The 140,797-nt window shown below is 54.6% G+C and overlaps 3 protein-coding genes across 7 annotated transcripts; 1 reads left to right on the top strand and 2 right to left on the bottom strand.

Annotated features, from left to right (window-relative positions):
- Positions 1-31,949: 31,949 nt before the first annotated feature.
- MED9 (mediator complex subunit 9) lies at positions 31,950-46,237 on the top strand. Its single transcript, XM_043583332.1, has 2 exons — positions 31,950-32,294; positions 44,279-46,237. Exons 1-2 carry the CDS (start codon positions 32,068-32,070, stop codon positions 44,493-44,495), a joined length of 444 nt encoding a protein of 147 aa, XP_043439267.1. The 5' UTR covers positions 31,950-32,067; the 3' UTR covers positions 44,496-46,237.
- A 1,162-nt stretch (positions 46,238-47,399) lies between these two features.
- Positions 47,400-49,807, bottom strand: RASD1 (ras related dexamethasone induced 1). 2 transcript variants are annotated; one of them, XM_043583327.1, is made up of 3 exons: positions 49,688-49,807; positions 48,887-49,320; positions 47,400-48,656 (listed from the first exon to the last, which is right to left on the bottom strand). In XM_043583327.1, exons 2-3 carry the CDS (start codon positions 49,170-49,172, stop codon positions 48,103-48,105), a joined length of 840 nt encoding a protein of 279 aa, XP_043439262.1. In that variant the 5' UTR covers positions 49,173-49,320; positions 49,688-49,807; the 3' UTR covers positions 47,400-48,102. The 2 variants fall into 2 exon arrangements, with proteins under 2 accessions (XP_043439262.1, XP_043439261.1); XM_043583326.1 differs by lacking the exon at positions 49,688-49,807 and having other exon boundaries at positions 48,887-49,431.
- A 4,961-nt stretch (positions 49,808-54,768) lies between these two features.
- On the bottom strand, positions 54,769-140,317 carry PEMT (phosphatidylethanolamine N-methyltransferase). Of its 4 annotated transcripts, none has more exons than XM_043583330.1 (7): positions 140,182-140,317; positions 124,716-124,823; positions 74,206-74,321; positions 60,489-60,634; positions 57,835-57,946; positions 55,275-55,349; positions 54,769-55,067 (listed from the first exon to the last, which is right to left on the bottom strand). In XM_043583330.1, exons 2-7 carry the CDS (start codon positions 124,806-124,808, stop codon positions 55,010-55,012), a joined length of 600 nt encoding a protein of 199 aa, XP_043439265.1. In that variant the 5' UTR covers positions 124,809-124,823; positions 140,182-140,317; the 3' UTR covers positions 54,769-55,009. The 4 variants fall into 4 exon arrangements, with proteins under 4 accessions (XP_043439265.1, XP_043439263.1, XP_043439264.1 ...); XM_043583328.1 differs by lacking the exon at positions 140,182-140,317 and adding an exon at positions 139,772-139,953; XM_043583329.1 differs by lacking the exon at positions 140,182-140,317 and adding an exon at positions 131,804-131,934.
- Positions 140,318-140,797: the final 480 nt, after the last annotated feature.

Genomic DNA, 140,797 nt, shown 5'->3' with positions numbered 1-140,797 from the left:
GTCTCTCTCTCAAAAATAAATAAACATAAAAAGAAAATTTTTTAAAAATGCTGTCAGAAAGAAGTGAAACCGGTGACATTTGCTTGTTGTCACTACAAAACCCACAATTTTCTAGTTGTGATGATGGAAATTCCACATCATGGGAACTTAAGCAAAAGTTAACAAGCAAAACCATCCAAAAGGGGATTTACTGTGTTACGTAGTCGGAGAGCACAGTGTCAGTCATGGCTGGATCCAGGTGCTCAAAAAAAAAAAAATCTCCTCTCTCCTTTTCTTCTTCATCCTCTGGTAGCTTCCACCATACCCCATAAGCCCTTGGCTCATGGCTCAGATTAAGAGAGAGCTTCTCTCTCTTCCAGAATCCACATACTGAATTTTGTGGAAGGATTCTGGTGGCCTTGCTTGGTCACCTGCCCTGTTCTTGGACCAATAACTTTGGCGAGGGCAACAGATCACCACAGTTAGCCAGACGAGGGCCCCGTGCTCACTCCTGCGGCATGAGGATGATGGTGGGCAGATGAGGGTATGCGGCAAGTAAAAAAACCCATGCCAGTGCCATTCTGTGGGTAGGAAGTGTGAATAGATTCCAAGCACTTGGGGTGAGCAGCTGATATAACTTTGACTTGGCCTTTCACCCAGTTGTGCTTAAAATGGCTGGTGTAGGGGCACCTGGGTGGCTCAGTCGGTTAAGTGTCCAACTTCAGCTCAGATCACAATCTCACGGCTCGTGAGTTTGAGCCCCGCGTCGGGCTCTGTGCTGACAGCTCGGAGTCTGGAGCCCGCTTCGGATTCTGTGTCTCCCTCTCTCTCTGTCCCTCCCCTGATCACCCTCTGTCTCTCAAAAATAAAGAAAATGTTGGGGCGCCTGGGTGGCGGAGTCGGTTAAGCGTCCGACTTCAGCCAGGTCACGATCTCGCAGTCCATGAGTTCGAGCCCCGCGTCGGGCTCTGGGCTGATGGCTCAGAGCCTGGAGCCTGCTTCCGATTCTGTGTCTCCCTCTCTCTCTGCCCCTCCCCCGTTCATGCTCTGTCTCTCTCTGTCCCAAAAATAAATAAACGTTGAAAAAAAATTTAAAAAAATAAAGAAAATGTTACCAAAAAAAAATTTTTTTTAAATGGCTGGTCTGGCATGCTTTTGAAAGGTTAGCCCATCTCCTTGCATTTGAAAGTTGAGAAGTTTCTAACTATTCTTGAATCAAACCAGGTGAGTGAGGACTAAGTGTTCCCAAGTGGGCCCAAACATACAGCACTGTGGCCGCTCTTCCAAGATGGTGCCCGCTGAGCCTTGTCCCCCTGATTGATTTTATGTCCTGGGGGAGCCCTCTACCCATTGAGTAGAACTGACCTAGGAAGTGATAAGATATTGCAGAAATGAGTCCAAGGCTAGATCAAAAAGACATTGTGGCTTCGGCCCTGCTTTCCTTGGATCATTCTCTGGAGAAGTCAGGCCCATGGAGGAGTCCGTGTGGCAAAAAACTGAAGACGCCCACCAACAGCCAACACCAAGTAGCCAGGCTTGTGGGTGAGCCACCTTGGAAGTGGCTCCTCCAGCCCCAGTCGAGCCTTCAGATGATGCAGCCCTGGCTGACACCCTGCCTGCAGCCTCATGAGAGACCCCAAGCCAGAACCACCCAGCTAAGCCTCTCCTTAATTCCTGACCCGCAGAAACTGTATGAGATGATCGCCGTTTGTCGTTGTTTCGAACCACTAAGTTTGGGGGATGATTTGTTACGCAGCAGAAGATGACTGATACAGGCGTGTTACGATCTCCTCACCTCACAGGGACCGAGAAAGTTTCCTTAGAAAGTTTCCTTGGATCATTTTCAAAGCACTTCCCGATGACCCTATTAGCGATTGCTACAGAATTGAAATTTCACGAGCGGAATTGCGCTGATATTACGGGGCTTTTTCGAGTGTCTCATCGCTGTGAGTTTGTGGACATACAAAATCAGGTTTAGACTTGTACTTGCCCTTCCTAGGGGGACTAGATAGGGAAGGAGGGGAGATCTGAATGGGAGGGATCTTCCAAGATCTACCAATTGCTTTCTTCCAGTCGTGGCACATGCCGTGGCCGTCACAGAACAACTGCGCCATTCCGCTGGTGGTGTGTAGAAAGAGTCCCTGGATTCGGAGCCCCAATGAAGTCCCCCCAGAGGGCTCCTGGCTGAAGCATCGCCGGTCCTGGCCGGCAAGCTACAGTTCAAGGAAGTCTGACTGTGAGCCGTCTGAATCAAGGGAGTTGAAGCAAAACGCAGATCCTGAGCGGTCTCCACAAATGCCCCCACTCCACCATGATGACTTAAGTATCTCCAAACCTCGCACCTGGAGCCTGCTTCCGATCCTGCGTCCCCATCTCTCTCTGCCCCTCCCCGGCTCCCACTCTCTCTGCCTCTGTCTCTTTCAAAAATAAATAAATAAATAAAACATTAGAAAACAAAAAAGGAACTCCAACTCACACAGGCTCACACGACCCCCCGAGGTTCTGGGGTCAAGCAATTCCTTCGGCTCTGGTTTTCTCAGAGTGTCCCCCAACAGCCCTGAGAGGCAGGTCTGTGAGGCGGTCCCCCAGGGCCACACACTGGCAGTGAGCGGCGCTTTCCCGAAGGACTTAGGCATTGGGGCCTCATCTGAAAACCAGGAAGCCCACTTCTCCGGCACCCTTGATAGTCACCCCCACATCAGGTCTCACTCTGCCTGTCCAGGGGGATGCTTGGCCTCAGGCTCCGTTTCTTATGCTCCTCACAGCACAGAGGAACTAAAAAGGATCCCTTCTTCCTGCCCCTGCTTGCATACTTTCTGCGACGGGGAGCTCCTCACTTCCAGAAGTCATTCCTTTTGTGGAATTGGTCTCCTCTCTGTGACTGTCACCCACTGGGCCAGGTTGCCTAATACCAAAGAATATGAATCACGAATGACCATGTTCTCTCCTCCCTCCTTCCTTGCCTCCCTTTTGCCCATAAGTCACCCACGGAAGGACTGGATACAGGGGCACTGTCTGGGGCTGTCCTGTCCTCCTGGCATGGTGTGGTGCTTCTTCACCCTGAATCAGGCACGGCTGCCTTTGGGGAGAATCCTGCCGTCTCATTTTCCCTTGGCCGAAAATAGCCACTTCCTTACTGGGAGACGCAGCGTGGCGGGGAGCAGAGAAAGGGACGTGGTAAGCCACCCAGAGATGCCTGGTTTGCAAACATTCCTGGAAAGGTCAACGTCGACATCAGGCAAGGCACTTCCGGCCGGCCATTAGCCCAGTGTAAACACAATGGTGAGGAAAGTGAAAACAGGGGCCCCGAAGCAAAATAAATGTCATGACTGAATGTATCCTCTGTGGAGTATGACTTCCTTCTAAAGGAGTTTGTAGTTGTCTGCAGATAATTTCAACGCCCCCTTTCTCACTTCCCATCGGGTTAAAGCGATAGACAGCTGGACCCCGGGGTCACACGAGGTGAGATGCACGGCCCTTTTAAGAGAATTAAGTAAGTCTCCCCCTTAGGGTTGCATGAGCAATCTCACAGTTCAAAGACAAGCAGTGCCGTTTTGAGGTGACTGTCCTCCTTTCCCCCTGTGTCGTTGGTCTCCGGGCCTGGCCTAGGTGATGGGTCCTTGTCCTCCAGGTAGGACCTGGCTACCAACTTCTGCAAGGAAGTGGGCCACGCCCTTTCCTAAGCACAGGGGCACTCACGTCACCTTCTCCCAGCCACCTCCCTGCCCCCAGCAGGGTGTCTGGGGCACAGCAGCCTCCCCCCTACCCCAGGATCTCTGCATCTGGTGCCGCCCACACTGCTGAGGGCTCTCTCCACTTCTGCAGCTGAAGAAATGACATGACTTTCTGGGAACCACTTAAAATACCCTGTGATCTCTACCCAGTCCTCCTGCTGGCCTCAATGTCCCTGTGCTTGTGGCCCTGCTGCACAACCCCCTCCCCCCCTGGCCGGAGGGAGAAAGGCCATATATGTGTCCCCTGGGACGTCCCCACTGTCCCCACTGTGTGGGTGAGAAGGCAGAGGGTGGGGCCGAGGGCTTGTCTGAGCACTATTCAGAGGACAGAAAAGAGGGGTTGGAGGGCAGGGGGGACGAGGGAGGGGGCGGGAGAGGGCAGATTTTCCCTGAAAGGACTCTGGCTCTATTGGAATTCCTAGCCAAGGCAGGAGAGCCCCTCCAGGATTCCGAAGGCCTCTAGGGAGGAGCAGAATGGAGGTTTGGCGGCTGGGCTCAGTCCTTGTTCCTGAGCATGGAGGGGAGGCTGCTGGGCCGGTCTCCCTGAAGAGATCAGAAGCTGCCAGCATCACTGAAATGTGCACAGTCAGACGCCGCCCAGACCTCCTCAGTTGGAATCCGCATTTCAAATGACACTTCCCGCCATCCTTGCATTTAACCTTCCAGAAGCAGAGCACTGGAGTTTGAGAATCGTGGCCCCGGGCTCGGTGGAGGCCCGCTCTAAGAATGGTCGTTCGGAAGCAAGCCAACAGTTTGCCCAAATCTGGAATCCAGAGCTGAGTCGAGGTGTACTTTTGGACTCAGAGCCCCGAACCAGTCTAGGTTCCCTGTAGAAATGAACTTTGAACTAAGGTGGTGTAGCGGGGCCCCCCAAAGATACGTCACGTCCCAGAACCTGGGAAGGTGTCTGTACTGGGAAACGGGGTCTTCGCGGATGTAATGAAGGATCTTGAGCCCAGCTCATCATGGATAACCCAAGGGGTGTGTCCCAAATTCCATGACAGTGTCTTTATAAGAGGCAGAAGAGGAGACGCACAGGACAATGAAGGCAGTGACTAGAGACCAGCCAGAGATGTCCAAGGCCAGCAGGACATAGAGGAGGCAAGGAAGGATCCTCTCCTAGAGCTTTCAGAGGGAGCGCAGACCCGGCCTCCAGAACGGTGAAAGAATCGTGTCGTGTCATTGTAAGCCAACCAGTTTATGGCATTTATTATTATGGCAGCCTTGGGAAACAAATACGAGGGTCTTTTCTGACTGCGGAAAGGAAAAAATAGCCAAAAGTGACTCAAGAAGGAAGCAATGACCCAGCCAATCCCCAGCTATAGCCGTCTTAGCTTTGTTCCCAGAATTAGCTCACTTTCCTCCTCGTTTCCTTATTTCCTTTTTATGCTCCATGAAACCCGAGTACAGTCGAGACCCGGGGCACCTGCTCTTGTGTGTCTGGCGGATCACCAGACCATCAAAGTCACCGGAACAGCTCCTTCCTGCTCCCAAACATAGCGATTTTATTTGCCCCCAGCTCTACCTTGTTTGGAAATTGTCTAAAGCGGTTCTGACATCGTAAACGGAGTCGTATTTTAACTGCTTACGTACCACTTAAAAAACAGACTTGATCTGACAAGCCCTTTGGCAAATGATCCTCCAGGGTGGAGGCTGCTAAGCTTCGATGACCATCCATGAGGTCAGTTTAAAGCCAGGCACACTAGTGCACTGGATTTGAATGGCCAGAAACTCTGAAGGCTCCCGGCCTATTAGATAATTTCATCATTTCCCTTTAAAAAGTTTTAAGAATTCAAAGATCGGGATTCAGGGCAGAAATTCTCAACTCTGACTCACATTGGAATCATTGGGGGAGCTCAAAAATAATAATGGCAGTGTTTCTCCCCAGTGAATCAGAATCTTGGGGGGCGTCTGGGAAATCACCTACCTCGTTGGGCAGAGCGCCCCTCCCGGGGCTCTGCGGAAGTCCCCCGTGCCAGACCCTGCTCTCAGCCTCCCTGCGCAACCTGGGCACGGGCAGGTGCCCAGGGCTGGCCAAGCAGACCATGCCGACCCTGGACTCTGAGTTAGGGGCTGTGATGTCAAGGAGTGGGACCACCCAGGACCCGTGGGCGGTGTCCAGTGTTGCCGGTGATGGTGGCACAAGCAGAGGACACGGGCTCAGAGAGGTCCAGTGACTTGTCCAGGGCCCCAGGACTAAGGACCAGCAGCCAGGATCTGAGGCAGGCCTCTCCCGGCTCCAGAAGTTCACAGATCCTCAAATACGCAACTCAACGAATTCAGACAAAGCGAACACACCTGAGAACCAGAACCCAGATGAAGAAACGGAACACGGCCAGGGCCCTAGAGGCTCCCCGGTACCCCTCTTCCCAAGTGCAAGCACCATGGGATTTCTGAATTGGCTCCACTTGTCTCTGAGCTTTACGCAAGTGGGGGCAGACAGGTTGCACTCTTTTTGTAGCGGACTCCTTCCGCTCAACATCATGTTGGGGAGATTCGTTCACGCTGTTGTCCATAGTCGGGGTTTCTGCATTCTCCTCCCTGGGTGGCGGGGATGTACCACGACGGGTTTACCCACGCTGTGGTGGGAGGGCACTCGGTATTTCCGGTTTGGGACCGTGACAGACAAACGGCACTGCTCGCAACATTCTTGTGCCTGTCTTCTGGTGCCCCGGTGTAACAACCTCCTTACATTAGTAGAGCCGGTGTATGCAGCTCACAACAAGCACCTTGGCTGATGCAGGGTACAGACACTCTTCTTACCTCCATTTTACAGAGGAGGAAGCAGGCTCGGAGACGTTCAGCCTCTCGCCCAAGGTCACACAAGTTACAAGCAGCAGAGTCTGGGCTTGGACCTGCCCGCACCTGCCCTCCAAGCCACCAGCTCAGGGACGCGTGTTCATCTCCAGTCCCCTTGGCACTGACACCTGCTGAGCGGCAATCTCATAGGTCAGCACCTACTCCTTGGACGAAGCTGGTGGAGCGTGGAGGGGAGGGACAGACAGCTGCCGAGCCCCGCTGTCCCAGGCGCGCCTGGCATGTCGCTGGCGCCCCGGCTTCCTGAGGAGAGGATCGGTCTTCTCCCGGAGAGATGTGTCGGGGAGGACAGGATGAGGCCAGCCCTCAGACCTAGCAGAGCATCACCGAACGGCCTGGGCAGAAAGGACATCCCAGACTCGAGACTCACGCCCTACCTCTCACGTGACCCCTAAGTATGGGAATGGCGTTCCCACAGCAGGTGCACATGTCTGGAGCGTGTCCCAGCTCTGCTCACCATCTGGCAGCTCTGGGCCAGGGAGCCGTCCCCACCTACTCGCCACCACAAATAGCAGGATGTCATATGGTGGCAGGAGGGAGGGCCCAGAAGGTTGTCCTGGCTGCCCAATGGCCCAAGTGATGAGCCACCCTGTGACTCATTGGAGCAGGGGTCATTTCCTTGCAGGTGGAGGAGTGTGCCAGAGGCCGGGCTCGTACAGGGATCCGTTTTGGGGACAGGTCACGGGCCCTCCGCCGCATCCCTCTGTAAACAGCATTTGAATTGGATTCACTCCCACCGGAATCAGAGGTCAGGACCCCAGGGCCTCAGGAGTCGGCACAGAGGTGAGAGGTCACCGGTGGCATGTCTGACAGGATGCTGAGGCCAGATGTGCTGCCCTGGTGTGTGCAGTCCAGACCTCCCTCGGGTCCCTTCCTGAGGGGGCTGCACGGCATGAGGGGGCAGGGGTGCGCATACTGCCTTGCAGTCACAAAGTGCGGTGTCTGGCCAGCCGCAGCAGCATCTGAAAATTTGCTAGAAGTGCGTGATTTGGGGCTCCTACTGAACCAGACGCCCTGCAGGTCAGGCACAGTGCTGTCGTCATAACCTCCAGGTAACTCTGACGCGCGCTCAAATGGGAAAGCCACGGACACATGCAACCATATGAAGTAGGGAGACTCCGAAGGGTCGAGCCAGTTGTCCAAAATCACACAGTAAGAGGGATTAGGATTAGCCAGTTGTCCAGTTGTCCAAATCACACACTAGATTAGGATTAGATTCAGCTGTGAGTAACAGAAATAAAAACCCCCACAGAACCAAGGCTAACCAAAATAGCTTATTTTTCCTTCATGGTCTAAGATAGCTGCTGGAGCTCCAGCCATTATGTCCACAATCCAGGCAGCGAAAAGGAGGAAAGGGAGGAAGGCCATGCCCTGTGCCTTTAAGGACACTTCCTAAAATTTTATACATGGCTTCTACTTACATCCTTTCGGCCACCACGTAGTCCATTGCTTCAGCTAGCAGAAAGAGCGGCTGGGAGAATGAAATCTGTGTTCTGTGTACGCACACATGCAGGTAAAACGCGGGGTTCTACTGCTGCGGAAGAACACAGACACTGGGGCGCGTTAGGCAGTCTCCGCCTCAAAGGCGCAGCTCCGAATCAGAGCCAGAGCTGATAGTTTTACCGTCTGAAGTCGGGTTATGCCGCTGTTTGAAGGCGGTCTTCCTCGTCTCCTTTTAGAAGCCCCACAAAGACCGAGCCTTCTTGAAATTCTTCTTGTTCCCCCCTGCTCCCCACTCCCTAGCACCGAGAACGATGCGTCGCATACAGTAGACCAAAATTTGTCACGGGATGTAAGTTTTAAGTAGATTAAATGAGATGCCGTATGGAAATAAACCGGGTAGAGATCTGGCACGTAGTAGGTACTCAGGGTGGGGCTGCTGCTATTTAACACCACGCTTCCTGGTCAAGCCCAGCTGGCCCCCATCAGGGTTTCTCTCTCAGGCTTGAATTCTTGCTGCCACCCGCCTGCCTACCTGTAGGGACTTGTGGCAAACGCCACTCCCTGACCTGGGCCCATCCGTGGGCTTTCAAGGTCATCAGCGCTGTTTGACAGGGTCTGGGGAGCTCTCCAGCCACAGCCCAGGCGAGCGACTGGGTCGGTAGAGAAAATTCACATCGCCATTCCCTGTCCAAACCTGAAAGCTTGAGCACCGCGTCGGGCCCAAGCTGCGGTCGGTGCGATGTGCGTCCCCACCTGGGTCAGGCGTGTTTCAGCCTCTCCCCTTTCTCCTCTGGGCTCTTCCTTCGTTGGTGCAGGTTCCGGGAGCTCTGGCGACCCCACCCGCCGCGCCAGGGGCCCTCCTCGTGTTCCCGGGTTGGGGTTCGCCATTGCCCCATTTTGCCTAAGTGGGTCAGGCTGGATGAAGCAGGGGAGGGGCTGTGTGCCTTGGCTGCTCTCCCCACTAAGAGGCACAAGCACTAACACAGCCTCCAAAATCCCATTTCACACGAATTTTGCCATTTGCACCAAGGCGAATGGGCCCTATGCAAACTCGAACCATCTATTGCTGAGCTGTGGAGCGGACAATAGTCCCTGTGTGTGGTGGTAACCGTCCTAATTACCGAAACCCACGAATCGCATGGACTATCTCAGAGTGAAGCAACCCGATAGAGAGAATGGCCCTCATTGTATTTTTTTCTCTACAGATAGGGAAGGCTAGGAGGGCTCATCGGATTTATCGATAATGCGAACCTTGTCAATTCCTGAATCTCACCGGCCCGACCCACGTACCTCCCAGGGCGACTGTGAGGAGCCAGAGAAGACGAGGCGTCTGTGGAAGGCCACAGCGGGCCCGTGTATTCGTCCTCAGAGCCGCGCCCCCTCAAGGACGACCTGAGACTCACAGGGCCCCCCCTTAGCGCACCCCCGCCCCCCCACCCCACCCCGCGGCTCCCTGGCTCCCGTCACCTTCTCAACATTCAGGTCCAAACCCAAATGCCACCTCCTTGGGGAAGAGGGTCGGTCCAGTGACTCCCGGTCACAGTGCTGAGCCCTCCATTGCTCTTAGCTGTCACTTCTCTGTGAAACTGTCCTGTGCATTTACATGCTCGTTTCTCTTCCCCGCGGTGAGCATCCGCTCCGGGACCATGGGACCTGTCTGTCCCGTGTCCAGGGCACCTTTTGTGTCTAGAACAGTGTCGGGCGCCCAGTAGAGAGAAATATACGTTGGCTGAGTGACGGCTTGAGAGTGTGTTTGGGGGAGCAAGGGAGAAACTCGTCAGCGTGTTCTGCATCCTCTAAGTTCCCGGAGCAGGTGTGTGGAGGAGTATCTGGGACATGGAAGTACCTAGAGTGGAGTTGCATGACTCTGGGATGCTCTGGGGGCTTACAGGCTAGCACGACGAAGACTGATCTGCCAGCATCACATAACTGCCTCGAACGGGTAGGGTGTCGAGTGGCGGCCGCGAAGGACAAAACCCAGTGACGGCTGTGAGGGGGCCCGTGATGCGGAGACAGCGACGGTTCTCCTCGGGGACAGGGCATGGAAGGGACCGTCCCCGTTCGGCAGCCTGCTCTGTCACCTCCGGACACGCACAGCCCCGCTCTTTCCAGCGCCATCAGGTCCACTCCCGGACCTTCCGCGACGCCCGAGCACTGAGCAGCAGCGGTCCCGGCCCCTTGCCCCTGCTGCAATGCCAAGTGCTCTGCCAGGTCCAGCCAGGATGGGACGGCTCCTGGAGCTCAGCGGGCAGCTCTGGGGCTGAGCCTTCGTTTTAGGAGTTTTAACACACTCTGGATCCTTTTTCCTTTGCGTTTCCTCATCTCATCCTATCGGTAAGGATGGCAGCGTTCCAGGACACTGGCTCCAGGGACGGCAGTCTGGCTAATAAAACCTCAAGTATTCTGTCTTCAAGGGATGCCTTGACCTTGACCCGCATCTATGGGGAAGAACTGCCCGGCCGTGTCCAATAAGGAGATGATTAAAAAGTATTTAGGGTTGAGACCTATTTTTCTCTTCAAAGCTCCTTTATTAGGAAAAAAAAATGGATTTGGAGGATGAGGAAGACTTCTTGCACAGAGAGGGTGTCAAATGTACTTTGTTTTACAGTCATTCTGCTTGGATAGGCTGCTCATACCCAGCAGGCAGGGTACTACTCAGTCTGAGGACGGGCCGAACAGGAATCAGGTTGCTTTGGGGTGGTTTTTGTTCTTTTCATTTTTTTTTCTTTTCTTTTTTTAATGTTTATTTATTTTTGAGAGAGGGAGCGAACGAGCAGGGAGGGGGAGGGGCTGAGAGGGAGGGGGCAGAAGGTCCGAGGCAGGCTCGCTGCTGAGAGCGGACGGCCCGATGGGGCGCTCAAACTCACAAACTGTGAGGTCATAACCTGAGCCAAATTCGGATGCTTGACCAACTGAGCCACTCAGGTGCCCCTGGTTTTTCTCTTTAAATTCCTTCCAAAAGCAGGGGTGCCTAGGTGGTTCAGTTGGTTAAGAATCCGACTCTTGATCTCAGCTCAGGTCTTAATCTCAGGGTTGTGAGTTCAAGCCCTGCACTGGGCTATGAATGAATGAATGAATGAATAAAATTAAACTCCCTCCAAAAGCAGAATCTATGTTCTTCTCTTGCAGTCACCTTGGGCCTAATCCTGGACACATCCATCTGTGAGGTCCTTGCGGGAGGAGCAGACAAGAGAAGAAAAGAACTTTCTCAAGACAGCAAAGTAACCACCCCATAATGAGACGACGATGTCACAGTGTGAGGAAGGACCCTGCTGAGAAATGGGGGGTCGGTGGCTTGCAGCTTTGTCCCAGTCTCTTCACCTGGGTGTGCTGTCCCGATCTCAGTCCTTGGTGGCTCCGTTAGCTGAAGCCATCCCTCTTTCCTCGAGCCTGTGATGGTGGGAGCAAGGGCAAGGCATCCACAGCCAGAGGGACGGGTTCCAGTGGCCTTCCCTCCCCGCCACCATCGCTATGTACGTGGCCACGAGCGTGGCTCGGCCCTGCTGCCTCCAGGGAGATGAGGTCATCGACGTGGCCAGAAATAAAAAAGGAAGACTGAACACTGCATTCACGTCCTGCTCCCAGAGCTGGGCTGGGTGAGGGCGGGGCTCAGCAAATGTTAACCATCATGGGGCTCTAGTGGGTCATGGCTGCTCGGGTAATAAAACCACCCCCAGCTTTGCGGTGCCATCATGAAGATCACAGGGACAAAGTTACAGAGCGGTGCACGTGTTATTATGCAGGTGGTTCCAGGCCTTGTTGGTGAGGAGTGAGGAACTAGGAGTTCTGCTATGTGATTAGAAACTCACAAATTTTCACCGACTCTAAGACGGGATTCAGGCCTTCTGGGGTCAACCGCTAATTCACCAGGTGCCCATAGGGAGGTGGAGTTATGCCCACGAATGTACGGAGAATAGCTCTTCTTTCTCTAGAGAGATGGAAGGGTTCGTGGGTCCCTGTTCCCTAAACACCTAGCCCAGAAGTGTATGCCAGATGATTTAAAGCAACGAAGTTCATTATCGTAGAAATCAGGCCTGGGTTGCTTGTTCTGTAGCCTAAGTGAGCTGCAAAGGCTAAACTCAGGCTCAAGAGGGGACTCCGGTGCCCCGACATGTGGTCCGGCTCCTAATACCTTTGGGTTGATTCTATGGATAATAAAACGTTCCACAGAAGACCACCTGGGATGGGCCTTGGAGACTGATTCGTCAACCCCTCCCTCTTCCGATGCCGGAATAGGCTGGAAGGAGTTACTAATAGTCATCGCCATCACTGTAGTGTAAGGGCCAGTGACCATAAGCTGCTTTGATTATAATGTAAGTGCCTGACATTAAGGTTTGATTGCTGAGGCATCTGTTTCAAAGACATCCACGTCGAATAAGCACAGTGCCAGCTGTGTGACACAGTTACCAGCTATCCAATTGGATAAAGAGCCAGGCTGCCCTACGCATGAAGTTCCCCTTTTAGAAAGCCCTGGGTGACCCAGATCACGGACCCCTTGAGTCACTCTGCTTCTCCCTTCCGGTGCCCTAATTCCCACTCCGTGTTTCAAATTTTGTCAATAAAGAGTGAATCTGAAAAACCCTAGGCTCCCCACCCTCAACCCCAATAAAGGCAGAGCTCTTGGTCTGTTCTCAGTCATCTCTCTCTCTCTCTCTCTGTCTCCATGACCTTGCTGTGTGGTCCTGGGAGTGTGGTGTACCTACCAGGATTTGTGAGTAATAAACCTTGTGTTTTCAAAGTTCTCTGATAGTTATTGCTGGGGTGTATCTTTCAATCATAATAAGAACCACAAGGGCTGGTCCAGCCACAACACTGGCTCTGGTCAGGGATATATCTGTGGGGGCTCACCACAAACAATACAAGCCCAGGTGAATGCCCTGGTCAGTCCTAGCGGATAGCATCGCTATTGATAGGCTGAGACCGACACAGGACAACCACTACAACCATGGTCATTATCAATCACCATCACCATCGTCAGCACTAACACCACCATCATCATCAGACCATTATCACCACCCACATCGCCACCATCATAATCGCTAACCCCACCGTGATCACCATCGTGGTCATTCTCACCAACATCACCGTCATCACCATCTTCAAGAACGCCGTCGTCACCGTCAACGCCATTGTCCTTGTCACCGTGATCATCACCAGCATCCCCCGCACCATCACCATCGCTCCCATCATCATCCTCTTCGTTACCATCAACCACTGCTAGCACTTACTGAGCACTTACTGTGTATCAGGCACAGTGCTAAGCCCTTTCCCTGATTAATTTAGTTAATCTTTACAAGCCTTCCAGAGTAGATGCTTATTAGTATCTACTAATAAGCGGAGGCTCCATACATACGCAGCTCACCTAGCCAGAAAGTGGTACAGCTGGAATTTGAAGCCAGCCTGTCCAGCTTTAGGAACTGTGAGCATTTGGCCAAGACCTTGCACTGAGAGGCAGATGGAAGCTGGAGGAAATATCTCTTGGCTGAGTTTTCAGAATGACTTTCTGCTGCCCCACACTTGATCTCATGTAGCGCGGCTTGTCAGAAGTCAACAGGGTGAGAGGCTGCCAAGTACTGGCTGCTGGACCAGATGAAAGACCTTGGGAAAACAGATGGGCGGGGGGCAGACTTCTCCGTTCAGTTTGGTCCAGTTCTGCAACAGCCCAATGCACAGGTCCCTTTTCCTGTCAAAGGGAAGCTCGCTTAAGCCCCAGACACAAGCTGGAAAAACGACCTGACCTGGGCCACAGAAGGTCAGCCATGGATACTCCTCAGTAATCCTCAGACTCAGACTGTGAAATCCAGTTTTCCCAAGTCTTTTTTCTGCAGCCAGAACCCAGAAATGCTGTACTGTATCTTTCGTAGTTCAAACACACCCTTCTTTATGAAAAAGACCGTATAATCACGCTAAAGAACTTTAAAAAATAAAGACTACCTATATTCCCACCACAAAATAGCTACTTTAAGGTTCAAATATTTATTGCCTTCCAGTTTCCTGTCCCCTTTAAAGCCCCAGAGACTTATCGCTATAGGATCTTATGGCCAAAAACCTTGTCTAGCTCTTTTCTTTTACTAATGAGGAGTGTGATGTTCCCAGAGTTATGTGATAGGATTTTACATGGAGGGAGCAGGGGTGACGTCCTCGGCAGAGTTTCCCTGATGGGCCCTCTCACCACTTCTCACGCTTGCCAGGCATACTCCAGCCTCAGGGAGGATTTGTTGCTTGGGCAAACTGTTCTTTCTTTATCCAGTCACCAAATGATAGCATTTTGGTCATTTTCAGTCTTAAAGTCTGTCTATTGAGCGGAAATTAAACTTATCAATGAATGAAGTCTATTGCAAAGTCATGAACACGGCAACTGTATAGTCAACTAATCTTTGACAAAGCAGGAAAGAATATCCAATGGAGGGGCGCCTGGGTGGCTCAGTTGGTTGAGCGTCTGACTTTGCCTCAGTTCATGATCTCATGGCTGGTGAGTTCGAGCCCCACGTGGGGCTCTGTGCTGACAGCTCGGAGCCTGGAGCCTGCTTCAGATTCTGTGTCTCCCTGTCTTTCTCTCTGCCCCTCTGTCCCCTGTGGTAACAAAAAAAGGGCAGTCTATGGGTTTACCGCTCATTCTCTCTCTCTCTCTCTCTCTCTCTCTCTCAAAAATAAATAAACATTAAAAAAAAAAGAATATCCAATGGAAAAGGAGACAGTCTCTTCAACAAAAGATGTTGGGAAAGCTGGACAGCGATATGCAGAAGAATGAACCTGGACCACTTTCTTACACCAGACACAAAAATAAACTCAAAATGGATGAAAGGCCTAAATGAGAGACAGGAAATCATCAAAATCCTAGAGGCGAACACAGGCAGCAACCTCTTTGACCTTGGCCAGAGGAACTTCTTACTAGACATGTCACCAGAGGCAAGGGAAACACTATTGGGACTTCATCAAGATAAAAAAGCTTTTGCATGGCAAAGGAAACAATCAACAAAACTAAAAGGCAGCCTGCGGAATGGGAGAAGATATTTACAAATGACATGTCTGGTAAAGGATTAGTATCCAAAATCTATAAAGAGCTCATCAAACTCAACACCCAAAAAACAAATAATCCAGGGGCGCCTGGGTGGCTCAGTCGGTTAAGCGTCCGACTTCGGCTCAGGTCGTGATCTCGCGGTCCGTGAGTTCGAGCCCCACGTCGGGCTCTGTGCTGACGGCTCAGAACCTGGAGCCTGCTTCTGATTCTGTGTCTCCCTCTCTCTCTGACCCTCCCCCCATTCATGCTCTGTCTCTCTGTCTCAAAAATAAATAAACGTTAAAAAAAATTAAAAAAAACAAACAAATAATCCAGTTAAGAAACGGGCAGAAGATATGAATAGACATTTTTCCAAAGAAGACATCCAGATGGCCAACAGACACATGAAAAGATGCTCCACATCACTTATCATCAGGGAAATACAAATCAAAACCACGAGATACCACCTCACATCTATCAGAATAGCTAAAATTAACAACACAAGAAACAACAGGTGTTGGTGAGGATGAGGAGAAAAGGGACCCCTCTTGCACTGTCGGTGGCAATGCAAACTGGTGCAGCTGCTGTGGAAAACAGTATGGAGGTTCCTCATAAAGTTAAAATTAGAACAACCCTATGACCCAGCAATTGCACTACTGAGTATCATTTACCCAAAGGATACAAAAATATAGATTCAAAGGAGTACATTCACCCTGATGCTCACAGCAGCATTATCAGCAATAGCCAAGCTATGGAAACAGCCCAAGTGTCCATCGACTGATGAATGGATAAAGAAGATGTGATACACACACACACACACACACACACACACACACAAGAATATTACTCAGCCATCAAAAAGAATGAAATTTTGCCATTTGCAATGACGTGGGTGGAACTAGAGTGTATTAGGCTAAGTGAAGTAAGTCAGAGAAAGACAAATGCAATATGATTTCACTCATGTGGAATTTAACAAGCAAGATAGATGAACATATGGGAGGGGAGGGGGAAAGAGAGGGGGAAACAAACCATAAGAGACTCTTAACGATAGAGGACAAACTGAGGATTGATGGAGGGAGGCAGGTGGGAGATGGGCTAGATGGTTGTTGGGTATTAAGAAGGGCACTTGTGATGAGCACTGGGGATTGTATGTAAGTGATGAATTACTGAAGTCTACTCCTGAAACCAATATTGCACTGGATGTTAACTAGAATTTAAGTAAAAGTTTGAAAAGAAAAATGAGGAAAATTATGAATGAGTCAATTGCTAGAGTAGATGGAAATGTCCTTAACTTACAGTGTTCACCCCAAATCTATAGCAAATACCGTATTTAATAGTAAAACATTTGCAGGGTGCCTGGGTGGCTCAGTCTGTGAAGCGTTTGACTTCAGCTCTGGTCATGATCTCGCAGTCTATGGGTTCGAGCCCCGAATGGGGCTCTGTGCTGACAGCTCAGAGCATCGCCCTCTCTCTGCCCCTCCCCCGCTCGCTCTCTGGCTCTCTCTGTCAAAAATAAATAAACATTAAAAAATAAACAATAAAAAAACAGTAAAACATTTGCCATGTTCCCAATGAGTCAAGAACAAGACAATTGTTACTGAAGCCATTACCTACCCACCATTATTCAGGGGGTCCCAGCCAGCCACAGAACAAGAAAAGGAAGATTACACAAATTAGAAAGACTGGAAAACAAGAGACAAAACTATCATCAATTGTTGGTAATACGGTTGACAGTCTAGACAATTCAGAAGAATCAACTACAAATTCATAGAAAATCAAAGTTAAAAGGAAACATTTACAAAGATTTACTGGCAATAACCAACTTTAAAAGTGAAGGGAAAAGATCAGTGATTTAAATGACCTTGTGTAGACATCCGACTACTTGGTTCTAATTGGTTGATGTGTCTGTCCTCCAGGCCGAGCCTGCAGGACTGCAGAACTTGGCAAGAACTTGCTGAATGAATGAGCCGGTACTGGGCCTCCTTCCCTCCAAGTCTCTGTGACGTTTGAGAGCTGGACGTCGGCTGTGTTACCACCTCCTGCAGCAGCTACCTCTGGCCTCCCTCCCTCCCTCCCGCAACTGCTCTCTCCAGACAAGAAAACCCAGAGAGCCTTCTCCCTCCTTGGAAGGGCTGAAAGAAAACGCTGAGACCCCCCCAGACACATTCTGGGCCACGACGGCACCAGCGGGTTATTGTGCTGGTGGTGATCTCCTCCTGACCTAGAGAACTCAGAATACCCCGGGACAAAATCAATGTTGCCGGAGGGAAAAGCCCCAGAGGGCTGTTTGGACAAGGAGGCAACAAAGCTGAGAATTGTAGCCCAGGGCTTATCCTCAGAAACTGTCTGTAAATAAGCAGAAGGGAACGAGACTTGGTTTTTCATAACCTGCCATGGCTGCCCTTCACATTTCCTTTTGGAAGTCCCCGCACAGAATTAGAGAAGAAGCTCCCGGGGAAAATTGACTTCTGAGACACCTGTTCCAGCTACTGTTGCTGGAAACAAACCGCCACACAGTTTGGTGGCATAAAATAATCCTTTTGTTGTGCTCACGGATTCCGTGGGTCAGACGCTGAGATAGGTCTAAAGAACCCGCTCGTATCTGCTGCACCATGTTGGGGCCTCAGCTGGGGAGCCGTGAAGTCGGGGCTGACTTATCGTTGCCTTAACTCACGGTCCCGTGGTTGAGACCGGCCCGCGGCTGGGACCTCAGCGAGGCTGCAGGCTGGAACTCACATCTGGGGTCTCATCATGCGGTCTCCTCGCCAGGACTAGTCTGGGCTTCCTGACAACCTGACTACAGGATTTTGAGAGGTGGGCTCTAAGAGAAAGAGGCAAAAGCTGTATCACTTTTTTAAATTGTGGTAACAAAAAAAAAAACAACCCCGCCTAACATAAAGTTGCCCATTGAATAACAGCTTCCTTTCCCACCACCACCCCCAGCCCTTGTGAGCACCTTTCTATCTTCTGTTTCTCTGAGTTTAACTTCTCTAGGGACTACCTTATACAAGTGTAACCCTTGTCCAAGATCATGGGACCATATACACGAGGGTTTATTTCTGGGGTTGTATCACATTTACGACAGCCTCAGAGACTGGATAGTGTCATGGAGGCCATAATCCCAAGCCCACCCAGACTTGTGGCACAGATCTCATCTCTTAATGGAAGGAGAGTCAAAGTCACAGTAAAAACTCTACAGGACAAGAGAGATTGTGGTAATCATTTTTGGAAATCAAAAGCTGTCATGACACCTTCCTCTTGTTACCTAATCTGTCTTGTAAAAGGTTGCGAAAGGCAAGACAAACAGATAGCCCTCAAATAGCGAACGTGAAAAAAAAAAAAAAAAACCCAGGTAATATCAAGCGCTGGTGAGGATGTGGAGAATTGGAACTCGCATACACTGCTGACGCGAGCATAAATTGGAATAACCAGTTTGGAAGGCTGTCTCCCAGTATCTACTAAAGCTGAACACATGCAAAGCTGTTGCCCAGTGATCATGTCCCCAGGCCTACAAATGGGCACCAAAAGCCATAGATGAGAATGTTTAGGGGCTGCCGTGCGGCTCAGTTGGTTGAGCATCCGACTCCTGATTTTCAGCTCAGGTCATGATCGCACGGTTTGTGAGCTTGAGCCCCACATCAGGCTCTCTGCCATCAGCTCAGAGCCTGCTTTGGATCCTCTGTCTCTCTGTCTCTAAGCCCCTCTTCCAGTCACACACACACACACACACACACACGCACACACAATCTCTCTCTCTCTCTCTCTTTCTCTCTCTCAAAAATAAACATTTAAAAAATAAAAATAAAATAAAAACAAATTTTTTTCCTCCTGGGGCACCCGGGTAGCTTAGTCAGTTAAGCGTCTGACTTGATTTCAGCTCAGGTCATGATCTCACGGTTCGTGAGTTTGAGCCCTGTGTTGGGCTCCGTGCTGACAGCACAGAGCCTGCTTGGGATTCTCTCTCTCGCTCTCTCTCTCTGCCCTTCCCCACTCTCACTCTCTCTGTCTCTCGCAAAATAAATAAATAAGCTGAAAACATTTTTTTTTCTCCTCCTGTGCCATCTTTTGGCATAGATCAGTTCAAGGAAATCCCTGCCCTCTCAGTAAAACCACGTTTCTTTTGGGGTTCTATGAGGTTACTTTATCCAGATTTCAGTTAGTTCAAGCGTGAACTGAATAGATGCTGTTTTCGCATAGAAACTGACTCCTTTAAAACTGTCGCTCCTACCCCTCACAGCCATTATCTTTCTAGGAAGCTTCTTGTTTTCATTATTCGTTTATTTTTCAGCTACACAAGCCAGGTAACACCTGTGTGGCTTCCACCACTCTTGGTCCTTGGAACGCCCTGCTCAGTTGGTCATCGCGTATCCTACCGTCGTCACTCAGCCTTGTCGCTGACTAGAGAATGACATCCTCCTTGCCTCTGACGGGGAAGAGCTGCCTCCTGGCCTCAACCACATAATCCCCATCGATACCAGGGAGCCTAGCCTCACGGCCGCAGCTCACACTCTCAGCCCCGGTTTACAGAGGACAGCTGTCATCGAGTTTCCCAGAGATGCCGATGCCCCCTTCCCCTTTTGCGTTAGTGAAGCTGGTGTCCCCTGGGCCCTCCCGAGGCCCAGAGTCAGGAGCTGGGGGCCCCGGTCTCATCCCACATATCCACGTTCACCTATCACCACCCTGAACTCCAAGAGCCTTTCCGCAATAATGCGCCAAGGTGGTCCTGGCATCTGTGTCTAATTTACCGGAGGCTCTTATTAGGGACATTCCTGGCAGGGTGTGAGAACAGCTCCAGGGGACTTTCTCGTAACAGGGATCCCCGGTCACAGGCGTGTATCTCTGTCTCACTAAATCTCTCCTCCCCGGGGCTCTATTGGACCCCACGCCCAGCTCAACACCCTCAGGACCCGTCCCCACCTCTGTTCCCCAAGCACCAGCTGGTCTCACTCCTTGATCTGCAATCCCCGTCAGCATGGGAGCTCTTTCCTCTCAGAGCGGGGGTCTGCATCCCCTCAGACCGCATGGCACCGGGCCCTGGCTGTGAGCGGGGACCCGGGAAAGGGGTGGCAGCAGTGGGTGTTGAGGAGGACACGTACGTCTTGTGAGGCACCCGGCTCAGGTGGAGTCCGTGCCGGGTCCCCAGACTGCGGGAGGCTGCTCCCTTCCTTTCTTTATAATTTTTTTAATATTTATTCATTTTTGAGAGAGACAGAGCGTGAGTGGGGAGAGGCAGAGAGAAGGGGAGACACAGAACGCGAAGCAGGCTCCAGGCTCCCAGCTGTCAGCACAGAGCCCGACGCGGGGCTCGAACTCTTGGGAACCGCAAGATCATGACCTGAGCCCGAGTCGGACGCTTCACCGACTGAGCCACCCGGGCGCCCCAAGGCTGCTGCCTTCTATTAAGACAGAGCTGCTGCTGCTGTGGAAGGATTCAGAGAAATTCTGGAGATTTCCACGGTGCTCGGGCTTGCCCACAGCGTCTCCATGCCAGGATGCAGGGGCGCACCCTGTGCCCTCAGGGCCCTGCCTTCCACACGAGAAGCCCCCTGAGGCCTCGCGTGCTGTCTCCTCTGCAGCTCTGTCGCCCTGCCATCCAGTCCTCGTCCTGTGGGAAACCGGGCCTCCTTAGGCACTCCCTACAGGTTCCCGGGCCCTGGCCTCGGCACACCTCGCATCCATACGTGGCTGACCCGGTCCCGCCGTTCTTGTTTTTAGGGTTCCCAGGGCAGAGCTAACAGCAACTATCCAATTCTATAATCCCTGCCGTTCCAGCAGGCCACAGGTGGGGACTTCGTGACTGTTTTGCCGCCGCCTATCACAGCCGTCACCTCCCCACTCGCAGCCAGTAGTGGGGGCCCCTCCTGAGGACCCACGTTCCAGGGCCACACCTGGGGTCATCTTTCTTAGCCTGGGCTCCCCACATAGGAAGGCCTGAGGATTTATTTGGGCAGGTGACCCCAGGAAGGAGTGGTGAGTGAGGAGGGCAGGAGGTGGGGGACGAGTCTCAGCAGCATGCAAGGACACACGATGCCATTCAACCAGAGGCTGGTTGCTCCCTTGACCAGACGACCCCGAAGCCTTATGAACTGCACCTCGGGGGGCTCTTCGCTCCAAGATGTTAGCGGTCACACGCACCCCCAATGACGTCGATTTGCTGGCACTTTGGGCCGCACCCTTGTGAGCGCAGATGGACTTCTGCACGCCGTCTGCACTCTGCCCTGCGCAGGCCTAAGCCGCCGGGAGGAGCCCGGCGAGTGGGCATGCTCGCGCACACATGGCCACTGCAGCGGAGACAGGCCGAGAGGACACGTGGGCATTGTCCTTCTTCCAAAGCTTCTTGCGATCTGGTGGCCAGATCGAGACGTGTTCATACACACTGCTCTAATGTGCTCAGGAAAGGGCCCAAACCTCACTAGGGTGGTTCGGGAGGCACGAACCCCCATGTCCTGTTGGTGCCTGAATAGAGCAGCAGGCAAAGCGCACGCACACACAGAGCATGAACCGTTGCCGGGGGGGGGGGGGGGGGGGGGGGGGGGGGGGAGCTGCAGCCCCCGCCCCTCTAAACAAAGTAGCCGCTCCCCATCCCAGTCTGAGCTGCCACGTGCAAAACAGGGGCAGTGTGGACAACTTGGGATTTTTCAAGAGAAGCTGAAAATACGGAAATGTTTCCATAAAAATCTGTTGGTTTTTACATGGTGATTTTTTTTGTTGTTGTTAACGGTGGGAGCCAAATAGAAAGTGTCTTTGGCGGCGAACAAATGGTCCGTGAGAGCAGGGGCTTTGCCGTGTTTCCTGCTGCATCCTGGCATTTAGGAACACCGAGGAACTGTCCGTCAAATTCATAGACTGGATCTGCCACTCAGCACTCTGTCCATGCAAAATCTCCCGGGCCTCCCTCCCTCTCCTCTCGCCCTCTCCTCCCCTGTCTGCTCCTCTCCCTCCCTCTCTCCCTCTCCTTCCTCCCTCTGCCCCTCCCTCCCTCTCTTCGCCTCCTTCCCTCCTTCCCTCCCTAGCTCTCTGCTGGACCTCATTTTCACGTTTCAAAACTTCGAGCTTTTATCTGGTAACCCTGGTAACTGACCTCTGGAAGCCTATGCAGGAGTTCTGATGCCTTGTTTTTTAATTCCAGAGTGGGGGGGGGGGGGAACCAAAACATAAACCCTGCCCTTGAATGTAATTTCTAATCTCCCCTTCTCCTGTGTTCGTATTTAGATTACAAACTCACCTGGTAGGGGCTGTGTTTACAGATCTGTTTTGCACAGTGGATGAAGGTGCGACAAAGACGCCCTTCAAAGTTCCCCGCCCCCCACCCCTCAGCCACTAGAGAAACGCTTGTGTTTTTACATCGGGGCTTCACTGGGTGCCCATGACAATGCAGTAAACACAAGGGTGGCTGTAGCCAGGCTGAGGGCAGAGGCAGGAGCTCTATCCCTTTCCAACGCCTTTTCAAGGGAATCCCCCATTGCCTACTGTCTGAACTTGGAAGAAGCCAGGGCAGAGGAAAGAATGAAAGCAAAGACTGGCCTGTTCCATTCTTGATGGAAACACCAGCAGCCAGAAGGAGACCACGAGGCCAGGCCGCCAAAGGGTGTCACTTGCTCTGAGCCTGTTCCCAGGTCTGTGAGCCAGTGATGTCTCTGATAGAGAACTATGCACAAGCCATTGGCGTGTATGCGGGGATGTATATATAAATATGTCTAATTTCAAAACCTACTACATTTGCCCTTTGGCAGACAGAGATCATAATAAACAATTTTCCTTTAAAAAATTTTCAGACACTAAAAATGAGGTCCCAGGACAACTTAAAAACAGGAATCCCAGAGAAAGTGAAAAATGCTTCCTTTCAATAAAAAATGGTCCCCAAGGCTACCTGCATCACTGTGATTTCTCAGGGTACCTGGTCCCACAGACAATCCTGAGGATTATTGGCTTTTTGTACGAATTTGCTGTCTTTTCTCTTTGGTCTAGTTTTTTTGTGTTTTGTTTTTGTTGTTTTTATAAGTATGCTTCACTCCCAGCGTGCAGCCCGACGGGGGGGGGGGGGGGGGGGCTTGAACTCATGACCCTGAGATCAAGACCTGAGCCAAGATTAAGAGTCAGTAGCTTAACTGACTGAGCCGCCCAGGTGCCCCTGGGTTAGTTTTTGTCTCATGCTTCCTTTTATTGAAAACCATGTTGGGTGATGGGCGTTGAGGAGGGAACTTGTTGGGATGAGCACTGGGTGTTGTTTGTAAGCCAATTTGATGATAAATTATATTAAAAAAAAAAAGAAAGAAAGCCAAGCTGTGAATAAATATTAGCTGACATGGGGAGCCATTCATGGCAAATTTTTAAGGGGACGAACAACACAGATTACAAGGCAATATGATCCCAAATTGTTTTTTTTTTTCCAAATTGGTTTTAAAAACACATATGCACATTTGTAATACAGGAGAAGATAGGCAACAAATTGTTCATCGTGGATATCTTTAGGTGTTTGAAGAAAGTCTTTATTTTCCTTTGTGTGCTTTTTTTTTTTTTTTTGCATTTTCCAAAAGTTCGTCCACCGAATCTCTATTTTTGTTAATAGATTTTAAAATGATACATATTTTTATAAGTTAAAAAGTTACCTAAGGAAACTACCATTAAGGATGAATTTGGGGGCTGGCAATAGAATGGCCTCTTTTTCATACCTAAGGAGCCCGGAGGTTGCCCTTTGCAAGCTCTTTGTCTATATGTGGTCTGCCATATATCTCTTGCACATTGTAGCCTCATGATCCCAAAATGGCTACACATTTCCAAGCATTGCATCCTTATTTCATCAAGAGAGAAAGGAGGAACGAGCAGCCCCAGCCACACTTATTTATCCCCTTTTCATACAAGAATGGAAGTTTTTCTGGAAGCCCCACTCGACAGATTTCTGCTGATATATCAACAGTCAGAACCAGGCCACGTGGCCATCTCCAGATCAGTCACTGGCCAAGGGGAGTGAGATGATCATTTCAGGCTAGTTCAGGCCCATCATATTTTATCTCCCAGGGCTGGAATGAAGGCTGGGTAGAGCGTGTGTAGACAATGGATAATATTTGACCAAAAAAAAAAAAAAAAGTTTTTGCAAGAGATGTTCACCTTGCACTGTAGATTATTTCCGTCTCTCTTTTCCACCTGCTCACGACCCTGCCCCCCTCCCCCACCCCGATCACCACAAGATCTCCAGGAGCAGCAACCACGTCTCACTCAGGGCCACCGCACCTGGCAGATTCTTCGGGAATGAGATGCTACTGGCTGCCGAAACGCCAAACAGACTTTCAGACAAATGGCGAGTTTCAAAAAGGGAGAGAACCCTTGCGTGCCCAGTGTCCGGCAAAGATCTGGGGGCGGGAAGGATTTGGGCATCTTGAAGGATGTGTTCCTCTCTCTGGTTTTACTAGTTTTTCTCAGAGACTTCTTTACCACCCTGAGGTAGCTTCCCGCACTTACAGGCTTTCTCTTGACTTGTTTTTTAGAAGTTTAGCTGTCAGGGACGGGCGGGGGCTGAGCCCGTTTGGATTTCAACGGTAGCTTTTGGAGGATTCGCCTTTGTCATCCCTGTGCTTTTAGCTTCTCCAGACGAGCTGTGCCAATCCCCAAATCTACGCATGCCGCATCGTGCCATCTGGCCTGGCCTCCGTTTCCCTTAGAAAACAATCCCGCAGGAATCTTCTGTCGCTCTACCCACAAAGGCCATCTTAAGAGTGCTTTCTCTGCACATTTGTCTTCCCCACCCCTTGAGCAGGAGGCCCAGCTCCCTGGCGGGGCCCCCATCATTCAGACCAGGCTCGGGGGCATCTGCCTGCAGGAGGAGCTGATAGCCGGTAAGCTAACATCTCCACCCGGAAATTCACTCTTGGCTGCCCCAGAGAGCCCTCTCGCTTGTGCAGTATCGTTTCTCCCGCACAATTAAAGGCTTCCCGAGTCCAACATCACTCCTTATGGCCCTCACCTCCTCATAGCGCCCGATGCACAGCCAGCCCGGTACGGGGCAGAGCGTCAGTCAATACTGACTGATACCCTAACCCTCATCACCCGAGCAATGTCATACTGATGACCATACTGCGAGCCTGGTCGCGCTGGTCACCGACACCACGGCTGAAATGCAAAGGTGCGGGGGAGGGGGGAGGAGAAAAGACGCAGCGACCTGACTTCTCTCTGCTCTGATTTTCAATTTTCTTCTCCAGTTCCCCTGGCGGACTTGGAGCTGTGGGTAGCTAACTCCCGAGATGTGGAAACCACAGCCATAAGAGGAAAGAGCAGGAAAGCCGCCGGAAGACATGGGTCGGAATCACACCTTTGACTCGGTTCGTTGGGGGCCCCCTGAGCTCCAGGCACAGGGCCTGACACCGGACAAGGATGGGCTCTCATCCCTGGACGCCCAGGCGGGAGGGATGCTACGACTGAGATGCCCAAGTGCAAGGTGGTTGAATTACTCGCCTGCCGTCACGGAGCTAGTACTTGGCAGATGTGGGTTTTGGCCTCTTCTCCAGATCTGTCCCCCAAGGCACGCGATTCAGCCAGTGCTGTACACAGCCTGAGACCACTCCGTGAGGGGCTGCCCTGTTACCGATCGCTGCTTGGCTTCTGGCCTCCTCTTAACTGCTTCATAAATTAATTTTGCACCCTTATGCTTTCCGCACGGGATCATGCTGCAAGAAAACCCAGCTCTCGGCCAGGAAACCAGCGTGGCTCTGACACACAGTCCCAGGGCCCGCGTGGAGGACAGCGCTGCCTCCTGGGGGCGCTCGGACCGCTGCTGTTTTTTTCACAAGCTTGGCGGCCAAGGAGTTTTCAAAAGCCGCCCGTGAATTCACCTGCAGGAGGCTCCTCGGCTCCCTGGACTGGGGACGACTCTTCCCATATAGCCCCCCTCCCTGCAGTTTGCTGCAATCCCTAGTCAGGAGGTGACATAAGCAGTCCCCCTTGCCAACTGTCACCAAGGCCACCTGGAAAATTGAGACTTACGCAAACCAGCAATGGCTAGCCAGAGGCGCGACACCCTCGTGCGCTTGCCTGTCTACTCCACTCGGGAGCTACGTTCAAGCCCGCCCCTTGCTGCCGGCCCTGGATTTTTCCAAAGCCGGAACAACAACGTACATTTTCTCCAGACTGAAAACCCGTTAAGATGCTGGGGAGTGTCTGGCATAAACAGGCCGGAGACTCCATTGTCACGAAAGGCCGGACGTCCCCTCGGGTTCCCGGTTTCTTCCTGATGTCGGCACGACGTACCCATTCCTGTGTCAATGTCCCAGTTCTTCCACCAACGGGCCGCACGACCCGAAACGCGTCAGTCATTCTGTCTCCCCAGGCTCCTGCTTCCTCGTCTGCAAAATGAGGGGGCTCACCGGAGACAAGCAGCGGGACCCGTCCGGTTCTGAACCGACGCTACTGTTCTCCTGCGGTTTGGCCTGGAGCCTTCTCTTCCCTCCCTTCCATCTCACAGATCCTGACACTGTCCTAGGCACAAAGCTGCTGCCCAAGACATAGGGCCTGGACAGACCAGGGCTGTCTCCTGACAGCTCCGAGGAGCACACAGTGTGTTTGAACCAGAGAACCGGCAGGAACAGTTCACAGCTCGCAGAACCCCATTTTCAGTCATGCTGTAAGGAGAGGATGAAGGACAATGGGACAAATGTCGCTGTTCCCTCACGATGCTTCCCCCGTTTTCAGCTTGAAGCTGGTTGGATTCTGTAGTTTGGGATGTTACGAATGCCTGTGGCTACACACCATCTCCTCACATCCCAAGAGGTCTGGAAGCCCAGCCACGGGGCCAGAATGGGAGCAGACACACAGCCTCCTTAGCATTCCAGTTGCCCGTTGCATCATAATTTGTAACATTTGGGGGGGGGGAGGGGCAGAGGGAGAGGGAGAGAGAATATCAAGCAGGCTCCGGCGTCAGTGTGGAGCACGAGGCAGGGCTCGATCCCATGACCCCGGTATCATGACCGGAGTCCAAATCAAGAGTCGGATGTTCATCTAACTGAGCCACCCAGGCTACCTGACATAATCATTTTTAATTATAATTTTGCAACCAGGGTTAGTAACCAAGAAGCAAAAGACTTACAGTAAATCCAATGAGGGAAACAAAGTAACTTCTGGGGGGGGGGGGACGCAAAAAGGAAAGAAGGGTGAGAAAAACCAGACAGGCCATCCTGAGGAAAAGAGCACTTAAAAAAAAAAAAAAGGATTAACAGAACAGGTTAAGGTTGAGGCTGTGGGGAAGCAGCTGGCAGACAGGAAAAAAACAACAACCACAACCACCACCTTGGCTAACAATTAGAAAATGACTTAATAAAGAGATTGGAAAGAATATAGTATCAGAATAATAATGACTATTTTAGAAAAAAACCTAGTTCTGAGAACGGATTGTCTCTCATTTTTATTTTTTTAATTTTTTTAACGTTTATTTTTGAGAGAGCGAGCGAGCGAGCGAGCATGAGCGGGGGAGGGGCAGAGGGAGAGGGAGACAGAATCTGAAGCAGGTTCCAGGCTCCAAGCTGTCAGCACAGAGCCCGATGCAGGGCTCGAACTCACGAACCTCGAGATCATGACCTGAGTCCAAGTCGGACGCTCCACCCAGGCGCTCCTCCTCTCGTTTTTATTGTATCAAGGCTGGGGGAAGTCTGATGGAAAATAAGAAGCAGAAGGAATGAGGACTAAACTGAGTCTGAAAGAAATATGGTCGGATTCGTGTGCTGAAATGCCCGAAGGTGATGGCTTCCAAGAAATGAAACCACTAACATAAATGATTTGAGAAATGGGGCATAACAGAGTGTCTTAGAGGAGAGAATGGCTGGAAGGAATACAAAGAAAAGAATGAAATCTAGTTCAGAGAGAGAAGGCAGGCCATCTGCAGCATTGACCGAGGAAGAGGCTTTTGTCTGACGTTTAAGCAGTGAATCGTGGCTCGAGGCAGCCACTTCCTGGTATATGTTGCACTGAGTTTGGCCTCAACAATGACTGCTGCCTTTTTTTTTTTTTTTTAACTCACAAAATCAAAGTATCATGGAGCTTTTCCAACCTGCCTGAGGCTCTAGGCAATGAGAGAAAAGGATGAATCATGTGTAAGAATACGGCTTTGATGAAAAAGCCTTCAATCATCCGATGACATGATCGATGTAACAATCCCCATGATGTCCGTCTGACTGAGAAATGACTATTTTTGGACTTCACGTAGAAGAAATGTATCACGAGAACATTCATGGGTATTTGTGGCGTAGGTCCACTTAGAGCATCTCGAAGTTCCATTCTTAGATGCAGCCCGGTTTTTGTATCTGTTCTTGTGGTAACATTCGTTTTATAAGAAATCATTATAAGGGGCTTTTTTTTTTCTGAAAAAGCAACAGCAGCAGTAGTAGCCAAAACTTAATAGTGCCTACCGTACATATGCCACTTCACACAGGTCTTCACATCCATTAACTCCCGTAACCCTTACAGTAGCCCTAATAGATTGGTGCTGTTATGATTCCATTTTGCAGATAAGGAAACTGAGGCACAAGGCAGTGAAATGACTTGTGGAAGGTCACACGGCCAGATCGAAGCAGAGCCGAGATTCTTCTGTACCAAACTCCCACGTGACTGCTCCCACACTTGGCAACTATTCATACTTTTCCTATTTGCTTCAAGTCTTCTAGTAATACATAAAAGAAATATAACGCTACACAGGAAGTTGCTGTGACATGCCTATCCCCCGTCTCATGAACGTGAGGCATAGCCTTTAGCCCCTTTTAAAACACTTTTTTTTTTTTTAAATTTTTTTTCAACGTTTTTTTTTTATTTATTTTTGGGACAGAGAGAGACAGAGCATGAACGGGGGAGGGGCAGAGAGAGAGGGAGACACAGAATCGGAAACAGGCTGCAGGCTCCGAGCCATCAGCCCAGAGCCTGACGCGGGGCTCGAACTCCCGGACCGCGAGATCGTGACCTGGCTGAAGTCGGACGCTTAGCCGACTGCGCCACCCAGGCGCCCCAAACACTTTTTTTTTTTTTACTGATGTGTCTTGTATCTACAGACAATACGTAGTATTCATTTTTCATGTTTCAAACACTTATAAGTAGTAATATACTGTATTTCCTTTATGCAACTGCTGTTTTCCTCTATTATGGTTACGAGCTATGTTGATACAGATTGATCTCTTAGACGGCACCACCCAGTTCTGTAGCCGCTGGCTGCATTTGGAAATGAGCAGTTGAAATGTGGCTGTTCAAATTGAGACGTACTTTAAATACAAAATACATAGTGGAATTCAAAGCCAGTATGAAAAACAGTTAAGCACCTCTACTCATTTAACACTGATTACATGTTTAAATAATATTATGGACATATTGAGTTAAATAAAATATATTACTGATATTAATTTCACTTGTTTTTGTGTGGTTTGGTTTGGTTTTTGGGGGGGTTTTTTATAATGCGGCTACTAGAAAATCGAAAACAGCATATGCGGCTTGCATTTACGGTTTGTGTTATATTCGCATTGGGGAGCTTTGATCTACCTCATTCCTCCCAGTTGCCATCAGCCTGGGTTTTGCTCATTGGTGAAGGAGCAAGCCCCACATCTGAATAATAAAAACGAATATTTACTGTTCACAGACACTTTTCTAAGTAACTTGTATGTAATAACCCACTGAGTCCTCCTGGGAGGGTATGGGGCCGCACACAGTGAGGTCCTTCAGCTCTCCAAAGTCACACAGGCTGAGCTGGGCCTGGAGGCAAGGCAGGCTGGCTCCATAGCCCTGAACTTGTAACTACCAACTTGACTGGGAAGGCTCTTTGAGCAACAGTGTAAATCTTCCCAAGGAAGCAATGACCCAACAGCTGAACTTGGCGATGTCTCTAACAACATACAGTCCTTACGTATCAGGGAGCATCTGCCTTTTTAGACTCTGGGCAGAGCAGTTATGAACAGACTCACTTTTCAGCTTTAATGAAGCCGGCACAAGCAGATTGTTCTGACATCTGCTCGCAATGTTATGAAGTCAGCTTTACTCTTGGCCACTAATTATATTAACTATTTTTAGGGCGAACCGTCAATGCACCCTACGTGTTTATGCTTCCTACGTTTTCAATTTGTTTTCTGTAGCCATATCTATTTATACTTGAAGTGGTTTTTCGTTTTTTGGTTTTTTTAAAAGAGATGTCCTCATTATTCTGCCAACGATAAAGTTGAGACTTGTGATTAAGTTACAAAACACACCGGGAGGGGAAAGATGATGTGCGATTGCCATGGGTTTGTTATCGAAGAGTATCAGATTGCTTTTTGAATTCTGAATAAAAACTTCACTTCAACCTTTTGAATCATAAAGTTACAGAACCAGTAGAGACCCGAGGTCTCCTAGGTGTTGGTGAAGACCATAGATTTGGTGTCAGGCCAGCTGTGTGACCCTGGGGCCAGTATCTTAACCATCATAAGCCTTGGTTTCCTCATCTAAGAAATGAAGATACTAACATCTGCCTCCTGGAGCTTTTCTGTGGATTAACTGGGATAACAATCGTGACTCTTCCTTGTACCTATTTTTATTCCACAGTGGTTGTGGTAATTACTATTATTATTACCCCATCATTATTTCCCCCAGGTGGCTCCAAGCCATCTCCCCAGATGCCTCTTCAAGCACACCTGGTCTGATCCCAACAAGCCCTTCTCCTCCACTCTCTCCCAGAACTCTTAAAACTCCTCCCTGACGTGGAGAGGTCCATGGGTAGCAAGAAGAAAACCGCGCGGACCCTCCCCCCCTTGCTTTTCCTCCGGGGTGCTCTGGGCAATTCTTGCCACGGAAAGCTGTACGAAGGCCCATCACTAAAGAGCCTCTGTAGCACACTCTCCAACTTTGTACTTCCTTCTACGCTCTGGCTTCCCTGGGATCCGCCTCCGTAAACCTCTCCTGATGCATCTGAAAACCTTAGCATCGATGCTTTTCTTGGGAATAGCCACCTTGCTCTTAAGTGCTATGGCGCATCTTGCTACCTGAACGTGGGCCTGCTTGCCTCTCTTTATGACCCTTGATGGTAGACTGAGGAAGGTTGGGGTTTTCCTAGCTCATGACCTCTCCCACTCCCTAGCTAAGCTTAGGATGGGTGTCCCATTGCCCAGAAATTTATTATACAGCTCCCATATCATACTTGTTTTGTGAAGTATAATTACAAAACCACCAGGGGTCCCCTCCCTTTGGCCTAGGATTCTAGAGGCAAACCAGACCTTTGGAAGTCAGCCATGGATCTGAAGTCAGAAAGCAGTTCTCTGCCATGACCTCAAACTAAAGATTTTACAGATAAAGAAACTGAGACCTAGGGGCTTAAGGAACTGGCCCACAGGTATGGAGAATACCTGACCACTGACTTTCCTCTAGGATATATTTACTCCCCTTCTGCCTTGTATCGAAGTCAGGACGGCCTTTCCCACCCCCTGCCCGCACATTTAACATTGCATCCGTCATCTAGAAGATGCATATTAAACGTTAGATTATTAGGTCCTCCCCATCTAGCCACGTGGAGCTTTTAGAGACATACACGACCTGACCTGCTCGGTCAGGGTTTGCTGCCTCTCCCCCTGGAGGCACGCGGGTGGTGTAGGAGCTGTAGGTTCTTCATCGCTAGGTTGTTAACGCCCGTAGAGCCCAGTGCTTCACACACTTAACAGGTAGTGGGTAAGTTGTTTACTCTGCGTGTGGTTCCAGACGGTTCTTTGGGAGGCTTTCTGGAGGGCTGGCCACTTGGAGCCTTACGTATCTCAGTCTTCCTTTTTTAGCTACTTTTGGACTCTCCTCGTCATGGGAATAGGAATAAGATGTTATTTCTGAAATAAATCTATTTCTGGCTACTTAATAATTTAGCTGCTCCGTTTTACAATCAAATCCAAGCCAACCCAGGCCCGTCAAACGCCCGTTGCCTCATAACAGCAGCCCCACCCCCCGCCCCATTGTCCCGCCCGCGCTGTCGCCCCGCCCACGCCTCAGTGCGCACGCGCACAATCCTCTTCCAAGTCCCTCTCCCCGCCCCGCGGGCTCCTGGTGGTGACGTCTGGAATCCGCGACGCTTTGGGGGAGCTGACGGCCGGGGTCCTGCTGACCGGCGGCGTCCCGAGCGCCATGGCCTCTGCCGGGGTGGCCGCCGGGCGGCAGGCCGAGGATGCGTTACCGCCGCCGGCCGAGCCGCCGCTGCCCGAGACGAAGCCGCTGCCGCCTTCGCAGCCGCCGCCTCCGGTCGCCGCGCCTCAGCCACAGCAGTCGCCGGCGCCGAGGCCTCAGTCACCTGCCGGCGTGAAGGAGGAGGAGAATTACTCCTTTTTACCTTTGGTTCACAACATCATCAAATGGTAAGAGCCCAAGAGAGGACCAGCCACGACACGCCCCTCCCCCTCCCCGCTGCTCGTCACCTGTTTCAGAGCTTCAGAGGCCGAGGTGCTCTCGGATACACCCCCATTTTACCGAAGGGGAAACAGACCCGGGGGGAAGAGGCCTTTCCCAAGGCCACACCTAGTCGCACCGTGAGCTCAGCAAACGGTTGAGCCCCGAGAGCTGCCAGACCTCGTGACGGCCAGGCGCGATTCCTAAAAATGACGCCAGTGTAGGGACTGAATGCACAGGCTCTGCAGTCACTACTCAAGTTTGCATCCCAGCGATCTGGAGCAGGTCAGGCTTCTCTGAGCCTCCGTTTTGTCACCCGATGTGGGTCATCTTCCCTGTGTGGCACACTGCTAAGTGCTGTGGGGTGTACGCCGTAAAAAGGGCCCACTTTCCACCCCCACACTGCTCACCAGTCTGAACGGAAAAAAAGACATGAATGGGAATGACCCATAATTCAAAGAGATTGGAGGGTCGATGATAGGAATCGTTAAAAGAAACACAGATACAAGTTGCCCTGGAGTGCGGTGTTCTTACAGAGTGCCAAAGACGGTGATGTATCATTCCGTTGGCCAGGCTTCAGGTCAGCCCGTTTTCAAACTGACCCTGTAAAGGGGGGGAAAAAAAAAAGTACAACCAAAAGTCTTCTTGATCCCCATGTTTGCCTAAATTATTTTTGCTGTCATGTTACTAAATCCACATGGCACTAGGGGTCGGGGACACTAACAACTTATTCAGCCATTAAAAACCCAAAATAAGGTAAATTAAAACAGAGTTTTACTGTTACAGTAACATTCAGGTGAACATGAACGTGCTCTTGGATGTTTTGCTGAAATGGAATTGCTCCCCACGATATGAAAGTCCAGTGTGTCAACGGCCCAGCTTCTTTTGAGTTTAGCCAGACTAGATTCACTTGCTGTGGAATGACTTCATGCTTTTCCACCACTTTTCAAACAACTGCAAAGCCGTTGTTCTCACATTAGACCCTGCCTTCGTTTGGCTTCACTTGGCGTGAGCGTATTGTTGATAGGGTAAGGCAGACTCTGTTCTGTTCTCATTAGCCTGCGGTCCTCAAGTGGCACTTCCTGGCAGCAGTGACATATGGCAAAGAAACACAAATGCAGATGCCCAAATCCCAGGGCAGTTCTGGATTATAAACGGCTTATCCAAACTCACCCAAATATATTGGTTTTAAGAAAAATGAAAACACAAGATGTATACAGTCACAGAGACAGTTCCTGGACCCCTGAGAGTATATTCTCGCACCCCAGTAGAGCAGTTGGGTTGGGCTGGCCTTAAACGTGGAGCAGTAAGGTACACACTAGAAAGAACATGGGCTTTGAAGTCAGGTAGTCTGGGATTCAAATCTGCACACTGATGTTTGCTTGCTTTGTAATCTTTGTACATATGTAACCTTCCCAGGCCTTAGTTCATCTCTCTAATACCTGAATAATAAGAATGGACCTCAGGGTGCCTGAGTGGCATGGTCGGTTAATCCTCCAACTTCGGCTCAGGTCATGATCTCCTGGTTTGTGGGTTCAGGTCCCGCATTGGCCTCTGTGCTGACAGCTCAGAGCCTGGAGCCTGCTTTGGATTCTGTGCCTCCCTCTCTCTCTGCCCCTCCTCTGCTTGCTCTCTCTGTCTCTCTCTCTCAAAAATAAATAAACATTTAAAAAATTAAGAAAAAAAAAGAATGGACTTCAAACAGTGGGTTCAGATTACAGTTTTATAGTATTCGAGCTAGGTGATCTTAGCTTCTCTGAGTCTCTTCTCTTGTGAAATGGGATAACATACTTAAATCATGAGATCGTTGTGAAGTATACTCAAGAGCAGTGTTCTTTGAAAGATGGTGAGCTGATCACATGTGTTTGTCTCTGTACCCTCTGAAAGGACAGTGAAGAGTGTTTAATGAAACCAAAAAGAACAGGAGAGGAGGCAGTTATCACAAAAGAGATGGCCAATGGCACATCCATCCATCAGCCCCAAGAAGCATCCATAAGCAGCTGCCTTTGACCATGGCTTCCGCCCTGAATCTCAGGAGTTGGCAGTTCCAGGGCCCTCTTGGAAACAGAGGTGAAGTAGAACTATGAACAGGAGGATTACCTGAAGTCTGTTTAAGAGTCAGATCCCATAGTTCTCTTCCCCACTCCAAGCAAACAGGTGACTACCCTTCTTCCATCTTGGCAGACAAAGGGTTACTCTCTCCCAAGATTTATTTTTAAGGATAAGCCAGAGCATCTCTGGACTGGGGAACACCAAGCACATGGCAGGAGTTGGAGAAAGGGAGCCAATCCTGAAAAGAGGGATTAAGAGAAAGTTCACAAACTGAATTCTGAGACCCAGCCCTAGCTTTCTTTCCTGACCTGGCTTCGAGACTGGCAGCCAAAGAGACAGAGATCCCTCCTCTGGAGTGTCTGATCAGCCCCAAAGAAAAGACATTGGGGACTTCTCAAGAAAGAACTTAGTTCATTTTAAGAAACTAAAAGAAGTATCACTCTTTTTTTTTTTTTTAAGTTTATTTATTTTGAAAGAGATAGGGAGAATGAGCAGGGGACCCGACGTGGGACTCGAACTCATGAACTGCGAGATCATGACCTGAGCTGATGTTGGATGCTTTACCGACTGAGCCACCCAGGTGCCCCAAGAAGTATCACTCTTACTAAGAGCTTGTACTGAGCCTTTTAGTGTTTTACTTTTTTTTTTTAATATTCTCCATTATTTATTCATACCCTGCTTTTTACTAGCAATATAAAATATTTATGTTTTCTATTCGCATTCAGCTTCCCCCTCCCCATCTGATGCAAGTCAAAATCAACACTTTATCATGGGATCATGCCTTTTTTTTCTTTCATTTAGTATAGTGAAAGCAGTGCACTATGCACATAATCCAAATAGTATTTTACTCTTAACTCTATGACTGGGCAGCCAAGGTCACCAAGCATGTGAAGAAAAGCCCTAGCAAAAGATAGGACAAAACAGAAGAGCAAAAATCCACTCGGAGGAAAATGACTCAGAGAGAAGGAAAGATGCCTTCGCCGTGAAAAAAAAGCTAGGATGTGATGTTACGATACGTATTGGCGTGTATTTGGGTCTTTAGGCTAATGAGGAAAGGAGACAGACTGTGGTAGGGTCGGTGAAGGCAGAGGAGGCCTTGGGAAGCCTGGAGGAGTCGGAAGGCTTGTTGGGATGGATGCCAGTGGGGAGTCCTAAATTATGAAAGGGAGGAGGAAGAGCGGGGGCAAGCACGTGATGCAGCGGCCTCTTGGGGGTGGGACTGGGGCAGAAGCGCGAGGCCAAGGGAGGGAGAACTGGAGGGCCGGGAAGAGCCAGCGCACCCAGGACCACATGTCCCCCACCTGCACGGTGGGTCGTTCTGTCCTCTGGGGAATGGGGAGCTAGCGAGGACTTCCGGCCATGGAGTCAGATTAGTGCTCGAGATGGAGGTGGCTTCTCTGCCTGGAAGCCAGTGAGGACGCCGTCCCGGCAGGCCTGGCCGGAGGCGGTGAGGGCCAGGACCCGCTCGGTCATGCAGGCCCTTGATCTCTTCCTCCCCTGTAGCGTCCCCGGGGGCCCTTTTATTACGTGTTTGCTCCTTGGCCAGGTGAGGAAGCAAGACGCTGCCGTGAGCTTAGGCCTTCTCTTCTCATAAAGAATTCAGAGTACTGCACCCTCAGGTACACAAAAGTCACAGTTGCAGACTCAGAATCGTGTGAAGTGAAGTTCCCTCACCAGTCGTAACTTCTACTAATTGTGAGTATCCTGGCAGGAACTGTATATGCGTGTCTTTTAAAAAATTTCTGGAAACTGAGATCATACTATACTGTGTTTGTTTTGCACTTGTTAGTCCGTTTTGGACACCTTTCCATTCTCACACACGAAGGCCTTCCCCAGTAAGGTGGCTGCACCACCAGTTACGTAGCCAGTGTTCTGTTCACGGACACTCGCGGGTTTTTCTGGTTATTGCCGTTGCCGGCCACCCCGGGAAGCACCCTTGTATTTGAGAACGTTTATGAGGAGGCGAACCCGCAGCGGTGGAATTGCCGGAGTGGAGGGTACAGGCGTTTTTCATTTTTCATTTTCACGCACAGCCATCGCTAGGTGAAGAGGGCGACATCCTCTTAGCTGTTTCTCCAAATCACAATCCTGTAGACTGGACTCCTTCGATTAACCCAAAATGGCCCAGAAATCTACCATCCAGAGAGCTTTTTTTTTTTTTTTAATTAACAGTTGTTGGGGCACCTGTGTGGCTCAGTCGGTTAAGCATCTGACTTTGGCTCAGGTCATGATTTTGCAGTTCATGAGTTCAAGCCCCACGTCGGGCTCTGTGCTGACAGCTCAGAGCCTGGAGCTTACTTTGGATGCTGTGTCTCCTTCCCTCTCTCTCTGCCCCTCTCCCACTCGGTCTCTCTCTCTCTCTCTCTCTCTAAACTAAATAAATGTTAAAACAAAAAAATTAAAAAAAAAAAAAACCCGCTACAGTTGTAGTGGCACCTAGGTGGCTCAGTCGGCTCTTGATTTCGGCTTAGGTCATGATCTCACGGTTCGCAAGTGAGGCCCCCGAGTCAGGCTCTGCGAGGACACCATGGAGCCTGCTTGGGATTTGCGCTCTCTCTCTCTCTCTCTCTCTCTCTCCCCCTCCCTCTCTTTGCCCCTCCCCCAGTCACGTGCGCACTTGCACACTCTCTTTCTCTCAAAACAAATAAACTTAAAAAAAATACATAAAGATTACCGTTGTAAAAAAAATTAAAACTTCCAGTTGTAGATAGATTCAAAGAGCGACCCACAGATACAAAATGACAACTGGGCCTGTCCCTCCCCTCCTCCACCTCCCTCCCGGGTCCCCAAACTGTACCGCCCTCCATTTCATGGCCATGCCGTCCTTTCTGTCAACAGTTCCCTCCCCAAGGACACTCCGTGGTGTCCGGCTTTTTGCTGTTGCACTCAGAGCTGCGCTGACGCTCTCTGTAAATGCCATCTTGTAAACTCTTGAGAGTCTCTAGAGTAAATTTCTAGCACAGGGATATGTGAATTTAAAATTTGGATCACAACTAGCAACTTCAGAAAGAATGTGCCAGTGTGCGCTTTACCAGCAGTGTATTTGTGTCTTTCCCCCCATATCCCTGCCCTCCCCATTCAGCTTTTTCACTGGGGCTGATCTGATAGGTCAGAGAGGATATGTCGTGTTGATCTGTGTCTTGCTTTATCACATAAGCATCTTTTCATATGCAACTTGTTATGTCATTTATTTGTATTCCCCCCCCCCCCCCACCGCCAACTGCCCACTTCCTGTTAGGTCGTGCCTCTTTTAATGCACTCTTCGTACAGCGGGGAAGGTATGCCTTTGTCTGTCAAGTGTATTGTAAATATTTTCCCCAAGTTGTTCCTCTTCTTTTGCCTTTGTTGCTGGTTTTCATTTGTTTGTTTTTGTCCTTTGGAATCACATCATTTTCTGTGGGCAGATTTCATAAGCCTTACCTTTATGGCTTCTGAATTTTGGTCCTCACTAGAAAGGCCTTCCCACTCTGATAAAACGATAAATATTGATCCCCTTTTCCTAGGACTTTTACGGTTTCATTTTTTACTTTCAGTTCTGTGAAGCTTCCGGAATTTATTTTGATGGAAAGAAGGGGGCCCTGCTTTTTCATGTTCCCACTTCTCTGACTGAATATTCATTGTTTTCTCTGCTTGAGTCGCCGCCTTTTTCGTGCCCTGAATCCCCATATGTTTTCTGTTCTACTTCTGGACATTCTGTTCTCCAGCACCAAACTGTTTTTACTTCTTAAATCTTCGTGGCACATTTAATGATCTCTCCAGGCTGCTCTTCCCTCTTTCCTTTCTTGGCAACATTTACCCATAGCACCTTGACCTTTCCTGGCCTGCTTCCTGTAGCTGGTCTGAGATGCTAGGAAATGCTGAAATGCTGAGATTTGGTTAGTGGAACATTTAGGCTGGAATCTGTCCCTTTACCTCCAAGTCTGTTGATAACACTCATGGTCCAGGTCTTCCAACCTCATTTTTGGATCTTACAGTCACTTCTTAAATTTTATTTTAATGTTTATTATTTATTCTTTGAGAGAGAAAGAGACAGAGCACGATCAGGGGAGGAGCAGACAGAGAGGGAGACACAGAATCCGAAGCAGGCTCCAGGCTCTGAGCCGCCAGCAAAGAGCCCGACGCGGGGCTCAAACTCACAAACTGTGAGACCGTGAGCTGGACACTTAACCAGCTGAGCCTCCCAGGCGCCCCATGGATCTTATTTAGTTTCTTCTTAATTAGAAACTTAATTAGAAACTGCCTTTATCTCTCCTGTCTCTAATTCATCCTGTACATGTTATCAGTTTAATTTCTCTCTGCTCACCAGTCTCTAGGGCTCCCTCCTCTTCCCATACTGTCCTTCCCAGCTGGTATCACTCCATTCAGGGCTCTGTGTGGACCTTCTTCAGAGGCTTGCCTGGACCATGCAGCAGAGAGCCCAGAGCCCCAGAGCGAGTCGCTGTGATCCTAGTGCCTCTATGTGCGTGGAGTCATCCAGCCCCGTGCACACTCCAGGCCCTCTGCAGCCGTGCCCTCCTGCCCTGTCTCTGCCCAGGGAAATGCCACATATGCTTATGGACCTGCTCAGAGGCCACCTCCCACACTGGAGGGTAGGTGCGGGGACGGGGAGGGGTGGGGAGCACTCCTACTTCCTGTCTTCCTGGCTGGGATGCACCTCCCTGGCGCTGGAGAGAGGCTCCACAGACTTGCAGCCCTCCTGCTGTCTGCCCCGTGGTTGAATGAATAATTAAAACTACACATTTGTGTTAATTTTAAAGAATGAGGAAAGGGGAAAGAGAAATGTCAGTTTTATGTCGGTAAGAAATGTTAGCACTCCCAACTCTGAGACCTTTCCTGTCATGTATAGAAATCACATTGTAGAAGTACATGTAGAACAAAGGAGGAATAAAATGAGGCTCGTTGGACCAGGGAAAGTTCATTGCTTTTCCCCCTCAAACTTGCCAGATCTAATCTAAGTCTGGAACCAAGTGTCCCAGCCTAGGAATTCTGAATTGCAATTGTCAATACCTTGCCTTGATGGCTGTGGCTCACCTAGTACAAGTATTCTATCAACGTGGGTACTTAAACAATTTTTCAAGTTGAATTTTTTAGTTCCTTAAAGTGTTCTAGGCTGCTGGGTAGGTAAAGGGGAACCATCTGTGACAGTGCAGAAGTAGTTTAAGTGACGAGAACAGAGCGTTGTCCTTTACCTCTCAAGCTGGGGCCATATCGCTGAAAACAAGTCCCTTTGTTGTCGAGGCAGGTCAGCAAGACCTCAGAGCCCAGGCGAGACCACTTTCGTGGATACGGGATGTTACTGAGCTGCTTCTTCCGATGCAAGGTCTATTTTCATCTGACCGGCCCTCCCTGCCAGCTGAGGCCTGTCCTCCAGTTGAGCAGGAAGGAGCCCTCACATCAGTGGAGAAGGCTGTGAAAGGACCCCACCGGCTCCATGGGGTTTGTCTGTGCTCATGTGACTGGAGCCCTCTGTGCCCTTCATTTCTCCTTCAGGCAAATCCCAGTGAAAAGGGGGAGCACCCAGACAGGGAATATTTACAGCCTGTTTGGAAGAATTATTTCTGGGCCAGCTTACAAGCCTGTTACCTCCTCTGCCACTTCATCTCTGTTCATCCAGCATAACTTAGGGAGCACCTGCCTGGAACACAGGCTCTGCGAAGGCAGGCACACAGGTCAGCAGGGACCTGGTGCGGCAGGACAGGTGTCGCGGGGAGCATTTACACGGAGTCTGGGGACGAGTGGGAAGTTGGGCCTGGAAGGGCCACAGGCTGCTTGTAGCTGGCCCTGAGTGGCCCCCTTCAGGTGCAGACTTGCCCGGCAGGTGTTGTCTTGGAATTTTTGAGCTCAGACTTGGATTCTGTAGAGGTGGGTGGGGCAGAGGGTTTCAGGAGGAGAGGACCCAGGTCTGGAAGGGTCTAGAAATTGGTGCCAGTGAGAGGAGGAGGCAGGGGTAAGGAGGAGGAGTGGGCAGGACTGGAGGCTGGGTGCACATCAAGCACATGGAATTGGGGCATGTGGACGCACGTGTGGGGCACAGCGTTCCAGCTCAGCACCCTCCATCTGAAATGCGGCGTACCGAGGAGGCTGGGGGTCCACTTTGGACATTTGCAGGTGCCCCCAGACTCCAGGGAGAAAATGTGCAGGAACCGTTGGCACAAGGGTCCTGAAATTCAGGAAGGAGGGCATGCTGGGAGTTGTTGGCATCTGAAGAGGTCGAAGCGGATGAACACGTTCTGGGCTATTCTGTAGAGCAGTGTTTTTTTCAAGTTTCTTTTAGCAGCAGAGCCTTTTGTTGCCTCTTCCTAAAGGGAACATTTTTCACATGTAATCCTGTGGGCAGATAAAAGCAAGGGTAGGAGGGTCAGAGCCCCTCTTGGGCGCTGGCAGAACTGAAGCGGGGAAAATACCAACGGCTGCTGGCTGTGTAACAGCGTCGTTGAGGGTGTGAGGGACAAGCGTCGTGTCCACGGTCACGGTACAGTGTTTTGGGAGGGCATTTTGGCAGTCTGTCAAAAATGGTAATGCACACAACCTTCAACCTAGAAATTCACTTCTGAGAAATCATCTTATCAAAATACGTGCTCAAGTACTTACGGATATAGGTACAGAAGGTCCGTTGCCATTCCGATTGCAAGTGGTAAGTTACAAACATCCAAATTCCCATCAATAGCCAAATAATTTAGCTGCATAATTGTACATGTGGTAACATGGAAAGACATCCAAGGTGCAACTTAAGTGAAAAAAGCAAGAATGGTAACATTTTTGTCAAAGCAAGTAACAAAAAAGTCTGTATGTTTCGAAGCAGGTCCGAAGCAGTAGTATGCCATGTTAACAGAGGTTATCTCCGGAACGTGGATTAGAGGGACCTTCCTTTTCTAAGCCTTGGAGTCTGTTTTTTTCTTAACCGGTTTTCCCTCAAGCACCTATTAAGTAAAAACAACAGCCTCCCCCTCCCCCGCCACCAGCACCACCACTGGTTTAGAAAGACTCCAGTCTCTGAAGCAGCGTGAAAGGAGGAGAGGGTGAGAAGGACCGGTCCCAGGGTGGGTCAGCCATAGGACAGTGGGGGCGTGACACTGGGGGGTCACAGACATTTTGAGGAGGAAGAAATGGGAAGGGGTCATGCTACCGCGTGGTCTCAAGTTTGGGAGGAGGTTGGCTTCAGTGACCGGCTGGGTTCCCTTTGCTTCTAAGTTACCAGTGGACGCACTTGCCCAGCGGATGCCAGCTGGCATCTTCAAGTCCCAAAGCACCCGTACTAAAACCTGAAGCTGCTCTGCGCTCAGCACCGTTCTTAGGCCACCTTCCAAAGCCTGTGATGTTTGCCCCGAGGCTGGTGACACACATACAGAATGTCTGTGTGCACATGATGCCGAGTATCGCCCAGGGTGTGCTCAAAAGATGGAGAAGAAGTGGCCTGTTCATCAAGCCACAGCAGTAGTATTTTTGTCCACCTTTTCAAAACTCCGGCAAGCAGGACCAAAGTTCCCTAACCTGGCCCTTACTTGCACGATTTTCGTGCTTCTCGGCCTGGCCTAGTCTCCTTGTTTTTTTGTTTTTTGTTCCCCACCCCCCCTTCTAAAGTTGGCTGATGACTAACATTGAACACAAAGGCAGGCCCACCTGGAGCCTTCTGCCTTTATTCACTCAATATTTGGGCCTCTTTTCTTTTGGTGCGAGTATTTCACAGTCATCCTGGCCTAGCAGGTTCTCGCTTGGTTCGAGCCAGTTCCTGAATAGAGTGTTTTCCTCGCTCCAGGAGCTCTGGGTTATTTACCTTCACCAACTAGGGCAGGCTGAGAAGCTGGCAGCAGGGGCCTTTGCTGTAGGCTCCGTGCCCCCCTTTCCCCATAGCTTCCCTCCAGGCAAGCTTTTATGGGGCTCCTTTACCGAAAGTTCACCGGGTAAAGGATATGGGCAAACCCTTGAGATTCAGGGGTTTTCAGAAGCGAGCATCCTAAGCCTGGCCCACTTTTTCTTTCAGAATGAAATCTTCTTTGGGGACCAGGTTATGTTTTGCTTCCAGACCTGAACTGTCGTTGCTTCTGTGCAAATTCTCATTTTATGTATTTTCATTTGTTTGCTTTTACCGGGTCCTTTCAGACTCATGATGTCCATCAGTTTTCTTAAAACTGTATTTTTTTTTTTTTTAATTTCAAAACTCCCTTGGGACTTACATTCGTAACAATGTGTTAACACATATGCCACCCAAGTATAATGATTTCAGAGATCCAGATGGATTCCATGCAGAGTGGTAGATTTGAGCTGAGATCTAAAATGATTAAAAGATGCCCCCCCCCTTTTGCTTCTTTCTAAATGATTTACAATTCTCGTGAATACCAATTATTCCTCCCTAGAAACTGGGATAAGGTGTACCATTAACTGTATATATTTTTTTAATTTTTTTTAACGTTTTATTTATTTTTGAGACAGAGAGAGACAGAGCATGAACGGGGGAGGGGCAGAGAGAGAGGGAGACACAGAATCGGAAGCAGGCTCCAGGCTCTGAGCCATCAGCTCAGAGCCCGACGCGGGGCTCAAACTCGCATTAACTGTATATTTAAAGCGAGGGCATCAAATGACAAGAAATGTTTGGCTGGTTAACAGTCCCTAGAATGAGCGATTCTCTATCTCTTGCCTCTGAGTTAGAGCTATTGGGAAATAGTGAACAGGGCCCTCTCATTTGCTGGGTGTGAGCGTACCCAGTGGATCACCAGGGAAGATGGATATTCTGTCTGCGTAAGCAGAGACATGATGAATAATAAACATGAATTAGCACCATCTGGGTTGAAATTTCCCATCAGGGATGGACGCTTATTAAAAAAAAATAAATGATCATTGACAGTTTTCTCCCTCCTACGCCTCAAAGGGTGACTTTTAGCACAGCTTACCGAGTTGGCTTTTAGTTTCAGTCCCAACTGTTTGTTTGCAAAAGCTCATCCACTCGCTCACTTTTAAAAAATGTACAGGAGCAACCGACAGGCTGTTTCTTTGATCTTAGGTGAGGGTTTTGTTCCTGTTGTTAATTTAGTAGTGACAAGGGGAGCCCGGATCTCTGGGCAGCTGACAATAGCTAGCTGGAAGATGAAGCGAATGATCCTGTCTTTAAAATGAGCTTGACCCGAAGGCAAGGAATTTACATGACTGGTAGGAGAAGCTTGGTACCTGCTGAAAAATTTCCAATAGCTTGTAACTAATTTAAAATGTATGAATAGCTCCGTGGAAATGGGTGCTTATGTTAACAGGTTCAAGCATCAAAACATCAGCTAAAATTAGCTCTTGCTAGCTGATAAGGTTTCCTGATTGGCCTGGAAATGTCTCAAATTCGAAGAAATGTCGTATTTCAGCAAGTTTTGCTTGCCATTTCTCGCCGGTGTTGGTAATGATGTGTGCATTCATTCTTGCAACAAATGTTACATGAGTGCCTACAGCGCCGGGGGGGCTGGGGATACAGCTCTGAACAAGGCAGACACAGTCCCTGCCCTCGGAGCTAATGCAGTGTCAGCGTCTAATTCTGCGGGCGCGCCGAGAGGAGCTGCGATGCAGTGCTAGGTGTGGGGGTGCCTTTAGTGAGCAGCTGTCACCAAAACGGTAAAAGAAAGCCGTGAGACAATGAATATTGTTTTGAAAGACTACAGGGTGGCTTCCTCCCTCCTCCCCCCCCCACCCCCCCACCCCCCCGCCCCGAAATAGTTTGTTTCCTTTTACATTTGAGCCGGTTGTGAGCCCAGCACCTGGTCCCTGTCCTGTGGGGGTGCACAGCCTAGTGAGGGGACATAGAAAACAAGGCATTCTAAAAGATGACGTAGGAAGACAGCGAGTTCTGTGCGGTACAGGGGAGGGAAGCCAGGCGTTGCCGCAGTCTGAGCCATGAATGCTAACGACCTCCCTCTGCTCCCTGCAGTATGGACAAGGACAGCCCCGACATCCACCAGGACCTGAACGCCCTCAAAACCAAGTTCCAGGAGATGCGGAAGGTCATCAGCACCATGCCCGGCATCCACCTGAGTCCCGAGCAGCAGCAGCAGCAGCTGCACAGCCTCCGAGAGCAAGTCAGGACCAAGAACGAACTTCTGCAGAAGTACAAGAGCCTCTGCATGTTTGAGATCCCCAAGGAGTAGATGAGGCTGGCTGCCAGGAATGCCCGAGAAAGAAGGGGGGGAGCACATGGCCTTACCGTGTTCCCCGCCACCCTACCCCCCCTCCGGAGCGTAGCTCTTTCGGACTCCAGCTGTGAACTCTGTAACGGAGAGGCGGGGGCTGGTGCGGCTGCTGCCGTGGCTGAACTTGGCATTGACTAGTGTGAGGAGCCAGCGTGCGAGCTTGGCTTTGTCGGGGCCTCCTTGTAGAGTATATATCCATATGTCTAGATGCATAGTAACTCGAGTGCCTGCTGGTGGAAGGAAGCCTGTTCCCGGAGGCTGGGGAGTGGGTAGAGGGTTCTGCCCCTGCCTCCAGGGAGGGGCCATCTGCCGTGTATTCGGGCTCCGCGGGCACATCTGTAGCGCGCAGTGGGGAAGAAGGCGGCTCCTCTTTGCTTCCTCCCTCCCTCTTCTCCCACCCCTGGGTATGCTCAGTGTGTACCAGGTACACATTGTTCTGTTCACAGCAGTGTCATGAAACATTTGCATAGAATTCACTGGACAAATGGGGGCTACGCTCAGACGGCACGGGTTTAAAACGGTAAAAGAAAGCCGTGAGGCAGTGAATACTGTTTTGAAAGACTACAGGTGGTTTCCTCCCTCCTCCCGCCCCCCAGAATAGTTTGTTCCCTTTTATGTTTGAGCCGGTGAATGTAACTGTGTCTTTGGGGGGCGTCAACCCAGAGCCCTGGGCAGCCTCTGTCTCCAGGTTCTCTGCCACCTACGTGTTCTTGTTACTTGTAGGTCTTGCTCCCTTTGTCTCCGTCCCCTTCAGTCGTTTCTTGCTCACGAAGGACCAGCCCACTTCAGACCCCACAGTGCTGCCCACGGGGCCGGAGGGTAGTGTTGTTTCTGCACAGGCTCACACAGGTTCCCAGGTGAGCGGGCCTTGCCTCTTCCAGCGTTTCAGATTCCTGTGGTCCCGGTTTAAAAACTCAGTTTCCCCTCTGGCCTGGTCACTGAAGAGTCAGCCACCAACATTCGCTGCACCGCAGACAGAGGCGATCGTGATGTGCTCTTTGTTCAGAGAATTGCAGCTCTGAGTGACAGCTCTGATCACCCCTCAGCCAGGTGTGAGGGTATGGTTCTGGATCGTTCTGAAGGCGCGGGGATAGCCTACACCCGGAAGGTCTACAGCCCAGTTCTGGTTCATAAATGTTGATAACACCCCTCATTTCTGCCAGATGGGACCCTTATTTCTGCGCTCTTCCCTTGACTGTCAAAGATGAGGGGAGAAGTAACTGCGTATTGGTTAGATCTAGAAATGGGCACATAAGCTGTGCTGACCAAGTCAGGGGCTTAACAGATGCCTGCCAACTGACCTCTTTGGCAGGAATATTGGTTGAAGATGTTTTTTTAGCAGGGGCCCCATTTGTGTTGACCTGCGGACCTGCGAAGGGGGGTATCCGGTTTCAGTGGCCTCGGGCAGAAGAACAGGCTCTGAATTGAGGTGGGTAGTGGTCACCTATTAGACCAGTTCCCCCTGGAGACTGTTATTTAACTGAATCAGTTATTTTCGCAAAATCTCAGAGCAGCGTATGGGCCAGTTTTAAGGCTCTGACCAAATACGAAGCACACGGAACTACAAGACCACCGGGGCCCTTCTGCAAGGCTGAAACAGACCAGGGTTCTCCCTGGGGCAGAGACCGAGCCTTTCCTGTATTCCAGGGTTTTGACTTACGGCGTTTTTCAAGAGTATAATTAAAAGAACTTGTACTCTGCTCTCAGGACATCTTGGTTTCTGTACTGAGAAATTCATTATAGGACACCTGTCTTGGATAGTTGAGAGGGAGGATGTTCATTTTGCTTCGAGGAGAGAGAACAAGCTGAGAATCTCCACTCTGCACCCCCTCCCCGTCGGCACATACACGCCAAAACCAGCATAAAAACAGAATTACCTCCCTAAGGAGCTGCGTCTGGCCCCGAGGACGCAGCTGGCCTGGTGGGTCATCCCTCCCGCCTGGGACTGGCCCCTGGGCCCGGAGGGGAGTCCAGTCGTGGCAGGGAACAGCCTCATCAGGGCAGGGCTGAAACCGCTCCCTGGGACAGTACTGAATGCCCTTCCCAGGGCCGAGCACCTCTCGAGACCGCCGATGATTTGCATTACTGGGTGGCAGCACTTGTGCTAAGTACTCTGCAAACACCTCACTTACTCCTCATGGCAACCCCACGCAGAGGGTGTTCTCTGTAATTCGGGGGCGACGAATTTGGGGCTTGGCAGGTGTCCCTTGCCCCGAACTTGCAGTTACAAGTGGCAGGGAGAGCTGGGTCCCGAGTCGGGAACGGGTTCCCTCAACTGCCGAGGGGAGACCGGGAGGTGGAGAAAGTGCTGGCAGCAATGTGCTTCCAGGGGCTGGAGGGGCGCGTGTGGCCAGGGGATCTTGAACTGTCTCCAGACAGCCACGTGGCAGGCCCCGGAGAGGAGTTGGGGGATGCGGTTCTTGCAGCGGCCAACACTGGATTGGTCTCTCAAGGCTCCATTTCCTTTGGGAAAGCAGGGCCCTAGTGACACCTCAGGCCGACTGTGGGTTGCAGGTTTGAGGACGTTTCATTGCCTTGGGCCTGTAGGGAGTCTAGGACAAAACAGCTGGGACACATCCCAGAGGCCCTTTGTGGCTGCAGCTCTAGCAAGGACCTGAACCCTTCATCGTCCTGGCTTTCTAAGGAACCATTCCCACATAGATAGGCTTTGGCCCAATCATCTGGAGCTTTTTTGGAGCCATTTCTCCCATGGAGGTGGTGGGGGGGGGGGCGATATTTTCAAAAGGCCAGGGTCATCTCCAGTCTGGGGAAGGGGAGGCTAATGCCACATAAGTAAAAACCCCACTCCTCTCTTCTCACCCTTCTGTACCTGAGCCATTTCCAAAAGCAAAGAAAGCATGACTGTTTTAAATTATTTTATTTTATAAAAACAGTAACAATAACTTTAAGGACGGTCATACACACACACACACACGGTACAAACAGCTAGGTAAGATTTTGTTCATGTCCACGATGACATCAGAACTTTTAAAGTGCAAGGTGTGTGTTTTGTTTTCCTTTGTGCAATTTCACACACTCATGTAAACAAGTCACTTGGCTATGATCTGACCCGCACCTCCTTAAGTTTTGGGAGGGTAGAGGCTTTCGGTAGCTGTCATGGCAACCCAGGATCACAGACAAGATAATGCCCCAGGTGTCCCGTCTTGACCCTCCAGGGGGCAGGACAGGTTTCTCAAAGCCCAACAGGGGTTAACTCACTCCCCCCACCCCCGTTCTTGTCTTTGTCAGAAACAAGACAAATTCACCCTCTGCCGGCCTGTGACCCCCCGTCTCGGGAGTGGCAGGCGCCTGCGGGGGAGGGGGAGGGGGGGGGAGTCCCAGTCTCGTCCAGTTCTCTTTCCTTCCAGAGCAGATGACTGTCCCTTCTTCGTTAGTGCCTCCCCAGTGTGCGCGGGCCCAGGGCCGCGGGGAGGGAAGACGCTAGTCCGCGCGCACGCGGCCCCGGGGCGCACGAGCTGGCCCGGACGTGACTTTGAAACAAAAAGGTCCTCCTCAAGTTCGGTCACCGACGCGGGGGGGACTGGGGGCGGGGGGCGGGGGGCTCCTAGCTGATGACGCAGCGCTCCTTGTCCTTGGCCTGGCTGCCGCCGCTGGCCTTCTCACGGATGTACATGAGGTCGCTGTGCACGCTGGGCCGGCGGGCGAAGGGCGCCACGATGCCGAAGGCGTCGCCCGGGTCCCCGCCGCCGCTGCCGGCTCGCAACAGCTTCTTGTTCCGCAGCGCCTTCTTGTGCAGCACGTCGCAGTACTGCACCGACACCTTGCGGTGCAGGTCCGGGCTCATCTCGCTGGGCAGCTTGGCCATGGCGAAGAGCGCCCGGAACATCTGGTCCAGGCTGCTGTTCTTCTTGGCCGAGATCTCGAAGTAGGCGCAGCGCTGGGGGTCGTCGCCCACCAGCTGCTCGATCTCGCGCTGCTCCACCTCGCGGTAGAAGTCCCGATCCCCCTTGTTGCCGCAGATGACCAGCGGCACGTCCACGTTCTCCTTGGTTTTGTTCTTGAGACAGGACTTGGTGTCGAGGATCTGCTGCTTGAGCCTCTGCACCTCCTCGAAAGAGTCGCGGTTGTCCAGGCTGAACACCAAGATGAACACGTCTCCTGCGGGGAACACGGAGGGCGGAAAAGGAGCCGGTGAGGGTGGCGGCCGAGGGGACAGCTGAAGTTGGGCCGACAGGGGGGCCGCCCCGGCGCGGGACGCCCGGACCTCTCCACGTGGCGCGCGGCGTCGGGACCGGCCCTCGCCGGGCGCCCTCGGACCAGGGGTCGCCGCCCTCCCGGTGGCGCAGCTCCCTCCCCGCCACCGCCGCCCGAACCCGCCCCGCGCTCACCAGTGAGGATGGAGAGTCGCCGCATGGCGGGGAACGGGTGGTTGCCGGACGTGTCGAGGATGTCGAGCTGGTAGACTTCGCCACGGATGGAGTAGAACTTGCGGTGGAAATCCTCGATGGTGGGCGTGTAGGCGTCCTCGAAGCGGCCCGTGAGGAAGCGCGACACGATGGCCGTCTTGCCCACCTTGGACGAGCCGAGGATGACCATGCGGTAGCAGTTCTTGGCCGGGATACTCAGCTCCGAGTCGCTCGGGCACATCTTCTTGATCATCGCGGCCAGTTTCATTGGGCGGAGGGGCCGCGGGGGCGAACGCGGGGCCGAGAGAAGTACGGAGGGTGGCTGGGGGCGCGGCGCTGCGCGGCTGGGAGGCTGTGCTCCGCTCGGGCTGGGGTGTCGCCTGGGGCTGGGCTCCGGCTCGAGCTCGGCTCCGGCTCTGGCTCTGGCACAAAGTCGCTCGCTCTGGTTCTCCGCGCCTGGAGGCCGCCCTTATATGCAGCCTGCGTGGCCGCCCCGCCCCGCGCCCTCCCAGCCTCTGTGCGTCACGCCCCGCGAGCCCCCGCCGCCCCTCCCGCGACCTCCGCGGGCCTCTGCCCGCTGCCGCCCGCTGCGCGCGGGGAGAAACCGAGTCCCAAGTCCCGCTGGGGCTAAGGGCGCGCGGACCCCTTTTTCCACCGCGCGGGGCCCAGCAGCCGCAAGGGCGTCGGGTCTGTAGTCCCGGCTGTGCCTCTGACCCTTCGTGGCTTGGGGCAAGGACCCCACCCGAAACGCGCACCCACACGGCCCCGCACGCTCACACTCACTCTCTTTGGGCCTCAGTTTACCCGGAGAGTAACAACAGCAGTCCAGTCATAGCAGCGGCGTGATCGCAGGCGCTAAGCAGGGCTAGGCCCCTTGCGCAGGCCCTTGCGTACCCACCTTCTCTCCACCGTACGGAGAACCAGCCCCCGCCGAAGCCCCCTTCCCGTCTGCAAGCGCGCTCCTGTTCCCCGGAGGCAGCGTTGGCGCCGAGGTCGGCGCTGCGCGCTCTGGCCGCCAGAGGGCAGCAGAGGCCCCGCGGGCGCAGCAGGCAGGCCGCAGGCGCCGCTCTCCGGGCTGGAGCGGGGAACTGGGAACGAGCGACAGGGTGGGGGTCTGCGGAGACGCGGGGCGCGAGGTTCCAGGCCGGGATCCGACATGAGCCGTTCACCGCCCCGCGCTCTACTGCGGGCCTCAGCGTCTCCTTTCGCCCAGCCGGGGATGCTCTGAAGCCGGGCAGGGATTTTCGGGCGGGGGCTGTCCGCATCCGCATCCTTTTCCTGGGCGAACCTACAGGACCAGAGACTTGCCCTTCGTTGGTCAGGCCTCGGCCAACGTCCCTTCCTCCCTCCCGCGTAGCATTTTGTGTCTTGAGAGTCTCTTGGGCGAACATTCCCATTTTAGAGCTGGGGAGCTGGGCCTCCCAGACACGGAGTGAGCGAGCGAGCGAGTGCATGAGAAGGCCCGGGGCCAGAGCAGCCTCTCGCCTTCTCTGCGTCCCGGGTTCCTCTTCTGGAAGATGGCGGTTCTGGTTCCCATTGTGGATGAGAAAGTACGAGCGGTTTAGGGGGCAGGAACTTGGTAGTAATAACAACAGTAAATGACCCATGAGATTGCAGGGCTGGGAGGAGCGGGGCGCAGGGGCAAACCCAGCAGGCGGCAGTAATCAGGAGTGGGGTTCACCTTATCCGGCCTCTCTGTGACAAGAGTTCCAACTGAACCTCACACCCTCCCCAGGGCGACGCCAGAAGAGGGTTTCTTTGTGCCATGCGCTTTTACATGGTTGCTTCTGGCAGCCTTAAGGAGCAGGAGCTATTACTGTCTGTATTTTACAGACGGAGAAACGGAGACTGCGGGGCTGGGGCTTGAACCCAGGGAACTGGCGGTCCTGGCTCTTAACCACCGAAGGCACGCCTCCTGTGGCTCTGTCCCCCACCGTGGGACATCCGTGGCCCATTTCTCAGAGTACACCCCCCATAGCCCCACCCCCTCCACACTTGTCCCCAGGCCTTGTGTCTCCTGTTGATGAGGGGGTTCGAAAGCACGTATCACAAGAGGAGCACCCAAGGGCTCACCCCTTGGGTGTCCTTTATGCAGGAGTTATGTGACAGGCCAGCTGGACTGGGTCCCCCCACCCCTCTTGACCCTGCCCTCCCCATCTGAGGTGAGAAAGAACTGAGCCGGTGTCCTGCACGCAGGGCCGCTGCGGACAGTGGGCAGGGCTTTTCCCCACAGAAAGGGACCAGACAAGGATGCCAGCAGGGGTGGTCACGGGAGGGGCTCACGTCACCCCCAGATGAGGGGCCCTCCCTCTGCCTCCTGCAAAGGCGCGGTATGGGCAGCTGGGCTCTGAAATCCAATGGCTTCTGGCTCCTTCCTGACGGCCCGTGCCAGGGGGCCAGAGTCGAGGTGGCCTCTACTCCTGGGAAGGCCACCGTGATGAGCAGAGGCTCAAGGGCGGCAAGGTCAAGGATTTGAACCCAGCTCTCCCTAAGGAGATCCAGTGGGTGGAACCCAGCCTGGATAGAGCCTCCCTCCCCCATCCCAGGGCAGATGTCAAGGTTGGTGCTGACATCGTGCCCCCAGCCCCCTCCAGCTGGTAAGCGCCAGTGGCAGGTACTGGGCCCAGCCTGGGCTCTCAGCCACAATCCCCGGTACTTTCTGGGCACGTCACCCCACCTCACAGATGCCAGGTTATGACTTGTCCTACGTGCGGCGAGTTAAGCCCTGAGCACATCGGTCATTCATTCCCCAAATGGATGCCCCCCAAAGCCTATGCACCTGCCCACCACTGTGCGCGGCCCGTGGGGCCTCACTCCCCCAGGGAGCAAGCAGGGGTGAGGCTTGCTAGTTTGGGCTGCCTCTTTTCTGGCTTTTTTTTTTTGCAAAGGCCTACCTCTTTGTTACAAAAGTAACACATGCTGATGTTTTTGAAGCATTGGAACTTCAGAAAGGAGCTGAGCGAAAGGAACTGGAAGCTGGACCCCCCCCCCCCTTAATGCCCACACCTCACAGGAATGAGGCCAACTCTGAGGCAGGCACCCACCTCTGCACACAGGGATGACGCCCCCCCGCGCACCGCCAAGCTCTTGGTTAATTGAATTACGCTTTTCTGTTCTTCGAGGTGGCCTTGGTGACTTTACGGCAAGGCCCTGCCACAGGCTGACTGAACCTGAGTGGTCCTGGGGTGGGGACATATTTTCAATAGGTGAGCCCTGTGGTCAGGCAAGACACACGTCGCCATCAGCCTGTCTGGTCCGCCCGTGGACGTTCTGGGCAACGCGCTGGGGGAAGGGGGGGACATGTGCACACCTCCCCTGCTCCCCCCACCCCAGCTTCCCAGCTTCCCACCGCCCACGTCCCAGCAGCCCAAGCCTTGTTTTTATGTTGCCCAGGTTAACAATGGTTACAAATGATTTCCTTTTCTGTGTGTTTGGTCATAAAGCAACAAACAGCATCTGTGAGGCTGAGCCTGCTTGTAAATATCATTTACTGGCAGGGCAGCAATTTTCCTGCTCAAAGTGAAATGGGAACTTTTAAAAATATTTGACGAAACGGTGAGGGCACGTCGGACAGTGGACAGCTGGCCCCCAAGGCGAGAAATCTGCAACACGGCAGGGCCTGATGGCAAAGAGCAGTGTAGGCGTCCTTGAAAAGCTATTCGAGGAGAGCGCCGGGCAGGCCCTCATCGGGGGGGTGGAGGTGAGTGGCTGTTTCCCCGAGAGAACGCTGTCGTGCCAGCCGGAGCCCATCCCCGCCAGCCCCTTGCACAAAGGTGTCCTATGTCACCCTGGTCCACAGCCGCCACCTGAACGGGAGAATGGCAAAAAAGAGCTGGTGTTCCCCTCGGACAGGCTGCCTTCAACAAGCCCAGATCACAGCTGTCTGGCAGCCTGAGCTCTGCTCCCTTCACAGCAGACCCTTTCAGGGGAGCCAGCTCAGCGCATGGCTCTGGCCCCACCCTGGGCCCCTCCTCCCACAGCCGTGTGGACCCAGGGGTCAGGACGCCTGGGGCTTCTCTGTTCTGCCCTGACATTGGGGTGGGGGTGGGGGCAGCATATCCTTAAAGGCTATGTGTGCAGAGGGACCTGTGGAGGAGTAAGCTCCCTGCTCTTAGGGGTACGCCAGCAGAAGCAGAGATTGAAGCATTGGGTAAGATCAGACTAGATGCCTCCTGTGGGCCCTCAAGGTCTGAGATAGACTCTGGATTCCAGAAACCAAAGAAAAGGGCTCAAGGAGCTCCCTGGGTGACAGGGGAGGCCCAGCCTGTACTGCTTGGGCGGTAGGTGCATTCACGAGGCAGGCATGGCTATGGTGGCCCCTTTACAGAGTGGGGGGCTGGGGCTTTAAGAGCCCGTGGGCAGGTGGAGTCTGGGCTCACGGCAGTTTCCCAGCACGAATGAGGGAAAGGCCGATCCTGTGTCCTTGGAGGGCTGGGGGCCTGCAGGTAAGGCTGGGGCCAGGAGGAGGGGCCGGCCAGCCCTGTCCACTAGACTCCACAGCCAGGCTTGACCAACAGGCCCCACGTGATCAGATGGCCTGCTCCTCTGGTGATTTGAGGCTCACGAGGGATTAGGAGAGAAATGTCAGCATTAACCAGAGATGCTGAGTTCACCCCGGGGGCGGGGGGGGGTGAAGGGAGACTTGGGTGCTGGGCCCAGGACCTCCGGTTCCATCCGGGAACCCCGACCCCACGGCATCGGGATCCCCCACCTCTCCTCGACGCCTCCCACCTCAGCGGGAGAGAGGGAGTGTGAGCTTGGGGTGGGACAGACCTGCGCCCCCGGGACAGGTCACCGAGCCTATGCTGCCAGACGGGGGTGACCCCAGCCCGTGTGGGAGTCTCGAGATACAGCCAGTGAGGGGCGGGGCCCCAGAGCAGGTGCATGCCGAATGTCCGAGGTCCAGCCCGCCCAGCCCTTCCCCTCCCGCTGCAGGCTCAAGCGTTGCTAGCAGCTCTGGGGGAGCACGTTAGCCTCACTGGTCCCTTCCCACAGCCCGTTCCACGTCAGCCTTCAGGGGCATGATATTTCCATCCAGTGCCAGGCCCCTCATAGGCCAAAGGGGGTTGCACTGTCACCACATTTGGGCTTTTCTGGTAGCCCTCAGATCACCGCACAAGGATGATGTCTCCAAGGCCAGCTCATCTGGGCTGGACCTGGCGGCTTGGGGTTCAGAGAGCATGAGGGTCACAGCCCAGCTTTCTGCAAATGCCCCAGGGGGTGCCAGCTGGGCCCGCTCATTGGCCCGACCCCACAGGGCCCAGCACCTCCTGGCTGATGCTCCTCACTAGCTGGGTCCTTCACAGCCTGCTGCTTTTTCTGACCACAGGGCCTTTGCATTCACCCTTCTCATTGCCTGGAATCCTCCCATTTGCTCCCTCTGCTCCTTTGGGTCTCAGCTCAAATGTCCCCTCCTCAGAGGGCCCCCCGCCCCGATCTCCTTGGCTGACGACAGGCTCCCACCCCCACCATGTACCATCATGTCACCATTTACATTTTCAGCATAATGTGTTTCAGTCTCTGACGGCAGCTCACAGAGGCTGGGAGCTCCTTGGCGTGTGGGGCTGCTGGGTGGTTGGTATGAGGACACCTCCGCCTGGAGGCTGGGCGGGTCCCCAAAGGAAAGGGACGGAAGACGGGGTGCTGGGGCAGGGGGTGAGACGGGAGGCACAGGAAGCTCAAACATCTGGGCAAGTCCTTGCCCTGCCGAGTGCGGACGGTGATGCTGGCCTCGGGGTTGAGAGGCTTCGGGCAGAAGGAGGGCCACACCAGCCTGGCCGGGAGCCCTCAGGGGAATGCTCCCTTCCCAGGAGCCCCAAACTCCTTCCCCATCCCCACCTGGCCGGACAGAGAGCCCAAGGGGATGCTGGCGTCAGGGTGCCTTTATTGTTGAGTTAGGATGTTCTGGGGGCAGCGGGGCTGGGGGCTCAGTGGCCAAACGGCAGCGTGTCCAGGGCCCCCAAGGCAGAGGTTTCCAAGGCACTGAGCGGCCCTCATCAGGCGCAAACACGGAGCCGCGGCCAGTCGCTCTGCTCCCCACCGCAGGGCTTGGCACTCGGGGCAGGCCGGGGCGGCAGACCCTCAGTGAAGTGGCCGCAGGCCCGGTCAGCTCCTCTTGCGGGACGAGGAGGCTTTCTGCTGGTAGATCTGAGCGGTGAAGGGCCTGTGGGGAGGGGGAGGGCTCTATCAGCAGGTCCCCGGGGGTGATGCCACCGTCCCAGGCCGTGCCCCCCATGGCAGCGTGGACAGGAGGCCCGGGCTGCCGCGTCACCGCCTGCCCGGCCCCCCAGGCCCCACTGGGTCCGCTCTGAGCTTCCTGTCGGCCGCTCGGCCTGTCACACTCCTCGTGTGTGACGGCGGGCCTACTCACTCCTCGTACTGGATGGCGACCATGTAGATGAGGGCCACAACCACAGTCAGCAGCAGGCCGGTGGGGCTGGCGTGCCTGCGGAGAACACATTATCAGCTCCCGCGCCCGGCCTTCTCTCTCGGACCGGGGCCCCCGCCGTCCTGGTCCTGACCCGATGACCGCCGGCTGACCGCCTGTCTGGTAGGGCTCGGTCCTCCAAGGGGGGGCCCACGCTCCCTTTTTTCATGTCCCCGGCCCCCGGCTCAGGACGCAGCAGGGATGAAAAGAACATCCGGCCTCTCAGACTTGCCCGAGTGGCCAAGCATGTCCTTTTCTGCAGAGGACGATGTTCCGGCGGGGGGGGGGGGGGGGGGGGGGGGGACAAATGCTATGACTGCCCTCCAGTGACAGTGTTCTCAGGGTGTTTTCTAGAAACGGGTCCAGGGCCCCCCAACCCCCAGTTGCATGTGGAGGGTCCAGGGGACCCTTCACAGGCTCCCTGCCGGTGACCGCCACACGGAGGAGCCTGGGTGCATCTGCTGTCCAGCTGGTCCCGCTTTTTCCAGTTACCTCTGATCCCAGAGGCTCCACAGGGGCCGGGCTACAGCATCCAGATGGCCGGGAGGAGAGAGGGAAACTAGCTCATGGGGCCACACAGAGCCGGGGAGCCAGCAGGGAACACGGCCCCAGGTGGGCTCTGTGACCCCCGCTCTGCCTCCTTCACAGAAGTCCCAGGCTGGGGGCCCCGGGACGTGTGTGCACCGTGCGGAGACCCTCTGCCCTGCCCACTCTCCTCCGCCCAGGGCCTCACCCTGTCTCTTTGTCTGGGTGCTCCAGCAGGGACAGCGAAGGCCCCACCCTCCATTCTGTGGACTCGATTCCGATCGTCCTGCAGGGCCAAGGGGTCTGCCGCCCCTCACCACTGCCGGGTGGAGATGCCAACCCCAGAGACCCTTCTGGGGCTAAGATGAAATCTGCCCTCCGGGAGCTTTACGCACGGGCCCTGGTTTGGTTTTCTGGAGTGAGCAGAGCCTCCCCACCCATAAGTCAGGCACCCGAGGAGCCGGGGAGGAGGCCCAGGAGGATGGGGCCAGGGGGCAGGGGGCTGCACCCCCCGGGACAGCCCCCACACTGGGCCCTGGAGCGTGAGCCAAGGGGTACCCCTTCTCCATTACACCCACACGAAACTTCCCCACTTTCCACGTGCTCTCACACTCTTGACCTTGACACCCTAACAGCCCTGTGTAGAAAGGATCCTCTCCTTCTGCAGACGGGGAGGCTGAGGTCCAGACTGAGCCACATGCCTGGCCCCGAGCCCGAGGTGATGGCAGGGCTGGCCCTAGGGAACCGGCTGTGCACCTTGGGGAGTGGGGTGTCCCACTCGGGCTAGGGGGTTGGGAAGGTGGGGGCCCGGAGACAGCAGGAGGCCCCGGTGCCCAGGGCCCCCAGGAATCCTGCTGCCCCGGGCCCACCAGTGCTCCCCCAGCCGTGGGGCCCCTGGTGGGAGACAGATGGGCTGCAGGAGGCCTGGAGCAGCCCTGCCGGGTCAGCGTCTGGCAGCCCCAGGCAATGGCGCATCTCTAAGGAGCTCTCAGAGGAAAGGAACGGAAAAGGGAGGGAATGTTGGGTGCGCCGGCCCCGGCAGGAATCAAGAGGCTGCAGGGTGGGGCCTAGGGAGACATTCTGTGTCCTGAGTGAATCTAGGGGCATGGAACTTTCCCACTGCCTGAGTCAGGTGAGAGGGGCTGGGCTGGGGCAGGGGGACAGGTCCCTGCCAGACCCACAGGTCCCCCTCTAGCGCCTTGCACTCAGAGCCCAGCGCTCCGATCTGGGCTGCACCTGAAGGCAGGGGTCGCGAGGAAACATCCCGCTCCCGACACGCCACCATTTGAGACTCATCCCTTGATGTCCTGGAACCTTTCTGGTCTCTGGGAGCCCCTACAACATTCTAGGCACGTGGTTTCGAGCGTCCAATAAAAGCAGAACGCTTTCTACTGAAAAACTACCCACGGAAGAAGCCCTAACGCAGAAAATGGACAAACAGGAAGTGCTCCGGAGGGGGCGTGGTTTGAGGCCCAGAGCGCACAGCGCCCCCTATGCCTCCTTACCTGGGGCCGCTGGACAGCGTGAAGGTGAAGCATGAGCCCTGGCGGTCACTCAGGACCTGCCAGCCCTAATGTTCCAGGACAGGGTTGGCAGTCTGTGGTGTGTGGGCCAGGAATGATTTGTACATTTTTAAATGGGTAAAAAAAAAAAAGAGAATAGACTATCTCATGACACATGACAATTCTATGAAATTCAAATTACAGTGTCCAAGAATGAAGCGGTGTTGGTTCCCGACCACAGCCATTCATTTACCTACTGGCTCGCGGCTGCTTTTGAGCATCCGAGCTCTGCCTATGGCCTGGGAGCCCCGCCTCTCCGGCCCTTCAAGAGAAAGTTCGCTAACCCGTGTTCTAGGATGTTGTTTGTTTCCATGGAGAAGAAAGTCCCAAGGAACACCTCGGCTCCACAGATGACAGAAGGCTGGCCCGTCTTCCTCAGGAGGCAGGGAGGGCGGGCAGGAAGGCCCGATACTCACATAATGGCCCAGCCCAGGTAATTGGCCGTGCTGCCCCAGTACATGGGGTTGTCCAGGATGTTGAATGGGAATGTGGTCACTCTTGCCTCCATGAGGATCCCGAAGTAATCGCCTGTGGACAAGTTGGGGCAGGACCGGAGGGTCACAGCCTGGCTGCGCAGTTACTGAGGGAGGCCCCCAGGGTGGGCACCACGGGTCTGCCCTCCAGGAGGCCCCAGCCCAGCCAAGGAGCAGGTTGTACAGCGTACTGGGTCAAGGGACACCCCAAGCAGCGGGTCCACTCGGGTCACCAGCATGCAGACACCTCACAGGGCACAGGGTCCTGACAGGGGTAAGGCACTGAGCCTTTCCACACCCCCATCTGCTCCTTTCCCCTGTGCCTTTGCACATGCTGTTCCCTCTGCTTGGGATGCCTTTCCCTGCTCTGTCTAGTGAGCATCTTTCCTCCTTGGGCACTTCTCCCTCAGCTGATGTCACCTCCTGCAAGAGGCCCTTCCCTGCCTGCTACCCGGTGTTTCTGCCCCCAGATCCTCCCTTCTCACCCAGTAGGGGCCTGGGTGAGCTCCTCCCACCCCAGGGATCCGGGGGGCCTGCTCTGCCTCTCCACCCCAGCTGCCCACCACGGCCTGCAGCCAGCCCAGAGCAGCCGGTCGCGGTGGAGAGCGTGACCATCAGATGGCCGGCCCCGGACAGGCCTATCCTCCACCCCTCCGAGGCACGGTGACGAGGCCTCACGTTGAGGCCGCTCCAAGAGGCCCAGGGACACGGTTTCTGGCACTGGCCGGTAGGCAGCCCACACCGCCACGGGCACGGTGCTGTTCATCCGAGGCAAAAGCAGGGCAGGGGCAGGCAGGGGAGTCCGCTGTCTGGGGACAAAGGGTGCGGGGGCACAGGAGCTGCCGGGGGGCTGCGGAAGGCTTTCTTCCCAGGAGGCAGGAAATGGGGCTGCGGGCCTGGAGGCGGATGGCACAGAAACCCGCTTTGGGGCTGACTCACAGGAGGGAAGTGGCCGCTGTGCCCTACATCCAGGGCCCAGCGGCACTTTCCGGCCGTCTCTTCTGGGTGGCGGTGTGCCGCCGGTGACTGCTATTGTCAGGCTCCTTCCCACTGCCCGCCCACCCTGCCTGGCTCCTCTGGGCGATTCGCCTCACACGGCCTTGACCAGGTCCTGCCCCGCACGCTATCTGGGGCTCCACCGGCTCCTTCCCAGCTCTGTGCCCACACCTGTGCCAGGCCCGCATGCCACGGGGCTGTTCACTCCTGGTCTTCCAGGACCTGGGCTGGACAGGACGGCGGCCCCCCTCCCTCTGTGGCCCTTGGCCCCGGCTCTGTGAGGCCTACACCGTGATCCCCACCTCCTCCCTGTCCCCACCTCACTATCCAGCCAGTCCAACCTCCTCATTGCTGGGATGAGATCTTTCCAAGCCCTCCTATGGCCTCCACGTGCCCAGGAGTGAAGCCTCAGGCCCCTGCATGGCCTTAGGGGACACATGTGATGTGGCCCCCACCTGACCTCCAGCCCTTGCCTGACTGCCTCTCCCCCCCGCCCCCGCTGCCACCCCCCCCCCCCCCCCCGCCCCACACACACACCCCGGCCAACCTGCCTGCCACCCTGTCCCGGAACTTGCTATTTGCTCCCAGGCCTCCTTCCCACTGGCCCAGTGCCCCACTCCCACCTGGCAGACCCAGGAGCTCCCACCTTCTCCTCCCAGGTTCCTGCCTGCGTGCCCCTCCCCTAGCACCGGGCACCCTAAAGCTCTGGCCTGAGCACGAGGCGCTAAACCACCTGCGGGCCCCACTGCCACAGGTGCCCAACAGGCCCAGGCCGGGCCTCGGCACAGGCCTCCTGCACACGCCGCTCCCGGAGGTCTCGTCCGCCTGTGAACACAAGCTCCTTTAGAGCTGTAGGCTCCCCGCTGCAGCCTGCAGTACCCCGGGGCCCCAGGCGACTGTGGATAGAGAGACCCAGGCAAACCAGGAGGGTGCCGGGGACATCCCTGGGCACTGGAGGAAATTGAGGCCAGGTCTATGAAGTGGGCTGGGGGCTGAGATTGGCGAGGACCCGGGACCCCCCAGATCAGCCCATCAGAGGGGTGGGCACCTCCCACATGCCGGCTGCCTGCTGGGCCCCCTCTGTGGGCCGCCTCCTCCTTTCCGTTCCTGGCCCCAAGACTGCCCTTGCTCTTCCAGCCTCCCCGGCTGCTCTCTTCCTTGGGCTTCCAAGTTGCTAGAAGCTGCTGAGGTCATGAGGACCTCTAGCTAGGCCAGCACTGGGCTCCCAGCCCAAAAGCACCTGAGCCGTAGGCAGTGGGAAATGCAGAGCAGGAACGGCACCCCCTTATGCCACACCCGATCCAGACCCGCACCAGCCCTGGCTTGGGGCCCAAATGCAGCCAGCGGAAATCCCACCTGGCCTGGCGGCCGACCAGCTGGATGAGATAGGAGAGCCCAGCTTCCCAAGCTGACCAGGCAGAGGCCTGGTGGAGGGAAGGCGCCCTGAGCCCCAGAGTTAGTGGCAGAGCAAGAAGGTGGCGAGGTCCTCCTCTGCACCCCACGAAGATGTCACAGAGGGCAGGGAGGTCGGCCACCCAGCCCCTGCTCCCCACTGAGCCCAGGGTACGTCTGCTCGTGCCCCCCAGTCCTCGGGGTCTTACCTAGGAAGGTCCCGGTGAAGCCCAGTGCAAAGAAGCTGGAAAGCACAAACGTGCTGCCTATTCCCAGGAGCGCAAGGCCCACACGGTAGGCCGTGGGGTTATCCAGGCTTTCCATCTTGGGCTGGCTCAGCATGGCCTGCGTGAAGCTGGGGGGAGAGTCAGGAGATCACTGCCGGGGAGAGGGGCTCCCCCAGCCTTGCCCCCCTCTGTCTCCCAGGTGACCCCCAGAATAGCCAGTCCAGGGGTCTCAGAGCCTGCTGGGGCCAGGCCGGTGACCCAAATGAGTGAGGTAGGCTGCAGGTGGCTTGTGGTGCTCCTGGAGAGCACCGTCCTGCCCCTGCAGCCCCCATCCCCCTCCTGCCACCAGTGACCAGAATGAGGAGCCTGGGCCCTCCTAAATTTTTTTATTTTTTCAGAAGCCAGAAATCATGACTTGTATGTAAAATACTCTGATTATTAGAAATAGGCAACAATGACAACTGCTTTAGACTCCCGTGTGACAGCGGGCTCGATTCAGCCCAGAGACCACCAGTTTGCAAACTCTGATGCCTGTCCAGTTAGAACCAGTACTTCGGAGGCAAATGTGGCTCAAAACAGGAAAGATGCATGCCCCTGGCTGTGCCCACGTGCCCTGGCACTTGGCAGAGCGTGCGTGTGGTGGTGGCATCGCACGCCCCTAGAGTGGACACAGTGCCCATAAGCCTGGGCCACACTCTGTCCCCTTTGCGGCCTCCACAGTCCCTGGGCAGGGCTGGCTGCATCCCAGGTGGCACCTCAGAGGCCCCTTAATGTCTTCCTTTCACCTCTGAAATGCCCCCATCAAGCTCCTTTTGGGGCCAAGCCATTGGAGGCCTTGTTAAATGGCAAGTGATGAAAACAGGGGGGAAGGGACTGGGCTCGTGGGTTTGGAAGTTCAGGTTCTCCAACTGGCTACTGAAGATGGGAAGGTATGGTGCAGGCAGGGCAAAGTGACTGGGCTCATGGTAATGCATAGAAGCAAGGTTCAGGGTCTGCCTCACTAGTGGGGAGCTGGCACTGGGGGGGGCATACTCAAAGGAAAGGCTGTGTGTGGGAGCAAGTGCATGCGTGGACCACTAACATATACTTACCACTCCCCATGATCATAACACTCAGAACAGACATGGGGCTCTCCTGCCTCATGCAGGACAACTGCTTGTACTCACTCTTTACTAGGTACCTCTTAGCTGGGCAGCTCACTATCTACCTACCCACCCATACATCCATCCACCTGTCTAGCCTCTATCCATCCACCCTTCCATCCATCCACCTACCCATCCATTAGTCTATCCTCCATCCATCCATCCATCCATCCACCCATCCTTCCATCATCCACCCATCACCCATCCATCAGTCTATCCTCTGTCCATCCATCATTCCATCCATCTGTCCATCCATCCATTCATCCATTCATCCAACTATCCTCTCTATCTATCCATCCATCTGTCCATCCACCTACCCATCCATTAGTCTATCCTCCATCCATTCATCCTTCCACCCATCCTTCCATCCCTCAATCTATCAATCTATCCCTCCATCAACCCATCCATCCACTCACCCATCCATCTACCCATGCATCCATCTATCAGTCTATCCTGTATCTATCCATCCGTCACAAGGTACCTCTGTTTGCAAGTCTCTTTCAAGCAGAACAAATTCACCATCCTCACTCATTCATTCCACTGGGAAATTCAAATTATTATAAAACCATCCTTATTTGAGCTAAAAAACCACCCCCTTCGAATTCTCTTCCCCAACTACTTTCAGCTCTTAGAGAACAGAGGCTGCTTCTGCTTCGCTCAAGTATCTCCCAGGCACCTGGCACGCACCAGACAGGACGGGTTATGGTTCACATCAACTGAAGGAAAAGCAGCACCCGCTACCCACTACCTCCCCTCCCGCTGCACACAGAGGCCCGCATGGTGACCTGTCAAACAGCGGCACACGTATGTCAAAGCACACCTATACACCGGTCACGCTGCCCACACCCCCGGCTCTCCACCCACCACCGCCCTCCCTCAGCCTTCCTGCTGCCCAGGCTCAGGGTCACCCCGAAGGTCCAGGCTAAGCCGCTGGGATTGGCTCAGGGTCACGCACACCCTGTTGTTGTCCGTGGTCACCACACCCATGCCCCACCCCTCTCTGCCCTCATCTGACTTTCTGGGAAGCCAGCAGCCCTCACCCTCTGGGCAGCCCCATGACGCAGGCACACCTTCAGCCCCGCAGACCCAGCAGCTGAGGCCATGGAACAGGCAGCTTCCCGCCCAGCCTCCGCACCCTCCCCACCTCTCCTGTGCGTAGGAGGGCACGGGCTCTGGTAAGGCTGACCGCCCCACCCCGAGTGGGGCTCACCTGCACACCCAGCAGAGACGGAGTATGTACGTGGGTGGGTGGGGGTGATGCTCAGGCCTCTGTGCTCTTGTGGGCTCGAGTGAACCCCCCCGCCTGGCCCCTGGCAGGTTTAGCACCTGCTCCTCCCTGCCTGGGGTGCCCCCTGGCCCCCAAACCGAGGGAAATGAGGCAGAGCAACCGATGTCTGTGCACACTCTGGTGAGCGTGAGACATGCCGGGTTCTCCTATGGGGCTTGCGGACAGTGGGAAGGACAGAGGTGTGAACGCAGGGTGACACCGTGTGATGAAGCACCAGGCGCCACGGGACGGGCGGGCACACCTGACGGGCCTAGGAGAGGCCACGGCAAGGCTCAAGCTGGGATCCGATGAAGAAATTCATCAGGAGAAGGGCAGAGAGAGAATTCCAGAAAGAGGAACAGCCCAGGCAGAGGCTGGGGGCAGAGCCCAGCACAGGAGCTCGGTGTGAAAGCAGCCTGCGGAAGAGACGCGCCCTGGGGTCGTCTGGAATGTGCTCTGGTGAGTGGGAAGTCACTGGCGGGGAGGAGCAGAGCAGGGGACCTCGTCAGCTACTGCAGGAGGAGGGCAAGTACTGGGGGCCCGGGGGGCCGAGGGAGCCCAGCCACCGCCCAGAGGGGACCGATACGGGGTTCCAGAGAATCCGGCCTCGGTTTCAGGCTCCGCGCCGGGCTGGCTCTGGTTCCTCCACCAGAATTCACTCACATCCTCCAAGAAGCCCGTGAGTCGCCTGGCTCTGAGCGCATGCCGCACAGGCAGCGATGAAAATGGAAACTTCTCGCTGATGTGCTGGCCTGAAGCAGCTTCCCAGGGGGATGACCCTGCAGGAGAAGCCATCTGCTTGGAAGCAGATGGAGATTCCTAACAAAGGGAAGATCTAGGGCCAGTGATGGGCAGAAGGCCCTGAAGCGGCTGGGCAGCTGCCCAAGACTGGACCCGGGCCTCTGTCCACGTGTGGCTCCTTTTCCATGCCTTCTCCAGTGGGAAGAGAGGAAGAGAAGGGGCCAGCGGAAAGCACCTTCCAAGCTCCTCCTTCCAAGCACCCACTCCCCGCAAAGCTCTGCAGGCCATTCTCTCTGGGGTCAGCAGAGAAAGCAGGCAAGGCCCTTCCCGAGGGTTCTATGCAGATGCCCTGTGCACTGCCCGGCCCACGGGCTCTCTGGGACCACAGGCGTCAGGTTTCCTGGAAGGGCAGGGCCCGGCCCCAGTCAGGTGATCCGTCGTGTTCTAGATCCTCCATTAAGCCGGGAAGGCACAGTCCATTCCCTATGGAAAATTAATGGAGGGATGAGTGGCTCTATGAGCCACGCTTCATAATAGAATGAAATAACAGGAGGCAATTTCCTTTGGAAATATTCTGCACCGGGGGTGGGAGTGGAGAGACTCATTCATTTGTCTTGGGTTCTATTTTTAAAACCTGGATTGAGCTTTCGGTCACCCGTGTGACTTGAGGATGTCTGTGCTCTGCTCCCCTGAAATCCTGGAACCCAGAGTGGAGGCGGAGAGAGGGTGTCGCAGCCCGTTGTGTCCCCACCACACCCCAGGCACCCGGCTCGGCCAAGAGACCGGCTGGTGGCCATGTCTGTCTGCAACTGACCAGCGCTGACAAACTTCAGCCCTTCAAGGACGCCCTCACGTGTTCTCCAGGCGAACCTGAACGGCGATTCACTTCACAGTCTACCTTTCAGGCTTAGGTTAGCGCGCTCCTCAGGGTCCAGCCACGCTGAGCAAAACGATTCATGAACGTTGGCGTCTGGTGCGCGGACTTATTTTTTTCCTAAACCACATTAAAATAAACCTACAAGGGGCGCCTGGGTGGCTCAGTCGGTTAAGCATCCGACTTTGGCTCAGGTCATGATCTCACGGGGTTCATGGGTTCGAACTCCGCATCGGGCTCTGTGCCGACAGCTCAGAGCCTGGAGCCTTCTTCGGATTCTGTGTCTCCCTCTCTCTCTGCCCCTCCCCTGCTCATGCTCTGTCTCTGTCTCAAAAATAAATAAACATTAAAAAAAATCCTTTAAAAAATAAAATAAAATAAACCTACAAGTGCTAAAGCAAAACAAAACAAAAATGTTCTCCTACGTAACCCCTTGAAAAGTCATCAGGTGTCTAGGATTTAGGGCTATGATGCTGTACTGATCCCGCACATTTGATGAACACAGCACCTTTTCAGAGTGTCTCCAAAACCCATCACAGCCAAGAGAGGGTCTGTCTTATCTTACAAATCAGGAAACAGAGCGGTTGGCGGGGTGGGGCAGGGGAGGAGCCCAGGCGACAACCAGCCTCTTAGTGGGCCTCAGGGGGCAGAGGGGTGGGCGGGCGGTGGTGCTGGGGGCAGGGCCCTATTTTTGCCTTATTTTTGCTTTTGCCAGCTGGAGGTCCTCGGCCCCCACTACCTGGGCCTTGACCCCAATATCTGGACCTAACCTGTTGAGATGCAGCGTCCTCGAAATCCAACAGCCAGGCCCCGTGTGCCTCAGAGTAGCCTAACCCAGACTCCCCGGCCCCCCTCCTGGTCAGCAGCCAGTTCTCCAGCTCTCCCACCTGCACTGAGGGGCTTCAGGCCTCTGTTTCCAAAGGTCCCGACACAGGCCCCACCTACAGCTCCCCTGGGCCCAGGCAAGATACACAGAACTCTAGGCATTCAAGATGAAAGGTGTCTGAGGGGACCCCCTCATTCCCACGTCAGTCACTTGCCCCATCACAGGACTCTGAGTCTGCATGGACCTCTGGCTCCTCCCCAGCTCTGGCCTCCGTCTCCACCTGCCTCCTGCCCCAGCCTCCTCCTCCTGGAGAAACCTCCGCTCCATATCCCACGTCTAACCAAGGCCCTTCCCCAGCCTGCAGAGTTAAAGCTGACCCCACCTGCCCCACCTGTTCCCGCCGCCTAGAACTCCTTTCTTTTTTTTTTTTTTTTTATTTATTTTTGGGACAGAGAGAGAGCATGAACGGGGAAGGGGCAGAGAGAGAGGGAGACACAGAATCGGAAACAGGCTCCAGGCTCTGAGCCATCAGCCCAGAGCCTGACGCGGGGCTCGAACTCACAGACCGCGAGATCGTGACCTGGCTGAAGCTGGACGCCCAACCAACTGCGCCACCCAGGCGCCCCGACCTAGAACTCCTTTCCACCACGGGGTGGGCAGACCTCCAAGGGGCTCCCCAGTACCGGCCCGCAGAATTCCTCCCGCTGGGTGTGGACTGCCCTCTGAACACCAAGGCATCACTTCCTGATGGGGCTAAGTGAGGGCATTTCCAGATGTAATTACAGTTCATTGGAAAGGAGATTACCCTGGTCAAGTGGGGATGTACTGGGGAACCTTTCACAGAGGGCCTGGAGGGCAGAGAGAAGTCCAAGAGACTTTTTCTGCTGGCCTGGAAGAAGTCAAAGCACTGTGCCGTGGGGAGGACCACATTCCCGGCAGCAGTGGGGACACTAGGAGCCGAGCACCGCGGCCCTACAGCAACAGGGATCTGAGTCCTCCCACAGCCCGGGAGCCCCAGGGAGGCCCCACCGCATTTTTCAGCCGCGCTCTCACTGGACCCTCTGACAGCCCTCCGCTGCAGTGAACTGTCCCCGTCTGCCCCATTTGCTGGTGCCCTTGCGTGGCCACTTGCCCATCGGGCCTGCCCTGTCCACATCCTGTGAGTGGTTCCAGCAGGGCCCTGGATTCAGGAATGACTGGCACACAGATGACAACAGGGACAGAGAGCCACACGTGCTGACACCCACCAATCTGGCCAGTCCGTGCATGCCGTGCACCTGCCCCCGGGGCCACTAGCACACGGAGGGGGAGAAGGTGCCCTGGCCCCGGCCCCAGCCCCGTTTCTGCTGCAGGTGCGCCCCACGCTGTGAGTGGAAGTCACCTGCTCGGCTGTCCCCATACTTTCATGTCCCTGTTTTCACCAGACCTCAGGCAATTCTGAAGGGTCCTGGAATACAGCTCCATTGAGTGACTGATCAATATACCTGAGGCCCCCTGATGCCCTGTGCACCTGCACATCTGCCGTGAGGCCGCGATCCTGGCAGAAGGTAGACAATTGTAGTGCCAGCCCCGGGGAGCCCGGGCCCCGCCTGGCTGTCCACACATTGCCACCCTGGCTCCAGGTCACCAGGCTCCCACTGAGACTGGCTGTGCAGGGGATGCAGCTGGCAGGGAGGGGGCTTCAACAGAGGCCCCCCAGCCCGTCAGGCCTCCCTCTCCTTCACAAACAGGTCAGCGCTAATGGCCTCCAGATAAGGAGTCTACTCATCCTGTCCGAAGCCCCCAGACCACTTCTGGTTGCCCGGCTGGGCCAGACCGGCTGACGAGGATGCCTGGCCCTCCCCCCCGCCCCCCCGCCACCCATCAGCGGCCACGGGGCCCTGACCACCCAGCAGACCCACTGCTCAGTGGTCTCTTGCCACCCCTGCCCAGGGCTTTGACAGCCACGTGATCTGAGCTCCATTCAGTTGCGTGCACGTGCTGTTATGTGCTCTCTACCCCCCACCCCGCCTTACTGCTGCTCTCCCCCGACCCCCGCCCCGCCCCGACCACGGAAGCTGTGGCTTCCACACAGATAAGAACAGACATATTGGAAATGTCCAGAACAGGCAAATCCATAGGGACGGAAAGCAAATTCAGATTTTCCAGTGCCCTGGGGTGAGGTGGGGGGGAGGGGACGTGTGTTTCATGGGTACAGGGTTTTCGTTCGGGGTGAAAAAGTTCTGGAATTAGCCAAAAGTGGTTGTGCAACATTACGAGTGTACTAAACGTCACTGAGCTGTATACAGTCTAAAATGGCTAAGTGGCAGGTGTCATGCTATGTGTATTTTACGACAAAAGAAAAAGAGAACACACCTCGAAGAATCAAATGAAGCCATGTGTGGAAAGGGGTGCTCGGGATAATGTGGGGGGGCTGTCGACTACGGGCAGGAGCTGGTCTTGCCAGGATTCTCACCAGCCTTTCTGGAAGCCCCACCCACCCGATCACCAAGCTGGCAGAGGGAAGGGCAGTGGGAGAAGGGCCAGAGGGGAAGGAAAGAGCCTGCTGGTGGGGAAGGTGAACAGAAAACAGTCCTGCCTGTGAGCATCCTCTCTCTCCTCCCAGAAACTTTCTGGGGTGGTCAGTCCAACCAAGAGAAAAGTCATGGCCCAGAAGACAGACCCCGGGCCACACCAAAACCAGTACCGAGAAGCCAGGGAGAAGGGAGAGCTGAGGAGCTATCATCTATAAGAAGCTGGACGTGGCGGGACTTCCTCCCAGCTCTCCCAGGCCCCGGATGCAAGAATAAGCCAGAGAGGTCTTCGCTGGTGTATACACGTCTGAAGGTGGCCCTGTCTGCTTGGTCTCCTAGCAACCCGCAGTGCTGGGCTGGGGGCCTGCAGGAAGGAGGCACCCCTGTCAGGAGACCAGGGACCTGGGGCCTTCTAGCTCTTGCCGGAGAAGTTGCCTGATCCAGGCATCACAGATCCTCCGTCACCCACTTCCCACTGGCTCCCTAGAATGAAGCGTGAAGGTCTGACCGTCACTGCCCCAGCCCGGGATCCCCTGCTTGGCCACACACTTGGTGAGGAGCTGGTCAGTGAGGGACGGGTGACCCCTCCTGGGAGAAGATCAAGGACTCCTGCTCCGTTTCAGACAGGAGACCAAGACAGCCTCAGTGACCTGCTTAAGGCCAGCCCATCGAGAGCAGAGCTGAGGTCCACCCAGGGCACCGGCCCCTCCCCCAGGCTGCTCTGACTCCCACCGTCTCCCAGGGTCCTGGACGTCATCCTCCAGGTGGACCTGGATGTTCAAAGGCGGCAATGGGACGTTCCTTTCATGGAGAGCAGGGGCTGGCAAACCACAGCCTGTGGCCAAATCTGGCCCCGCTGGCTGTGCTTGTAAATAAAGTTTTATTGGAATGCAGTCACACTCAACTCTTTACATGCCGACGGGCTGTCTCCAGTAGTTACAACAGAGACCGCATGGCCCTCAGAGTCAAAAATACTTATAATCTGGCCCTTACAGAAAAACTTTGCTGACACCTGACACGGAAAATCACACAGTTATGGATCTGAGTTAGAAGGGATCTTAGTCACCCACTAGTCCAGGGGCTGACAAACTTTTTAACAAAAGGCCAGAAAATAAATATTTTCAGCTTTGTAGGCTGAGAAGCAAAACCTGGGATACCATGTAGACACTTATAGAACCATTTAAAATGAAGCTGTGTGGGGCGCCTGGGTGGCTCAATCAGTTGGGCGACCGACTTCGGCTCGGGTCATGATCTCGCAGTCCGTGGGTTCGAGCCCCGCATCGGGCTCTGTGCTGACAGCTCAGAGCCTGGAGCCTGTTTCAGATTCTGTGTCTCCCTCTCTCTCTGAACCTCCCCCGTTCATGCTCTCTCTCTGTCTCAAAATAAATAAAATATTTTTAAAAAATTAAAAAAAAAAAAAAATGAAGCTGTGTATACAAGTCAACAGCAACAACCTGACTTAAAAATGAGCAAAGGACTTGAACAGACACTTCTCAAAGGAAGATAGACAGATGTCCAATAAGCACGTGAAAAAATGCTCAGGGGACACAGATCAAAACAGTCCACACCCTTAAGGATGCCTATTATCGGGGCGCCTGGGTGGCTCAGTGGGTTAAGCAGCCAACTTCAGCTCAGGTCACCATCTTACGGTTCGTGGGTTCGGGCCCCGCGTGGGGCTCTCTGCTGACAGCTCGGAGCCCGGAGCCTGCTTCGGATTCTGTGTCGTCTTCTCTCTCTGTCCCTCTCCCACTGGTGCTCCTTCTCTCTCAAAAATAAATAAACATTAAAAAAAAAAAAAGGGACGGCCATCATCAAGAAATAATAATAGCAGGCACTGGCGAGGGTGCGGAGAAACTAGAAACCTTGAACAAGGCTGGTGGGAAGCTCAAACAGCGAGAAACGGTATGGCGGTTCCCCAGAAAAGCCAACCGCAGAACCACGGTATGCTCTTCGAGGTATGGAAGAATCAAGGGCAGGGCTGGCCCACGTCCACAGCAGCATGAGTCCGGGAGCCGACAGGTGACAGTGGCCCAAGAGCCCGTGCCCGGATAGATGGGTACACAAAACATGATATCCGCGTATAAGAGAGTATCATTCAGCCTCAAGAAGGAAAGGTAGTCTTTAAAAAGAAATTGAGAATCCTTTTGTTTTTTATTGGTTTTACTGAGATAGAATTGACATATCGCCTTGCGTGAGGTTAAGGCACACAGCGCGATGACTTCATGTACGCGTGTTATAAAATGATTAGCAAAATAAGGTGGGTTACACCTCCGTCCCCTCACATAGTGGTCGTGTGTGTGTGCGCGCGTGCAGTGAGGATTTCTAAGACCTACTCTGTTAGCAACTTTCAAGTATACGAGACGGTATTAAGCATATGGTCCTCATGCTGGGCATTAGATCTCCAGGACTTACTCGTCTTCTAACCGCAAGTTTGTCCCCTTTGAGCAACATGTCCCCCTACGTCCCCCACTCCCAGGGCCTGGCTCCCACACATCTACTCTCTGGTTCGACGAGTTGGATGCTTTGAGATCCCACATATGAGCGGAATCCCGCACCGTTAGTCCTCGTGTCTAGCTCATTTCACTTAGCATTGTGAAGCAGATTCTGACACGTGTTCCAACAGGGACGAACCTTGAGGATGTTGCGCTAAGTGAAATAAGCCAGACGCAAAAGAGGAAATACCGTCTGGTTCCACCTGCACCTAGAGGAGCTCGTGAGACGCAAAAAGGCAGGTGGCTAGTGGGCTTGGGCCTTTGGGGCACCGTTTGCCAACCCCTGAACTAGTTCAACAACTAGTTGGGAGGCAGAACAGAGAGGGTATGGGATTCATTCATTCATCCATTCACTCATTCAGTCATTCCGAAGGCTGAGAGTGTCTGCAGGCCCTCTGGGCAAAGGCTCCCCAGGGAAGAAAACAAAGGGAAAAATCAGTTAAGCTGGAGAGTGGCTAACAAGGCTGGACTGCGCCACGATCGATCGGGGCTGCGGAACAAGGAAGGAGCCTGTTCGGGCCTCCCTGCCGGCTGAGTTTTCCGAGTACTTGAGGGAGGAACCCCTCAGGAGAGGAAGGCTGGTGGGCAGCACAGGAGGCCCGAACATGCCCAGCAGCCAACGGGGAGTGCGGGTCTCGTAACCGGAGCAGACACGAATTGGCTGTTGCCGCCTACACAGCTTCTCTGCTGGGAGGGCACCTTCCTCCACACCCCTCCCCTTCCCTCCCCGCCCCCCGCCCCTCCCCCTCCCTTCCCCACATCCCTTCCCCTCTCCCTCCCTCTCCCTGCTTCAGCACCCCTCCAAGTGGGAACCCAAAGGGACGTCCGTCTCAGCTGCACAGTGAGAGAGGTTAGCACAGGAGGGCAAAGTAGCCCCTTGCAAATTGAAAACCCGGCCCGGTACGTGAATTCACTGCCCGGGCTCTGAACCCCTCCTGGCTCCCTCTTTCCTACCACATCACAGGTGTGCCCTGACCCCACAATCTTCCCCGACCTAACCCCACGGGCCACCCCACCTCAGCCCGTGCCCAGCCAGGCCAGGGACACCGAAGGATCACCGGGGGTGCATGTGCAGGTGACGGAGGCAGGCCCCCCATTTCATAGGAGCCCTGTGGTCGCATGCCGGTCAGGGCCAAGAGTGGGCTGTCTGGGCCAGACCCTCTCTCCCCGCCCCCAGCACCCCAGGCAGCCACGTCCCCATGGGTGAGCGCGGTGGGAGGGAAAGCCAGACCTCGCTGTAACCGCAGCAGAGTGAGTGAGGCCCAGGGGGGAGAAGGACAGGGCCAAGGAGCGAGCAACTCGTTTACGTGTCTGGTGCACTCCTCAGTGTTCAGGCTGCACTGGAGCCTCTGAGCCGTCCTGTGGCCTCTCTCTCCGGGGTCAGGGTTCAGCCGGCCTCCCAGGGCAGGCTCGGTCCACTCTGCATTGAGCCTGGGTGCTCACTGAGCCCCTCTGACAGAAATGAGGCAGCAGGAAGAGTCAGGGAAGGGGCCCTGCCAGGGGAAAGGGGGAGGTGACCCAGACACGGCCGGGGCCAGGTGAGGAACCCGGGTGTCATTCTTTACCGCACAGGGGAGCGGGATGGGGGTGCTAGGCAGGGCTGACACAAGTTGACGCCCGTTCCCACAGGATCCCCGAGGGCCTCCATGCCGCGTAATCCAGAGACAAGAAGGGAGAAGGGTAGATCTCAGAGGTGGACCCAGGGTATAGATCCCAAGTCCGGATCCCAGCGTAGATCCAGGATAGATCCCCAGGGGGGATCCTAGGTGTGCTGCTGGACCGAGCAGGGAAGTAACAACAAACAATTAAGGATGCCTCCCAAGTTACCGGCTTGAGCAAGGGGTGAGACAGAGGCTCCGTTACCAAGGTGGGCGGGAAAATGGGAAGTCGGCACTGAGACACAGACAGGCTCCCTGAGAGGGGCCAGCACGTCCGAGTCAGCTGGGTTTGCCTCCTGGCTCAACCGCTCACCAGCCTTGGCCCCCAGCTGACGCGTGGGCTCCCATACCCACCCCCAAAGGGTCGTGGTGAAGCATGGGGAGCCACGGTAGGAGCCCGGCACGGCTGCCCGAGCCTGGTGCTGGGGGATGGTAGCAATTCAGGGCACTGACGGATGCTTCTGGAGACACCTGGTCTGCTGCCTCTGGGCCGAGGGCCGTGGGGCCCAAGCCCTCCCCGGGCCACGTGCAGGCCCTGGTGGGGACCCAGCATGCACTGAGACCAGGGAGCCAGGACAAGGGCAAGTTCTCTCCAGCCCTCTACCCTTCCTCGGCCTCACCACAGTGACCGGCCCTCCTCCCGGCCCTGGGAGTGTGTGCCTGGAATCCAGAGAGCATCCCTGGGGCAGGGCTCACAGAGAAGCAAGCCCCCCATCTGCCAGAGGGGGCCTGGTCTCTCAGCTTGGGCTCAAACGTGCTACTGACTCCTGCCCAGCTGACGGCAGCCCAGGGCCCCCTTCCATTTTAAGGGGCGACACCCCACTCAGCACGGGTAGGCAAATAGGACCAACCCCCCTCCCTTGACCCCTCCTACACCCATGAACCCAGCCCAAGGTCGCACTGGCAGTGTGACCTCCTAAGTGAATGGGGTCTTTTCTCCCTAAGCTGCTGTCCAGAGTGAAGCGGCCTGGTCTCCCGCCCACATCAGGCTCCGTGAGCTGGAAAACCTTGAACAAACCATTGCTTCCTGCCAAGCCTCACTTTCTTCGTCTATACAATGGAACCCTTCTCTGCTCGGAGACTACAAATGTGAAAACGCTCCCTGGGGTCAGAGGGCCTGGAAGCTGGTCAGCACACGGGCCATGCAGGCCTGGAGGCACCCTAGGCAGGGCCTCGAGCCAAGCCCCTCGCCCCTCTGTGCAGGGAATAAGGCCTCTCTGGAGAAGTGTCTCCAGTGTCATTTAATCCAGGGCAGGGGCCACGCCCTCTCTGAAGACCAGGACCCTTGGGATAGCCATCCTGGCCTGGCCTGGAGTGGAGGAAGTAAGGAGATGACAGGCAGCCGGAAAGGCAAAGAAGCAAAGGCCACGAGTCAAATGGGGCATCACGCCCACGCCTCCCCTCCGCTCCCCAGGGCCCACAGGGGAAGGCAGGGCGTGGGGAACGTGGCGAGCGGCCGCCACTCGGCTCCCCAGTGATCGCTCCCACGTGGGGGCCGGGGCCACCAGGGCTTCTGATCTGTCATGACAAGTCGGACCTTGCAATTCTCCTGTGCCATCATCGCTCATTTTTACCAGCACCGCACGGGCCATGTTCAGTCCACGAGCCAGTGTGGCGCCCACAGCGGTTCTCACAGAGCAGTGGAGGTAGGACCCCGGGCTCAGGGGTGGCCTGCAGGGCACCGCGCCTCCTGTCTGAGCATCAGCACCAGCTCCCGCCACCAGGCCCGAGGGCAGCGCTTTATCATCTGGAATGAGTTCTCCTGGCAGGAAGGTAACACGTCAGGTCCAGACATGAGCTGAACAGCTTGCTGTAAAAAGCCTGCGTGAGGCCCAGTCCCCAAGTGTCACCTGCCTTCTGCCCTGACACTTCCTGGAGGGGACTCCTGCAGCAGCTTGGTCTACACATTGAGACTGGGGACCACCTGGCCTTGTCCGCGGTGCTCCTCCGTGCCTGCACCCCAGGCATGTGGCGCTGTCGCCTTCCTGGGGCCACGAGGACTCCTCTGCGGATGGGAGTCTGATGGCCCAGAGAGGGAGGGGGTGACTGCGTTCGGACGCAACGCTCCCCGCATCTGGATGCACCCACCCGCGTAACACTGCCTGCAGGGGCTGCCCCCTCAGGTGCCCTGGATGCCTCCAATGGAAATGGACTTTATCCGGTCGGTCGGCCCGGGAAGCGCTTACCAGTGCGAGCGCAGGACGTTCAGGAGCAAAATGGCAGCGCCCAGGGAGTAGCAGGCCAGGTAGGGGGATCGGAAGACCTTGCTCAGCTTGCGGGTTCTCTGTTCCCATCTCGCCACCTAAACGGTGCAGAGGAGAGAATAAGGCAACATAAGATGTTCACTGGGGAGAATCCCGGGGCCGAGGGGGAAGCGGGGAGCAGGTCTCTCTGTGCTCTAAAGCTCTGGAGCCCCCATTCCAAGGAGGGAGAATTGCATACAGCGGCTGCGTGTGGATCTCAGCCCGTCTGGACGGACCACAAGGGCCTTCTGGAAGCACACAACAAACACATCGAGCAGCAAAAAGAGACCTGGATCAGAAGACGCACGCCAGCCAGAGCAGGGCTCTGACCAGCCTCTGGGCCTTGCTCCAAACCCAGCATCCCGCCACACACATTCCCGACAGTCTCGGCACATGACACGGAAACAGAGAAGGAGCAGCCGGACAGAGACACACACAGGAGCTGGCGAACGAAGGGAGGCCAAGGGGGAATCACAGACCCAGCGCCTACGCCCGCCTGCAGGGCGCTCTCACCCCTGGGGCAACCCGCACCCTCGCCTCTGCTTCCCCAGCGCCCCCTGAGGCACAGACTTGCAAGTCTTTAATTTTAGCCACAGAATCCTTATTGTAGTTTTTCAAACGGATCCTATCTAGACTCTCAACTTTCAACAGCTAACAGCGGAGTGCAACGAACAGACGGCTCTGCTTGTCTCCAGGACCCCAGCCTCCTTCCGCACACATGCTGCCATTGGACTTCCATTGCACCTGCTGCCTGGTGGGGGAGGGGGGGGGCGCGGGGGCGGTGCAAAAAGGCAAATACACAGCAGGGGATGCTGCAGGGGAAGTGGCTGGGCGTCAGCGTGGTTGGTCTCTGGTTATGTGAGCCAGTCACCCACCTGGGCCCTGAATGTGTGTGTGCGTGTGTGTGTGTGTGTGACATATGGAGGGTCTTGAAGGTCCAGGGGGCCCTCTGTGGTCCTGGGATCCTACAGGAGGACCAGATCCTGGGGGCTGGTGGGGCCATTATCTCCATCACGGCCTCAGCAATGACTCTGTCTGCTGCCCAGTTCCACTTCCCAAACGGATCTGTCTTTCCCGGCAACTAATCAGTGAGACAGTGACTAGCAGATCAAGGCCACTGACTCTCTGACTCTCTCCCTAGAGGAGGCAGCTCCTGTCCTCAGATGTCCTGGGTGGTAGAGGGCTAGAGGGAGAGGGTGTAGGCTGGAGTTTACGGGAAGGAGGTAAGTGAGGTGGTTCCTGGGCCTTCCCCTCGATGGCAGATCCGCTGTTGCCATCACTATTCAGTTCTCCCAGAAGATAAACAAACCCTTTGTCCGGCTCCAGGCAGGCGGCCTCTGCTGACCCCACGGGAAGCTGGGGCCTCATTCGGAAAGGAAGGGTTGAGCGTTCAAGGGGCTGCGAGTGCACCACCCAGTGGCCTGCAGGTGGCCACAGGGGGCGCGGGGTCAGACTTCATACTTCTCATGGCCATTTCGAGATTTTTAAAAACATTTTCTGAGATAAAACTCAAAGCGTTTTTCAGCTGTACAACCATCGCCAGGGTCAAATTCCACAACACGTCCATCACCCCACACCGAAACCCTGCACCCATTAGCTGTCACTCTGCACCCCCTTCTCCAGCCCCTGGCAACCACGTATCTACTTTCTGTATCTGTGGATTTACCTCTTCTGGAAGTTTCACATAAACAGAACCTTGCGACCTTTTGTGTCTGGCTCACTTCACTTAGCATGATGTTTTTTGAGGCCCATCCACGTTGTGGCATGTGACTTTGTGACCGAATGATATCCCCTTGTGTGGACAGACCACATTTGGTTCATCCACTCAGCAGGGGATGGACATTTGGGTTGTTTCTGCCCTTTGGCCACTATGGATAACACTGCTGTGAATATCCAGGTAGCAGTTTGTGTGGACGTGCGTCTTCACTTCTCTCGGGTGCGTATCTGGGAGTGGAATCCCTGGGTCATAGGGTGAATCTCTTTTTGACTCGCTAAGGAGCTTCCAGAGTGTTTTCCTCAGCAGCTGCACCATGTTGCATTTCCACCAGCAGTGTGTAAGGGTTCCGATTTCTCCACGTTCTCACCGACACTTGCTACTTTCCATTTAAAAAAACTGTAGCCACTCTAGTGGGTGTGAAAGTCACACCATTTGAAATCCCCCCAAATAATAACATTGAACACCCACGGGCCGTTTGTGTGTCTTCTTTAGAGAAAAGTCTGTGCAAGTCCTTTGCCATTCTTTATATTGGGTTGATTCTCTTTTTGTTGATGAGCTGTATGAGTCTTTATATACTCTGGATACCAGCCCTTTATCAGATACATGATTCACAAATGTTTTCTTCTATTCTGTAGTCTTTACTTGCTTTATAATGTCCTTTTTTTTTAGTTAAAAAAATTTTTTTAACGTTTATTATTGAGAGACAGAGCATGAGCATGGGAGGGGCGGAGAGGGGAGGAGACACAGAATCCGAAGCAGGTTCCAGGCTCTGAGCTGTCAGCACAGAGCCCGACGCGGGGCTCAAACTCACAAACCGCGAGATCATGGCCTGAGCCGAAGTCGGACACTTAACTGAGCCACACAGGCGCCCCTATAATGTTCTTTTATGCACAAAAGACTTTTATGTTGACAAAGCACTTCGCCTTGTAGGATTCAACCCAACTCAACCAACTGATGTGTGCTCAGCACTGCACCAAGTACAGCCGTGGCTCAAAGACTCAGTAAACCGCCAGGCCGGCCCTCAGGAAGCTCAGCGTCTCCCAGGATAGCACATGGAGTAGAGTTTCCATCCGTGTGCCTGATCCCATAGAACGAAATCCAGCCAGGCAGATTTGCACTAAATCCAGAGGCTGTCTGGGGTGGTCAGACTTCAAGGCAGGTTGTGTGGCCTGCACAGGGTTCCTGCTGAAGGTCCCCCTGGAAGACACGGTCACCCTCCAAAGCAGCCGACCAAGGGGCACAGACCAAGGGGTAAAGAGAAGCCCTTTCGGCGTGACTGCCCGGCAGAAAAGTGGACGGAGGTGTCCTTGGCCAGAGGAAGCAGCCTGGCATCAAACAGGAACTCCAGACTCAAGCCACAAGGGTGGGCAGGACACCCGGGCAGAGGGAGCTCTGGTGGGAGGAGGAGGGCTGGTGACCATCCCAGAACCCTGGGGATGCCAAGAGGCTAATGATAAAAATCACAATAACCATGAATTCAAGCATCTCACAATTTTGAGTGCTTTTGCTTGAGCTCGCTTAACCCCCAAAACGAGCCTGCAGTGGGTGATATACGGCCCATTTACCTGTGAGGAAGCCACGGCCTCCCACTGGTGGGGTCACAGAGCCAGAAAGAGGAGCAGCAGAATGACCCCTTGGGCTCCTTCTATCCAGGGAAGGCCCCTCTCTCCACCCTGCCAGTTAGCCAGCTGTGGTTCAAATCCGCGATCTTTGGCACATCTGTTCCTTGTATGTGATTTTTTTTTTTTTCAACGTTTATTTATTTTTGGGACAGAGAGAGACAGAGCGTGAACGGGGGAGGGGCAGAGAGAGAGGGAGACACAGAATCGGAAACAGGCTCCAGGCTCTGAGCCATCAGCCCAGAGCCCGACGCGGGGCTCGAACTCACGGACCGCGAGATCGTGACCTGGCTGAAGTCGGACGCTTAACCGACTGCGCCACCCAGGCGCCCCAGCTTGTATGTGATTTTTAAGTTTACCGCTTTAAAGGCCATTGATTTTTTTCCTCCCAGTCAATGGGATTATGCTTTCAAAAGGACATGGAAACCTGTTAGAAATTACATAAGGGGTCGCGTACTTCTAGCTGAGGGGCTTGTGACCCTCCCAGCAAGCCCAGTCTGGAAAGCGCTAGACGGGGAATCGGGAACACTGCATGCTAGACTCAGAACTGCCCAGCGTGTTCTCCACGCTCGGGGAGGCGTTTCTCTCTCTGGAGCTGTTTGCCCAGCTGCAAAGGGAGGATGGAAGTGGCAGCAGGTGGCATTCTGTGCTCCTGGGGATGGCTCTGCCTCCCAGAAACCCGCCACGCACCGTACGGATTGCACAGACACAGCGCGGGCCACTGGCACATCCTACCGTGCAAAGGGACACTTGTCATCAACCATATGCTGAGCAAAAGGAGCCAGATGCCAAAGAGTGCCTTCTGCCTAATTCCATTTACGCGAGGTTCTAGACCAGGCGGAACCCACTACAGCGACAGAAGTCAGAGCGGTGGTTGCTGGGGCTGGGGGCTGGGGCTTGGGATGAGGGCTGGGGGCTGGGGGCTGGAGGCTGGGGGCTGGGGCTTGGGATGAGGGCTGGGGGCTGGGGGCTGGGGCTGGGGGCTGGGGCTTGGGATGAGGGCTGGGGGCTGGGGGCTGGGGCTTGGGATGAGGGCTGGGGGCTGGGGGCTGGGGGCTGGGGCTGGGGGCTGGGGCTTGGGATGAGGGCTGGGGGCTGGGTGCTGGAGGCTGGGGGCTGGGCGCTGCGGCCACGTGGGGCGCTGGACTGGAGGAGAGGGCGTGTGCGGAAGGAAATGTTCTATACCTTGATCAGAGTGGTGGTTACACAGGCACGCCCCTCGGTCAAGACTCAAACTGTATACCTGGAATGAATGAGTGCATTTTAGAGTATGTATACTATACCTCCATAGAGCTGCTTTTAAAAAATCCAATCCTTGTTGAATCTGAGCTCTAGGGTCAGACGAGAATGGCTGTCAGTGTCACATACCCTGGCAGACTCTTCTATGTGTGACCCCACGGGGTCCTGAGTTCAGCCTCTAAAGGAGGGGCCTTTTGGGCTGCCCGGGTGGCTCAGTGGGTTAAGTGTCCACTTTCGGCTCAGGTCATGATCTCGCGGTCCGTGAGTTCGAGCCCCGCGTCGGGCTCTGTGCTGACCGCTCAGAGCCTGGAGGCTGCTTTGGATTCTGTGTCTCCCTCTCTCTCTGCCCCTTCCTTATGCATGCATTCTCTCCTCTCTCTCTCTCTCTCTCTCTCAAAAATAAACATTTTAAAAAATAATAATAAAGGAGGGGACGCTCCCCTGTTTCTGTGGGGCTCACTGGATGTGTCCAGGATGCACACCGGACCCCGGCCCAGAGCCCACACTCCTCACTTCTATAACCATAGCACACTCCTGGGTGACCAGGAAGAGGGTCCATTCTTCAGCCCTGCAAACCAAGGGCTGGGAAGGGCCTAGACGAGTACTCAGGCTTCTGGACTCCCAGGCTGGACCCTCTGCCAGGCCTTGGCTCTTCTGGGGATGATGGAACGTCTTTCCTCCGAAGGCCCTTTGGGGACCACATGGCCACCTCTGATCTCCCAGGTGGCCCTCCACACCCGCCCCTTCACCTGGGGAACAGTGGGGTAATAAATGTGCTTTCTGAGCAATCTAATAACCAAAGGTGGCAGACCCCGGGACCAGGCAATGTGGGAAAGAGGAAACGAGGAGTCCTATGAATAACTACTATCTGCCTTTCGGTCAGCCTGTGTTAGATTGGGCTGTTATTTCAAGGCAATCAATAAATCAGCAGCCAGTGGCCTTGCTGAAGCCAAGGTTAATTTGCCTCCCTGCCTGGCAGCCCCACCTTCCCTTCCTCGGGCGCCCAGCTGCACACTTCATCCAATTAAGGGGCCGGAAGCAGTCAGCGCAGCTCGACTGCAGGGGGCTGGACGCCAGGGGCCGAGCTGTAGAATGACGCAGGTCACTGTCCCGCGGGCTGGACGGGTGGGCGTAGGCACAGGAGGCAGAATGACCAAACGCTCTGCTGTCACCGTTCCTGGCGTGGCTTGTCTTCTAGATTTCCAGAATCCCCCAAATGGAGATGGGCGTTCCCAGCCCTCCCCTACTCTATGCCCACGCTCCCTCCTCCTGAAGTTGCCAGATAAACACAGGGCCCCCCAGGTAAATCTGAATTTCAGATAAACAGCAAATAATCTGTAGCATAGGCTGTCCCAAATGTTGCCTTTGCTGTTTACCTAAAACCCAAACTGAACTGGGGCTCTGTGCTTGTGTTTGCCACATTTGGCAACCCTGCCTCTCCCACGCCCCTGAGCAAGGGTCACCAGGCTCAGCTCTGTAACGGGGAAGCCTTCCAAAGTGTTGATTCATTTTCTGTTTTTTTGCAAATGTGTCCCGCGGGCTCTGTGCCGGGGCAGAAGAAACAGGACGTGGGCGGGTGGAGCAAGAATGGAAGGGGATGGAAATCCAGGGGCACAAGTCACAATTCCTGACCGCCCCCAGCCGGCTGTGCGTCTGCAGGCAAATCACGGCTCTACCTTAACCCACTCAGCTGTGAAGTACAAAAAATAAGGTAGTAAATCCCTTCTCCACCTCCCAGTATGGTGGGCGGGCCAGAGCACGTATGGACGAAAGCATGCCAGCCCTATAGCCTCGTCCGGGTGGAAGAGACTGTCTCTCCCTCATGTCTCTGGCCCCCGGAGCAGGTTGGCATCTTTTATACTCCTGCGCCCCTTCCCCACCCACCCACCCAATGGTGCTGATGACGATGCTGGGTCTGGCCTGAAAGGAGGCAGCTCCAAAGTCTGTCCCCAGAAGTGAGCACCCGTACCTCCCAATAGGGTGTACGCTTCTTTCTGCCACTTTCCGGGGCTTCGTTCTTGGTATCCCTTGCAGTAGCATCCGGTGGCTCAGACAGAGGTTGCAACTGGAAGCCCAAGAAGCGTTTGGGTCAAACTCACAGAACTTTAAAAACATGTGACCCGACAACAGTTCACCATGCAGAGTTTTCCCGTTTAAAGCCTGGCATCCGGTCTGAGGCGAAAAATCTGGACAAGGAGGCCACGCCCGCGCACGGCAACCCTTCGAGAGGCTGCGCGGCCTACTTCCGGGCAGATGGGGCGGGCGCGGCGGTCCGGGGCGCGGCGGGCTGCATGCAGGTGAGCTGCTGGCCGCTGGCAGCCTGCGCGTGTGTGTGAGCAGAGTTACACGAGGCGCACGCCAGGGCCGTGCCTGTGTGTGTTGCCCACGCGCCAGGACTCCTCACACGGCCTCCAGCAGGCACACCACGGTGACTTCAGACGTCAGGCCTGCAGCGCGTAAGCCCGGCCCGCCGTGTGCCCCTGAGAATGACGGCCCTCTTAGCTGCAAAGATAACCCTCATCGGCGTCCACAGGGAAGGAGAACTCTGCCTTCAGCAAGTCCCCGAGACAACGGGATGTGTTTCAGCCAGGAGCCACAGCATCGCACGGCAACGTGTCCCTCCCACTCAGACCCAAAGCCTGCTGGGTTTAAGGCCCAGGGAGCAGAGGCGCGAGCGCGGAACTAGGAACGTCAGTGACTCTCGACCTGGAAGTCCTGTGTGTGTAAACCATCAAGGTCGGTGCCAAGCTCAGCAGGCCTGAGAGCCATGGGCTCTTTACAGACCGAGTGCCCTTGAGCCACTCCCTCCGCTTGAAATATGAAGAGTGCCTACCACAGAGAGTTGTGAGATTATAGCAGATCTGCATGATTGCTCAGCCCGGGGCCAGATAAGAATGCGTCCTCGGGAGATCCTTACTCGGGGATGCTGGTAGGCCAGTGGCACCTGCTAGAACCAGGGGGTGCCAGGACCTGCCAAGCATCCTGTGACTGTCTGAGTATCTCACTGGGAACACGGTGGGTGTGGGTGACAACAGCTGAGAAGAAGGGCTGTGGCCACAAGGGATAGAGAGAGGGACATCTGGGATGTGTTTTCAATTTTTTTTTTTTTACGTTTATTTATTTTTTTTGAGACAGAGAGAGACAGAGCATGAACGGGGGAGGGGCAGAGAGAGAGGGAGACACAGAATCCGAAACAGGTTCCAGGCTCCGAGCGGTCAGCACAGAGCCCGACGCGGGGCTCGAACTCACGGGCCGCGAGATCGTGACCTGAGCCGAAGTCGGCCGCTTAACCGACCGAGCCACCCAGGCGCCCCTGGGATGTGTTTTCAGACAGACCAGGGCAAGTCTCCAGCTCTGGAAGGCTATGAGAAGCATCCTTCAGGAGCACCCGGTGGCTCAGTTGGTTGAGCGTCCGACTGTTGATTTCGACTCAGGTTATGATCCCAGGGTTGTGGGATCGACCCCCACGTCAGGCTGAGCATGGAGTCTGCTTAAGACTCTCTCCCTCCCTCCCTCTCTCTCTCTCTCTCTCCCCCTGTGCCCCTCCCCCACTCGCGCACTCAGGCACCTGCACGCACTCTCTCTCTCTAAAACAAAAGAATAAAAAAAATATCCTCCCACTCAATCCGCCCACCTATCCACACACCCACCCCCACCCACCATCTACTCATTCACGCCCCCATCTACCAATTCATCCAAATTGACTGGGGATCTACTATAGACCAGATGTGGTGTTAGACAGTAGAATGTTTTGAAATGAAAACGGGGAGAAAGCCATACAAAGTCATTCATAACAAATGGTGCCTGTTTTCGTGTAAAATGTGTAATTTCATAATGATAATTAAAGTCAAGGATGCCTCAATCACTGAAAGCACCGGCACCTGACCCCCCTTCCTCTGGGAGTCCACAGACAAAAGCAAGGGCCATGGGAGGAGACTCTCAGACTCCACGCTGGGGCCTCGAGAGCCATCTCTCCGACTTGATGAGGACCTTTTCTGGACACATACCTGCCTCTCAAATTTCCTACATGTCCTTGCAGTGAGGGCCCCTGAGGGTGGATTTTTGAAATACGCCATTTGAGGTGAGATAGAGGCTTTTTCACTAGATGACCAACCGTTAAGCGTTCATCATGGCGGCCGACGGGACAGGACACTGGCGAAAAGCATTGGGTTCTGGGTTCAAACACGAACGAGGGCAGATCACGTTCCCTCTCTCTGCCTCAGTTTCCTGACCTGCACGGTGGAGCTGTACACGATCACATAACACGCTATCGCACAGCATTGCTGTGAGGATGAAGTGAGTTAATGCACACAGAACGCTTGGAGCACACGTCTGGAGCGTGGCAAACTTTCAGATGTTAGCAATGCTGTTTGTTTTCATTCTGATGTGGGCAAGTGGGGAGTTGAAAGACCTAAAGAAGGCCTGGCTGTCGGCCTGACAGGCCACCACCATGCAGATGAAGAAAGGCTGATGGCTCAGTCAGTTGAGCCAAATGTCCCAGATCATCCCAGCCACAACCAGGACCTTCTCATACCTCTGAACTCCTGGCACATGCTCACTGAGGAAGTTTGGGCCTGGCTTAACCGTCCGAATGGCATCCCACCTCTTATCTGTACCTAGTGTTGTGTCCGGCACAGAAAGGACCCCAGTGACCACTGGGGTTCGTGAATGATGAATGCGTGAATGTACGAAAGCTCAGAGGCCTTCAAGCCAACATGACTGGTGAGCAGCTTCTCTGACCTTCTCTCTGACCTGCTTCTGCCCGTCCTATAGACGGACTCCGTGGGGCCCACACAGGCGGTTCCATCTAAAACTGAGCAAGGGCGGGGCGCCTGGGTGGCACAGTCGGTTAAGCGTCGGACTCTTGATCTCGGCTCAGGCCATGATCTCACGGTTCATGAGTTCGAGCCCTGCGTCACTCAGCGATGATGGTGTGGAGCCGGCTTGGGATTCTCCTTCTCTCTGCCCTTCCCCAACTTGTTCTCGTTCTCTCTCCTTCTCTCTCAAAATAAATAAACAAACTTAAGTATAAATGAGCAAGGGCTTGGAAGGGCCAGGAGGGATGGGAAGCCACTGACTGGAAGCTGATGGAGGTGGGGGGAGAGGGAGGGCCCATGAAGAAGGGAGGGTCCAAAGGCCCTGGAGGAAGACAAGGCTGCCCAGCCCCAGGGAGCCCTGGGCTGCCCACATCTGCCCTTCCCTGACACCCAGCTCCACCTGGTCCTATAGGTGCACACAGCCCTGGCTCCTTTGTGAGCCCCACCCCCTTCTGACCAGAGCACCCTCTCAGTCCTTGGAACCCTAAGCCTGGGCCAGCCACCCTTCCACGACACAGAACCAGCGGCACAGGGTCGCATCCAATGGCTTCCATAGCTACACGCCCTTTCAGTGCTGCCCACAACCTCATGCAGTCATTACCTGCTCACTGGACACTGCCTACCGGCTTCTCGAGTGAATAAATCAATTCCGAGGTACATCCGGGACTTTCCCCCTTGCAGTGAATTCGCTTCTGGACTTGACTGCCTGAGAGAGGGTCCCCGAGCCATACTCTGGAAGCCGGGGCACAAAGCTTTTTATTAACCTGACACAGGCCGCCCACCCCCAGGCAACCTGCAAAATTGCAACCCAGCAGCACGACCGTCACACCTGAGGGGCCCGTGGCACACAGAAGGTCTCCTGCCTGAGCGTGAGACCATTTAATGTTTTATAAAAACAAAGCAATCACTAAAACTCAAAAAACAAAATGAAGGGACCTAACTATATATGAAATTGTTTTCAAGCAATTTAAAACAGTATTTTGGGGGTGCCTGGTTGGCTCAGTTGGTTAAGCGTCTGACTTCGGCTCAGGTCATGATCTCATGGTTTGCGAGTTCAAGCCCCGTATTGGGCTCTGTGCTGACAGCCCAGAGACTGGAGCCTCCTTCAGTTTCTGTGTCTCCCTCACTCTCTGCCCCTCCATGACTCATGCTGTCTCTATATCTCTCATAAATAAATAAACTTAAAAAAAATTTAGAGAAAACATAGTATTTTGACCAATCCTCCCTCATGCAATAAAATAGCCTAAGGACAAAAAGCCCCAGAAAGAAACTCTAAACTGCACCCAGTAAACATATTGTTAGCAATAATATAGGTATTGTTATTTTGACTATATATAAATTATGTTAACATATTTAGGAGCCAGACTTCCCCTATAAGAGAAGAGATACAAAAATAAAATCTCTAAAGTTAAGCAAAAACTTTCAGAGTGGGAATACCAGTATGAACTTATGATTTCTTTCTTTCTAAAAACTTCATTTTTCCTAGCTTGATCCACAAAACACGCCTCTCCATTTGCAATGAGCACCTGTAGCATCCAGATTGTGGTCTCTAAATATCATTTTCCACTAAAAGTCACCAGAGCTTCTTGGTTCAAAGGCCAATTCCAAGTCTATAATAGGAAACGTACAAGATGTTGAATGCGGGAATAGAAACTGACAAAGATGCATGCAGAAATGTCAGAACACTGACGAAAACTTCAAGTTGAAATATGTCAAATATATGCACACACACACACACACACACACACACAGAAATCATCAATCTCTTTGGAGCTTACTAGGACACTGACACAGTATTCTGAAACCTGGTTTTTATTTATTTATTTTTTTTAATTTTTTTTTTCAACATTTATTTATTTTTGGGACAGAGAGAGACAGAGCATGAACAGGGGAAGGGCAGAGAGAGAGGGAGACACAGAATCGGAAACAGGCTCCAGGCTCTGAGCCATCAGCCCAGAGCCTGACGCGGGGCTCAAACTCACGGGCCGCAAGATCGTGACCTGGCTGAAGTCGGACGCTTAACCGACTGCGCCACCCAGGCGCCTCTGAAACCTGGTTTTTAAAAGGGGAAAAATTAAGCATTCATCCTGCTGTTGCTAAGTGCACTTCATTTCAGGGTAACCAAATCACTGATGAGGAAAAGTTTCTATGTACAGAAGAATCACAGCTAATAAATGCAAGAAGAGTGACAGGATGAAAACACCACCATTTTGCAACTCCTAAATGAGATAAGGACCCAGGTGACATGCAATACGACAAAAAACCATCAGGAAACATGGGGGGTCTTGACAGTGGAGGGCCAGGATGACCTCTGGAATCCACTGGCCAATCTCTGTCACTCGAAGAGGGGCTCCCAGACAGGACACAACAGGAAGTGTGAGGCTCAACAGCAGGGCCATCAGTAGGGCAAATAGTCCAATACTGGCAACTTCATGTATTTCTTTTTTTTTTCCCAAAGTTTATTTATTTTTGGGACAGAGAGAGACAGAGCATGAACAGGGGAGGGGCAGAGAGAGAGGGAGACACAGAATCGGAAACAGGCTCCAGGCTCCGAGCCATCAGCCCAGAGCCCGACGCGGGGCTCGAACTCACGGACCGCGAGATCGTGACCTGGCTGAAGTCGGACGCTTAACCGACTGCGCCACCCAGGCGCCCCTACTTCATGTATTTCAAATGAACATGCAGCACATTCTATAAAGGATCCTCTAGATCCATCCATTTATAGGAAAGAACATGTTAAAGCAGAAGAACATGTTAAAAAGCATCACAAAGATATAATCACCCAAACCCAGAAAAGTCTGCTGGACAAATGACTCCGTTTCTTCAATAAATAAATGACATAGAAAGAAGGGATGGGATACTACTCTAGATTATAAGGGATTTAAGAATGCAACCAAATGCAAGGTAGTTCTTATTCGGATCCCGATTCTAACACACCAATTGTAAAGAGATACTTTTTTTTTTTTTTTTAACATTTATTTATTTTTGAGACAGAGAGAGACAGAGCATGAACGGGGGAGGGGCAGAGAGAGAGGGAGACACAGAATCGGAAACAGGCTCCAGGCTCTGAGCCATCAGCCCAGAGCCCGACGCGGGGCTCGAACTCACGGACCGCGAGATCGTGACCTGGCTGAAGTCGGACGCTTAACCGACTGCGCCACCCAGGCGCCCCTAAAGAGATACTTTTAAGACAATCAGAGAAAACTGAACCTGGGATGAGTATTACATAATATTAAGATATCGTCCTCTCTACTTCCAGCCAAGATGGGTGGAGTTTAGCCTCTCACATGAAACAACCAAAAAACAGATAAATACACAATAGATTTCCAGACACCAGACATGAAGGAATGAAGGACACTGATTTAAACTCAACCACATCAATAATCACATTAAATGTTAATGGCCTAAACATCACAATTAAAGACAGATCATTGGATTGGGGGGGGGGGGGAAGCAAGATCTAACTATATGCTGGCTACAAGAAATATACTTTACTTATAAGGTTAAGAAGTAAAACCATGGTATGAGAGACACCAGGCTCACACTGGTCAAAAGAAAGCTGGAGTGTTATGTTATTTTCAGGTGTACAATTCTGTCCACTACTCGGTGCCTGTCACAACGTGTTAATTATACTGGAATTTTTAAAATAAGCAAATAGATCATTTTTTAAAAGAAAGCCAGCATATTATATTAATATCAGACAAAGTAAGTTTCAGGGCAAACATTCATACCAGGATAAAGAAGATTTCGTCAGAATGAACCAAGAGGACATAACAGTATGTTCTAGGACCACAATGGAATTAACTAGAAATTAATTACATAAAGATCTCTAAAAAAATTCCCAAACGTTTAGAAACTAAGTAACACACTTCCAAAAAACCACATGAGAAAAACAAGAAACCAAGAGGGAAATTGGAAAGATTTTTGAACTGAATGAAAATTAAAAAATAAAAACCGACCATAACAAACCCTGTGGGACAGCCCTAACGCTGCACTTGGGTCAAATTTATAGCACTGAACATCTCTATCAGAAAGAGAAGAGGGGCACCTGGGTGACTCAGTCGGTTAAGCGTCCAATTCTTGATTTTGGCTCAAGTCATGATCTCATGGTTCATGAGTTCAAGCCCTGCATCGGGCTCTGTGCTGACAGTGCGGATCCTGCCTGGGATTCTCTCTTTCTCTCTCTCTCCCTCTCTCTCTGCCCCTCCCCTATATGTGCTCTCTCTCTCTCTCTCTCTCTCTCTCTCTCTCTCAAAATAAATCAATACAATTAAAAAATATATTTTTTAAAGAAAGAGAACAAAGTCTGAAATCATTAGTCTCAGCCACCTTAAGAAACTAGACAAAGGAGAGAAAATAGAAACCATGTCAGTGTAATTTTGGAGTGGAAATCAATGAAATAGAAATTAGAAAAACATTAGAGAAAAGTCAGTGAAACCAAGCAGGTTTCCTGTGAAGACCAATAAAACCTCAATCCAGACTGATGTTGGAAAAAGAAGACACAAATTATCAATACAATGAAAGAGGTGACATCACGACAGAGTCTGCGGATGTCAAAAGGGAAATAAAGGAACATGTGAACAGCTTTATACCAATAAGTTCGACAGCTTAGAAAAAAATGCATATATTCCTTGAAAAACACAAATTACCAATGCTCACTCAAGAAAAAAAGTATAGGGGCATCTGGGTGGCTCAGTCGGTTAAGCGTCCGACTTCAGCTCAGGTCATGATCTGCTGGTTTGTGAGTTCGAGCCACGAGTCGGGGTCTGGGCTGACGGCTCAGAGCCTGGAGCCTGCTTCCGATTCTGGGTCTCCCTCTCTCGCTGCCCCTCCCCCGTTCATGCTCTGTCTCTCTCTGTCTCAAAAATAAATAAACGAGGGTCGCCTGGGTGGCGCAGTCGGTGAAGCGTCCGACTTCAGCCAGGTCACGATCTCGCGGTCCGTGAGTTCGAGCCCCGCGTCGGGCTCTGGGCTGATGGCTCAGAGCCTGGAGCCTGTTTCCGATTCTGTGTCTCCCTCTCTCTCTGCCCCTCCCCCGTTCATGCTCTGTCTCTCTCTGTCCCAAAAAAAATAAAAATAAAACGTTGAAAAAAAAAATTAAAAAAAAATAAATAAACGTTAAAAAAAAAATTAAAAAAAAAAAAAAAGACAGACGAATAGATCACCGGCACAGAACAGAGCGTCTAGAAATAAACCCACGCATCTAAGGTCAACTGATCTGTGGCAAAGTGCAAAAGGCAATTGGGTGGGAAAGGAGAGCGTTTCAACAAGCGGGCCTGGAAGTCACAGGCGAGAGTGAACTTCCAACCGGAACTCAGACCTCAGGTACAAAAATGACCTCAAAATGGGTTATAAAGCCAAACGGAACACCCAAGGCTATAAAAGTTGTGGAGGGAAGCATACTAGAAAATCTTTATGACTTCTAGTTAAGGCAGTGACTTCTTAGGTTACAACAGGAAGCGTGATTCACGAAGGAAAAAAAGTCGCTCAACAGGACGCTAAGGGTGAGGTCCCTGGTGGGAGGGCCACCCCACCGTTCCCTCCAGGTCCGTGAGACCTTGGCACGGGTCTGGCTTAGCGAGTGGCTGCGGGTCCTGGAGTCCTCTCTCCCCACATGACCGCGGCGCCTAGGACACAGTCTCCCCTGTGTGGGACGAGTGCTCATGAAGGCGGTGGACACTTGCTTTCCTGTCCCCTGCCGGTGACTCCACACAGCAGCCCTATGAGGGGTGTACACCTGGATGCCTGGCCCCCGAGGGCCACAAACCCAGGAGTCACCTTCACGGCACCCCCTCCCCGACGTGGACTCCAAGCCTCTGTCCTTGGCTTCCCCTAAATACTTAAGCCAAGTCCAAAGTCCCCAGAGTTACCTGGGAGACAGCCAGCACCCCTGGTCCCACGTGGGGGCCCGGGACACTTGTCACTCTCTGTCAAGAACTCGCACTCCAGGGGAGCCTGCGTGGTTCCATCGGTTAAGCGTCTGACTTCAGTTCATGAGTTCGAGCCCTGCGTTGGGCTCTGTGCTGACAGCTGGGAGCTTGGAGCCTGCTTCGGATTCTGTCTCCCTCTCTCTCTGCCCCTCCCCCGCTCATTCTCTCTCTCTCTCTCTCTCTCTCTCTCTCTCTCTCTCTCTCTTTCTCTCTCTCTCTCTCTCAAAAATAAATAAGCATTAAAAAAAAAACAGAGCTCGCACTCCAGGGGCGCCCCCGCTCGAGGCTGGGAGGAGGGGTAAGGGTGAGCTCCCATGAGTTTAGAGAGGGCCCTAATGGCATGGGGCCACATTCCCCTCACAAGGCCTGTAACACCTGGGGACCCCATGCCCAGGAGAGACTTCGCAGCTCGCCCCCTGCGTTGGCCGCCTGTGGCAGAATCAGCTCTTCCTCTGAGAAGGGGTTGATGCTCTCTGTACCTGAGGGAGAAGCACAAGGCCGGCACCCCCAAACCCACGGGCAATCCGCCCTTCGGCAGTGCTAAAACCAGGCCCTTGCAGGACAGGGGGCAGGTAAGACCCGCCTCCAAGCCCGGGGATGCTCACAGAGAGAATCTGGAGCTGCCCGGGACTGGACAGCAACACTGTATTGGGCTACTTTTCCTGTATCTGTCCAAGTTCCCAAACGAGATCGCTGAGCTGCTGTTTACGATGACGGCCCCATCCTGAATGTTGGGCCAGTGCTGCCCTCGAAAGAAGGAGACGGCAACAATAAACAACGCGATTCAAGAATAGGCAGAGGACTTGGATAGACATTTCTCCAAAGAGTGGCGGAAAAAGCACAAGGAAAGGTGCTCAACATCACTAATCATCAGCGAATCAAAGCCATGGTGAGATACCACCTCCCACCTTGGGATGGCCACCATCAAAAATCAGAAAGTAACCAGCATTGGCCAGGACGTGCAGACAAACTGGCAACCTTGTGCCCCGTTGGCTGGAAAGTAAATTGATGCGGTTGCCATGGAAACCATCTGGCGGTTCCTTTAAAAATTAAAAACAGGGGCGCCTGGGTGGCTCGGTCGGTTAAGTGCCTGACTTCAGCTCAGGTCACAAGCTCACAGTTCATGAGCTCAAGCCCCACGTCAGGCTCGGCACTGAGTACAGAACCTACTTGGGATTCTCTGTCTCCCTCTCTCTGCCCCTCCCTCACTCACGCTCTCTCTATCTCAAAACAAATAACACTTGAAAAGATTTTATAAAAATTAAAAACAGGATTACCATATGATCAGACACCCAAAGGAATTTGAAGCAGGATTTGCAGCGCCTGGGTAGCTCAGTCGGTTAAACGTCCGACTTCGGCTGGGGTCAGGATCTCACAGTTCGTGGGTTCGAGCCCCGAGTTGGGCTCTGTGCTGCCAGCTCGGAGCCTGGAGCCTGCTTTGGATTCTGTGTCTCCCTCTCTCTCTGTTCCTCCCCCACTGGTGCTCTCTCTCTCTCTCAAATAAATAAAGATTTTAAAAATTTAAAAAAAGAATTTGAAGCAGGATCTTAAAGAGTTATAATGTTATTCACAACAGCTAACATGTGGAAGCAACTCAAGGGGCCACTGACTGATGAGCGGATAAGCAAAATGTGGTATCTCCATACGATGGAGATCATCCTTAAGGAAGAAAATTCTGCAATGCACTACAACGTGGATGAACATGCTTGAGGACGTGATGCTAAGTGAATAAACCAGACCCAACAGGACAAACGCCATACGATTCAACTTATCTCAGGTACCTAGAATCGTCAAATTCAGGGACAGAAAGCAGAAGGGCGAATGTTTTTAATACCATGAACTGTACACCCAAAAAGCGGCGAAGATGGTAACCTTCCTGTTACGTGCATCTTAACGCAATTTTTTTCATGTTTCTTTTTGAGAGAGACAGAGTGCACCTGGGGGAGGGGCACAGAGAGGGAGACACAGAATCTGAAGCAGGTTCCAGGCTCTGAGCTGTCAGCACAGAGCCCGATACGGGGCCAAAGTCAGACACTTAACCGACTGAGCCGCCCAGGCGCCCCCCCACCTTAACACAATTTTTAAAAAGAGAGAGAAAAAAGATATTAGGAAAAACGTTTTAAAAAGAAGGAAGGAGAGAGGGAGTCCCTGCGGGCCAGCTCTGAGGTGAGAACCCTTGCTGCCTGCCTAGTTCCCATGACAAGAACTTGGAACAGCCCGGGGTTGGACAGCGACACTCTATTTGGCTACTTTTCCTGTTCCGGGGCCTTGGATCCTCTGCCTCCCCTAGTCCTGCTGCTGACAGCCCCAAGAGGGCAGACCCCATCCCTGCAGGTCCCCGGACCCCATGCCCTCAGGGTGACGAGGGCCAAATGCAGAAGTCACCTGGCCAGGGAAGGGCACGTCCACCCAAAACACCTGCCCTTCCCCACATCCAACCCCACTCGGGAGACGCAAGCCGCCCCAGGTACCAGCAGATTCCGGAGCCCTCTCCCTGCACTGGCCCCCAACAGGATCACTGTACAACTCACCACGCTCTGCCTCGTGGCCACGTCTCCCGCCCTGATATTTGTCTGGGGAAAGGGGGAAGTGGGAGGGAGGAAAGGAAAGCCCTGAGGCTCCGCTCCTCTGAGAAGCTGACAGCCTTCTGGAGGGCTGCAGCCCTGGCCCAGGGAGGGTGGGGAGGACGGACAACCTGGGTTCAAATCCGGACTCTACAGTGGGACCTTGAACAAGGCACTCCACCCACTCCCACGGAGCCTGCTGCATTTGGGACATGGACGGGGCTGAGTGCTGGGCCCCTCCCGCCACCCTGCCTTCCAGGGGGCTTGGGCCACATTTGTTGACTTGGAAGATGGTCCCACTTGGGTGGGACCTCATCCTGGCATCCAGTCTGCTCTCAGGAGGGGACAGCCTGGCTGCAGGAACCCATAGGGTAGCCCACCCCGTCTGATCTGCTCTCCCTGTCCATCCCTGCACCATGGCAGAGGGAGGACACTAAAGGAATGCCACCTGTGCCCACCTTGACAGGAAGCAGGGAGGACACCCAGTTCACCATGAGACAGCCCCTGGAACTCTTGTCAGTCACTCGACACACCACGTGGCTTCTCATAAGAAGACGGCCACCATGTGTCCCGGGGAGCCCGGGGCCAGGGCAAAGGTGGACTTATATATCTCAAAAACACAGCCCTCGCTTAAGCAGACCAAAAATCTATTTTTAAATTTTACTTAATATATACACTAAAGGGGTAGGAAGAGGTAATTACCTTATCAAAAGATCCACTATGAGATCCATCTAAATAGATGCACTTTCCTACCAGACTTACAATGCTTGATTTAGGATCTTTTTAAAAATTTATTTCAAATCGCAGGGCCTGGGGGGCTCAGTAGGTTAAACATCTGACTTCGGCTAAGGTCCTGATCTCGCAGTTCATGAGTTCGAGCCCCGCATCGGGCTCTGTGCTGACAGCTCAGAGCCTGGAGCCTGCTTCGGATTCTGTGACTCCCTCTCTCTCTGCCCCTCCCCCATTCGTGCTCTGTCTCTGTCTCTCAATAATAAATAAACGTTAAAAAAAATTTTTTTAATTTATTTCAAATAAAACAAGGCCCACCTGTACAAAGCTGCTGGAAAAATAGCCCAGGAGTAGCTCTCCAACTACTAACCAAACACACTGTAAAATCTAGTCTGCCTTCTTTGGTCAATATTTACATGGACTTCAGCCTGACTCAGAAAGGAAATTTGAAAGTATTTGGTTGGAGGCCAGAGTGGTTGTCTGGATACGCAGGGTTTCAATCGCAGCTGGGGCCTTTCCTGGGAATCTTAGGTGGGGCCAGGTGTGGAGATACAACATCAACATCAACATCAACATCACTATAATAATATTAACAGTTACGGTCAGCCAGCCTTTTTTCTTTGTTTTGGTTTTTTCTTTTTGAAATAATATTAATTTTAATCAGAAGAGAGGTTTTTTTAGGTCAGATTTATAGACTTAAAACTAAAACTCACATACAATGGAAATGTACCCTCTTTAGGGCACCTCGGTGGCTCAGTCGGTTAGACAACCGACTTCGGCTCAGGTCACCATCTCGCGGTTTGTGAGTCCGGGCCCCGCATCGGGCTCTGTGCTGATGGCTCGGAGCCTGGAGCCTACTTCGGATTCTGTGACTCCCTCTCTCTCTGCCCCTCCCCCGTTCGTGCTCTGTCTCTCTCTGTCTCTCAAAAATGAAAAAACGTTTAAAAAAAAAAAAAAAGAAAGAAATGTGCCCTTGTTAATGCAGAGTTCTGAGTTCCAACAAACACATACATGCAACCACAGCCTAATGAAGTCATGCAAACGCAGTCATGCAACCACAGCCGAATGAAGACAGAGGACACTTGCATTACCCCGGAAAGTTCCCTGTGCCCTTCGCAGTCAGGCCCTTCCCCCACTCCTGCCCCCACAACCCCTGACCTGTTTTCTGCCCCCTCGTCCTACATGTGGAACCGTGTAGTCTCTAACCCCCACCCCCTCAACCTCCTCGGAGGGAAGTTTTCTTTTCTTTTTTAAATTTTTTTTAAAAGTTTTCTTTATTTGACAGGGAGAGAGAGAGAGAGATGCACAAGCAGGGGAGAGGCAGAGAGAAGGAGAGAGAGAATTTCAAGCAGGCCCCATGCTGATAGCACAGCTTGAACTCACGAACCGTGAGATCATGACCTGAGCCGAAATCATGAGTCAGACGCTTGACCAACTGCACCACCTGGGCGCCCTTTTCTTTTTTTTTTTTTTTATAATGTTTATTTATTTTTGAGAGAGAGCATGAGCAGGGCGGGGCTGGGGGGCAGAGAGAGAGGGAGATAGAATCGGAAGCAGGCTCCAGGCTCTGAGCTGTTAGCACAGAGCCCAACCCGGAGCTCCAACCCAGGAACCATGAGGTCATGGCCTGAGCCGAAGTCAGATGTTCAAACGACTGAGCCACCCAGGTGCCCTCTTTCTTTTTTTTTTTTTTTTAAGGCGGGGACCTTTCCACCGACCCAGTGCCTGCGCCTCAGTGGTTTGCTCCTTTCCGAGGCTGTGAGGGAAGGGATCCGTGGCATGGGTGGACGGCCACGTTTGGTTTATCCGCTCCCCGGCCGAGGCACACTCGGCTGTCACGGGACTCTGCTATTGTAAACAAAGCTGCTGCAGACAGGGTTGGCTGTGCACGTGCTTTTGTTTTCGTTCGCCCTGTGGCCTGCTGTGGCTACTGGGGAGCAACTGTGTCCCCTCCACCGCCGTGCCAGTCCCTAGGGGGGCGGCCAGGAAACGCGGGCCAGGCACAGGGGTGACAGGGAACACAGCCACCGCTCGCGAGAGCACCCACACTCCGCAGCCCAAGGCCCGGGAGGACGTCGGGGGCAGCAGCAGAGCAGAGGCACAAGATAGCGAGGGGCGAAGGCCTGGGGGAGCGGAGGGGACAGAGACCCCATCGTGGAAAAGAATCTGAGCTGAGACCTGAAGGCAAGACAGAAAGGAAAGGGGTGAGGGGGAGTCCGGTGGAGGACCCAGCCCACAGGCGGGGAGGGCACGGAGGATGCAGGCAAGCGGCCTGCAAGGAGGGTGGGCAGGGAGCCATGGGGGGGCTTATAGGGTGGGCGGAGGGGACACAGGCCTGAGCCCCTCAGCCTCAGACCCACTTCCCACCCCTAGTTCCACGCCTCCCAAGCCTTCCAAGCTCCCCAGGGTTGTGGCTGCTGGGCACCCCTCCTCGTGGCCAGCTGCCCGTCACCCACTTAGCAGGCCAGTGACGACGAGCTGTCGGCCTACTTGCGGGGTGCCCCTGTGATCGCCAGGCCTCAGCAGCAGCGGAGGGGTGGAGGGGGCGGGGGGGGGTGGGCAGGCTGTCATCCCCAGGAGCCTGGTCCCCAGTCCCAGCAAGCAGGACAGAGTGGCGTCCAGCAGAAGGCCACTCACTGGTCTCGAAAAGTCGGCCCCAGAGAAAGCAGAATCCAGCACATATTCTCAAGGCCTCCAGCGAGAACTGTTTACGTGCCCATTTTCCAGGCAAGGACTGTGAGGTTCAGAGAGGGGAAGTGACCTGCCCAAGAGTGCAGCGATGGGGCCAGGACTGTGCCCAGGGCCGCCAGCTTGGTCTGCAACCCCAGAAGGATTTCTTCTGAGCCACTTGCCCGGAGAGGAATGGGCCGCCCACCCTGGCTCTAAGCTCAACCGATGGGCCATGGCCAGGGGGGCCCAGCACCCAGGCCCCCACCTGCCCAGCGCTGCCTTCCAGAAGGTGCTTCAGGGCCAGTGAAGCCCCATTAGTGAATATTAGAATATTAGTGTCTGAGCCAGAAAGGTGCAGCTAATCTTGTTATCCTTTAAGGCAAGCCCCGGGCTGAGGAAAGTGGTTTGCCTAATTGAGCTCCCTAGAAGTTAATCCAGGAAAAGGGGCCCCATCTCCGTGGACCGACATGACACAGCCCGCAGAACGCTGGCCTGCTCGGGTGACCCCGGCTGAGCGCGCTCACCTCACCGTGGCCCCCACATTACCTCTCCGGGCCTCACCCTGCCACCCCACCTGCCACGACCTACCCACCTCCCAGGGCGCCCAGAGCTGGGCAGGGCCTGTTTCTGAGAACGGGCCGCGCCGTACCAAGGACACAAACAGGTCGAGTGCAGGGGCTTTGCGTTCTGCTGGGCTTGTCTTTCACGAAGGAAGAAAGACGAGGGCGTGGCCTCTCAGGTTTCTGTGGCTGGTCCACGTCCGTTTGTCCGACCCTCAGCAGGTGGTGAGGGGGCGAGGACTGAGTGTGAACCAAGGCTGAGCCAAGGCCGGGCCTGTGTGCAGCCGTCGGGAGAAGGGGGGCAGGGCCCAAGGCCACCAGGCCACACTGGGTAGCGATGGCGGGGGGCGGGGTAGGGGTCTCCGCTTCCTTTCCTCAGAGATGCTGCCCTCTCTGGAGCCTCCTGAGGCCAGAAGGGGTTCGGACACGCGCCTGTGCTCCTCTCCAGCTGCCTTCCCTCGGAGGCCGGCCTCGCCACCTCCAATCCAGTTCCTCAAACGCAGACCAACAGTGCGGGCATCCCTCGGGAGCCTCTGAGAAATGCAGACTCTTGGGCCCCGCCCCGGACCCGCCGAGTCAGTCTGCATTTTCACCGCGTCCCCGGGGATTGCCAAGAAGGGCTATGCTGCCCCAGCATTCGGAGGGACCTCACACTCCCACTCGGTTATTGACTCAACCCCGAAACCGCTTTCACCTCCAGAAAGTTCCATGGCATCGCCCCGGCCGTTCCCGAACACAGCATCGTGGTTCTCTACCAGGCGCACGGCACCGTCGTGAAGGGACAACCCCCGAGATGCTCCGCCTCTAGAGGTGGCGGTCCTTTGAAGCAGTCGCGGAAGACGGTCCTCGCCACCTCCGGCCCAGGGCCCCTCCGCTCAGAACACAGCAGCGGCACCTCCCTGACAAATACTTCAAGGCCGGTCCCTGTGGCAGAGGCCAAATCAAGCTCATGCCTTCTTTCGACCTCTGAGCTTAACCATGCACGTGATTTAAGGCGACCCTAGTGACTGTCAGTTGCTTGTAACAACATGAAGCTTTGCCACCAGGGTGCTGGGGAGAGCTGAGAGATCCAGCTTTAAGGAACTCAGCTACTCAGCCTTGCTAGGAGAAGTCTTAATGCCTCTTCTGGGAATGGCCTAGAGGCTGGAGAGAGCACTGGACAGGGTTCAGGAGAAGCAGAGCCCCTGCTTTGTGCAGCATACCGTCCAGGGATTGTCCCCCAGAGTCCTCACCACGATCTGTGAGAAAAGCACTTCATCTGACACATAAAGGAACAGAGGCACAGAGAGGGTGAGTGACTCAGCCAAAGCCACACAGCTGAGCAGTAGTAAAGCCCAGCCTTGAATCCAGAACCTATGTTTCCAATCAGTAAGCTCCCAGGACAGCTCTCCTTCGGGCTGGGTCCCCCCGATTTGCCGGGACACATCACAACCTCAGTTTCCTTGTGTGTAAAGGACAGGGGGTTAGGCTAACATCCCCACCAGCTCCAACATCCCGCAGGTCCGTCAACGACAGCAGAACGGGGCTGCCTCCTTCACTGCTGGCCAGCAGGCGTGGGTGCCAAGAACATTCTCCCACCGGACAGGAACTTCACCCCCACCTGAGACTGGGGCAGAAACACAGGCAGCTTGAGCCACCACACTGCCACCTCCGGTGTTTGCGACAAGGGAGCTAGAAATGTACGTGCTTTGGAAGGCTGCATCCAGGCAATGACAGGTGACCACACCTGTGCTGTTCCTGAGTGAGCCCACCTTGGCCCCAGGCCCTCATTAACCCCACGGGGCATTTTCCACTCCAAAGGGCCACTCAGTGTCCTCAGCTTCCACAGTGGGCCGTCTGACCTGCACGTCCTCCGGTCCCCTGCCAGGCCGTACCCCCCGGAAAGCCCGACTCTCCCGGGCACGTTGAGTGCGCCAAGTGGGACCTCAGCCATGGGTGCAAGCCGTGAGGCTACAGCTCCATGTAAAGCATTTTGAGACACCTCACCCACCCCCGGGGGGCCCCTCAAAAGGTCAGATGCAACCACCATGAAGCTCTACACGGTCCTGGCGTCCCAGCTCACCCCAAGAGGCCATGCACCTGCACGTGTCCCCAGCACATTCATGCCACCTGGATTCCATGACTCTCTCATACCATTCCTGCCACCGAGAAGAGCTGTCCCTGACCTCTGCCTGCCAACATCACACCTGTGCAGCCGGCCAAGCTTTAGACCCTCCTCTGGTGACCTCATCCCTGGCGGGTCCAGTCCCCAGGAGCCATCCCCACTGGCCTGGGGAGCAACACCATTTGTCCTGCGTCCTGGGTCTTGGCCTCAGCTCCTCCACCAGACTCTCGACAGCAAGGCCTAGGGGCTGGGTACATCCAATGACTCATTCATCCATTCCATTCGAGAACAAACCCTACTCCTGCCTGCTTCCCAACTTTTGCTCAAAATGTTCTCTCTTGTGATAATGAAGTTGCGCTGAGGTAGGAAATGTCCCCAGTTTCAGAGAGAGACGCTACAATGAAAGGATGAGGGGACACGTGTCACTGCACTCATGACTTCAGCAAATGTGGCAAGATGTTCTGGAATCTAGGTGAGTGTTGGGAGGTTTGTTCTCTCCACTGCTGTATACGTTTAAAATCTGTCAATTTAAAAAGTTGCCCCTGCCTGAGAACCCTCTCTCCTACCTGCCTTTTCCTACCAAAATCTCCCCAACGAAGGGGGTCTGTGCCTGTGGCCCGGCTGCTCTGTCCCCTCCAAGCCCTCGGGCCACCTGCCTGTGCCTTGCTCACAGCATAGCAACTTCTGGGCCCTGAAATCTATACCCACCTTACCTCCTCAAGCATCCTCTGAACCCTGGGAAAGGGGGCCATGCCTTGTTCCTCCCCAAACCTCCCAGGTGCCCTGCACTCGGACACTGGCTGAATCCCCGACGTGCTGAGTGCCCAAGCTGAGTGCCACTTCTGCATTTGCGGTGGCCCAGTCACGGGGGAAGAAAGGAAATGACAGCATCGGGGGAGAAGAGCGTGTGTCGCAGCCAAGGTAGGGGCAAGAATGTGCTGGACACCATCGCCACCACCCTGGCCTGGCCAGCCCAGCCCACACTCTCCCTCCGGCCCCGGTGCCGGCTCTGCAGTCCTGAACCCAGCAGGTGCGCATTCAAACGGCCTGGGCTCCCTCCCAGGCACAGCAAGGCCTTCCCCAGGACATTTGCAGGAGCAGGTTTCAACCTGGTGACAACCTCCCCTGGCCAGGCCAGGGGGCGCTGGGCGTAATAGGATTTAAGCAACCCAGAGCACTTCTAATGTTTGCTAAGTCTGCTAAGGGCACAGAGAGAAAAAGACAGAGATATGGCATCTGCAGGGCTGTGAACAGCAGCATGCAGCAGCCTTGTCTCTCTCTCTCTCTCTCTCTCTCTCTCTCACACACACACACACACACACACACACACACACGCTGTCCAGCCCACCAAGACCCTTGCTCATGGACACAGCACAGAGATGCTCCAAAGCCAACCAGCCCCAGAGGAAGCCACTGTTCATCCTGGGGTGTGGGGGTCTGGGCATAAGAGGGAGGAGTGGCTTCCATTCAGGGGGGAAGGCTGAACTGGCCTCTGATCAGACAGCGTGGCCCTTGGTGGCCTGATGGTGCTCACAATCTGGAGCAGTCCACGGACGCCCAGTTACTTCCCGGTAATTGGCAAGCTTACATGCCGGCGAAGGCCGTCTCTTTACCCTCACAGTTGCCATCAAAGCTGAATTGGGATCATTTCATTTGCTGCATGCCGACCCAGGCCTCTGTCCACTGGGCTCAGTTTCTCCCCCTCCCCACCGCTTTTAAAGGACAGAGAGGAGGTGGGGAGCAGACTGGGCCTCCGCACGAGTCTGAGCGACCTGCAGGATGAAGCTGGGTGATCCGGTGACGAGGCTTGGGAAGCCTGGGCCTTTCTCGGCCCCCTCCCCGCCCCCCCCCCCCCCCCGAGCTGAGCGACGCTCTGTGGCTCCAAGTGTCCTTAACAGCAAAGCTCGGCTCCCCCATCGGGTGGCACCTAATGTTCCCTATTAGCAGCTCGCTGTTAATACAAGCGGCGACGGCAGAGACGCGAGAGAATTGATTCAACAGCAAACAGTTCTGCCAGGCAGGAGCACCGAATGCTGGTTCACGCCTGCTGATGACAGCGCGAGTATTTACGAACCAGCCCAGACTCAGCTGCAAGCGAGGGCCAGCCTCGGCCTTCCCGCCTGCGGGTCTGTCCTCTGGGCGGCTCCGGGGTACCTGCCCGTGCCAGGCGTGGCCCTCAGAAGGCCTCTGGGGTGGAGCAGACATGCCAGAGATGGCGACCTCCGGAGAATGGGTGCTGGCAGAAAGAATAGCGTGGGCTGGGGGTGTCGAGGAAGCCTCCCTGGCAGGGCGACCCTCACACCGTGGCCTGAAAGATAAAAACGAGACCCACACAGAACAAGAAAGAAGGTTCCTCCGGGCCGGAAAACATGGAATGGCGCTCTCTCTGTCCTGCTCCGACCACACTGCTTTCCTGCCGGGGTGTCCGCACTGCCTGAAGCCCTCACAGCCAAATCCGGGGCAGTGAGAGTGCCAGGGTCACCCGGCCCCCCCCCCCCCCCAGTGCCTGGGCTTTGGAAGAGGGATGGGGACAGAGCAGGCGCAAAGGTTTTGTTCTGGATCTCGGACTTGGTATCTAGCAAGGTGAGGTGTCTTCACGACAGAAGCCAGGGGTACTAGGGAGGGACAAGTCTAAATCATGCGAATCAGTGACTGAGCTGGAGGGAGAGAATTGCAAATGCGGTGACAAGGGAAACTGGCTGTGGGGGGCGAAGGGGGCAGACAAAGGCCCTAACAGAAAGAAGGACACCTGAACTCCTCCGGAGAGTGTTACGGAACCAGAAGCAGCAACACATGAGCCGAACCAAAGAAACCCAGAGAGAGACAGGCGGTGAGGGCGTCATCGACCTCCCCCATCCTCACAAGAACCCTCTGCGGGAGGTCAGGACCCACAGCCCACAGACGGAAGACTCAGGAGTTGGTCAAACTGCACACACCAGGCCGTCGGCAAGGGCCACCGGCACCTTGGACGGGGAGCCCCGCGGGCTGGGGTTGGGGGGTGAGGGGGGCGGGAGCAGGATTCCTAGACGTGTTGAGCAGGGCTGGGGATCATCTCGCCCCTGCCCTCGAGGGACCCAGAGGCCCCATGGCCCGTGTCCAAACTTGTCCCAGAGTCCATGGCAGGCAGTGGAATGCAGAGGTGACACAGGCCAAACACGCGCCCAAACTCAGTGACATTTGTCCAGAAGGCTTACTGACCAGGAGTGGGACGGACCCCCTGCAGTGACAAACAGCCGCGGCATTTTTAAATAACGCTTATTCTCAATACTTTCAGATTCCCGGATAAGTTGTAATGTCAGCCCAGGGTTCCCGCGTGCCTCCGGCCAGCTCCTCTGAGGTGGTCACCTCCCGGACCCACGGCCTACTGGTGACAACAGCAGCGGAGACATTTCAGCCATTCTTTGGGCAAAAGCAGCTCTGTTCTGCTGGGTGGGCGGATGGTCAGCTTTCCTGCCCAGCAGATGGGAGGGAGCCGTGTCCCCGTCACCGCCACACGGCCACACTGAGCCCGCGTGGCCCCCCAGTCCCTGTGCCCCCAGACCGTGCCCACGCACCCTCCCGGAGGCTGTGAAGCGGGGAGCCAGTGTGAGCTCAGGGAGGTGCGCTAACTCCACCCAATCGCAGCGAGGAACATAAAAAAGCAGCGTCCTGAGGAAACCCAATCCCCTTCACACAGCGGTGTGACTGTCCCTGAAAAGTGCCTGACAGCTGAGGGGACAGAGCACTGAGCACGAGGACTCTCTCTTCTCGCAGGGTACAGCCTGGGTTCAAGATACTGTGTTCTGTGCTAATCACCCACCCCGCCGGAACATTTCTCGTGACCTCCGAGGACGGGGACGTCTTCGGTTCTCTGTCACCTGCAGGGAGGACGAGACAGAACAGCACAACGTCTGTCTGGCCTGGTCCCTCTGGGGACGACCTCGTCCAGCTTCCCTGTGCTGCCATGCAGACTGAGCTTAAACCCGAGCCCCCGCTGGACGCGCAGACGCACGGCTGGGGCAGCGGTTAGGGTCTCCTGTGGCACTCAGGGGTCAGAGGTCAGGCGCACCAGCCACCGGGGAGGTCTGCTCTGAGCCCCGGGGGCTTGGGCCTTCACACACTCGCCCCCCTGCCAATCTCCGTCACAGTCACGGCCACACTGGTTCTTGGACCCCCGTTCCACTGAATGCAGATCCGAGATGTACTTGCCCGTGTGAGCAAATGAGCAGGATAAGGATGTGTAACGACAGCACCGTTTACGGTGGTGAAAGTCCATGGGGGAGACGAATAAATTACAGGACATCCATACGACAGAATCCTGCGTAGCAACGGAAAAGAATATCGTAGATCTATGGACAGGAAAGTGAAAATCTCCAAGTGCGCCAAGAGCTCCTCGAAGAGTTCGGTAGAACAGGGCTTAGTGCTGAGGAAACACAACATGAGTTCCCATTACTCTTCTTTTTTTTGTTTTTTTTTTATTATTAAAAAATGCTTAACGTTTATTTTGAGAAAGAGAGAGTACGAGGAGGGGCAGAGAGAGAGAGGGAGACACAGAATCCGAAGCAGGCTCCAGGCTCCGAGCTGTCAGCACAGAGCCCGACGTGGGGCTCGAACTCACGGACCGTGAGATCACGACCTGGGCCGAAGTCAGACGCTTAACCGACTGAGCCACCCAGGAGCCCCAGTTCCTGTTACGGTTCTAAGATCAGCAAGCTCCGCTTCTATGAAGGAAAAGAAGGTGGCCACCCTTGTAGGAAAGAGAGTTTCTCCGCACAGAGAACCTCCCAGAAGGGAGGGCCGGGGAACAGAGTTCAAGGGAGACATTTTTATCCTATGACCCTTGGCACTGTTGGAATTGTTACCATGTGCATGTGTCACTTACACTTACAATTTTAAACACAATAACTGCGGGGATACTACAGACAACAAACTGACCCTGTCCCCAGGGGTGAGGGGCAGATGGCTATTCAGGTAAGGCAGGGACCCCAGGTGGCCACCCCAGATGGCTGATCTTCAAGGTCAACCAAGGTATGCAGCTTTGCACAGGTGTCCACTCCCAGGGCCCTCACCCGTCCAAACCTGGGGCTGGTGGGGAACGCTTACTCCTGCCTCAGGTTGACGTGCTTTTGCTTCACGCATGATTCTAACAAGCCTGACTGCGTGGCTGCCCAAAACGGCAGGAAAGCGGCAGATCGGGAGGGAGACGGGACAGGTGCACTGCAGGCGGCGAGAGGCAGGGGCGGACAGGGGTCAGAAACACTGGAACAGGCACGTGGTCCTGAGAAACTGTAGCGTCTGGGGCCGTGTGCAGAGAGGCCCGCATCCTAGCTCCAGGACCCGCATCATGATGACACAGTTCCATCAGCCCGTCTGTGCTAGAGAGGAGGGACTTCAGAAAGAACATATGCATGATTGTTTTTTAAAGGGGTCTGGGTACCCCCGAGGCCCCACGGGCGGGAATGGACGGCAGCCCTCCTGGGTGAGGCCTCCTGTCCCTGGTGGAAATGTGCTTGCTTCATAATTAACAAGGGGTCAAGGCCAGCCTGTCATTCTGTTCTTTTCTTTCTTTCTTTTCTTTCTTTCTTTCTTTCTTTCTTTCTTTCTTTCTTTCTTTCTTTCTTTCTTTCTTTTCTCTTTCTTTCTTTCTTTCTTTCTTTCCCTTTCTTCCTTCCTTTCTTTCTTTTCTTTCTCTTTCTTTCTCTTTCTTTCTTTCTTTCTTTCTTTCTTTCTTTCTTCTTTTAATTATCCTGCTGCTGTTTTGACATGGAGACCCAAGGTCTAAAATTAGGCCACTGGATCTCACACCTGACTTTCCAAGCTCCCCAGGAGAGGGGGGGCTGTCTCAGTCTGACCACGGAAGGTGTCAAATCCGTGCTCAGGGAACAGTGTTTTCTGAACACACTGCTCCAGCCTGGCACAGGCTGGAGTAATATCTGTCCCACTACGCGCCAGGGGCAAGGCTGAAGGGTCCTCACCCAGGAGGCACAGTCAGGGTCCGACGCCCCCACTCACCACTTCCAGAAACCCCAAGCTCAACCCATTCTTCAAAGTAACCAGCGTGCAGGTTTCCATGCAGGTGTGAAGGCACCTGGTGGGCTGGGGATGAGAAAGGCTGTAAGATCCCCTCACGGGGGCCCCAGGACCAGGCTCTCGGGGACCCAGAAGCCACCCTCCACACGGGCCATGGCTCAGATCTGCAGCCAGAGAACAGGGGGCCAGGGCTCCAATAGCCCCCACAGAGGGAGACCGGCCCTTCTGTCAGCCACCTGGCAGCTGGGGAGAGGCCCCCCAGGTCTCCAGCTGGGCTCACAGCGCTTAGCTTCTGGAATGCAGGCAGAGCTTGCTCCTTCCATGTTCTCGCCCATAATTATCCTGTAATTATCCCTGGAGGCCGTGAGGATCAGAGAGAGAGAGAGAGAGAGAGAGAGAGAGAGAGAGAGAAGGCTAATGTGCACGGGAGACCGCCATTCCCAGCTGCCACCTGGGTTTTGTTTCAGAGGGACACCTCAAATGAAATCATGCTCCCGCCTCCCTCACCCTCTGGAGCCCCTCTAATCATGTGTCTTTGAAGCCCATGGATGCCCCTGCTGCTAACCCCGCTCAGCTCATCACGTGGGCCCTCTGCAGCATCCTTCACAGCCAGCAGCTCAGCAAGGTGAGGCCCCACGAACCATCCCAACCCTGCACGTCTATTTGGAAAGTCTAGCAAAATCTAGATCCTTCTTCTGTGGCTACCTATCCATTCCCCTTTATTGCTTTTGCCTCTCTTGAAAGATGTCATATCCTCGCTGCAGCAGGGGATGGGCTACACTGGGGAGAATTGGTTCTTCCTCCCGCTGTCCCTTCCACGAAGCACATACCCTGCCAGGGGGCGGGGGCTACGCCAGCCTGGATGGTCAGAGGCTCCTGGGGGAGGGGGCATGAAACCTTCAAACTGAGAGGCCAAGCCAAGGGGCCTCGCACAGAACCCTGCCAGCTACGGCAACGCCAGGCGCCTGCAACGCCTCCTCTCTTCTCTCCTCTTGTCCGTTTCTCTCGAAGTCACAGCTCGTGCAGGTGCTCAGCTTTTAGTGTGAGGGGACAGCACTAGGGCCCCGGACCCCTCCACCCCTGCCACCTGCTACGGGTGCCGGATCAGGCCTCCCTCCTCCAGAAAACAAGTGAAGGGCTTGGCGGTCGACGAAGGCACCGACAGATGTAAACATCCTAGGCGTTTACATCCTGCCCCATCCTGCCTTTGAGCTAGCTGTCATGGGCTCCAGAGGCATAAACGCGGCGCTGTGGGGAAGCATGTTCTGGCAGGTGGGGAGCTCTGCCAGCAGGGGTGCGGGAAGCTCGCCTCCAGCTGGGCCCCAGCAAATGGAGCCCTTTCACTGCAAGACTGTATCATCATCAACCAGTGCAGGGTCAGCAGATTTTTTTACAAGAACCGACAGCACGGAAGTGAAAGCGTCTGGGCTGGGGGGAGGGGGGAGGGGGCGGGAGGCATATGTCTATGCATTTATTCACCCAACACTGATAGACTGTGCACAGCCTCTGTGCCATCTGGGGATGTGACCACAGCACGCATCTGCAAGAGTGCAAACGGGCACCCTTCCAAACCCCGCCCAGGGACCAAATCACTGAATTCTCAGAGACCCAACAAGCAGATGGGCTCATTATGCCCATATCACAGAGGAGGAAACTGAGGCCAGCCGGTAAGTGGCAGAGCTAGGATCCACCCCGGGTGTACCCCCCACCATCTCTCCAAGAAGAAAGGTGACATCTAGGAAGAGAAGGCGGCACTGGGAAGTGCAGGGGCGGACGAGCCAGGCACGTGCTGGAGGACAGAGCTGCAGCACACGTGGCTTCTGCCCCCAGAGGGAGCCTGTTCAGCAGCCCAGCGAGGGACCACCTCCTCCAGCGCCAGGACAGCCCGGCACTGACAAAGGCCCAGGCACCCATTTGTCACTGGCTCATGGGACACCCTTGGACAAGTGCCCTCCACCCAGGACAGTTTCCTCTTCTGAAAAGTGAGGAAGAACTTTTCCAGAACCAGTCTTCTAGGCATGCATCACAAAAGAGGGCAGGGGCCCCGTCTCTAAGGTCCGGCAGAGGAGACATTTATTTACAGCCGAGTGTTTGAATCTCCCCCTTTCCTCTGGCCTCTGCAGGACCTGTACTGGGGTGCCATTCAGAGAGCACTCCCGGCTTCTCTGAAGGCTGATTTGGCCTCATCGGCCCCGAGGATGGCGGCCTGTCCATGCTGACCGCCCATGCCTGTCAGAGAGCGTTAGGCTCTCTGAAAACGTGTCTGTAGCGCCCTCTCTAGACCGTCTGGCTTACTCATTTCACATATGAGGCCTCTAAGCACCGGCCACTTCAATGGGAACTAGGGCTCGGCCATGAGCAGCTGATACATTCCTTATCGGGGAGAAGACAGGACACACGGGCCTCACATCACACCACCTGCCCAGGCAGTGGGGCAGGGAAATGACAAGGGGGGGTGACAGGCAGGTAAGGAGCCTCCCCCATAACAGGGCCAGGTGTGTTTCAAGTTAACGACACAGTCATCGGGCCGTTGGACCCCCAGCCCTGCGACCCCCATTGCCCAGACAGGAGAGCCCCCAGGGGAGAGCCTGGGTGGCTCAGTCAGTTACACATCCGACTCTTGGTCTCGGCTCAGGTGATAATCGCGCAGCTTCGGGGGTTTGCGCCCCGCGTCGGGCTCTTGTGCTGGCAGTGTGGAGCCTGCTTGGGATTCTCTGTCTCCTTCTCTCTCTGCCCTTCTCCACTTGTGCTGTCTCTGTCTCTCTCAAAATAAATAAATAAACTTTAAAAAATAATACTAATAGGGGCACCGGGGTGGCTCAGCCAGTTAAGCATCCGACTTTGGCTCAGGTCATGATCTCACAGTTCGCGGGTTCGAGCCCCGCGTCGGGCTCTGTGCTGACGGCTCAGAGCCTGGAGCCTGCTTCGGATTCTGTGTCTCCCTCTCTCTCTCTACCCCTCCCTCGCTCACACTCCGTTTTTCTTTCTCTCAAAAATAAATAAACATTAAAATAATAATAATAGTAATAAAGGAAAGTCCCGAGGGAAGGGTCTGGTTGGGGGTACCAGCCACGGCCGGGACTGTTCCGGGACAGAGCCTGCCTTCCAGCGGATTCCTGTGTGCTGTCCAAAGCCTCCTCCTTCCTTCCAGAGGCCTCCCGAGCTGAAGAAGAGAGCTGAGGTGCCCTTCGTTTGCAGGGAAAGCCCCTGGTGGTGTTAATGGGGGAAGTGAGAGCCTCTGTAGACTATGCTGTCACCACGGCCCATGGGCTGCCACCTCTCACAGGGAAACAGAAACCAAGACTCTGTCTTCAGCAGGAAGCAGGATGCTGAAAAGACCTGGAGAAGCCCACAACCCCAGCAGGTCCCCAGGGCCCTACCAGAGCTCTACACCTCGGACCCCGCATCCCTCCTCCGTCTCGCTGGAGCCCTGGCTGCCCCCAGAGCCTTTGGCGCTCACCGACCCCTCTGACCCCTGCCTCTGTGGAGCCTGTCGGTTTGCCCAGCTCTCCCCTCGTGGGGATGCACCCATGCAGGGGGCTCGCTCCTCCCATGGCTTCCCCTGCGTGGAGCCCACGCCTCAGACTGAGCCCCAAGCCCAACAGCCCCGCACTGGGCTCTGCTGGCCTTTGTCCCTACCCCCATGCTTCATTCTGCAAAGGACGTGGGGTGCTTACGAAAATGCACACAGCACACCGACCAGAAATGAGAAATAAAAAATGGCGCTTGGACCAAGGCTGGTGATGCACATGGAAAGACCCGGAGGAAGAGAGCGGGGGGCTGGCCCAGGAGCCCTGAAGGCCATGGCCACGGGAAAGTCATTTCCAGGAGTCTCGTTCTGGAACTGTGACAGGGATGCTCTAGCAGAACATAGCAGACCGTGGGTTCATCGAGCTCTAGAATTGGCTTCCTATTTGTCTCTAACACCTGCCAGCTCCCAGAGCTGTGTGGAGCAAGTGCCCTGAGAGTGTTTGCGGGATGAAGGGTGCGAAGCAAACCTCAGCAGGACTGCAGGGTGGGCAGTGGGGGGCGGTGGGCAGAGTGGAGCAGAGAGCAGTGCTGCGGGAGCTGGGTGCCATGACGGGCCACACTCCCCAACCTGGGCAGAGGCAGAGGTCCAGGACTGGCAGGTGTTCCCTCGAGGCGGGGACCTGGGGGAGGTAGCCCTTGGTAAAGGCACCAGCATCCCAGGGCCCGTGGGGTGTCAAGCAGGGCAGAGAGAGCCGAGGGGCTCAGAGAGGCTAAGTGATTTGCTCAGGGCCGGCAGGACCAGGACTGGAGGCCAGGCAGCCTATCTAAGGCCACGCTCGTCCCTCAGTGGCACTCCGCGGCAGGAAGTTGCTGGGAAAGGGGGTCCACTGGCCAGGAGCCTGGTGTGAGTGAGGGATGGAGAACATTTAGCTAGATTGCAGTTCAGGGCTAGACTCCTTGCCATAGGCCTCTGGGCCTTCACACAACAGTGGGTCCTCAGAAGCGTCCAAAAGCCAGTGTCACAGGCATGAAGGGTGGACGGGCCATCATGGTGGGTGGGGAGGCAGTTTGGATGGCGTATTTGGGGCTCTGGAGTGGGGTGAGCATTCAGGCCTGTCGGCGAGTCATGGCTAGGATCCCCAGGAAACCCAGGGCACAGGATAGAGCCAGAGAACAGCCTCAAATACATAGAAGCAGAAAAGACTGTACTATAGGGGCGCCTGGGTGGCTCAGTCGGTTAAGCATCAGACTTCAGATCAGGTCATGATCTCATGGTTCGTGAGTTCGAGCCCCGCATCGGGTTCTGTGCTGACAGCTTGGAGCCTGGAGCCTGCTTCAGATTCTGTGTCTCCCTCTCTCTCTGCCCTTCCCCACTGTCTCTCTCTCTCTCTCTCTCTCTCTCTCTCTCAAAAATAAACATTAAAAAAAAAAGACTGTATTATAGCCTACCTCCCCCAGTTTCTACATGGGGAAACTGAAGCTCAGAGTGGATGAGCCTGTCCCAGCTGCCAGGTGGTCAGTACATGGCTGGACTGGAACCGCACAACGAGGTTCCGTCACCCACGCGTTCCTGGGGCCCGGGTGGCCCTCCTGGATCGTCAGAGCCTTGGAGCCCTACTGGCCGCTCTAGCTCACCTGATGTCTCGCCAGACCTGCCAAGACCCGGCCTCGTGGCCAATCACAGCAAAGACACAGCTGGCCCAGGCTGGAAGGCTCCCAGATGGCCAGGACCGGGACGAGTCTCTTGTGCAACACCCCCCACACCACCACTGCCAGTCCAAATGGTGACCAGCAGGTATCCGACAGAGCCCAGCGGGCAGGCCCTGCGTTCAGCAGGGAAAGGCTCCAACATCGCACCCCTGGGCACATGGCCTGGCCACGCCGGGAAGGGCAAGCCCCGCGTGACAGTCCCCTAACCCCGCCACCCCCACCTGTGGACCACCAGGCCCTGGGCCCTACCCCTGGTGCATATGTCTCCTCACCAAGGAAACTGAGGAGCAGAGGCAGGTCTATGCAGCCCCACGGCCCTGTCAACCACGCTATGCTTGCCTAAAGCAGGACTGAGAAGGGCCAGGAGGAGGACGAGGGTGCAGAGCCCCCAGGTGCAGGCATCAATGCCTTGTGACCAAGCGGGCCCTGACACAAAGCCACACACAGCCAGGAACAACGCAGGGACTGGGCCGGGGTCTCTGACGTGCCCACAGATCCAGTGGGCGTCATGCCTCCCCGCCTCCATCGGCTCCCTGCCACCCCCAGCGCAGGTACAAACTCCCCAGAAGGCCCCCGAGACCACCCATCCAGCCTCAGCTCCCACCACCACCCCCGACCTTCCGAGCCTCGGATGAGGTGCGGCCCACTCTCCTCCCACCTCTCCTCCACTCACACCGCCCCGTGCTCCCGCACACTCGCCCTCCCCACTCTGGAACTGCCCTGTCACCGGCCATCTCCACGGGCCCTGCAGCCTGGGCCCAGCTGGGCACAGTCCAGGGACCCGGCGGCCACGAGCGATGTGACCGGCAAAGGCCAGAACTTGTGTGCACGCTTTCCCATCTCTTCCGTCCTCTACAAACAATTCCCTGCCCCTTCCTCCAGACCCCATGGTCACATCACGTGATTGGCAGGGCCAGCATGCCGGCCAGTCACCAAGCATTTCCCCGGCAGCCGTCAGACGGGACCCAGACGACAGCTCACACTTATCCGGCTTTGACTCTGCGCCTGGCACCGCCCTGCGTTCTGCACATGGATTACTTCATTCATCTCACCACAACCCTGGGACAGAACCTTACAGTGAACCTGTTTCACAGATGAAGAAACCGAGGCACGGAACTTAGGTTGAGGACTTCGCCTGAGGTCGTGCGGTCAGTAGCCGGTCATGACTTGGACCAGGCCATCGCCTCCCAAGCTGGGTGGGAAGGCCCCTGCAGGCCTGCCTGAGCCCGTCCCGAAGGATGAAAGCCACAAAGCCGCAGGACAGCTCCACAACAGAAGCTCCCGGCCGCCAGGCCTTGAAGAACTGCCAGGCACAAAGGGGACAGTAAGAAAGAGCGAGCCGCTGAGCTGGCTCAGGTACTGTTCTACCTACCTTCTGGTCCAACCCTTGAGGCCCTGACTACTGTACGCATTTTACAGATGAGAAAACCAAGGCTCGGAGAAGCCAGAAATCTTGCCCAGGTCCCTCAGCTAAGAGGTATCATCAGCGAGACAGGTTCATATGCTCAGAAACCCACGCCCCACCCCTCCCTGGCCCGGCAAGATGGGCCAGGGGGACCTGTGGAGGGACAGGGGAGGGGGACATGACTGCCCTGAGCTCCTGAGGCTGAGCAGACCGAGGACGGGCCACGAGGACACCTGTGTCAGCCCTACCCCAGCAGAGCCTTCCCTTCCAGGTGGCTGGCCTTCATGGCCACGCACTTGTGGCCCTGCCCACAGGAAATCCACGTGCGGTCATAATATTGACACGGGCAGCGTCTACAGCAGCCCAGAAGCCGAGCTGCCGAGAAGTCAGTGCAGGATACACTCGAGCACCCCAGGCTCCAGGGGCAGGGGGGCCGCAGGGCAAGATCCCAGCAGGTGTTCTGAGGGCCTCTTCCCGCCAGCAGGGCCCCAGCGTTCTGCCTCATCCAGGCCAGGCCATGCTGCCACTGAGGGCCGTGTGTGCACCATGCAGGCCCTCCAGGGGACGGGATGGGGGCAGCAGGGTAATGCGCAGGAGCAGAAGCCCCAGCTGCCAGGCCCAGTTCTGTTCCCACAGCTGTGCGACCACAGCAGACCAAGCAACCTCTCTGGTCTTCAGCTGCGGCTTCTGGAGAATCTGGGGCGGTGCCCTCCGCGGACGGCACTGTTCCTACCTAGGGCTGCTCTGCCCCTTCACTGTAGGCCACCGTCTCTTGGTCCCTACCCTCAAAGACTGGTGGGGAGATACAGAGCAGGGCCGACACATCCAACCAGCTGGCTGACCGGGGCAGGTGCCCACCCCTACTCACCTCCTCTGTGACCACGCCCAAGATTCCTACCTACGTGACCAGAGACAGATTCTACAGAACAGAACACAGAGGTGTCTGCTCGGGACAGTACCAACACCCTTCTCCAACGTTCTTCATCGCTAAGAGAAGAAAGCCTCGAGAAGGCACTAGTGCCTCGGACGCCTTATAAAAAGGTCCACTGAGGCTGAGCGGTCTTTCTCGCAGAAACAGGGGAAAAGCTGACGGGCCGGCTCAGCCTGCCATCCTGCAGGAGATGGGGCACACACTTAAGGGTTCCCACGTGCTTGTCAAGGTCACCGCCATTCGCCGCTGGGCACAGGTGGGGAGGGGGGCCTCCATGCTCTGCTCAGCAGGCAGGCAGGGTCGTAGAGGCAGCACAGGTGGTCCCACGGGGTGGGAAAGAACTCGGATGTGCGCCCTTCCTCGGCAGTGAACCACGGCCCAGCTCAAGCTGCCTTTCCCGGGCCAGCACGTCCTCTGGGGGCTCCCCGGGGCCCTCAGCATACATCTGACCCTGGAACTGCTGGGGCGCCTCCGGGGAGACCAACCCATTCTGCCCCTAGCCTCGTGCAGGCACACAGACCTCGAGAACCGGTGGCTGGTAACGAGTCACACCCTGCTGATGGCATCCAGCCCAGGCCGGGTGGGAAGGGGTGGGCACAGGCAGGAGGGTACAGGCTTTCCTGGACAGCAGGGGCTTCTGGGCCTCACCGGGAACTCATCCATATGAGTTCCTGTGGGTATGGCAGGCAGGGGGCCAGGGGACGGGTCTCAGCACTTCAGCGGCACTGGGCAAACCCTCTCCCCTCATCTCACCCCTCCCACGGAGATGTGACCACCACTGGGGCTCTGTGACCCACCATGCTCACCACCAGGATACTCGAGAAGTCCCAGGCTTTTGGAGGGAGAAGAGCAGACCCCCCCCCCCTCCTCAGGAAGAAGGGGCAAGTCTGGGCCTGAAATAGAGGCATGGTCAAAAAGGCAATGAAATCTTCATGAGCAAAGAGGGACGCCTGGGTGGTTCAGTCGGTTAAGCGTCCAGCTCGATTTGGGCTAAGGTCCTGATCTCATGTTTTGTGAGATTGAGCCGCACAGCGCAGAACCTGCTTAAGATCCCCCTCTACCCCCCCTCAATAAATACATCAACTCTTAAAAATAATCAAAGAAAAAACTTCATGAGCAAATAAAACTAAAAGTTACAGTAACCTCCGATATGTGTGCTTTTCCCACGACCATCAAACATTAACTCGGATAACCATCCCACGAGACTGCCCCTGACGTCTGATGCCGAGTTCAAGTCCGGTGGTCATCCATGCTTCTGACCGATGCATATAAATTAGGGGGTCCAGTGACCACCTCCTCCTCCCCCAGTTTGATTAATTTGCTAGGGCAGCTCACAGAGAAAAATTCACTTCCGAGGTTACCAGTTTATTATGAAGGATGTTAACTCAGTAACAGCCAGGAGGAAGAGATACAGAGAGTGAGGTATGGGGAAAGAGTGTGAAGATTCTTTTTTTTAAACGTTTATGTATTTATTGGGGGGGGGGGCGGTGGGCAGAGAGAGAGAGAGAGAGCGAGAGAGAGAATCCCAAGCAGGCTCCATGCCAGGGAGGAGCCCAACCCAGGGCTCAATGCCATGAACCGTGAGATCGTGAACTGAGCCAAAATCAAGAGTTGGAGGTTTAATTCATTGAACCACCCACCCCAAGGGTGTGGAACGTCTATGCTCCTCCCCAAGGCCGCCACTCTCCCCTAAACTCCACATGTCCACCAACCTGGGGACGCTCTCCAAACCCTTTTGGGTCTTTATGGAGGCTGCATTACACAGGCATGAGAGATCAAAGCATTGTCCACTGGAACTGAACTCAATCTCCAGCCTCTCTCCCCTCCTGGGAGGTCGGGGATGGGACTGGAAGTTCCAACTGTCTACGCAGGGTTGGCTCCACCGGTACCCAGCCTTAGGTGACCCAGGGACTTCCCATAAGATACCTCATTAACATAGCAGAGACTTTTTTTTTGCGGCTCTCATCGCTTAGGAAATTCAAAGGCTTTAGGAAGCCTGTGCCAGGAACAGGAATGAAGACCAAATGTATGTTTATTATAAATCACCTAACTCCTTCTGCTCGTACTTTGCTTTATTGCTTACAAATCCCCTTCATGCCTCTTAATCACGTAATGCCCATGACAGCTCTGCCTGCCGTATGGGCGGACAGATGGGGACTCAAGGCAAAGGGACTGATGCCTATTACGTGCCCGGAGTGTCACCCGCCCACCAAGCTGTATTCCCATCTAAGCCACAGGATAACCCTGAAGGATAACACCCCACCCCCCCCACCCCCCACCCCCAGTCATGAAGCCGAAGGGCTGGCATCCTCACGGTCCTCACTCCATGATCCTCTGCCTGTGAGCACAGCCCTGGAAGGCTGGAGAACCTCACCCTTGCCGTGTGTGCCATTTCCCGGCCAGTTGGGAATCAATTCAAATGTCGTGCCGCAGTGGCCAGGAGGGTGAGAGCAGAGGCTTCTGCATACCCAGCCAGCACGAGCGGGCCCACCAAGTGGCATTTGCAAGCAGGGGCATCGGGACAGAGTGAAAAGTAGCAAAGATGTGTTAGCAGGCAGGGTGACCACCTAAACACCTGCAGAGCCTTGTACGGGGTTAGAGCCCCGGACAAGAGGCACCTGACTTTGGAAACTACCGTTGGGACATTTGCATAGGCTCCACCTCCCACCCTCTGCTCCTTGCCTACCCGCCCGCCCCCCCCCCCCACAGGCCCTTCCTAATTCCCCATTTTCCAACAGCTGGCCTGGATTCTCCACTCCTCTCCACCCAGGACTTCCAGACCAGCTGCTCAGCTTTGGTTCCAGCCTCTCTTCATGATCTCTGCCCCCTGCCCAGTGCACACCTCGGTGTCTCCCAGTCAGTCCAGGCTCCCTGGACCACCAAAACCTCAGGAGCCCAGCACCCCAGGCCTATACTGTCCCCTCGTTGAACAAACTACAACTGTTATCCCATGTCCAGCAGGCACACATGCATGGGAGCCTTCCCTGAAAGGCAACGGGGCATCACCCAGGGCCTTTGGAACCCAAGCCCCACATTGGTCACGGCGCCTGACCACCTCCCATCTTAGCCCTCTTGAGTCTCCCTGTGCCGAGACAGGGAAGGAGGAGGGCAGGAATCGGAGACAAAGGTGGCAAGAGCGGGGCCGCCTCTCGGGCACCTCGGTGAACCGGAACTCCCCAGCAAGGCAGAGGCACCCAACAACATAGGAGAGCCTGCGGGTACTGCTTGGTGAGGCGTGGCCCCAGAGCACTGGCCAGCAACGTGCATCCCCCTCATCTTCTGAATCAAAGTCTCTCCCTGGCTGATTCCTGACTCCTGGGCACAAGGAAGGGGTCACCAGCTCTAGAACTCCCTCTCCAAGGGGTATCTGTAGGCCATGGAAACTTTCTGGGCAGGAGATTCTGGAACAAGTGAAAGCACTTGGCCTAAAGCTTGGAGAAGTGGCTGGAAGGATAAAGGCCCTGGGAGTTTCCACTGATGCAAGAGCTCTTCTGGGCGTGCCTGCGACCAGACAGCCCCCACGGCTGCCCCTCCTCCGAGCCAAATATGACACCGGACACTTCATGCCTCCAAACCCTTTTGCACCCATTCCCTCCCCGACAGCCTTGCTGCCAGATGGCAAGGAAATCGGGCAAAGGCTGCTCCCCCAGACCTAAGATGAGGCAACTGAGGTCTAGGGAAGCAAAGTGACTTGCTCCGGTCACAGAGCAAGTTAGCAATAAAACGAGACAAAAAACTCAAGCCCTGGAAATTTTCCACGGAATCTCGGCCTCAGAAGAAGACCCGGGAAGGAGGCAAAGCCAACAACACCAGCAGGCCAGCTCCCAGGCTGCATCTCATTACTTCCCGACAGGGCACTCAGGGGGGCATTAGTGGGGTCAGGACCTGCCACCCTCCTCACAGATGGAGAAAGGAAGGCATGACCTTGCCTGGCCCACCACTCCCCGGGCTACTCAGAGCTCACCCTCGATGAAGGAAGGACACGTTTCCATCCACCCCTTCTAGCGCTGGGCTAGACCCTGTCCTGAGCTCCAAGACACCGTCCTCCACTTCCAGGAGCACTCAGTCTGAGGGAGGAGGCGAAACATGAATGCACAGGGCACGTGGGCGAGCAGTGCAGCTGGGCGGGAGAGCCACAGAGGGGATGCTCAGCCCTGTCTGCTCGGGCTCAGGGCTCAGGGCAGGCTGGCACAGAATACCCAGGAAAGGCTAGGGTAATAAAATTCTGCCCTGGACCCCTCCATGAGGGAAGGATCCCAGGATGTCCCCTTCCCCAAGCCACTCAGCCAGGAGCCCTTTCCAACGTGCACATTTCAATCCCACACGTACTAACAGTGCCTCATGCCCTCACAAAGCCACAAAGTCCAGAACGAAAAACAAATCATTAATGGAAAAAGGTGCTTGGACCCCCACCCCCCACCCGGCACGGAATTTGTAAGAAAACTCAAATGGCATCTCCAGAATATCAGGAAGCTGAGAGCAAAGATGAGGTCATTGCAGAAAGCTGGGTCCACCAGTGTTTCGCCCGGGCTTCACGTAGGAGACAGCCTCCTTCTGCTTTTCCCACTTCTGCTCTTAACTATGTCGCTCCAAGGGATCCTGGCAAAGACTGTGAGCTGACCCAGTTCGAGGCGCCATATGCACTTCATCACCACGTTGCTCAGACACAGAGAATCTAAAGTTAGACATGGCCAATGTCACGACGCTCCCCCGCCAGGCCACTGCCCGCAGCCCCACAGAGTGACGAGTGCAGCTCTCCGTTCAGACAGGGATGGGGCCGCAGGGGTGGCCAGGACTTCATCCAGCTAAAAACACCCATCTACTCCCTGGCTCAGAAAAGAACACACACACACACACACACACACACACACACACACACACACGTCATGGGGCATCTTGCACTTGAGCCGACATTGAGATGTTAGAGGGGCAAAGCACGGGTCCCTGGTGATAAGGAGCTGACCTCCCCAGCCATGGAGCCAAGACCGGACATGCCATTAGTTCTGCAGAATCCAGCTCTGAGCATAGCTCAGGCAGGGACAGGGAGAGCGCCAGGGCTGGGGGAGGGCTATGGTGTCCCAAGTGACACCAGTCATAAGAGACAAGTGGCTGGCCAACCAGAGTTCTGTGCTCTCTTGGCTCTAGGAGCCAAGGTCTCAGTCACGTCCAGCCAGCCAGCCAGCTCTGCGCAGTGAAAAGCCCTTCCTGTGCCACGGGCTATACCAGCAGGCCCAGCTCAGCATTCCCACAAAGGCAAGACGCACCCTGGCAGAGGCAGATGTTTTCAGATCCGGAAACACAGCCTCAGAGCCCAGTGGGTACATGGCCATGCCCTGGGAGCCAGCTCTCAAAGCCAGGTGGGGGCGAGGGTCTCAGACAGTCTGGGTTCACGCCCTGTCCCAATTCCCCAGCCTGTCTGGATGAGATGCACACACACACACACACACACACACACACGCATGTTCATGTACACTCACACACTCTCACGTGCACGGCCACACACTTACACACTCACACACACACACACACACTCACTGCCAGCCTGTAGCAGACAATCGAGGTGGCAAGCCAGTGTTCAGGGTCCTGCCTCCGGGGCCCCAGGCCCATCTGTCCACCTTCTCTCCATACACACCCCCTTCTCTTGGGTCTTCTCAACTCTTGCCCCCACCCTTCACCCCTGCCACTTGTCTAGAAAGCCCAGCCATACCTCAGCAGGCCCCATGCAGCTCACAAGCCCGGGAGATTCACAACCCCTCTCTTGTCTCCTCTCTTCCAGATTTGTCTCTACCGGCAAGCTTTATTATCAGTCAAGCCCTGACTTTTAGATCGCACTCCCGATAAACGACCTTACCTCAGTGGCCCAAGAGCAGGTTCCAGGCGGGCAGGGACGTCTGCTTCCCCTGGACCCAGCAAAGGGACATTCCAGGGCAGCACTTGGTAAAGTGGGTGGGTCACAGTGTCTCAGAGCTCGATAGGACCTCAGCTGAGGGTCCTCACCTCACAGATGGAGAAACCAAGGCCCAGAGTGGGGTGGGAACTACAGGGGATGGGACCCGGGCCTCCCTCCCAGGGGCCCTCCCAAGGGCCAGGCTGGTGCCCTTGCTTCAGCCCAGCGGCGTCTTCAGGGTCAGCTCCCTGGCACCTGTGGGGGTCCTCTGGGGCACCTGAAATTAGCCAACGGATTGCTGGCTGGGGCTCTGAAACCAGAAAATGAGGGAGCAAGGCAAAGGCACACTGAAGGCAGCAGGCCCACCTGCCCTGCTCTGCGCTCGCCTTGCCCACAGCGCCACCTACTGTCCTGCCTTTCTGGCTCCCTCCAAAGTCCCCGGCTGCCAGCTCAGGTATCGAGCCAACAAAACATCCTTCTGCGGAGGGACCCCCCCCACCACCGGCTAGATGGCCAGTGCCCCTACTTCCTGGAGAGGAAGAGCTGCCTCCTCCCACACTCACCCTCTGCAGATAGGGTGCCCAACCCAGGACTGACAGGCTCTGGGGATGCAGTAAGTTCAGGGCCAAACCCAGGAGAGGCCTGGCCAACAGGCAGGCTGGCCATCCTGCAGATGCGGGCTGCCCTAGATACAAGCTGTAGATCCCACCCTCAGAGAGAGAAGTCTGAGGCTGGGACACAGTGTGGGACAGCTGGTCGTGGGGGGCTCTGGGGGGGGGGGCGGGAGGGGCGCTGCATGTGGACCCTGGAAGGATGGGTGGTGGGTCTCAGGCAGGAGAAACCCCACAAGCAGGCTTGGGTGTGAGACAGCAGGCACTCCAGGAGGAGCAGAAAGCTGGGCCAGGCTGGCCGGGAGTCCCCATTCCCACCTGCCGTCCCAACCGGATCAATAGTAACACCCCTGTAGCTCTCCCAAGGGCGAGAGTTTAGCACGGGTCCAAACATGCTGATAGGCTCAATCAGCTTTGACGTCTGTGACAAAGCAGTCTGCCTTCGATAATAGTTAAGACACCAAAGCCTGCAAACCATTTTCTTTCGTAAACAGCGAGAGGGCTCAAGGCTACCTCATCATCACCTGCCTCTGGCTCGCTGTGTTCTGACTCTGGAGGGAGTTCCCAGAGCTGGAATGGCGCAAGGCTTCATCTATCTTATCTCTACCGAGATGCCGTGAATAGCTGGGCCCACTGTGTTTCACTCCCCCCACCACCCCAGATCCCTTCCTTTGCAGAGTCTCAGTACGCAGATGCAAATGTCACAGATGGAGACGCCCCCTCCTCTGATGCCACGGCAGAAAACTGGGGAAGAGGCCAGCTGCTGAGAACCCAGTAAACGCTGGCTGCAGGTCTGTGCAGGCAGCGCTGGGCGCACACACGGAGGGGTGAAGCAGAAACTCTGCCCTTCCTCATGGCACATGGTGCCGGGCACAGGCCAGGGTTGGGGGGACAGGGGAGCGGGAGCAAGGCGGGGGCTGCTCCGGCTCTCTTGGAACACTGAGGCCAAGGGGAAGGCCCAGGGGAAGCAGTGACACCAGAGGGAACACAGGACACATGCAGGGGACACAAAGGGCTGCCTCACTCAGACCGACCAGGGCAACTGTGCCCCTCAGGGACCCTGGCAACATCTGGAGACATTTGAGGCCATCAGGACACCTAGTGGGTAGAGGCAGGCGACAGTGTTAAACATCCCACAGAGAAGAGGATGGCCCAGAATGTCAACAGTGCCAGTGCTGGCAACCTTGACCCGGAGGGTGGGCTGGGGAGGGGGTTTGTGAGAAGCAGGGACAACTGCCTGGAAGAGGTGACACGGGGTATGCAAGAAGCCCCCGGCAAGAGGCTGAATCACCAGGGAAGGGCAGGGACCAGGATGACTGAGTGTGCAGACAACGGGATGCCCAGCAGAGGGGCTCCAGGGGCCGGGGAAAGGGCTCACACCTTCTGCTGGAAGGTGTGGGGCACCTTTAAGCAACTGAGAGCTGGGGCACTGGGTGGTTTGGCCCTGGGCCCTGGCCTGTGTTCGTTCACAAAGGAGGGAGTGTGCGGTGTGGAAGGCTGGAAAGGCACAGGGGGTGCCGGGGAACCTGGCTGGAAGGCCACAGTGCTGACCGGGCGAGCAAGTGGACTGCTGAGGACAGGTCCTGGCGGGTGGGTGACAATGAGGAGTGAAGGCTGGCCTCTGGATCTCTGCCTTGGGCCCCTGGTAGGGGAGCACACAGGGAGGTTCTTGGCCAGAGTTCAAACAGCAAGCTCTCTTTTGGGCCTGGACATGCCCAGGTGGAGCCACAGGTCCTGGTGCCCTGAGATGACTAATTGGGAAAAGCCCCAATTAGTCCCTCTGCAGCACCTGACCTTCTCACCATTTTAATTACAAACCTATTTGTGACCTCTAACAATGGAGACCGGGCAGCTTTATTCCCTGGGTCCTGCAGGCTCGCGCAGTGCTTGGCACACAGTTTGTTGTGTGCTATGAACGTTTGTGGAATGAGTGAATGAATGAATGAATGAATGAATGAATGAATGACAGGCAGAGGAAAAGCTGTTCACAAGGAACAGCCGAGCGAGCCAGAAAAGCAGTGTGAGGCACAGGGTTTCAAGAAACAGTGAAGGTCAATAGTGTTGGTTTCCCCAAAGCTTCAACAAGGAGAGGGCAGAAGCAACAAAGAGTCCTTTGCGGGGAGAGGAGGGGGCGGGAAGAAGAGAGAGATGGGCCCGGGGCCGGGGCCGGTGGGGAGGATGTGCCTACGCATCTACCCGTCGTCGACACTGACAAGTGGGCAGGCCCCTCCAGCCAATGGCGTAGCTTCTTCAAGAAGCTACAGGGGCGCCTGGGTGGCGCAGTCGGTTAAGCGTCCGACTTCAGCCAGGTCACGATCTCGCGGTCCGTGAGTTCGAGCCCCGCGTCAGGCTCTGGGCTGATGGCTCGGAGCCTGGAGCCTGTTTCCGGTTCTGTGTCTCCCTCTGCCTCTGCCCCTCCCCCGTTCATGTTCTGTCTCTCTCTGTCCCAAAAATAAATAAACGTTAAAAAAAAAAAAAAAAAAGAAGCTACAGCCCCGGGGAGGCAGACAGTGGGCCGTGGAAGAATCGGAAGGCCCGGAGCCAAGGCCAGGCTCGGCCTGGGCGGCCACTCTCTGTGACTCCAGACATCATCACCAACCCCAGCCATTCCACTGCCCTGAATTCCACACCCTCAAGGCCTGCGTCCCCACCGAGAATCTCCCAGGCACGGGCAGAACAGAGGTCTCTTCCCCACGGCCCTCAGCCCCTAGGTTGTACCACGTGGCCATGCCCTCTACAAGTCTGTACCCACACATCCAACCAATTCTCTGACGCTAGCTGGCGGGCGAGGGGGGGAGGGGGGCCCTACAATTCAACGCAAGTCTGACACTATCTGCCCAACTCACAGACCTCAGGAAACCATTTTATTTGCTTGATGACCAGTTTATTACAAAGGATACTAAAGGGTACGAGTTGTCACCCAGAGGAGAAGATGAATTGGGGGGGGGGGGCGGACGGGGAAGAGGTGCAGAGTGCCCACACTCTCTCTCATGCCACTCTCTCCACATCTTCATGCTCACCAACCCAGAAGCTCTTGGAACCCATCGTTTCGGGTTCTAATGGAGGCTGCGTTACAGAGGCAACCGATTACATTAGTTGGTAGCCATTGGCTACTGAACTGACCTCCAGCTCCTCCCCCCTCCCCGGAGGTCAGGTGGTTGGTTCCTCTGGCAAGGTTGCACCCTTCCCCAGTCCTTAGGATGGTGTGGGGGGGTCACCTCATTAATGAGTCATTAATAAGTCACCTCATTAACATAACACAAGACACCTTGATGACACTCAGCACCTAGGAAATTTCAAGGGTTCGGGCAGCTGTGAGCCAGATTGAAGACCAAATACCTATTTCTTAGGTCCCAACTAGAACTCTCTTGCACTTCCCCACCAAACAGGGGTAAATCCCGTTGGCTCTTCCTGCTCTCAAATCATGCCCAGACTCTGACCACTTCTCCCACTCCCGCTGGTGCCACCCTAGTCCAGGCCACCATTGGGTCGCAAGCGCTGTGACGGCCTCCAGCCCCACCCTCGCCCCACCCTCACCCCTCATCTGCTCTTACCAGCCCACGCCAGCCTAGAAAACCGGAGTCAGATCAGGCCATTCATTCCACGGCTCCCCACTCAGAAACCATCGCACGTGCTGCCCACGGCCTACAGGGCCTGCTCTGTTAGGCCAGCCCCCTCCCTGACCTGCCGCCCTCCACGCTCTCTCTGTCGGATTCCAGCCTTGAAACCACCCAGGACTTTTGCACTTGCTTCCTCTTCTCCAGATGCCCGAGGGCTCCCTCCCACACGAGGGCAGGTTTCTGCTCAAAGGTCACCCCTGCCCTGACCCAGCTTCCCCCCTTTCCCTGCCTCATCGCCCCCCCCCCAGCCCCATCCTGCTGTATGCAGTGCGTGTTTTTACCCACACGGTGTCTGCCTCCTGGAACGTCAGTTCCTTTAGAACCAGGGCAGTGTGCCGCCCGCGCCTGGCATGCAGTGGGCCATCAGTAAGTAAGAGATGAGTGGACCTCTTGGAGGCTGGTTTCCCAAGGGGATAATAACAGCCTTTGCTGTGACAATCAGCTGAAATCCTGCGTGAACCGCACTCAGCACAATGGCCAAGCACGGGGAGGGAGGACTGAATCGATGCTCATCAAAGGCTTTCACAGGTGTGACCTCCCTTACTGCTGGGATTCTCGTCCCCAGGGTGTCACAGAGCTGGGGTCCCACTCAGACCAGTTCTTCCAGCCTCCCGGTCCCGTTCCCACTGCCCAGCCAGCGGCAGCCCGCTAAACCACAATGTGTTTCCGTAACTTCTCCCATTCTGAACCGACCGAAAAGCTCTCCCTCCCGCTAATGACCACACACCGTGCCAGCGTACAACTTTTGCAGAAACAGGGCAAATCAAACGCTACGACAAAAGAAACAAGCCTTACGGCGAGCGCACAGACACGAGCTGCCTGCCTCGCAAATCTTAAGCACCTCAACCTGGCTGTGGGCCACCAAGTGACTTCAAAATGAACTTGCAAAACCACACTGTTGGAAGGCCCAGCGGGAAATAATGGAAGGGGCTTGTGCATGAAATAGTGTCCCGGGGACCCACTGCGCACCCAGCAGGCCGGCGAGCCGAGCCCCCGGCGCGGGGAGGCCAGTGGGGCTGGCGGTCAAAGCCAGGCCTTCCGGGGGAGGACGGTGAACAGGGGAGGGCACTGCACACTCCTGGCCGACTGCAGGTTCTCCTCGCAGGGACCAACAACCTGTCTCATATCCTGCACCAGCTTCCTGTGGCTGCTGTAACCAATCACCACAAACCAGGTGCTTTAGAACAACAGGCATGCACGTTCTCACAGCTCCGTGGGCCACAAGTCCAAAATCTGTGTCTCTAGGCCAAATTTAGGAGCCAGCAGGGCCCCACTCTCCCAGAGGCTCTAGGTGAGAATCCAGTCCTGGCCTGTGCCAGCTCCTGGTGGCCCCGCCTTCCCCACCAGTGGCCCCGCCTTCCTTGGCTGGTGGCCGTATCACCTCAGTCTCCAAAGCCAGTGTGTTCACATCTCCCTCTGCCCCCCGCCCTTATAAGGACACATGTGACTACATTTCAGGCCACCCCAACAATCCACGGCAATCTCCCCATCCAGACATCCTTAATACCTGCAGACCTCCCCTTTTCTGCCATCCAAGGTAAACCTTTACAGGTTCCAAAGATCGGGGTGTGGACATCTTTCGGGGGCCATTTTTCAGCCTGCCACATACCCTTTTTACCCTTCATTGTCTTGCGCTGCCGGAGGAAAGCTGGGGGGTGGGGACGGTGAGTGGCAGAGAAGGAACGGAGAGCAGAAATGAACAGGGAGGCGGTCCCGTGTGGGGTGTGGCGGGGGTCCCCGAAGGCCCGAGGAATGGTTTTAGGCAAAGCAAGCCCTCAGAGCTCATCCCGCCCCTCAGGTCGCCTTCAGCCGGGGGCCGCCACCAACCACCTCAGCGTGGGCCCAGCGTGTTCAGGGCGGCCAGAGGAGGGACAGAACATTCCGAATGCGGCCTCCTTGAGATGAGCAGCCCCGCCCCCACCCCCCACCCCCCGCTCCCACCCACCTCTGACCTCCCCAGATAGAGAAAAGACCTAACTCATAAACCAGATGAAAAACATGTCCTGTTCTGCCCCTGGGACCAAGTGGTCACCTGAAATGAAAACAGTCTGGAACAGCGTGTTGCTAACGCTGAGCTTGGCCTTATTCTTCAGGCTACCCTCAAGGGTGATCACAGGATGTCCGTGGCTCTGCATCAGCAAACCCGAGATCAGACACAGGGCAGGAGCCTCAGGGGGCACCGCGGCCGCCCCTTTCCATGCTTCCAGAAACCCCACGAGCTTCCCCCACATCCTGGCAGGGGCCAGGAGAGACTGTCCTGCATTCCCACACCTTCCTCAGAGGGTTCGGGGCCCCCTTCCCACACAGCCTGGTCCCACCCGGCTCTCCGTGCTCCAAGCGTCCCCTGGGCGTCCCCTGGACCCACAGAAGAACTGGGTGCTGCTCTGTCTCCTGTTTTGCCTGCCACCCAGCGCACAAAGTCCAGCGATGTGCGAACCCTTTTGCAGGAAGCCTCATTCAGGACAAATAATCATGTTTCTGGAGCACATCCGAGGGGGCGAGGATTCCCAAGAAAGCGGCTTCCCTGCGAAGCATGGCAGAGGAGGAGGGCAGCCCCCAAGCCGAGGCCGTCTACTTCACGGAGGAGAAGGCTGAGATCGTCGGGCACAGCTGGGCACCCGCATCACAGGACAGCCCCACTGGCCCAGCCCACAGCAGCCCAGGGCTGTCGCTGTCAGGATGCTGTGGGATCCCCCAAATGAGGGGCTTCCCTGGTCCGCATCCCCTACCTGGGCTCTGAGACTGACGGGGAAACAGAAAGGACGATTCCACGCTGGCAGAGACAGACGTGGGGAGGGAAGAGCCATCCATCTGTCCGTCCGTGCAGCTGGCCCAGATAATATGGGCGCAGGGTACTTACCACATTCCAGAAGAGCGGGTTGAAAGTGATGGTGAGGATGGCAGCCACAAAGCAGGGATCCGAGGGGTCCACGTAGCCCAGCAGCCGGGTCATAACGCAGAGGTCTGCCTGCAGGGACACAGCCAGCGTCAGCAGGAGACCTGCCCAGTCCCCTCCGGCCCCCACCTGCGGGACAAGGAGTGACAAGCCTCCGGAACTCGGAAACAAAGTTACCCTCCGGGAACACGCCGGGAGGCGCGGGCACAGGCAAGTCCAGCGAAGGTTACTACTGTGTAATCATAAAACGGAAGATAAAAGGCGAAAGCCAATCAGCCGTGTGGTGCCCTGTCGAAGGGTGGCCGGGCTTGCAGCAGCAGAGCGGAGTGCGGGGACGCTATGCCCGGAAATCGGTGGCTCTGAGACAGGATGAGCAGCCAGCACCCTGCAGGGGGGAGTGACCCCGCCAGGACCAATGTCTGGGTCACCAGGTGCTGTCACTGGGACCGTGCAGAGGGCTTTGGAGCAAAGCCGAGGGGCTGGCAATCAGGTAAATGCAAACTGAAGCAACGTTAACGAGCCTCCTCTCGCCAAACCTGACGACAGATAGTCTTGAGCGCTGAGGAAGGTGTGAACTGAAAGCTGTGCTCCTACTGCCTGCGATTTCACTCCCGAGCACCTGTCCCAGAGACACGCCCATGAGTGTGCAAAGCGCATGTGCAAAGATGTTTCCATCTGGCACGCCTGTCATGAAAAGCATGACCACTTAGCTGTCCACCTATGGAAGAAGGATAAATGGAATGTGGCCCATTCCTAACGGAGCGAAACTACAGAATTTAAACAAACTAGCCATTTGTGTCAACTTGTGACATATATATTTTTTTATTTTAAAAAAAATTTTTTTTTAACGTTTGTTTATTTTCGAGACAAAGAGAGACAAAGCATGAACGGGGGAGGGTCAGAGAGAGGGAGACACAGAATCGGAAACAGGCTCCAGGCTCTGAGCTGTCAGCACAGAGCCCGACGCGGGGCTCAAACTCACGGACCGCGAGATCATGACCTGAGCCGAAGTCGGCCGCTTAACCGACTGAGCCACCCAGGCGCCCCATATATATATTTTTTTAAGTAGGCTTCACACCCAGCACGGACCCCAACGCAGGGCTTGAACTCACCACCCTGAGATCAAGAGCTGAGCTGAGATCAAGAGCTGGACACTTCACTGACTGAGCCACCCAGGCGCCCTGACTTGTGATATTCTTCAAAACATGTGCTGGGGCGCCTGGGGGGCTCAGCCGGTGAAGCGTCCAACTTCAGCTCAGGTCATGATCTCGCTGTTCGTGAGTTCAAGCCCCACATGGGACTCTGTGCTCACAGCTCAGAGCCTGGGGCCTGCTTCGCATTCTGTGTCTCCCTCTCTCTCTCTGCTCACCCCTGCTCACACCCTGTCTTTCTCTCTCTTTCCCTCAAAAATAAACATTAAAGAAAAGCATGTCAGATGAGGGGCACCTGGCTGGCACAGTCAGTGGGAGCATCGACTCTTGATCTGGGGGTCGTGAGTTTGAGCCCCATGTTGGGTGGAGATATCCCTTAAACAAATCTCAAAAAAGAAAAAAAAGTCAAATGAATAAAGAGAGCTGTAGATTTCCCACAGCATATATACACATGTTTAGAAAATAACACAAACCACACGGTGCTAAATGTTCTTTGTGTGTGTTTTAAAAAAAAGACTGGCATGCAACATGCTAACACATTCACACTATTTTCCACATCCGTAGTGGGGTCTCCTGCCCTCCACTTTGACACTTGGGGCAGGATCACTTTCTGGCAAGGCCGTCCCTGCACCCTAGGGTGTTCAATCACACCCCTGGCCTTCACCCACCGGGTGCTGGTAGCTCTGCCCAGTTGCGACAACCAAAAATGTCTCCAGGCATGGCCCCAGTGCATCCCCCCACAGGCAGAATTGAGACATCCTGCCTCTGGGGACAAGGAAACAGAAGAGCTGAACACTTGAAACACCGATTTCTTTCTTCAAAAAAAAGGTAGGGGGTGCCTGGGTGGCTCAGTCAGTAGAGAGCCCAACTCTTGATTTCAACTTCGGTCACGATCTCACAGTTTGTGAGTTCAAGCCCTGCATCAGACTCTTCACTGACAGTGTGGAGCCTGCTTGGGATTCTCTCCCTTTCTTTCTCTGCCCTGCCCCCACTCATGTGTGTCTGGGGGGTGGTACACGCTCTCTCTCTCTCTCTCTCTCTCTCTCGCTCTGTCTCTGTCTCAAAAATAAATAAATATTTAAAAAAAAAGATAGTAGGACACTTCCGATTTCGAGTGGTATTTGCTGTATCCCTGCATTACTCTCTGGACCTTTTCTTTCTGCTTTTAGAAAGGACTTGAGGGCCAATGCACTGAAAATATGGTGACTCTCCACGTCAAATCAAAGTAAAAATAAGCCTAAATTGTAAAATGAGTCTAAGTCCATCAGAGTGACAGCGTTGTCATAATGTTGGCTTTTTTTTACATTTTTTTTAACGTTTTATTTATTTATTTTTGAGACAGAGAGACAGAGCATGAGCAAGGGAGGGGCAGAGAGAGAGAGGGAGACACAGAATCTGAAACAGGCTCCAGGCTCTGAGCTGTCAGCACAGAGCCTGACGCGGGGCTCGAACTCACGGAGCATGAGATCACGACCTGAGCCGAAGTCGGCCGCTCAACCGACTGAGCCACCCAGGCGCCCCTCATAATGTTGGCTTTGATGGTATTTTCTGTTCTGTTTCGCTTCATTTGGGGATCCTAATAGTATCCTTTCGAGGAATATCTCCGTCTCTACCTTTCTTGGGGATTGAGTAGGCAATGCTCCTGACCTGGTCGGCCCCACAGGTCACCCAGCCCTGGAGGACAAGCAGCCCCCTCTACTCCAACTCTTGCTTCGCCGAGCCCCCTTCTCCCGGTGTAACTCAGCCTGCCATCTAGACAGTGCCCAAGAGTGTGGTGTGGGAAGATTCTGGAAAGTCACCGAGCATGGAGGACGTGGCCCAGCACATCCTTCCCAGGCAAGGGCAAACCTTCACCTCTACGAGGCCAAGGGCAGGGCTAAGAATGAATGAACCCAATGAATGAACCAGCAAAGCCACAAAGGCACCACTAAGTAAACACGTGGATAAGGTGACTGAGGGGCAAAGTGGCCACACGGGCACACAAGCCCATTATTAATAAACAAATGACGCAGGAGGACCCACTCAGCGAACGGGGAAGGGTGACATTCAAACAGACCCTGGCCTCACAGCGACCACAGCCTCTGGGCACCCCAGGCGCTGCCAACACCCACGAGGCCGGAAACCCCTTGGCCTGCCTTCCAGCTTCCTCCTCCCTCTGCTCCCAGGTCAGAGGTCCCCCTGCGCTAGTACCAAGCTGTCAGGACAGGCCCCTCATGAAGCCTCGGGCCATGACAGAAATTCCAAGTTGCCCTGGAGCACACGCCAGGAGAGGCGGAGCCACTCATGAAGGACAAAACAGCCAGAACAGGCCTCAAAACAGGCTGCCCACCCTAGAGAGAGACATGCACCCCTCAGCCCCAAAGCCTCTTAGAACCTGGGACTGAACCAAAGGGCGTTCTGTCTTCTGTGTGAAACGAAACATTCATCAAGCACCCGGGCCTGGAAGGACCCGCCCATTGAGAGTCTGTGATGGGGCTGAGGGTGGGGTTGTGGGGGGGATGGAAAGAGAGCTGGTCTGGGGAGCCACCAGAGTGCTGCTCTGGGCCTGCTCAGCCACTTACAGAGCAGCACCTGCCTCACTGCCCCTCCTCCCCGGTCCCCATCTCAACCCTCAACACCCAGCCACAACTTGCCCATCATTGACCCTTCTCCCCTCTCGTCCATGACTCCGATATGTCCGTTGACCCCACTGATCCCACTGCCCTCAGGCTGGGGCACTCTAGCCCCAGCCAGCTTCCCACGCCTCGCCTCCTGCCATGCTCTGATCCCCAGGCCTCCTCCCCTGCCCTGGGCTCACCCATCCCAGCGCTCACTGACAGGCGACGAACTCCCCTGCGTCCATCTCACCTGCCACCCTTCCTGCCCCACCCTATCACTCGCACCAAACACCTTGCTCCAGACCCTTTTACCATGGGTCTGCACATGTCTGAAATACTCCCCACGCCTCTGACACCTCTAGGCAAACTCCTACTCATCCCTCAAGACCCAGTGGGAGCCTCTCCTCTAACTTCACCCATGGCACTCTCTCTTGTGCCCTTAGTGTCCACCCTGTTGTGAGGATTTGGTCATCTGTCCCTATAGCATACTTGTTCCTCCAGGCTAAGGGCCATTTTTTTCCTCCCTCTCTGTATCTTCCACGAGCGGCTCTCATTTCATCACGAGCAAAAAAGCAGGGGCTAAAGGTACATCCCTAAGGGGCCCTCCAGCTCAGCTGCCTGTGCTCCGGGGACTCCGATCCCCTCCCTCCTGGTTTCAAACTGAAGGCAGGAAATTGCCCAAGGGGCCGCCGTGGAGATTCTGCCGGTGCACAGCCGGCAGGCGGCCGGTGGATCCCTCTGCTTCTGAGGCCGCAGATTCACCAGCCGCCCAGATGCTGCGCTTCGGAAATATTTTTACGGCATCTTTTACGCTGGGAAATCAAGCAGTGTTCGCAGGCATTGGCGGGAGGTGGTTTGGCCAGACCAGGGGCGGGGTAGGGCTTTCTCAGGTTCTCAGAAACCCCAGGGATGGGATCTCTTCAAGACAGGTCAGTCTCCCCGGGTGGGGCCTGCCCGTCCGTAGGGTGTACAGCTGGGTGGGAGGTGTGTGTAGAGAGGAGCACCAGGGATTACTAGGAGTCCTGACCCCCCCTTCCCTGAATTCCACTACCCATCGTCCCCTCCAGATACTACTCACCCCATTTATCAACTCTATAAGCCAGGCGTCCTCACGATCCATCCACCCACGGCTGCCCACAAAAGGTCCTCTAAGACCCAGGCTTGCCCTCTGAATCATCAAACAGCGGAGCTTAGGGCCAGCACACCTGACACGTGAAATGTACTTTTCACCCTTGCTAGCTTTCACAAGAGCAGACGCTTCCCACGGGAATTCATACGGCAACGGGACAGACAAGGATTTTATTGTTAGCCAGACTCCCTTTTAGGGCCACTGTTCTTCTAAGCCAGAACTCTCTGTTCCTGTTCGCCTGCCCTCCAACACAGTTAAGGCAGCGTTTGCTCATGACAATGAAAAGAACAACAGTCAGGGTCTGCAGCTGGCAGTGGTCTATTCTCACGAAGTACAGAGAAGTAAAATATCCTCTCCCACAGCCCTCCCTCCAGCCCTCTCCCCCGCCATCATCAGCATCCTCATTTCAAGGATAGGCAAACTGCGTTATCTGCGGGTGTGATTCTCAGGGCCCCAATCCATGCCCACACAGCCTGCGCTGCCTTGGGATTCCCAGCTCCTCATCACTTTTTGCCGCGAGCTAGTGGCTGGCCGAGAACAAGAAATCCCAAAGTCCCAGGCAAACCTGGCATGCCCTCAGCGTGGCGCCTCCCGTCCCATGGGCTGACCCTGTGCCAGCGTGATCAAGCCAGAAGAAAGAGGGTAAAGCGTGAGGTACAGGGCAGAGTCCCAGGTAGCTGGAGACAGGGTGCAGACGATGGCCAGGGCGTCACGGCTGGAAACCCAGGCCTGGGGACACTGAGCAGGAGAGAGCCGGACCGGTGGTTCAGCGCCGGCCTAAGAAGGCGCAGCCACCTGGACTGTGACCACCTGGGAAGCAAGGTGGGGCACTGACTGGGAGGAGCACAGGGAACTTTCTGGGGTGATGGAAATATTCCCCATCTCAACTGGAGCCTGGATAGCCAGTCAGGAGCTTGCGTGTCAGACCTTCCAACTGGGCACTAAGGTCTGGGCATTTCACTGCGTGTAAATTACACCTCCCCAGGGAGGAAAGTGAGCAAGAGCCTCAGCCTGGGAACTGGGAACCGTGTCCCCTATTTCCCCACCAGGCCCTTGGGGGAAAACAATGTCCTCTGGAAATGTGGCAGATATTTTTAAGGATTCAACTCAATGTCTTTCTGAGCATCTACTAGGGAGGCCCTACTCTGGGCGGGGGTCTGAGGACTAAGACCTCCTTCAAGAACCTTCACGATGCCAGGTACCACAATCAAAAGGCATTTATTTAAAGTTCACATACCTCATCCCGGCAAGCACTATTGTAATTGCCCACTTTGCAGATAAGAAAGCCAAAGGCTCAGAGAAGCTCCCAGATCACAGGAGGAGAGCAGAGCCAGGCCTTGGCCAGATCAGCCCTTCCGGATTCCTGACAGAAACTGGGGCTTTCTGTTGGGACTCAGAAGTGCTGCAGCCACTGCTTGCTGCCGGTGGGGCAAGGACAAAAGTCTTGAACGCTCCCAAAGAGACACAGCAGAGGAGCAGGAGAAATATGCTTCTTTCCTTCAGCCTTTGTGGGAGCTGAAGCAGAGAAGGGAAACTGAGGTACCGAAAGGTTAACCAGCTAACACCTGCCGAAGCTGGCAGCAGGTAACATCAAGCAGGATCCCCCAACTAGGGCTGAACGGGTTAAAACCGAAACCTCGACTCCCACCCAGGTCTCCGTGCCCTGGGGTCAAACTGTCTTGCTGGGAAGGAAGCCTCCAGTCACCTCGATCACCTTGAGAGTGGGGGATCTGCGTTGCCTGGAGAAGGGCCTGCTCAGCAGGGGAGAATGACTAATGGTCCACAGGGGTATTCCGGGCAGCAGAGGGGAGGCCCTTCTGGCTTCCCACTCCAGAGACCTGAAGGTCCTTTCCTGATTGTCGTCACTTCCCAAAACTCACCTGAAAGGGCGGACCTCCCACCTAAAACTGGATCAGCAGAAAAGAACAAAACACCCCGGGTCACACTTGAGCAAATCAGGAGGGTCCTGGATCCCTGGTCCCTCGGTCACCCCTGCACACAAGTGGGCAGCCTTGACTAAGGGGAGGGTCCCCCACCCCTCCCGTCCCTGCCCCAATCTTGTTAAAGCAGCAAAAGTCCTGGCTTTCTGTACCGGCTAATTCTAAGAATGGAACTCCGCTCCAAGGTCACAGACTGCAGACCTCTGTGTTTGAACAGAGGAGAGGCGCTACCTACCCAACCACGGAAGAATTCCACTCAGGTCACGGACGAATGGGCTCAGCTCCCGAAACGCTACAAGTCGGCAAGGAAGCGGCTCATGGCAATTTCCCTGTACTGCCTACAGGCTTTGAGGACACTTCAGGGAAGGATTCACCGCAGGTCAACAGCACCCAGGGTCACATTGTGACATCCAAACAAACAGTAGAGGCCCAGAGAGTCAAAGTCACATCGATCGCAAGTGGGATCCACACACCACAGACAGCAAAGGGCAGGAGGAGCGGGGTGAGGGTGGGGGCTGCCTTTCCCGGGGGGACCCCGCGGGCCCCTGGCGTTCTCGGTCGATTCAGGCAACATTTACTGGGCAGCTTTTGGTTAGAGCCCTGTGTCTGACACAAGAATGAATGTGCTGGAGTCTTTTTCCTCAAAGAAGTTTTATACTCAGGCAGGCTCCCAACCGCATTTTAGCTCCTCTGCATGGGAGCGGAGGGGGGCGCATCTGGCTTAGAAGAAGGTCTCGGGGCAGCTCACAATCTGGGCTGGGGTCAGGGTACTCCCACCCTCCAGGAAGGACCACTTGGGCAGGCCTTCCGTGACCAGTCTCAGCCCAGGGTTTCCCTTTGATGAAGTAGGGGTGACAAGACTGCCCCTCGCCCCCAAGGTTACATTCTGGGCAGAGGAGAGAACGAGTGTCAGAGTACGAGGTGCAGAGGGTGCTTCTAAGGCTGAGGCTCTTCTGTCCCCTCCCTCTGTTTTGCTGGCAGACAGACATCTCACCTCTTCTGGAGAGGCCCTCCAGGAATACAGTCATCCTAAGGAAAAGGTAGAGAGGGGACACGGATCCAAGGAAGGTAGCCCCCAGCTGGCATTTGAAGCGCTCCTAAATCCCAGAACAAAAAGAAATGGCCAGCAGCTGCTCTAATTCCCCCAAATCCGCAACTCCTTTCAGGAAGGGGGAAGACGTTCATTCATGCTTCACTCAACTCGTGTGTCCCGGGCCAAGTGCAAAACCACTCTGGCGGCTCATGTGCACCCTAATCAGTGAGCCCCGGGCCTGGGAGTGGCATCCACGGGTCCCGTGCTTCTCAAGGCCCTCACCTCACCTTGGGTGCCCTCTCAACTGCGCAACGTGATCGTGAGCTGCAGACCCCTTTTCTTTCGTTCACCCTCAAGGGCCCAGGACACACCCCACTAGGCCGATGCTGCTGAGTACATTTATTTAAATAAGTGTCATATATTAAGAGTAATCATGACAATAAGCCAGCTGACCTTCACTGGGAAGTTACCGGGCACCCAGCCGTGGCTTTAATGAGGCAGGACAGAGCACAGTCCTAAGACACGGTGCACCCCAGCCTGGTCAGGCTCCACAAACCCTTCACAAGCTTGGGCAAGCCAAGTGCCCTCAGTAAGCTTTGTTTGTTTGTTTTATTTTTTTCGTGTTTGTTTATTTATTTATTTTTTTTTAGAGAGAGAGAAAGGGAGGGTCAGAGAAAGAGTGACAGCAAAAGCAGGCTCCGCACTCTAGGGCAGAACCTGATGTGGGGCTCAATCCCACGAACCCATGAGATGGTAACCTGAACAGAAATCAAGAGTCGGACGCTCAACTGACTGAGCCACCCCCCACGAGCCCGAGTAAACTTTGGTTTTTTTAATGTTTATTTATTGATTTTTGAGAGAGAGCGCGTGAATAAGTGGGGGAAGGGGCAGAGAGACAGGGAGGGAGAATCCCAAGCAGGTTCCGCACTGTTAGCACAGAGCCTCACTCGGGACTCGACCTCACAAATCGTGAGGTCATGACCTGAGGAGAAAATCAAGAGTCCGGTGCTAAACTGACTGAGCCACCCAGGTATCCTGCCCTCCATAAGCTTTGAGGTAGCGGTACCTCCTTCACAGGACTGTCAGGAGGATTAAATGAGATAATGCGAAGAAAGCATTTAGTACCGTGTCTGGCACCTGGCAAAGTCAGATTGATGTTAGTTATTATTACTGTGCTATTCAGTCCACACGACAACACTGAGACACGCCCATCTTGCAGATTAAAAACTGAGGCCGACACATGAAGAAAACACCGACGGAACTGAAAGAAGAAACAGACAAATCCACAGTGACAGTTGGAGACCTGTCTCAGAACTGAGGGAGCAGCTAGGAAGCAGGAGGGAGCAGGTAGGAGCAGCAGGAGTGAAAATCAGTAGCGACGAGGACGGCCTGAACAATATTGTCAACCCCTTGGCCTAGCTGACGTTCATAGAATGTCCCACGATCACAGCAAAACACATTCTTCCCAGGAGCATGGAAACATTCACCAAGACAGACCAAATCGGGCTGTAAAACAAATCTTAAATTTCCAAGAATCAGGGGGCACCCGGGTGGCTCGGTCAGTTGAGCGTCTGACTCTTGATCTCAGCTCAGGTCATGATCTCGTGGTTTAGGCTCTGTGCTGACAGCGTGGAGCCTGCTTGGGATTCTCTTTCTCTCCCTCTCTCTGTTCCTCCCCCGCTTGTGCTCTCTCTCTCTCTCTCTAAATAAGTAAGTAAACTTAAAAAAAAATTTTAATAAATAAAAGAATCAGAAAGCATAAAAGAATGCTCCTGAATCATGACAGAATTAAACTAGAAATCAATAACAGACAGATATTTGCTAAAGAACACACTTCCAAATGATCCATGGGTCAAAGGGGAAGTCTGAAGGGAAATATTAACATATTTTGAACTGAACAAAAATGAAAATGCAATATCAGAAATTGTGGGCCAGAGGGCTAAGAGATAAGTGTTATCTTGATGAAAAAGAAAAGGCTCAAAAGAGTAACATAGGCTTCACCCTTAACATAATAGAGAAAGAGAAGGAAATTAAACTCAAAGCAAGCAAAAGGAAAAAATAAAAGCAAAAATCAATCAAACTGAAAACAGAAAAACACAGAGGAAAAAAAAAAATCAAACCCAAAACATGTATTTTGGGAAAAAATACCTCTAGCTACATTGACCAAGGGAAAAGGAAGACACAAATTACCAATACCGAGAATATAAGAGGGGCCTCCCCTACTGACCTCACAAACATTAGAGGGGTAATAAAGGAGCTTATGCCCATAAGTCAACAACTCAGATGAAATGGTCCAATCTTGGAAAGACATAAGCCAACAAAGTTCATCCAAGATATAGTCCATATCTACTAAAGAAAATAAATTCCCATGTAAAAACCTTCCAAAAAAAAAAGCTCCAGGCCCTGATGGTTTCATTGGATGAATTCTACTAACATTTAAGGAAGAGATAACACCAAAACCACACAATTTCCCCCAGAAATCAGTACAGGAGGGATGATTTCACAACTCACACTAAGAGGCCAGCATTACCTTAATACTAAAACCACACAAAGGCACAACAAGAAAACAACAAACCATACTCCTCATGAATACAGCCACCAAAATCCTCAACAATAAAACAAAGCAAAGCAAATCTAGCAACATACACAAAGGATTAACACATCAGGATCCTGAGTCACCCCCGGAATGCAGGGCTGGTTCAACAATCAAAGCATCAGTGTGATTCCCCACATTAGCAGACAAATAAGGAAGAGCCGCATGATCATTTCAACAGAAGCAGAAGAAACTGAGGTTCTGTGAGTTTAAATGACTTCTCCAAGGTTACAATGAGGGGCAGAAAAAAGCCCCAACCCTCCTGTCTTGACTGATCCAAAATACCGAAGATAAAGATTATGTCCTTGAGAACTTCACAAAATAAGTCATCCAATAAAATGGACTGATATTTGGGGCGCCTGGGTGGCGCAGTCGGTTAAGCGTCCGACTTCAGCCAGGTCACGATCTCACGGTCCGTGAGTTCGAGCCCCGCATCGGGCTCTGGGCTGATGGCTCAGAGCCTGGAGCCTGTTTCCGATTCTGTGTCTCCCTCTCTCTCTGCCCCTCCCCCGTTCATGCTTTGTCTCCTTCTGTCCCAAAAATAAATAAACGTTGAAAAAAAAAATTAAAAAAAAAAAAATGGACTGATATTTATTTAAATAAAGTAATAGCATCAGAAGATTTTAAAAAATTCATTTGAGAGGGAGAATCTTTTTTTTTAATTTTTTAAATATTTATTTTTGAGAGTGCATACATGAGTGAGGAAGGGGCAGAGAGAGAGAGGGGGAGAGACAGAATCCCAAGCGAGCTCCACGCTAACAGCAGCAAGCACGATGTGGGGCTCGAACTCACGAACTGAGAGGCCATGACTTGAGCCAAGACCAAGAGTCAGATGCTTAACGGACTGAGTCACCCAGGTGCCGAGAGAAAGAGAGAGTGAGAGAGAGAGAGAGAGAGAGAGAGAGAGAGAGAACATCTTAAGCAGGCCCCACGCTCAGTGCAGAGCCCAACGCGCGGGGCTTGATCCCACGACGCTGGGTCAGGTCTGAAATCAACAAGAGTCAGAGGCTCAAGTGACTGAGGCACCCCGGTGCCCCAACGTCAAAAGATTCTTTAAAAACAATTTGTGTCGCAGGCAAACATCTTCCCCGAAAGGCAGTCAAGACATCCCACACCTGCCACAGGGATTTTGTCTCCAATGGTTTACTCAGGCTCCTGTATCACAAACGAGGACCCTACAACTATTGCCGCCATTTTATAGATCCAGAAACTGAAGCGCGTCTCTTGACACCTACGCTAAGTGACACCATCCATCTGCTCACGAGAGCAGGTGAGTCCGTATGGAAAAGGGCATGAGAGGGGTGCCTGGGTGGCTTGGTCAGTTAAGCGTCCGACTTCGGCTCAGGTCATGATCTCACGGTCTGTGAGGTCGAGCCCCGCGTCGGGCTCTGTGCGGACGGCTCAGCGCCTGGAGCCTGCTTCGGATTCTGTGTCTCCCTCTCTCTCTACCCCTCCCCTGCTCATGCTCTGTCTCTCTCTGTCTCAAAAAATAAATAAACGTTAAAAAAAATTTTTTTTTTTTTTTAAAAAGGAAAAGGGCATGAGAGGCACCCATGTGACTGTGCCCTGCCACACTGGGTTCTCCAAGAAGCCGGGACCCCTAGGCCCCACTGGAGCCATCTGCTGAGTCCTGGAGGCGCCCTTGCCTGTGAACAGCAAACTGGCAGGCTGGGGAGCAAGGCTCTGGCAACCCATGGCAGGGAGGGTAGGGAGGGCCAAGAACGACCTTGATCGGTGAGGTCACAGCAGATCAACTCCTCATCCCAACGAGGGACTTTTTGAACTTAAAAACAAAACCAACATTCCGTACCAGCTGGAACAGGCACAGGGTAAGAGCGTCGTACCCAAGGGCTGCCCTGTTCCGTCGAATACGGCAGCCACCTGCCACAGGTGGCTATTGAGAACTTGCAGTGTGCCACATGATGAAATAATATTTTTCAGGTATTAGGCTAAATAAAATATTCTGTCAAAAGTAACGTCACTGATTTCTTTTTTTTTATTTTTATTTTTTTTTTAATTTTTTTTTAATGTTTATTTATTTTGGGGACAGAGGGAGACGGAGCATGAACGGGGGAGGGGCAGAGAGAGAGGGAGTCACAGAATCTGAAGCAGGCTCCAGGCTCCGAGCTGTCAGCACGGAGACCGATGGGAGGGCTCGAACCCATGAACTTCGAAATCATGACCTGAGCTGAAGTCGGACGCTTAACCAACTGAGCCACCCAAGTGCCCCTTAGACAAGCTTAAATGATAAACGGGACATATTTTATTTCTATAGGATGGTGCTGGGCTAGCACAGATGTCCATGGAGTGAAGAGAAACCTGGGTGCTCACTTGGGCCAGGGACTGATTAAAACCAGAGATTTTGGGGGGCGCCTGAGCGTCTCAGTCGGTTGAGCATCCAACTCTTGATTTCGGCTCAGGTAATGATCCCAGGGTCATGGGATTGAGCCTCGCATCGGGCTCCCTGCTGAGTGTGGAGCTTGCTTGGGATTCCCTCTCTCCCTCTCTCTCTGCCCCTCCCCACCTCCAAATAAATAATAATGTTGTGTTGTTGTCGTTTTTAAGAAAAAAAATCCTTCGGTAACAGGAAGCTTATCTGTATCAACAGCAGTGGAAAAAACTGAATTTTAGTCAGCTAGGGTCACCCTGACCTGTCCCTGGAAACACTCCCCGTTCTCTCCGACCGCACAGCCCCACCAAGCTCTGGAAGGGAGAGAGCAGAAAAGCCCTTCCCACACACACCCAGTTAATCATCCCTTCCCCGTGGCTGATTCTCACCCCTGCAGCCAGGTCTAGAACACAAGCCTTGCTCAGATTAGCCGGCAGCACCCTAGCATTCCACTGGGCCTGTGCTGGGCCCGCTGCCCCCTCCCATGGTGGCCTCCGGCTCAACGACGTCCCACCTCAGGTCAATGGCGACCCACCCTTCCACCTAGAGTCATTCATCCAGGAAGCATCCGCCCCCTAAGCCAGGTCCCTCTGGCATTCCAAACTCCTAACACTTGCTAAGGCAGAACACAAGAATCGCAGTCCCACCACGGACCATGTGGCCCAGAGATCCCTGGATGGCCATTTACAGTTCATGAGTGTAAGGGGGCACCTGGGTGGCTCACTTGGTTGAGCGTCCGACTGTGGCTCAGGTCATGATCTCGCAGTTCACGAGTTTGAGTTCCACGTCCGGCTCTGTCCTGACAGCTCAGAGCCTGGAGCTTGCTTCCGATTCTGTGTCTCCCTCTCTCTCTCTGCCCTCCCCCACTCACGCTCTGTCTCTCTCTCTCTCTCTCAAAAATAAATAAACATTTAAAAAAAAAAAAGAACATAAGGATTCCATGGGATAACATCATCCTCACGAGGCCACCTATCCACTTGAAGTCATCCTGCACTCTCTCAGGGTCAGATGCTAGCCTGCTCTTTGTTGGATGAACAAATACTCCCCCCCTTCAAGGCCTTTGCCCTGCTGTCCCTCCACCCACGGCATCTGGCCCCGCTGGCTTATCACTCGGGTCTCAGATTGCAGGTCAACTCCTCACAGATATAGGGATTTCAATCCCACCTCTCCACCAGCTACTCTCTAAAACATTGACCAGTTTTACCCCCATCAGAGAAGGTTCTATGCTTCTGGGCTTACTGCCTCTCAAAGTTCTCAAAGACTGACTGTATCAGTGAATGAATAAAGCGGGGGAAGATGCTCTAGATTAAAGAAAGGCCGCTTGGGGCAGAGGCACATCTCCCAGGCTCCTTAGAGAGTGGCTCACAAGTGAAACAGGTGGAAAGGTGGAAAGGTGGAAAGGAAGCTGCTCTGACAGGAGGGAACACCCTGGAGAGGAACAGCCATGAGAAGGGGGAGTCTGGGGAGAGACAGCAAGAAAACACAAACTCTCTGGCCTATGACTTTGCAAAGGGGCTGACTCGGGCAGCTGGGTCTCCAGCCAGCAGGGCCCATCCCACCCCATCCTAGCACAACACTGAAAGGTTGTAAACTCTTTCCACCCATCCACCCGGGAAGGAGGCGACGCTCTGCAGCCGGCTCAGCGCCAGGGGGTGGAGATGCCGGGGTGCAAAACCTTTCTCTTGACTCCGCTGCAGAGCTGGCCTCCAGCCCGGGGAAGGGGGGACGCAACTGCGGCAGGGGCCTCCCATGTCCCACACAGCCACATGCTGCCACCACGCACACTCCCAAATACACCTGCGTGGCCTCCCTCACACGCTTCCACGCCCAGTCCCAGTTCCACACACTCACACTCAGGGTACACACTCTTGGGGGCAACTGACCACAATCCCAGAGGTGCGCGCGCGCGCGCGCACACACACACACACACACACACACACACACCGCCCCCCAACACACAAAATCTCAGGCACTCGTTCTGTGACATCCACGATCCCTCTCGCACGCGCGCACACGCCAGCGCCCCGCCCCCGAGCGCGCAGTCCCGCCCCCACCGCGCCCCGCCCCCGCTGCCTGGTAACGGGTGGCCCCGCCCACTGGGCGTTGGCGGCGGCGGCAGAGCCCGGAAGACCCACCTGGCAGCGGGATCCCTCTCCCCGCCTCCCCAGCCGCGCGGCCCGGTCAGTACCTGCCTAAAGTCAACATTGCCGAAGCCTCCGCAGCAGTCCGGCCCCGCCACCGAGCTGCTCATAGGCTCCGCTCCCGGGCCGCCAGATGCTCTCAGCCGGGCCGCCTCTAGAGAGCCTACGCCGGGGCCTCGCGGCCGCCGCCAACTCGCCCCCCGCCCGAAGCCGCCCTGTGGTGCCGGGAAGCTCTGCCGCCCGGGGCGCTTTGCCTGTGACCCCAACTCCTCCCGGCCTTCTGGGAAATGTAGTCCCCTGTCCTCGCGAAGCGCCACTTTCCTGGAGCTCGCGACGGCATCTCGCGGAGCCCAGAGCTATTATGTCCCAGGGTCGTGCGCCGCAGTGACTGCCAGTTCCGAGGCGGCTCTCGCCTAGACCCTTCGGTCCCCGCTCCCGCACCCGGCCCGCAACTGACCTGGCCTCCCTGTCCTTGGCTGGCGGTGGGGCTCGGAGGCGGCGGCTGCGGGTGCTAGGTATAAGTAGCTTCCTGCGCAGCCCCCTGCGGACTTGGACTTTGGCCCAGGCTCGGGGTCCCCTGCCCCCTTCTGAAATTTGCTTTCGCCCAGAGGCGGTTCAGGACGAGCACACTCTGTAGCCTCCAGCAGAGGCTACTCCTCGGGACCCTGGGCCCCCGCCCCTGCGGCCTCCCTATTCTTTGGCTCGGGCAGAGACACCTCCTCCACTTCTTTGTTCATTCATTCTCTGGTACACTCACCGGGTGCTTGCTGAACTTGTCTGTGTACTGCGGGTACAGTAGGGAACAACACGGGTCCCTGCCCTCACTGTTTCCTAATGGAAGAGACAAAACATGAATAACGGATTATAACTTGGGTAAGTTCTATGATGGAAGGAAACTGGGGGCTGGGTCAGATGATAAGGCAAAGTGCCTGAGAATCCCTTGAGGGAGGCCTGAACACAGGAGAAGGTGCAAGGCATGTGAAGTGTGAGGGCAGGACAAATTGGGAAGAGAGGCAGTATGTGCAAAGGCCAGGAGACAGGACAGGACCAGGGATATTTCAGGAATCCAGAAA

Source organism: Prionailurus bengalensis, chromosome E1 (assembly GCF_016509475.1).
Source record: "Prionailurus bengalensis isolate Pbe53 chromosome E1, Fcat_Pben_1.1_paternal_pri, whole genome shotgun sequence".
Lineage (NCBI taxonomy): Eukaryota > Metazoa > Chordata > Mammalia > Carnivora > Felidae > Prionailurus > Prionailurus bengalensis.
Note: the sequence above shows the minus strand (reverse complement) of the source record. Positions and strands in the feature narration are given on the sequence as shown.

Coding starts and splice junctions, on each gene's coding strand:
- RASD1 (XM_043583327.1), bottom strand. CDS start 49,172: ATGAAACTGGCCGCGATGATCAAGAAGATGTGCCCGAGCGACTCGGAG. Junction 48,657..48,886: donor GCGACTCTCCATCCTCACTG/GTGAGCGCGGGG, acceptor TGTTCCCCGCAG/GAGACGTGTTCATCTTGGTG.
- MED9 (XM_043583332.1), top strand. CDS start 32,068: ATGGCCTCTGCCGGGGTGGCCGCCGGGCGGCAGGCCGAGGATGCGTTA. Junction 32,295..44,278: donor GTTCACAACATCATCAAATG/GTAAGAGCCCAA, acceptor TGCTCCCTGCAG/TATGGACAAGGACAGCCCCG.
- PEMT (XM_043583328.1), bottom strand. CDS start 139,834: ATGAGCAGCTCGGTGGCGGGGCCGGACTGCTGCGGAGGCTTCGGCAAT. Junction 74,322..124,715: donor ACCCGCTCTTCTGGAATGTG/GTAAGTACCCTG, acceptor TGCACCGTTTAG/GTGGCGAGATGGGAACAGAG. Junction 55,068..55,274: donor GTCGCCATCCAGTACGAGGA/GTGAGTAGGCCC, acceptor CCCTCCCCACAG/GCCCTTCACCGCTCAGATCT.